Source organism: Solanum dulcamara, chromosome 4 (assembly GCF_947179165.1).
Source record: "Solanum dulcamara chromosome 4, daSolDulc1.2, whole genome shotgun sequence".
Taxonomy (NCBI): domain Eukaryota; kingdom Viridiplantae; phylum Streptophyta; class Magnoliopsida; order Solanales; family Solanaceae; genus Solanum; species Solanum dulcamara.
The window spans coordinates 24,600,361-24,744,539 of record NC_077240.1 but is presented as its reverse complement, the minus strand read 5'-3'; the positions used below and the strand labels follow the sequence as shown (position 1 = coordinate 24,744,539).

At 36.2% G+C, this 144,179-nt stretch overlaps 5 protein-coding genes across 6 annotated transcripts; all 5 read right to left on the bottom strand.

Annotated features, from left to right (window-relative positions):
- Positions 1–36,895: 36,895 nt before the first annotated feature.
- LOC129887064 (protein ABC transporter 1, mitochondrial) lies at positions 36,896–52,555 on the bottom strand. Its single transcript, XM_055962018.1, has 8 exons — positions 51,785–52,555; positions 50,112–50,337; positions 43,692–43,844; positions 42,313–42,471; positions 41,524–41,683; positions 41,237–41,346; positions 38,189–38,305; positions 36,896–37,715 (listed from the first exon to the last, which is right to left on the bottom strand). The coding sequence occupies exons 1-8, from the start codon at positions 52,309–52,311 to the stop codon at positions 37,323–37,325; spliced, it is 1,845 nt and encodes a 614-aa protein (XP_055817993.1). The 5' UTR covers positions 52,312–52,555; the 3' UTR covers positions 36,896–37,322.
- Positions 52,556–53,880: 1,325 nt separating this feature from the next.
- Positions 53,881–63,135, bottom strand: LOC129887063 (uncharacterized protein C24B11.05). Its single transcript, XM_055962017.1, is given in 9 exon segments — positions 53,881–54,155; positions 54,158–54,239; positions 54,874–54,939; positions 55,553–55,747; positions 56,153–56,278; positions 61,666–61,763; positions 61,893–61,958; positions 62,082–62,155; positions 63,041–63,135. Coding segments are annotated over 8 exon segments (756 nt in total). The 5' UTR covers positions 62,134–62,155; positions 63,041–63,135; the 3' UTR covers positions 53,881–54,084.
- Positions 63,136–65,956: 2,821 nt separating this feature from the next.
- LOC129887062 (uncharacterized) lies at positions 65,957–69,036 on the bottom strand. Of its 2 annotated transcripts, none has more exons than XM_055962015.1 (3): positions 68,403–69,036; positions 66,823–66,990; positions 65,957–66,296 (listed from the first exon to the last, which is right to left on the bottom strand). In XM_055962015.1, exons 1-3 carry the CDS (start codon positions 68,880–68,882, stop codon positions 66,075–66,077), a joined length of 870 nt encoding a protein of 289 aa, XP_055817990.1. In that variant the 5' UTR covers positions 68,883–69,036; the 3' UTR covers positions 65,957–66,074. The 2 variants fall into 2 exon arrangements, with proteins under 2 accessions (XP_055817990.1, XP_055817991.1); XM_055962016.1 differs by having other exon boundaries at positions 65,957–66,278; positions 68,403–69,033.
- A 2,452-nt stretch (positions 69,037–71,488) lies between these two features.
- On the bottom strand, positions 71,489–116,256 carry LOC129887061 (uncharacterized). Its single transcript, XM_055962014.1, has 19 exons — positions 115,703–116,256; positions 112,200–112,331; positions 111,141–111,212; positions 109,419–109,489; positions 109,202–109,301; positions 109,010–109,108; positions 95,983–96,109; positions 89,823–89,956; positions 89,676–89,735; positions 89,173–89,408; positions 87,801–88,230; positions 86,266–86,589; positions 85,560–86,159; positions 85,304–85,477; positions 79,608–79,838; positions 79,249–79,532; positions 78,159–78,443; positions 72,671–72,793; positions 71,489–72,132 (listed from the first exon to the last, which is right to left on the bottom strand). Exons 1-19 carry the CDS (start codon positions 115,859–115,861, stop codon positions 72,006–72,008), a joined length of 3,768 nt encoding a protein of 1,255 aa, XP_055817989.1. The 5' UTR covers positions 115,862–116,256; the 3' UTR covers positions 71,489–72,005.
- Positions 116,257–121,828: 5,572 nt separating this feature from the next.
- Positions 121,829–133,016, bottom strand: LOC129887060 (protein COP1 SUPPRESSOR 2). Its single transcript, XM_055962013.1, has 6 exons — positions 132,831–133,016; positions 132,472–132,708; positions 129,606–129,729; positions 127,428–127,501; positions 126,899–127,056; positions 121,829–122,415 (listed from the first exon to the last, which is right to left on the bottom strand). The coding sequence occupies exons 1-6, from the start codon at positions 132,932–132,934 to the stop codon at positions 122,252–122,254; spliced, it is 861 nt and encodes a 286-aa protein (XP_055817988.1). The 5' UTR covers positions 132,935–133,016; the 3' UTR covers positions 121,829–122,251.
- Positions 133,017–144,179: the final 11,163 nt, after the last annotated feature.

The window sequence follows — 144,179 nt, the reverse complement described above, 5'->3', positions numbered from 1 at the left end:
CTGGGAGACAGAACAGGAGATGCGGGAGCTGTTCCCCAGCTTATTTGAGCCTCCAGGTACATCCTTGTCTTTACTTTCACGGACGAAAGTTGTTTTAGTAGTGGATATTATAATGGCCCTCCAAGTCATTTTTCTAATTCATCTTTTATTTCGTCGTTTAGAGTGTCATAAAAGGTAGGGTTGGGAAGACTAGGGTGGCAAAAGAGTAAGCTTGGGAAAGATTTAGTTTGATAGAGGGTATAACCTAGGTATAAAGGGTGGATTGGCTCTTAGGGGTGGAATTGACCGCGCAAGTAGGAAGGCTAAGCTTAAGGTGTATGAGTTCATGGGTGATACATCCGAGATAGTAGGGGAAAGGTAGTCGGGAGTTAGGTGGTTGCCCTTACATATTTGCATGTCCTCTAGAGTATTTGCATTTCATGATGTGGTAGATTCAGGTTGCCGATGATGCCTACCAGTACGTGTTGTTTGTACTGATACTACTCTTGTTATTGCACTTGACATAGTCTGGTTGTAGGATCGGTGATGTTTCATAGGTTAAGACAATGGTAATCTCTAACATCTTCTACTCATATTTACCTCATGGTGGGAGTTGTGCCCTATTTTCTTGTATTGTACTTTCTTAGTAGCTCTTATACTATTTTAGACTAGTTCCTTGGGAGGTTTTTCAGTTAGTTGTAAAAATGGTTCTTATACTTGAGTTTTCATGACTGTTTTAAAGTAGAGATTTCTAATGTTTTATTAGTTATCACATTGCCCTTTTTTAAATTGGTTGGTAAGAGTTTTCATATCTAAGTGTTAGAATAGGTGCCCAAACGGTCCGGTGGGTTGGGTCATGACACAAAACATCTATGACTTATTTTAGACCACAAATTTCAAAAGTGTTTCTTTTTTCTTAAACTCTGTGTCAAGTTAAACTATATCATATAGATTGAAACGGGGGAGTATAACATGATACCCCCTAGCTATAAGAAGTATTTTTGATTATAGATCAACTTAAATATTCTAATTGTTTATATAAGAAGGTTGAAGAAGAGTATTTCCTTCTTTTGTGTTTCCTAATCCGAATCTCACAAATGTATGTTCATGCATGCATGTCTGTCTTCTCCTCGACAAATACTGGGAGTTGAGGCCTAGAGAATATTTATATGTTGTACTGTAGAATCTGCATCTAGAGAAAAAAATACTATTGTATAAACTCTGAACTGATGTTGAAAAAATATACCAGTATAAAAGCTTTCATGGGGCAATTTTTTCCTATAAAGTGTCTAGTTACATGTCTTGTTTTGCAACTGGATGCTAAAAATATTTTTAAAACAATTAATATTTTTTACACATTACTTATAATAATAAGGGTAAACGCAAATTGCTACACTATAAATGTGAAAGTATTTGTTGAAATTCGATTTGATGATAAAAATAAAAATTTATATCATATGACGATTTCACGCAGAAGTGGATTAGCACTTTAACTTACGTGTTTAAGATAAAACAATAACTTTATGACACAAACCCTATATTTATGTGAAGAATTTCACTTAACATATATCATTAATCCATCCAAATAATTCAATAAGCAAAAAATATTATGATTCAAAATCCATAAACATCAACTCTAACACAACCATGATTTTTAAAATCACATATACAAAATATAGTGCAAAATTGAGAAATAAAAATAACATTCGCCAAGAAAAACAAAACAACCAACAATTTCTTCGAAAATTAAATTAAGAGTATATGATATAATTATGGCTCTTCGATCCGTAGAACTAGTCAAGACACTCATGGAGTAGAATTTTTTCTTTTGGACAATGCAGACTTCTTTGTTGTTCTCTTCCTCTTTTCATTTAGAACCCCGTTGTTATTTATTGCCGTCATTCTATGAGATCTATAAGGTCTTCTGGGGACGACTGCACTGCTCCTCTGTGGTATCGGAATTGCTCTTTCTAGTGCTAGTGTGCATTTATTTTTTACTCTAATTGTCCTATAATAAATTAAAGTACCAAAATAATTAACAACACCACAAATTAAAGAAAAAAATTCAAACTATGATGATAAATTAAGCTTAATTATTTTTAAACATGTAAGGCAAAACTACCTCGATGATGACGCAAGTTGGTGTGATTCTACACATTGTGGAGTTTTGATTGAATGACTTGTGATTTCTTGATCAACTTCTTGACTAAACTCATTGAATTCCTGGATCAATGTCTGTCAAAATTAATATAACATACTTTTAGCTATTTGCAAATTAAAGTTAAGGCTCCTTAATCTAAAAACACTCAAAACTCAAATGTAGATCCTTTTCTTTCACATAATTAACACACAATAAATATATAATTACTATGTACGCATATTTTTTAAGATAAGACTACATTAGTGTTATGAGTTCATGTCATAATATATAATTAATTGCTCCAATAGACTAACCTCATTATCTGCAACACTTGTTAATCCACAAGTTTTTGATGAATCACCTCCACCAGAGTCGTCAGATATGATTATTAAATCTAGAAATCATTAGAATATAGATTAAAAAATCATAAGTTATCAAATTATTATATTTAAATTTTTGAAAATTTATTTTATTTGCTAATTAGAAAATGTATTATTTTTCTATCTCAAAATATTGGGACAATTAGATGAACTTTATTTATTTCTATAACTTTTGGGTTTAAGATCCAGGGTTCCTTATCATTCAAAAGGTGGAGAAGGTGTTGTTTTTCAAATACAAAGGGTCGAATTACATGATTTAATTGAAATTCATTCATTTCTATACCATAATTTTTGAATCTAAGGATTCATTCTCATTCAAAAAGGCAAAGAAAAACAATGATCATCACCTATCAAGATATTGTAAATCCTTAGAACCACAATTTTACATGACGGGCCAAATTTTATTAGACATCTGATTTTTGAAAAAAATAGACCTAACGAATTTTCAAAATTAAAATAAAAAGACTTGAATACAGCACCACATAATGAAATCACAACATTAGTTCTATAACTTATAAAGAATTTTATACAATAAAAAAATGAAGTCTTGATAAATTTACCTTGAAGATTGTTGCCAGCACCCACAGATAAACTCATTTTCACATGAATTTCACTAGCCTGATGAAAAATCACAAATATCTAATTAATCTTGATGATTTTAAGAAAAAAATCTATACAAATACATCTATATATATGATTTTATTTCTAAAGTTCATAAAAAGAGAGGAGGATATGTAAATGAAAACACTCATACCTTTCACTAGAAAGTCTGAATGGAGAAAAGTAAACTGAGTTACATCTTTCTCAAATTTTACAATGAGCATTATGTGTCTAATGGAGATTACAACAATTTCAATCATATTTAATAGTTTGAATTAATTGTTAATGAAATACAAAAAAGACATAGCTATTAATAAATGTCTTAAATTTAAAATATCAGTGGATCTCGTCTAAACATTAATTTGAACAAACCAAAAATTCTACGTGATAAATTAATTATAATCTTTCTAGTTATGGTGTTATGGTGTGAACATGCAACAGTATTTATGATGTAAGAAATATATCCAACTATTATAATTAAAGTTTGACTGAAAATATAAAAGTTGACCAATTTTCTTTATAAGTAGTATATATATATATAAAATTTATATTTGATTTGTGATGTCATTATTTATGGAAAAAAAATTTAAACACCATCTTTTCACCATAAGCGCTGACAACTCCACCCCGACCTCACAAAGCACCACAAACAAAGACTTGAAAATGTTTGCGCTCTTAGTTTTGATTCACTATTCATTAGGCTAAGTTTTCATACTTCATGGATAAAAATGTGCCTATGTCCTTTCAATGAAAAAAGAAAATGTCACGATCAGAATTTGGGTATGATGGAACCTATCTATTCCCACCAGATAAGTCAGCCTAAAATTCAATGATTACGAAAAATAATAAAGAAGCAGTTTAAATAGATAGATAAATATATAAAAGCGGAAGTCTTAGTTAACTACAATACCTAATTTGGCCATTCTTGAGCTGATGAAACCATCAGAATTCCATTTTGAAGTCGTTTACCTAAAATAATGACCGAAATAAACTTTTCAAGTTATAAAAGCTTCAAAACAGAGAAACGGGCCTAAAACTCCAATGAACGATCGAGCCACTGAAGAGTAAGTGCCAGCAAGTCACAAATGACTTGGAGTCACTATAGGAATGCTTAAATGATGAAATGAATGCATTAATTCAAAAATGACCTGGAAGGTCATTACATATATGGTTGAGTGTGATGGTTGATTCATGTTTCATGTGGTGGTTAGGTCAGGTTGATGATCGGGGATCTTGTTTTTAGTCGATTTTCATAGACTAGGTATGTCTGTTAAAGTGTTCTAGGATATATCTGATAAAGGAAGGCTTAGGAATAGTTTGATTGATTTAAAAGGTAGGCTTCAGAAACCTTAGACTGGTAAAAAAGGGACATATTTGGGAAGTCTAAGGGTGTCATAAAAGGTAGGGTTGAAAGACTAGGGTGACAAAAGGGTAAGCTTGGAAAATATTTAGTTTGATAGAGGGTATAACCTGGGTATGAAGGATGGATTGGCTCCTAGGGGTGGAATTGGCAGCATAAGTAGGAAGGCTAAGCTTAAGGTGTATGAGTTCATGGGTGATATACCCGAGATAGTAGGGGAAAGGTATTCGGGAGTTGGATGGTTTCCCTTACATATTTGCATGTCCTCTTGATAATTTGCATTTCATTATATGGTGGATTATGGTTGCTGATGATGCCTACTAGTACTTGTCATTTGTACTGATACTACTCTTGTTATGCCATTTGGCATAGTCTGATTGAAGGGTCAGTGATGTTTCATAGGTTAAGACAATGGTAATATCTAACATCTTCTACTAATTATTACCTCATGGTGGGAGTTGTGCCCTATTTTCTTGTATTGTACTTTCTTAGTAGCTCTTATACTATCTTAGACTAGTTCCTTGGGAGGGTTTTTCAGTTAGTTGTAAAAATGGTTCTTATACTTGAGTTTTCATGACTGTTTTAAAGTAGAGATTTCTAATGTTTTATCAGTTATCACATTGCCCTTTTTTAAATTGGTTGGTAAGAGTTCTCATATCTAAGTGTTAGAATAGGTGCCCAAACGGTCCGGTGAGTTGGGTCATGACACAAAACATCTATGACTTATTTTAGACCACAAATTTCAAAAGTGTTTCTTTTTTCTTAAACTCTGTGTCCAGTTAAACTATATCATATAGATTGAAACGGGGGAGTATAACATGATACCCCCTAGCTATAAGAAGTATTTTTGATTATAGATCAACTTAAATATTCTAATTGTTTATATAAGCAGGTTGAAGAAGAGTATTTCCTTCTTTTGTGTTTTCTATTCCGAATCTCACAAGTGTATGTTCATGCATGCATGTCTGTCTTCTACTCGGCAACTACTGGGAGTTGAGTCCTCGAAAATATTTATTTGTTGTACTGTAGCATCTGCATCTAGAGAAAAAAAATACTATTGAATAAACTCTGAACTGATGTTGAAAAAATATACCAGTATAAAAGAATTCATGAGGCAATTTTTTCCTATAAAGTGTCTAATTAAATGCTATTTTTTGCAATTGGTTGCTAAATATAGTTTTTAAATAATTAATATTTTTTACACATTACTTATAATAATAAGGCTAAACACAAATTGCTACACTATAAATATCACGATCCGTGTCTATACCCTAGTCGAGACACGGTACTTCGAACCACAAGTGGTTCCGAGCTAACCCTTGGCATAATACATCAAAGCATATCATAAGAAAACTAAGCGGAAGCTAGAACATATGCATAAAAGGTCTTATTAAAAGATAACATATCCATGAAGATTGAAAACTAATGTCTGAAATAAGGCTTTAATATATAAATCAAAAAAAATAAGTTTGCCGAGACATGGCCCCTGGCTAACTAAAACTACTCCATGAAGTCCCCAAATAAGGAAGACTCACCAGCTTCTGACTGAGAACTGATGCAACCTCACTAGCCATGCGTCTGAGAACGAGTGTCGGAATCTACATCATAAAAGGATGCAGCGTAGAGAAAGTATGCGTCAGTATGTGGAATGTATTGAGTATGTAAGAGAACACTATCATAATCATATAAATAGCATATGGAGAAACAATGAAATAGAATTTCTAAAATCATATTCATAATAAAGGAACTGAAAGAAATAGTTGGAGTCTATGCATAAAAATCAGCTTAAAAGACATTCTTTCAAAAACATATACATCAAGATGAGTCTAAATCAGTAGCCTTGCATAATCATATTCATAACATAACATACTTAAAATGAATCATATAAGGTTAAGAACATATAGTAAAAAGATGCATAAATTGGGGAGTTTCTTATAACTGACATACACCATGTGAGCTCATGATATCCAACAGCTAACCCAGTTGGTCGGGCTACCCTATACCTTTCCAGGGTATAAGACCATATCATATCTAAGTGGATCCACTAGTGTGTACCTCTCAGGGCCATATGGAGTTGTCCGACAAAGCGGTATACTCAAGTCCTACGATGACACATAGTTATGGGACTTAGGGATTGCTACTAAACGTCCACAGATGCTAACAGAAACCTTCATCCCTAAAGTCCACTCGGTGCTAAATAGTCCTTCCAAAATAATATAAATACATATTAATGCTCAGAACTATAAAAACTATCTATATATCTGAATCATATGTAAGACCAAGCTCAAAAGTCATATCTTAAATCATAAATGAGACTAAGCTCAAAAATCATATCTTGAATTATAAGTGTTGTGAGGCAGTGCTCAAATATCTCTTTCATAAACATATCTTTACTTCTATGCATAGAACTTTAAACATGAGAAAACTTACTTGAAATCATGCATAACCTGTAGATACTCAAAAGTAGATTTCATAACTTCATCAATAATCTTGACAAATCTTAAAGGGTCATAATAATATAATAAAACATATAGTTCATAGTAATGGAGTGAGATTCATACGAAATCTTTCATAAAAACTATAACTTTACATAAAAACCGTAGCTTGAAGAAGATTGGCTAAAACCCTAAATTTAAATATAATTCATCATATAACTAAAATACTTTAGGCATGAGAGTGGAAGTAATACTCTCATTGAAGCCTTACATATCTGAAAGAACGAAGCTTGAAAGAAGAACTTGCTCGGAAACCTTGAAACCCTAGCTTTTGCTTTTCTTACGGTAGTTTATGAGTTGAGGGAGTTGAGAGCATAGAAATTTAGGAGTGAATGAGATGTTTTAAGAATAAAAACTTATTTCCTACACATTTAGGTCTATTTAGATAACTCTCCAAAAGTTTTTAGGACAAAAATACCTTCAAAAAGATGAAAATAGATAAAATTCGACCGTCTGATGTCGTTTGGGTAACAGACCGTCTCTTGGATGACGGGCCATCAAAAATGACCCCAAAAGGGCCTTTATTCCTAAGTGTGACGTCTAAGTCTGAAGGTCCATCACTTTTCCTGTCGGACATTAACAACTTGCAACGTCTTTGATAAAACAGTCGTAACTTTTTACTCCGAACTTGAATTAATGTAAACTTGGTGGCACTGGAAAGAAGAATCAAAGATCGTTAATTTTATAGTTCATGCGACACCTAAATATTTGTATTATAGGATATATAGTCATTAGAAGTTGACCCTAATATGAACTCATGCGAAAACTTAGTCGGTAGGAAAGCTTGCACTTAGATTGGTATTTGAGGTTTCTTATGACCACAACTCACATCTAGTACACTTCAAATACATAGGAATGAACCTTAACATCCATATAAAACTTAGAAATCTTTAGGTTTGGGCCTATACGCATACGGAGGAAGGTTTGAATCTTTCCTTAAAAGTTGCGGGCGTTACAATATCTCTTCCTTGGGATCATTCGCCCTCGAATGAAGATCAAAGATATAATAGAAATTGGAATAAATTAAACCAAGATTCCTTTGGGATACTTGTGCTATATATAATAGCATAAACTTAATTACACTAATTATAACAGTATAACAATCATTGAAAAGAAATATAAATGCACGAGCTAAGAGCACAAAAATTAGCTTAGACACGAAAGATTAAACATGAACATGAAGTTGGTATTCATTGGCATTTGTAAGACTTGGAAAGGGAATTTTTTTGACATTTTGGAGGAAGGAATCATAGGCATAATTCATGTGAGACACCAAAATAGTTTCATAAAGTATGAACGATATAGATTTGAACATGGACAACCACATACCATCTGAAGCTTTTTGACATAAGATGTGGGTATGATGGGCATGAGGTATGAATAGTTCTACTTTGCCTTAAGTGATAGGACTGCTGACCTTTAAGCTTAGCAACTTTTCTTACTACGTTTCTCTTCTTGAATAATACCTTTCATCAACTATAACTCATAATCCTCACACGGGTACATATGACTATTGTTACTCAAGTCTGAGTATAATTGCATGCTCTCACCATGTTCAAGCCTAACTTGTAGCCATAAGGTGCTACATGTAAGATGAACGTACTAATCCTATATTTCTATAGGGAATTCCATCTCAAGAATACCATTTCTTCTTACCAATCTATTCAACTAACCTTAAGTTCAAATCAAGAAGCTTCAAGTGCATAATGTATTCATCCATATGTTATCAACATAATATTCAAGCCTATCACTATAACCACTTTAGGGAATTCAAGATAACCAACCCATCTAACAATAGTTTACTTTCTCAACGTCTTTACAAGCTAAAATTTTCAAGGACTATTCCAAAAGACATACCAAGAAGTTTCTTTTAATTTAATACAATAGATCATTGATCTCCCTCCACTTTTATAACCTTAGGTAGAATAGACATACCCCGATCTTCCAAATAAGGGATAACTATCTTCTCATCTAACCATTATTCAGCTGCTATCAACACCACTATCGTATCATAGGAAGGATCACTGAAAGACTAGAAAATGGGGATCTGTAATAAGAGAGACAATATAAAATCATAGCTTATACTTATCATGACTTTGACACTCATAAATGAGGATCTCAAAAGAAAGGTGTAATAGGCATGAGTACGTCATGTACTTGAAGCATAAAGCATACATAAAGAGGCATTCTAATCATAGAACATGTCATAACCGTCAATCACTTTCATGAGTGAATGTAAGTAAGGTTTAGAACAACAAATTCATAGGCACAAGTTGTTTAAGAAATCTTATCTAAAAACATACATAACGTATTGTGATTTCACTTACCACCAATAATGTATCATGATTACATAGGACTGAGCATGCTGAGAAATCATGGGTGCATACGTCGTGTGTTGTATATATAGAGCTAGAAGTATTCATGGAGTAATATAAGGGTCATTATTCTGAAGTTATTGCTTTCTATTCTAGAATCTGAGCATGGACGTGAATCTGTATCATGAGGTGCATGAGTATGAGTCATGGCACGATGCTAACATATAAGAGATGAGTAGAGTGTCATAATTACCGAGATTTGAGGAATACTCTAGAGTAAAAATGAATTATTGTCTTATCATAACCCTTTTTGAAATGCATCACAATTTGATTCACAAGACTTGATTTGCTTCTCATCCCTATGATCTCTCTCTTAGATCAATAACAACATTCCAAGTTTGTGGTCCTATTCTATATCATCTAAGCTCAGCGATAATATACACATGAACACTTAACTTGTCATGTCCCGAGAGGGTACCCTAGGCGTGGCCAGCACTCAGAAACCATCTTTGACCTCCGAGATAACCACTTGGTATCATCACTCATTCGTTCATCAGCAGAAGACTTAAGTGAAAATAAGAATACTTATGTGGGCTCGCCATCATCAACATCAAATGAAAGAAATAATCTTTAGAAGAAGTAGTTTCAAAGGAGAACTACTTTAATTTTGATCATTAAAATCTGTCTATGAAGCCTTTAACACTATCAGACGGTGTCAATGACATGTTCATGGCTTACTCAAAAGAAAAATAATACTAAACAATAATAAAAGGATAAAGAGTTCCTCCGAATAAAAGAAGGACTCACCAAATAACTAGAAAGTAGTGATCTTCAACGATGCGCCTATTTAGGATATCTAACACCTATATTTGCATCATAAAATGATGAAGGTAGAATGATGTCAGTACATGGAATGTACGAGTATGTAAAATGACATGAAAATAAGGACATATATTAAGAAACTCTTCTTAGGAAGACTTGACTTAGAACTCAACATTATCTCAACATCAATATGTAATGCAAGTTTAAAAATAATAATAATAAGCAATTCTTACTCAGTTGGGAGTTTCTCTAACTGACAACCATCACTTATAAGCTAGTGATAATACAATGAAGTGATGTCGTTTCCACATCTATCCAATACCTTGCTAGGATAAAGGACATCACCATCTTGGATCCAATCATTAAAGTCCTATTTTTCGGACTTAAGAGGTATAGCCTCCATCCTACGCTGGCCGTAGTTCTAGGGTTTGAGTTAATTGAACTCTTACCCATATCGATGCTCAATACTAATCCTAAAATATGTGCTCATATTAATATCATCATCTAGTCTTATTGGAAAAAATCAAACTCATCTTATTACCTCCTTCAAAACATTATTTATATCTCATCATAACATCTTGCTCAAAACATCATTTACTCAAATTCATTTAAACTCAATTCTTTTTCTCTTTCAAAACTCAATAAAATACATGTATAGTATTAATTCAAATCACTCTTTTTGTTAATAAATATTAAAAGCCAACATCTTTACTCAAAACATGTGTAAAAATATTCATGAACATCAAATCAATTAGAGTCCATGGGAAAGTAGCCATTAACAATAATTCTAATAATATGAGAGATAAAAATAACAATAATCTCAATGCATAAATATATCTAACTCAATAGAAGAAGAATTAATTCATTTAGAATTCAAGATTTGGGTAAAACTCAACTATAACTCAATTACGATGAATTTAAATATTGGGTGCATGGACGAACTCAATCCAATGCTATCAATAGCCTTACATAACTGAAATTCGAAGCTTTACTCCAAATTGAAGAACTCAATGACCACTCCTGAACTCCTAGCCTTTTCTTCTCGCCGGAATATTTTATGTACTACCCGGAGTATAAGAATCACCGTAATAGTATTTCTACACTACTAAAAACTAAAACTATATTTGAGAATGAGTAAAGAAGTGTATAGAGAGAAGAGTTGCTTGAGAAAACTTGATGAATAAAATGAGGAAATAAGTTTAGTATTTATAGGTATGGAGGAGGGACCTAACAATAAATAAAAATAATTATAAAGGATGATCTTAAAAATTCAATAGAGGATTGTGATTTTATTGATGATGTCAAATGGAGGACTATGGATGTCATGGGTGATATCAAATGGATCCAGATCTTTCCATGGTTAGTGAGATGATTCTTCTTTTAACGGAATGCCCTTTTTCGGAGCTTCATTTCAACAAGATAATTTTCTAATTAGGATTTTGTGTCTCATAAATTATAGATCTAGAAGTATACTTTTATGTCGTTCAAGAATCAACCGATTTGGAGCATCCTACCGTGAGATATAATTTTTTCTCTACAAATACTCTATTTCATCACAACACCATATCTTACAAAAATTAATTTATTTGACCTACGTATCCTCCAAATCTTAAGATATGGTATTCATTAATGCCGTTGGAGTTATTCAAAAATTTGAATCACCTAATTTGGACTATTCTATGAAAAGTTATACCCAAAATACATAAGTAATATCATTTTCGTCGAGAATTGAAACACCACATACAACATTTTAGGGGGTGTTACATAACTTACCCGAACAAACTATATTTAGAAGATACTAACCTTATTATAGGATATTCTTTTAAGAGATACCACCCTTACTGCTTGTAGCTTTTATAATCATCATCATATAACATAAACCCTTACTAGCAAACATAACCATTTTCCATAGTACCTCATAATCTAATATTTCTTGTTATTCTACTAACATCACACCTCTAAGTTCATATCCCTCTAAATCAATAGAGAATAAATCTTCACTAAAAGACATAATATTGTCTATCTCTAAATCCTCAACTCAACTCTTAAAAATATCCAATATGACATATTATTTGGATCGGGCGTCATATTCTGACACATATTTGGATTGAGTGTCACATTCTGACATATATTTGGATCGAATATCACATTTTGATACAAATTTGATTTGTAGGTCCCTTGAGAGGACCCTTATGTGAAGTTATAGCACGTGGAAGATATTTAGTTGTGATATTGCTGAATATGGTTGAACTTGAGATTAGTTGACTTATTCTATATATGTATATGCCTATTGTGTTGAATTTACTTGTCTATGATCTGCTTACTGGCTAACCGTGTGATCCTACTAATACACCATTATTTTATGTATTGATATCAATCTTGCTCGATCTTTTATTGAGTACATGACATATTTAGCTGACTGCGGAGAGGCCTTGTTTAGAAGACTAGAAGTTTATTCAAAGTCCAAAGGTGATCTATTTTGTCATGTTGCCATGGACTTTCTCATTATCTAAGTCCTTCATCTGAGATTCAAATGTCCAGAGAATCATTTAATATTATGACTTCTTTTGGTAGTGTTTCATTTTTCTTATATTAACATTTGATTAGAGTTTTGCTATGGATGAATTTCAGTTCCTAGGATGTTTCAACGTTTCATTTGATATTTAAATTATTTTGCTAAGTTTATGGAAACTCAGTCTTATTCTGATTTTTATTCCTGTTTCTATAAGCCTTGAACTATTTTATCTCATATGTTGATAATTTGGGCTGTAACAATGGTTCTCCCACTGGAGGGTTAGTGTGGGTGTCAGTCACGGCAGATAAGGATCGTGACAAAGTTGATATCAGAGCCTAGGTTCGTTGATCTTGTCGTACCAAAATGAGTCTTGTAGAGTCTTGCAGAATGGTACAGAGACATCTGTACTTTTTTTTCGACAGGCTATAGGATTTTAAGAAACATTTCCCTATCTTCTTTCCTTCATGCTATAAATTGATTCCAATTGGTATATGGTGATCCAAATTGGTATCTAACCTCTTTCACTCTATTATTCACAGATGGTCAACACTAGCTATAATGGTGTAACGCTCATAACTTTAGTGGAGCCAGAAGAAGAGCCAGATATTCGAAGGCATGGCAAAGGAAGAGGCAGAATAGAGAGACGAGTAGAGACAGAGGGAGAGCAGCACCTGCTAGAGTGAAAGTTCCTATTGAGGAGGTGCTAGTAGATGAAAACCTTCCTGCTCCCAAGAATAAGTTAAAAGAAGAGGTAAAAGTTGGAGAGGAAGAAGAGTGTGCCGAGTAGGAGAAGAGCATCCAACTTGGGGCTACTGGTATTCCTCCTTTGGACCCCATACTAGCCCAGCAGATCATGGTATTCTTAGGTGGGTTGGCCGTCAATGGAGCCAATCCCACCATGCCCCCAACACCAGCTCCTGTTGCTCTTCCTGTTGCTACTTCAGCTAAGCTAGCAGATAAGGTGGTAGGCACTGATGCCTTCTTCAGACCACTCATGGGTCCAGCAATGATCAGTACTGAGAATGACATGCTTACCAAGTTCCTCAAACTCAAACCTCTAGTCTTCCATGGTATTTAAAGTGAAGATGCTTATGAGTTTATTCTTGATTTCTATGAGATGTTGCATAAGTTGGGTATAGTGCATCAGCATGGAGTGGGGTTTGTGACATTTCAGCTGCAAGGTGAGGCCAAACAGTGGTGGAGGTCTTATGTAGAATGTCATTCGTTAGTGTTTCCCCCACTCACTTGGGTTCAGTTTCATGCCATATTTTTGGAAAAGTATATGCCCTATACTTTGAGGGACAGAAAGAAGGATGTGTTTATAGCCCTTCAGCAAGGAGGGTTATCAGTGGATGCTTATGAGGCCAAGTTTCATACATTTTCCAGGTACGCTACTCAACTTGTCACTACAGAGGAGGAGAGGATCAGGTTGTTCATAAAGGGGTTGAACCCGAGTTGCAGGTACTCTCTATCCATATGACGTTGTCTGGAAGGAGCTTCAATGAAGTCAAAGACTTTGTTAAGAAGGTTGAAGGTATGAGAACAGATGGGCAAGACAAAGCTTTGGCTAAGAATTCCAAGAGTACATGTAACTTCCAGAGATCCTATTCTAGAGGGTCAGGCAGGCCGGTGATTGAAGCCCATCCAATTCAGTTAGCATTTCTCGCTTCTACTAGTAGTTTTTTAGGTACTCCACAGCAGTATTCGGCCCATAAGGGTCAGGGATCATAATTGCTAGGTAGTCGCCCATCTTTTGATTGTGGCTGTTTTAATTATGAAGAACTGTTCCATATATGGAGGGAGTTTCCTCACCCCCGCAGAATAGTTTCGACACCCTAGTAAGGCAGAGCAATAGTTCCAGCAACTGGAGGGAGTAACGGTAGAGAGCATCCACAGATTAGGTGAGGAGGAAATTTAAGAGGTCGTGGGGGCCGAGGAAATGGTGGTGTAGGTTGAAGAGCAGCCCAGTTAGGCAGAGAGGTACCCCATCGAGATAATCAGGCTCAGTTTTATGCATTTCCAGGCAAGATCGAGGCAGAGGCATTTGACATAGTGATTATAGGTACTATTCTTGTCTGTGACCGGATATCTACAGTTTTGTTTGATCCGGGTTCTACTTATTTTTATATGTATATGAAATATGCCTTGAGATTTGATGCACTGTGCGATATATTAGATACCCCTATTCATGTATCTACCCCTATTGAAGAGTCAGTCATAGTCAGCCATGTGTATCGTGCTTGTTCTGTTGAGTTTATGGGATAAGACTTGGGTTGACTTAGTGATCCTAAACATGAAAATTTTTGATTTGATCTTAGGCATAACTTGATTGTCCCCCTACTCCGCTATACTTAATTACAATGCAAAAGTTGTGCTCTAGAGATCCTGATGAGGAAAATGTTAGAGTGAGAAGGGGTGTACAAGCCTTAGCCAGCTAAGGTCATATCTTTTCTCTAGGTTAGAAAGATGGTGGGGCAGGGTTGTTTGGCCTATTTGGTCCATATCCAAAATATGGAGGTAGAGTCACCTCTTATTGAGTCTATTCCAATACGGTGTGAATTTTTGGAAGTATTCCCTTCAAACTTGCCTCGTATGCCTCCTGACAGAGATATAGATTTCTGCATTGATTTAGAGTATTGAATAGAGGGTACTCCACCCCTGTAGAGGATACAGGGGTACCCATCCAATTTCCATTCCTCTCTACCGTACGGCTTCGGCAGAGTTGAGAGAGCTTAAGGCTCAGATTCAAGAGCTTCTTAACAAGGGGTTCATTAATCCTAGTGCTTCCCCTTGGATGCTCTAGTGTTGTTTGGGGATAAATCGGGCCAAAAATGCCTCTGAAAACTCAGCCTATGACACCGGCTGAGACCCAGTAGGTCTGGTCTCTAGATATGAAAGCCACCACTGTTGGGCAGGACTATCTACCTGATACACAGTGAAGTCGACTCCTCTTGACTCTACTAAACCCAAAGTCCACATCTGCTCGAGGCAAGTAAGTAGAAATTTGTGGGCATCTTCACCCGCAGCCCCAAAAAACTTTGGTGGTGATAGTCTAAGGAACACTCCGAGCATCTTCTGCTCCCAATGTGGTATGACGCCCTCTAAGTCATCACGCTGAGCGGCAGGTGCCAGTGGCTGCTGAACTACTGGTGCCTTAGGTGTTGTTGACCCTGCAGTGTTGGAGCAACTGGAGTTAGAGCCTGCTGCATACCCCAATAGCATCTAGTATCTGAGCAAACATCGCCTGATGGTCTAGAGCTATAACCCTGGCACGACCTTGGGGTTGGCCCCTACCCCTAGTACGCGTGCGAGCCATCTTGTAAAAGTGTGGAGAAAGAGAGATCTCATGTATTTAATAATTCACACACAGCACGACAGTGATACAAAAAAGAATAAGTTCCTAAAAACATCTTGTAGCCTCTCGAAGATAAGTCACGTACGTCTACGCACCGATCTGCAAAACTCTACTAGACATTAGCTCTGTACAAGTGAGACTGGTGAACCTAGCTCTGATACCAACTTGACATGACTAGATTTCGCAGGTCATGATGGTGCCTACCATGATCCACCAGTAGGCAAGCCAACCCATATCCTGGAACTGCGAGTAATGGAATGTCAAGGTAGAAGACCAACAATTTAAACTATAAAAATTATTGAAATAACAGGAATACAAATAAATGGGTGGAAGCAAAATAATATATATACAAACCAAAAGATCCCTCCTAGAACCAAGAGGTCACAAGTACAGAGCTACTACAAAATGAGTACAAGTCCCAAAAGTGGACCACAGAAATAAGACTGTATGAAAAAACAAAAGACAATATCTATCTATCTATATATATATATATAGAGAGAGAGAGAGAGAGACGCGGGTAAATTCAGAACCCTCCATCCGATCAAGACTGTAGTTGGCTTGAGATCAACACTAATAGCTAGTACTAGGACCTGCATCACAAAAATAGATGTAGAGTATAGTATGAGTACAAAAACAATAGATACCCAGTAGGCATCATAGGCCAACTGAGCAAGGAAAGAAAAAGTAAACTGAAATGCAAAAACTAATACAATTAGATAAAAGAACAAGAAATAAACTAGGTATGTAAACGAGCGTACTAACACAGAAAGAAAAATAGAGAAACTAGATAAATCCGTCGGGATCCCATATACACGACAAGTATACTCGTTCACAAGTCCAAAAGTAACAATCCGAACAGACCCTCATAAGCTCGAAGGGAACAAAGATAGCTGAAGCAAGCTGAAGAAATTTGATGTAGTATGAATAGTGTTCTCAATAACCCACAGACTTAAACCGGACCATTTCAACAACCTGAAGCTTAAACTCGAAGCATGAAAGAGTTAAGGACTTAAATCGAAGAAGTATATGAGGATTAGGGACTTGAACTAAGATTTGGAAGTAACAATGGACTTGAACCAAGATTTTGATAATCGTGGACTTGAACCATGTGTAAAAAAGACAAAGGACTTAAACCAAGATAATAGTAGCTATGGACTTGAACATAGGTTAATAAGTAGCTATGGACTTGAACCAAGGCTAATAGCAACGGTGGACTTGAACCACGTCGAAGCAAGTCCAGGGACTTGAACCGAGGCAATAATACCAAGATAGGGACTTGAACCGCGCCCGGTGGAGTAATTTTGGAACTTGAATCACGAATAGAGGTGAATTGGATGGAATTAGGATTAGCGGCCAATCGAGCATCACGGAGAGTACCCCCCCTATCCGAGTACCATTAATAAATCACTCCAGCCTGCACCACATCCAACCCGAATCAACGAATAGACTTCCAGGACCCCGAGTCAAGTAATGCAGAATCGATAAGGGTAGGGAATTATGGATATAAGGTTTCAATGTTGGGTTACTACCTAGCTAAGGCCCAGAATATTAGACCCAAGTCAGCTATATCAGTCTACAGAGAGCTAAGCCATTTGAAATAACGTCAGAGAGTTCCAAGTCCTAACGGCACCAAAACTACGCAAGTCTATGGATTCTAGGAATTTAGCATGTTCGACACCCAAAGACCCCCAAACACACACAAATTAGCATACAAAGGCCAAAACATGTTCAGTCTAAAGAGGGGGAAATTTCCTACTTGTAGGCCGATCGCGTGAGCTCCAACTCAAGAAACTGGAGCTTTTCCCTTCAAAACAGCCTCAGAACGCTGCCACGCTATAAACAATACGATCATTTTGATATTAAAACTATCAAATTCAAAGATGGGCCAATTTTGGAGTTAAAATTGAGAATTATGGGACCCGCTCCATAATTTACCAAATTGACTTCGAGAACTAGACCTAAATGTTGCCGTAAGCTTGTGTTCCAAAAAGGAACACAATTCACTATTCAAAATAGCTACAACACCAACATGCACCTACATTCTTAATTTAACTTAAAGACAAGAAAGGGCAATAGGAAAATGGAAGAAATTACCTCCAACAAAGCTTCTATACTTAATACTGAGCGCACCACCCGATTACCCTCGAAAAAACCGCATTTAGCCCTTGGAATCACCCAAATCGCCTTAATGTTGAGAGAGAAACGTACTTTGAACTTTGAGAATATAACTGAAAACTTGAACTTAAAAATAGGCCTCAGGTGCCGCAAAAGTGACCCCGATGATCGCTTAAGCGAACACCTCAAAGAGGCAGGCATCGCTTTAGAGACACTAGGTTGCTTAAGCAACGTGTCGCTTAACAATGAGGTATCGCTTTAGCTACCCCTTCCCCTAGTGCCAAGGTCACTTTAGTGACCAGGGATCGCAAAAGCGATGGTACCAGACATAGCTGGTGCAAAATGGAATTTGGCATGTCTAAGTCTCTGATGGGGTGCTCGGGATTCATTCAGAACCCCATGCACGCAAACAAGATATGCTACCCCACCAAATTTGACGTTCCGAACTCAATGGCGCATTTAAAATTCCCATATGATGTTATTTTAATAAAAAGTGGGTCCCACACTAAATTGTATTCTTTTTGCCAAATTCCACAATGAGTCTTGGGATTCAACCGGAACCTTCGGAAAGAGCATGAAGGGTCATTCTAAACCAAACTCGATATTTTAAAACTAACCACGTAGATAAATTTTTTATCCAAGTGCGCTTTCCAAGAATGTTGACCAAAATCAACCCTTGGCCAAATTTCAAAGGCTAAAGTGCCAAATGGCCTCAAACCCGCACTGATTGCCTTGATACTCGTGCCGACCATGCTTCTAGCCTAATTTGGTCATTCCGAAGTTGATGGAACAGTCAGAATTATGTTCTGAGGCAGTTTATCTAAAGTTATGATCGAAGTCAACTTTTCAAGTTATGAAAGCTCTAAACTAGGGAAACGGGTCTAAAACCCAAATAAACGACCAGGTGACTGAATAGTCAGTGCCAATAAGTCACAAATGACTTGGGGTCGCTACAGAAATGCTCTAAATGACAAAATAAATGCTTTAATTCAAAAATAACCTGAAGGGACATTACAACACTTGGCAACCCATGAGTGTTTGATGAATTAGCTCCATTCAAATTGTCATGTATGATTATAAAATCTAGAATCATCAAAATAAAGGTTGCAAAAATGATAAGTTATCAAAAAATTGCAAAAAATCACGAAATTTCTTATTAGAAATATATTCAACTCTTTAATTGTATAGTTTTAAAATATAAAATGATAAATTTTTTTGCTTATGATCTTTAAAACTATTTGTTTATGATCAATAAATGGAGATACGTGAAAAACCTAATAAATTAGTAATCGAATAAATTAATTGATTGCTTTATTGTTTGTCCTATCATTGTTATTCACATTTTAAAACTATTTGTTAAGAATTTGTATAAAACGTTAAAACTTGACTAATCTACAACAACAACAACCCAGTGAAATCCCACAACATGGGGTCTGGTAAGGGTAGAATGTACGCAGACCTTACTCCTACCAAGGTAGGACAGCTGTTTCCTGGAGACCCTCGGCTCAGTAAAAGCATAAATGCATAAAAAAATGTTAGATAAAAATAGGAAATTAAAAGCTTTATGAGAAAAACAACAAACAAATAACGAATAGATAACAAATAAATACAAATAACAAATAACAATTAAATAAATAATGATAGCGTCACAGGTTCAATAGAGTAATCAAAGCATAGAAAGTAATAAATAATAACATAAATAACAGAAATCAGAATTCACAGCGAAAGAGATCGTAATGCACTACTACGCCTATGAATAGAGAAGAATAACGAGACTATGAACTAGCATTCTACCCTAATGTGGGTCCTCCACACCCTCCTATCTAAGGTCATGTCCTCCGTAAGCTGTAACTGTGCCATGTCCTGTCTAATCACCTCTCCCCAATACTTTTTCGGCCTACCCCTACCTCTTCTGTAACCATCCATGGCCAGCCTCTCACACCTTCGCACTGGGGCATCTGTGTCTCTCCTCTTCACATGTCCATACCATCTCAGTCGCATTTCTCGCATCTTGTCTTCCACCGAGGCCACTCCTACCTTATCCCGAATAGCCTCATTTCTAATCCTGTCGCTCCTGGTGTGCCCACACATCCATCTCAGCATTCTCATCTCAGCAACTTTCATCTTTTGAATGTGAGAAGTCTTAACTGGCCAACACTCCGCCCCATACAGCATAACCGGTCTAACCACCACTTTGTAGAACTTGCCCTTAAGTTTTGGTGGCACATTCTTGTCACACAGCACTCCAGAAGCGAGCCTCCATTTCATCCACCCTACCCCAATACGATGTGTGACATCATCGTTAATCTCCCCGCTGCCTTGCATGATAGACCCAAGATACTTGCAACTACTTCTCTTTTGGATGGCCTGAGCACCAAGCCTAACTTCAACGCCAACCTCCTGAGGTGTCTCACTGAACTTGCACTCTAAGTACTCTGTCTTTGTCCTACTCAATTTAAACCCTTTAGACTCCAAGGTATGTCTCCAATCCTCCAGCTTAGCGTTAACTCCGCGGCGAGTCTCATTGATCAGGACTATGTCATCCGCGAAAAGCATACACCATGGCACCGCATCTTGAATTTGTCGCGTCAATCCATCTATCACTAAGGCAAATAAAAAAGGACTAAGAGCTGATCTTTGATGCAACCCCATCACCACTGGAAAGTGCTCTGAGTCTCCTCCTCCTGTCCTTACCCTGGTTTTGGCTCCCTCGTACATGTCCTTGATCACCCTAATGTATGCCACAGGTACACCTTTAGCCTCCAAACATGTCCATAGTATTTCTCTTGGGACTTTATCATAAGCCTTTTCTAGGTCGATGAATACCATATGCAAGTCCCTCTTCCTCTCCCTATGCTGCTCCACCAGTCTCCTCATAAGATGGATGGCTTCTGTAGTTGAGCGTCCCAGAATAAATCCAAACTGGTTCTCTGAAATAGACACGTCTCTCCTCACCCTCATCTCTACCACTCTTTCCCACAGTTTCATAGTATGGCTTAGTAGCTTAATACCTCTATAGTTGTTGCAACTCTGGATATTCCCTTTGTTTTTGTATAGAGGGATCACTACGCTTGACCTCCATTCTTCGGGCATCGTTGCCGTTTTAAAGATGACATTAAATAACCTAGTCAACCACTCTAAACCTACCGAGCTCGTGCTCTTCCAAAATTCCCCAGGAATCTCGTCAGGTCCGGTTGCTCTTCCCCAGCGCATCCTACGAACGACACTCTTAACCTCCTCGACCTTAATACTTCTACAATACCCAAAATTGCGACGCCTCCCTGTATGTTCTAAATCTCCCAACACAAAGTCTCTGTCCCCTTCCTCATTCAAGAGTTTATGGAAATAGGACTGCTATCTCTGTTTAATGAGGGTCTCGTCTACCAATACTTTTCCATGCTCGTCCTTAATGCACTTCACTTGGTCCACATCGCGTGCCCTTCTCTCCCATGCCCTGGCTAACCTGAACAATTTTCTATCCCCACCTTTCTCTTCTAGTTCAGTATAAAGGCGTTCAAAAGCTGTTGTTTTTGCCATCAAAACCGCCGACTTCGCCTCCTTTTTTGCTATTTTATAAAGTTCCATATTCGTCCACTTCTCCACCTCATCTGTGCTTTCTATCAACTTTGCGTACGTCATCTTCTTTGCTTCCACCTTTTCTTGCACTTCTTCGTTCCACCACCAGTCTCCTCGATGCCGACTATGACTACCAGTAGAGACTCCCAATACTTCCCTTGCCACAGTCCTAATACAGCTAGCCGTCCTATCCCACATACTGGTCGCATCCCTATTACTATCCCAAGCCCCCCGACCTTCAACTTCTCTCCCATCTCTAGGGCATTTGCAGTGGTCAAACTCCTCTATCGAATCCTAGATCGATCATCCCCGACCCTCTTATTCCTCATCATCTTGATCCCTAAATCCATTACCAAAAGCTTATGTCGGGTTGTAAGGTTGTCTATCGGAATGACCTTATAGTCTTTGCACAGACCTCTATCGACCTTTCTCAGGAGTAAAAAGTCTATCTGAGTCTTAGCCACCGAACTATGGAATGTTACCAAGTGGTCTTCCTTCTTTGGGAAACTCGAATTGGCTATGACCAACCCAAAAGCTCTTACGAATTCCAAAAGTGAAATGCCTCCTCCATTTCTGTCCCCGTAGCCAAAGCCTCCATGCACATCATCGTACCATCCTGAAATAGACCCGATGTGCCCATTGAAATCTCCTTCCACGAAAAGCTTCTTAGTAGGTGGTATACCTCCCACTAACTCATCCAAATCCTCCCAAAAGTGCCTCTTATCCTCCTCTCTTAAGCCCGCTTGTGGCGCATAAGCACTAATAATGTTGAATGTGCTTCCTTCAACGATCACCTTAATCGACATCATCCTATCATTGACTCTCCTAACCTCCACCACCAGATCCCTTAGATCATTGTCTACTAAAATGCCTACCCCATTCCTATATTTCGATCTACCTGAAAACCAAAGCTTATACCCATCTACCTCCCTAGCTTTAGAACCTACCCATTTGGTCTCTTGGACACAAGCTATATTAATCTTTCTCTTCTTTAGGATCTTAACTAGCTCTATGGATTTGCCCGTTAACGTTCCAATGTTCCAAGAACCAACTCTCAGTCTAGACGCTCCTTTAACCCACTTACCCTTTCTTACCCTCGTCCCCGACCCCGTCCCTGAATGAGAACATGACCTTAGTCTACCATCACTATCTAAAGCCACGAAAATACGTAGGAATTAATAAGTTATTCAAAAATTTAAAGTTAGCAAGATGCAACGATAAGTGTATGAACAAAAATATAGGTAAACCGGAGGTACCAACTCCAGTTGAAAAGAACCTGATTCACGCCGGGAATACTGTTCTGCCGGAAATACTGTTCACACCGGAAACACTGTTCACGCCGGAAAACACTGTTCACGCCGGAAAAAATGGAAAACCGCGAGACGACGTCGGAAATCAATAGATCTAGGCCAAATCTGAACAGATCTGGAGGTATTCGTTGGAAAACAAGCAAAAGGAAAGAAAAAGAAAAAGAAAGAAGAAGAAGAAGTAGTCCGGATCTAAATCTGGAAGTTCTCCTGGCAGAGAACAAATAATATCTGCAAAATGAGTCTAAGATATTGCTACGAAGATGTCAGGTACCTGCCTACCAACAAAGATAGTGATAGAAAAAAACAAAAGAGAATAATTTCTTTTCAATTCTCCTTGGATTTGGGAAAGAGTACTGGAACAGTAACGATCTCAAGTAGTATATTATAAACAATCACTGAAAACCTTAGTAGTAATAAAAACTTAACTAAGAATCACCTAAAACTTGACTAATCTAAAAAAATATATATATAATAAGCTTTGGGCATAGTAATTCGTGAAATTCAACAAATTAAATTATATTTGAATTTAACTTTGTTATTGTCCATTCATGTAATTATATAGTACGGGGGTGGGGGGTGGGGGCAAACCTAAGATTAAAAAAGCAACACAATAACCATTATATATAGTCTACTATAGCCTTTGAGGATATCTAAGATGAGCAAAAATCCTCAATAATAAAACTAAATATATGGAAATGAAAGAAAAATATACAGGGAGCTCCTTTTATTTTATTTTATTTTGTTTTGTTTTATATTTTTATCATTTTAGTTTTGATCAATATATGATCGTCATGGATGATAATTTATGTTAAAATAAATGTGGTCTAATGACCCGTTAGGTCATTTTGAGAACTAGTCCTCTCGCTTTCATAAAAGACCCTTTTCATAAATTTAAATTGAAAATTTTAGACTATTCAGTAACTACTGTTAATTAGTTGAGGGGTAGTTTTCGATAATTAATTTAATTTGTGGAATAAGTTGTTAATTAATTTAATACTCTATACCACTTTATTTCTTAAAATAAGTTAGTGGGGTTTGTAATTTTTAGTACATAATTTGTATGAAAAAGAAAAAACGAAAGAGAAAAAAAAATAGAAAAAAAAATGTAGAAACTTACCTCACGAAAAGAGAAGAGAGAGCGCCACACAACTTTCAGGCAAGCAAAACAATTTTCTAACCTTAAATTTTCTATAACCAATCAGATGCACATGTAATTGGTCGAATCCAAGTAGGTTATGTTAGTGGAAAAGAGAAGTAGTTAACAATTGACTAATTTTTGATATCTAAGAGTATAAATATATTATCAATGTAGTAAGTAATTGTCATGAAAATGGCGGCTAATCCCTTGCCAATGATTGAATGGTACTACATGTATAGATGGGTTGACTTAGAGGCAATAAATTGTGATATTGTTGTAGGGTTGTCGCCACTAGTTTTCGTAACCAGTTGGCTTCAACTGTTAAAAATTTATTAGTAATATTTTTTTATTTTTTTATCATTATAATTTAAGTTTTGGTAAAATTAGTATATGCAATTAAACCTTAGGTGTATGTATTAGATGAATACCATTAGGTTTATGATATTTGGAGAAATTGAAATCAAAGGCTTGTAACTTAGAAAATATGAGAGTTGACATATTAATTGGCATCGAGATTAGGAATCCGATTATAGATTCAGATGAGTTTTTGGTTTAGTCTATACATATGGTAATATGGGTGTTGTTAATTTTAAAATTTATTGTGATTATTCATTTGATTAGATTACATCGATTTGGAAGTCCAACTAAAGGGGAAGGCTCAAGTCTTGGAGTGATTGCTTGATTATTTGAGGCAAGTGAACTTCTAAACCTCAGTTTAATCTTGTAGATCCTAGTATTTACTTTTTATATGTTTTGCGTTGTAATGATAATTAGAATGAATTATTGACTGTATGATTGACCATAAAAATGAAGATAAGGGGAATAAAATGGAAATCTAATGAAGTGTATTGGTGTGATCGATGTGATGAGATTATTGACTTATCTTAGACATGTGAAATGACTATATTGATATGAGATGTGAAAATTATTGTTTATATCATGCTATTATCATGAATTATGTGAACATGAATTGATTGAATTAAATATGATATATTGTGCTGATACTGAAAATGATATGAAACAAAGGGCCAGACAACACACTCCGTGGTAGAATATATATATTGAGGGGACGGATCACACACTCTATGTCAAGTTACATAGACAGAAATGTCCCCCATAGATTTCAGACTGTTATTCAGCGGATGTGTACCGATAGAACAGACATGCATAATTTTATTACATTGTATCGCACCCTTTTGATATTTGTCAATTCGTGTTTACCCTTATTGCTTTGTATATGCTGAACTTGACTTGATATGATTCATTTGATGAGACTATTCATGAGTATTCATGGACTGTATTATTATTATTGTACAAAGTGTAGAGTTGGGTTGGTTTTATGCAGGTTGTAGTTAAGGAGGTTTGGTCGGGATGCCATGAGTACTTGTAATTTATTGAGCGTTGCTTAGTTTTAGTTGTCCACTTGCTGAGTACCGTATTTTTTTGGTTCTCATCCCTTGCTTCTACACTTGTGTAGGTTGTAAGTCCGGACCTGCTTGATCTTCTAGTGTTTTCTACCACATCTAAGGCTGTCATTTCGAGTGTTGAGGTAACTGTTACATCCATAGCGGACACCTCTTACTCTTGTATTATATTTTAGTCCTATTCTAGAGACAAAGATATTTTGACTGTATTTTCTTTCATGCTTCGATAATGTATCATTAGCTTATACACGTGACAACCAATCTTTGGTGATTTTGAGTTTATTATACATGTTTTTGATTAAGTTAAAGATTAATTTATTTTATTTTCTTTTGTATTTACTTTTCGTTGGGTATTAGGCTGACTTGTCTCGGTAGGTCGATATAAGTGCCATCACACCTGAATTTGGGTCTTGAAAAATGGTATTAGAGCCCCAGGTTCATAGGTCTCATGTGTTTACAAGCCAAGTTTAAGTAGAGTCTCAAAGATCGGTACGAAGACGTTTGTACTTATCTTCTAGAGGCTGTGTAGACTATTAGAAAATATCTTCACTTCTTGATTCTCTATTGTGCATTCTTGATCCGACCTAATTCCTATTGCTTCACTCTTTTATCTCATTTATAGTGGTTACTCGTCCTTGGATCTGCGTACATGCAGTTGACACATCATCATATGGTTTTGGTATTAGATCTGATTTTGAAGCGAAAGTGATAAACTCATGAAAAAGATGTGTAGTCAGACTTGTAATGCATCGCAAATTAGAAAGAGTGAGTAAGGTTGTGTTCAATAATGTATTTTGCTGATATGGTATAAAAGGGGGAATAATTGTTGTGAGATTTCATGAACATCCTGCTTAGTGTATGAAAGGGATGATGTTGTACCAACCGAGATCATAATTTCTGTTACAATTTCATAAAGTGGGTGTACATCAGAAAAGGGTTATAATATGTTGACTATCGTAGTACCTATGTTTACTATGTTAGTTATGAGATGTGTTGCTTATGCTATTGACCTGTCCTACAAAAGGGTACATATCGCTTTTGACTGGAGACTGAAATGCTTTGGTAATCTATGTACATTACATAATGGGTAGGAAGGTGTAGATTATCTGGGTACAATCTTTCCGATGGGTGTGATGTGTTCTAGTGGTGGATCTACTGGACTTTCATGGTGTGGTACCAACGGTATATGAAAATGGATACGTCAATTTTCAAATGCAAGGTAGTAACAACTTAAGGAGTTATCAGTTGTATCACATACTCGTATAATGAGATTCGATGTTGCATTCACATTTAAAAAACCAACTAGTTTGTTACTCTAGACTCTTGTGTTAAGCATTATTTATAAGGAATATTTTAGTGGTGGATCGATATCAGAATGATAAGCTTATGGGTAAAGAAAGTACCAACGAGTATATTTATGTGAAGACAATTGAATATTTTAGTGAGAAAATGTGTATAAAATTAGAGTCCTTTGGATTTGGTTGGTATAGCTGGGCTTAACACGTTATATCGATAACAAGGTTGACTTTGTGGTGATGGAAAGGGCTACTGAGCATGATGGTAACAAGAGTTTGAGATGGATTGTGATTGAGATATAACTATATGATAAAGATTTTTGGTTGAATGGATTCAGTATGGTAATGACAACTTTTGAGTATCTAGGATTATGGTTTGCTACTATTTGGTGAGTAGTCTGGTCGTATGAAAAGTTGTAGGAGGGGTTGAGACACCGCTCGAATAGAATTGAAAGAAGATAGAGTTATAAATGGAAGGAATGTAGTTTAGCATTCAGAAGGAGGCGAGAATAAGGATATTTACTATGATTACAAGAGCCAAAGATGTATCTTCAAAGAGAGTGGAGAATTGGATTCAGAGACACGTGGTTTCATCTATTTTATTCTTTTATGATAGTGCTATGTGTTATTCATATGGGTTAAAAGAAGACCGTTGGATAAGATTTGAGAAAGAAGTCTAAAGGCGTTCGACTCGAATGTGGTGATAATGTTTTTATAGTTTCGAGTTTGGTAACTAGTACAATTGGATTTTTAACAAAGGATACGATAAAGTCGATAGAGATGCGATCAATGATAAGCTAAGATACGTGAATTCATAATGGTTATCAAGGTATAAGTTAATGTTGATAAATAAGGAAATTGGGTTACATGGATGAAATTCGAAATTCAAGTTGTTCATTGTAAGTCTACATTGTGATAGTAGATTTCGTCAAGGTATAGATTGGTAAGGTGAAATTTAATCAATCACGTCGATTATTGAGCAATTGAAAGGACTTGTACAGGGTTTGGGTCGTAGAGTTTGTTACTTTTGATCGTTAAAAGGCCTAAGGAAGTGTTTCACTTAAAATTTTGAATTAGAAGATGAGGTAAAATGTCATAGGGTATTGGTAAAGGATAAGATTGATAAACTAGTTAGCGAAAGAAACAAAAGTCGGTTGTATTGAAGAGTTCAAGGTATTTGAAATTTACGTCATGGGAAGAATCTAAGAAAGGTGAAGGAATAAGACATCATGTGTAGATCCTTAGATCAAATTTGAAGGTTGTACGAATTTCCTCCTTTGAGTTTAAATATGACTATACAATGTGGATTGGTTTAGCACAGACTAATGAGGGATGTAACAATGACTTTTATGAAGGTTTGGTTTTGGTTTGGGTGACAAATGATGAGGTATGGAAGATTCTATGTTTTATGTGAGGTTAGATTGCTCAAATTATGGTAGGTGACTTATGGATGTACTACAATATGGAATATATCTACATGATTATTGAGGATTTTGAGTTGGATTGATACTACTCTGTAGATGGAACTACACAGACTGTTATGATACATTACATAGACATTTAATAGTGAATAGAGGTTATGAGCTTATCATATACAAAATTACTGGAGTGACCAAGGATTTCTCTGTATTTTAGCATAAGCTACATGATGGTTTAGAATGGTAGTTGAAACTTGGTATGTGAAAGATTGCGCGAAGCTGACATTGAGTGTGATTCAATAGCTTTACCTCTATGGGAAAGTACTATCAAATTTAAAATAAGTGTTATTAGTCATGGGTGGGACACAATATGTCATGGAATGCTTAAAGCGAAGGGAGAGAGCCATAGTTAAAATTTTTAGAGGTAATGATGTGTTTCCTTAGAAGACTTTGATATTAGTGATGATTGGAGAGTAAGGTAGGTGGCCGGTGTGGTTATGATGTTTGTCACTATGAAAAGTATTGACCTCAATGGAGTTTTGTGAGGACTATGTGGGATTTGATAAATTAAGTATGTGTATGATTACAATGGGGGACATACTGGTTGATGGTGGTTAGCTAAAAATCAAAGAGATGAAGCTAGATGAATGAAAATATTTGATATGGGCAATATGAAAGGAGTATCTCATGTTATTCGGCCTTGGTTTCATATATTTTTATATGACCACCTACTTTGTATCGGATATGATTTGGAGTATGATTCACTGCATACAACCATGCGTATTTCCACATCGATGGGCGATTTTCTAGTGGTGGATCGGGTGTGACAATCCTGCGACTGTCCTCTTGGTAGAATGACATGCTTGTGCAGACTAGGTCAGTTTAGATATGGCAGATTTAGTGTTACCTTGGGGTAGTTGAATTATTTCATTGGTTTTACAAGTGTCACCTTTCTTATGAGAACTTATGAAAGAGCTACCATGGATACTTATAGTGACCGACAATTTTGTTATACACCTCATCGACGAGTTCATTATCTAGCTATGTGTGATTGAATGTGGGGACTATTGAGTCTAGTTCTACTGCTCTTAAGGGTTGTTTACAATCATAACTACACGACTAGTATTTTTGATAGTGTTATTAAAGGTTCTGTATGCTTGGGTGTATCGCTCGTTAGGTGGTTAATCGATCATTTTCTTCTTTGGGTTAGATAAAGTTTATTCTCCTATGAAGAGTACCCGATGTCTAAAGATGAGATCTTTACAACTTAAACTCATGGAAAGATTTGGTTGTGACAGTGAAATCTTGACAAGATTTGTGATGGTTTATGCATTATGAGTGTGGGGTGGTTGGTTCAGGTTCACTTTCAATTGTAGCCGGTATTTATTCAGAATTTTTTTGTGGTTATGTGAGAAAAGATTCGTAAGTGGTGGTTGTGTTATGATTCAGTAGGTTTTGGTTCATATTGGGTTCATGGGTTAGTCTATGGCCTGATAATCACTCCTGATTTATAGATCTATCAAAGTTCGAATCGAAAGTTCAATTCTTAGTAGTTGTTCTTGATGGAATGGTCTTAAGGAGGAGCTCACTTGGAGAAATGAATATGAATTCTGGAAGATCATAACTCAGGCTTTTGGTAACATCGGTTATTCTTCCTCCTCCTTTATGTTCGAGGATGAACATAATTTTTAGTAGTGGATAATGTAATGATCTGGTAGGTCATTTTGAGAACCAGTCTTGTCTCTTTCATAAAAGACTCTTTCCATAAATTTAAATTGAAAATTTTGGACTATTCAGTAACTATTGTTAATTAGTTGAGGGGTAGTTTTAGATAGTTAATTTAATTGGTGGGCTAAGTTGTTAATTTATTTAATACTCTATACCACTTTATTTATTAAAATAAGTTAGTGGAATTTGTGATTTTTAGTACATAATTTATTTGAAAAAGGAAAAATAAAAAAAAAAGCAAAAACTTACCTCGCAAAAAGAGAAAAGAGAGCGCCGCACAACTTTCAAGTAAGCAAAACAATTTTCTAACCTTAAAGTTTCTATAACCAATTAGATGCACATGTAACCGGTGGCATCCAAGTAGGATATGTTAGTGGAAAAGAGAAGTAGTTAACAGTTGGCTAACTTGTGGTGTCTAAGAGTACAAATATATTATCAATGTAGTGAGTAATTGTCATGGGAATAGAGGCTAATCCCTTGCCAATGATTGAATAATACTATATGTATAGATGGGTTGACTTAGAGGCAATAAATTGTGATATTATTGTAGGGTTGTCGCCACTGGTTTTCGAAACCAGTTGGCTTCAACTGTTAAAATTTTATTATTAGTATTTTTTACATTTTGTTATCATTATAATTCAAGCTTTGGTAAAATTAGTATACACAATAAATTATTAGGTGTATTGTATTATATGAATACCATTAGGTTTATGATATTTGGAGAAATTGAGACTTAACCCTAGGCTTGTAACTTATAAAATATGAGAGTTGACATGGTAATTGGCATCAAGATAAGGAACCCGATTATAGATTTGGATGAGTTTTTGGATTTAGGCTAGACATATGGAAATATGGGTGTTGTTAATTTCAAAATCTTATTGTGATTATTCATTTGATTAGATTACATCGATTTGAAAGCCCAACGAAAGAGAAAGGCTCAAGTCCCGGAGTGATTGCTTGGTTATTTGAGGCAAGTGAACTTCTAAACCTCAGTTTATCTTGTAGATCCTAGTATTTCCTTGTTATGTGTGTTGTGGAGTAATGAGAATTGGACTAGATTGTTGACTGTATGATTAACCTTAAAAATGGAGATGATGGATATAAAATGGCAATCTAATGAAGTGTATTGGTGTGATCGATGTGATGAGATTATTGACTTATCTTGGACATGTGAAATGACTATATTGATATGAGATGTGAAAATTATTGTTGATACCATGCTATTATCCTAAATTATATGAACATGAATTGATTGCATTGGTTCTGATATACTGCGCTGAGACTGAAAATAATATAAAATAAAAGGGCCGGGCCACACGCTCCATGGCAGGTATTATGAAACAAAGAGGTCTGGCCACACGCTCCGTGGCAGGATATGTGTATTGAGGGGATGGGCCACACGCTCTATGGCAAGTTACGTAGACAGAAATGTCCCCCATGGGTTTCATACTGTGATTCAGCGGATGTGTACCGATAGAACAAACATGCATAATTTTATTACATTACATCGCACCCTTTTGATATTTGTGAATTCGTGTTTATCCTTATTGCTCTGTATATGCTGAACTTGACTTGATATGATTCATTTGATGAGACTATTAATGAGTATTCATGGATTATATTATTATTATTGTACAAAGTGTAGAGTTGGGTTGATTTTATGCAGGTTGTAGTTAAGGAGGTTCGGTTGGAATGTCAGGAGTACTTGTAATCTATTGAGCTTTGCTTAGTTTTAGTTGTCCACTTGCTGAGTACCGTGTTGTTTGGTACTCATACTTTGCTTCTACACTTGTGTAGGTTGTAAGTCTGGATCTGCTTGATCTCCTAGTGTTTCCTACCACATCCAAGGCTATCATTTCGAGTGTTGAGGTAGTTGTTACATCCATAGAGGACACTTCTTACTCTTTTATTATGTTTTAGTCCTATTCTAGAGACAAAGACAGTGTGACTGTATTTCCTTTTGTGCTTCGGTAATGTATTAGTGGCATATACATGTGACAATCAATCTTAGGTGATTTTGAATTTATTTTACATGTTTTTTATTAAGTTAAAGTTTGATTCATTTTATTTTCTTCCGCATTTACTTTTTGTTGGGTATTAGTCTGACTTGTCTCGGTGGGTCGAGATGAGTGCCATCACACCCGAATTCGAGTCGTGACATGTGGTTTGTGGAATAACACACAAAAATATATTTTTTTAGTTTTTATATAAAGTATATTGACTCACTTAATCCCCTTAATTTTTTGGGTTTAAAAAATCAACACTCATTTTAATTTGTATAAATATCCAGTGTGGATGAACTTTTACTATGAAAGTTTACTCAATTACTGTTAGTGTGAATTGTACCATATACTTTTTTCAATAATGTTACATAGTTCATAGGTGATGTGATATTTAAATTTTTGAAAATCGTCTGATTTGATAATTCAAAAATGTATTATCTCAAAATATTAGGGTAGTTAAACGAAATTTGCTTATTTCTATATAATAACTTTTGAATTTAAGATCCAAGGTTCCTTATTATTCAAAAGGTGAATCAGGTATTGTTTTTCAAATTCAAAGAGTCAGATTATATGGCTTAATTAAAATTTATGCATTTCTATACAATAATTTTTTATTGACGATTCAAGCTCTAAGTGTTCATTCTCATTCAAAAGGTTAAGAGAGACTATAATCACAATTCATCAAGAAATCGTAAATCCTTAGAACCATAATTTCACATGCTTGATCAAATTTTATCATCTAATTTTTTTAAAAAGACCTAACTTTTAAGATAAAAAAATAAATAAACTTGAATACAACATCACAGAATGAAATCACAATATTAGTTTCAGAACTTATAAGAATTTTATACAATTAAAAAATGAAGTCTATAATAATTTAAAGGCTAGTGTTGTTGAATTTCCTTGAACATTATTGCTTGTAACGACCCGAACCTCCTTACACGGAGAGATGAAAATTCATAAAAACTAAGTCGTCTGGACCGCATCATCCCGTCAGAGTGAGCATAGTCCCTCTATGGCGACGCCTCCCCAGCAAAATGGGAGCCATCAGAGTGGGATGGTCATGGCAGAACTTAAAGACGTGAATTCTTGTTTTCCCTCTTTTTCAAAGTGCCAAAAAGAAGCGAGGGTCACCCCAGAAACCCTCAAAAGGCTGCTCTAGGCTTGGAAAGGAAGGAGAAGGAGATTCTAGCATAACAAAGGTTGCAACCGGTAGAATTCAGGCCTATTTCCGCCATCCCGTTGACCGGAAGCTAAGATTGAGGCCATAATACCTCTCTACATCTGCTTGGTGCCTAGGTAGGCTAGATTTTCTTAATTGAGTAGCTTTAAATTTGTGCCCATTGCTTAGTATAAAGAAAATTGACAGGAGATTTCATGTTTACGGCTTTGGGCACGAAGTATGGACAGTAATATGTATATCCCTTGTTGTTAAACCTAATGTGCCCTGTGTAAGGAAGAATTGTCTGGTGAATTAGGGGTAGTGAAGGTTTGTTTTTCCATCCATGTCATATATGCTTGTTATCTGCTTCAGTTGTATGCATGTATGTACAGGGATGGAAATGATGAAATGAACCATGTAAAATGACTAAATACGTAAAATTGTATACCATAAATCTGTTACTTCAATATGTAACTATGCGAGAATGACCATTGTAACTGTAATTAGGATTTGGTTGTGTTTGTTGGGATCGGATATCATATTTTGACACATTATTGGATCGGGTGTCACGTTCCGATACATTATTAAATCGAGTGTCACATTCCGACATATTATTAGATCGAGTGTCACGTTCCGACACATAATTGGATCGGGTGTTACGTTTTGGCACACTAATAGTCTAGGTTTGGGTTCCATGAGAGGACCAAGTATGTATTGATGGTTCCATGAGATAATCATTCTTTGACTATTGCATTGAAATTAAGATTGTTGACCGGTATCTGTCATCTTGTGAAATGTGATTACATGTGCAAGGACTGAGGGATTGACACCACTATGAATGACCCCCCCTCCCCAATTCTTTAATTGATTCAAGTTGAGGACTGAGAGTAAGTGTAGTACTATCTTGTGATATGAGTGTGTAACATTGTGTGGCTATATTATAGTTTGTCTGCGGTATTTTATGGAGTCAGGTAGGGGAGTAGTGGTTGGGTTGCGAAGTTGGAATTTGGTGACTTAAAGTTCGACCAAGTGATAGTGAGGGTCAGAAACACCTAGTGGGTGTTATGGTGGAGTGACTGGGTTCTATCTGGTAAAGAATAATTGGTCTAGAATGATTGGTAATGCCTTGCTGAGTAGCGAAAAATGGGCTAAGGACCGTGTTATTGACATATGAGCTTGTGAGCGTGGAAGGCTAGCACAGTAGACTTAGTGGTAATATGAATTTTGAGAACTCCTCGATGTGATAGAAGGGCTAGACCTGAATACGTATTAGAGTTGGCAGCGGACCAACTAAAAATGGACAAGTGTAGGCTACAAGAACATGGGGAGTTTATTGAAAGAGGTGAGAATTGTGCATAAAATGCTGGCGGTGTATTTTCTTTGTTGAGCATGTTTCCTTCTTGTTGATTCCTATATATCATGCGGTGAGTATCGGGTTGACCAATGATGCCTACCAATACATGTTGTTTGTACTGATACTATTTTTGCTATGCCACTTGGCATAGTCTGATTTCAGGGTCAGTAATGTTTCATTGGTGAAGATGTAAACAGTCTCCAACAGCTTCTACTCTTCATTCCTTGCAGTGGGAGTTGTGTCATGCTTTATTTTGTACATGTAGTAACTTAATAGCTCTTGCACCTATTTAGATTAGATCCTTCGGGGTGTAAATTACTTTATAAATTCGAATCTTGGTTTTTTTTGACTCAGTATTCATAATTCGTGTGTTTTCCATTTAAAATTCTTGTTTTTCCTAATTTTCTGCATCATTTAATCGGTTGGAAATTGAGGGTTCTCCTACTTAGATATTAGAGTGGGTGCCTGCACGTCCCGTGGGTTGGATCGTGACATTGCTAGAACTCATAGATATACTCATTTTAAAATAAATTTTGTTGGCCAGATAAAAAGTCACAAATATCTAATTAATCTTGATGATTTTGAAAGAAAAGATTTGCGCGCACACATATTTCTAAAGTTCATAAAAAGAGAGAAGGATATGAAAATGAAAATACTCATACATTGTACAAAAGAAGTCTGGAATGGAGAAAAGTAAAATGAATTTCACAAATTTTAAAATGAAAACTATGTGACTAAATGAAATTACAACGATTTCAATCATAATTTACTTATACTTTTAATTATTTATTAATGAAATACAATAAATGACAGTTATTAATAAATATCTTAAGTTGAAAATTTAAGAGGATCTCATCTAAATATTAATTTGAACAAATCTCAAAGTCTGTATAATAAATACGAGAACTTAATTACAATCTTGACAGTTATGGCTAGGGATGTACATGGACCGGGTTGGTTCAGATTTTTTACAAATCAAACCAAACTATTTGTGTCGGATTATTAAATCTATAAACCAAACCAAATCAATAAAAATAGAGTTTTTTTATATCAATTTTTCTCGGATTTTTCGGGGTTTTTCGGATTTTTCGGGTTTCTCAGGGTTTTCATAGTATCTAATAAAAAGTTCAGAGCAGTGCTTCTTAAAAAGAGTTCTAGTACAAAATATCAACATATAAGATGGAGGCAGAATACTGTTTGAAGTTTTAACTTTATAATATAACTTTATAAGATAGATTTTTTTTGTATATTATTTAGATGGATTTCTCAAGTCCAAATCTAAATGTAAAAAAAAAAAAAATTATGAAAAATTTTAAATTTTTTTTTTTATAAATTCCATTTTAATAAATATTTTTATGTATAAAATAATTTAAAAGTAGTATATCTATAATCGGGTCGGTTTGGGTTCGGTTTGACTTTTTTTAGTTAAAATCAAATCAACCCTATAATGGTCAGGTTTTTTTTCCAAACACCAAACCAAGTCAAACCAAACCACTAGTCGGTTTTTTTTTCCGATTTAATTTAATTTGTCAGTTTGATGCGGTTTATCGGTTTGACTCGTACAGCCCTAGTTATGGCTTTATGGTGAGAACATGCAATAGAACATTTGACTATCTATGATTAAAAAATATATGAAATTTTTGTAATTAAAATTTGACTAAAAATATAAAAGTTGATCAAACTTCTTTATAAGTAGTATATATTTAAAATTTATATTTGATTTATGATGTCATATTTATGGAAAAAAATTTGAACACTACTCCATCCCCCCCCCCCCCCCCCCCTCAAAGCACCACAAGTAATGAATTGAAAATGTTTGGGCTTCGTAGTTTTAATTCACTTTTCGCCGAATTGAGTATTTATACTTCATGGACAAAAATGCAAAATCTCTCTCCATTTAATGAAAAAAGGAAAGCTCCGTTAGGAAGTTCATGACCTGATCGAAGATTATTGGGAATCAATTGATTATTAATAATTTATAAAGGATGATGAATCAAATATACTAGGTTATGCCTATTTTTGCCTAAGTAATGGAAACAGGTTGCTTTACTTGTTCCTTTCTACTACGAAGTGAATTAAGAACACATTTACCTAGAAAAATTAGATCATAATTAAAGTATTTTAGCTCACACATTTCATTAAATGAGCAATTAGAGCAAAAACTGAAGACCATAAATTTAAAGGGCAAAAATTAAAGGCCACCTCCAAATAGAGACAGTCCGGGCAAAAATTTATCCTTTTCCCCATAAATAATAGCTACAATTAGATCCGAACTTGTCATTGTAGTCCATTTTGCTAGATTTCGCATTTGTTTTTCATCTAAATAGACTATGCATGCATTATTTACATAAATAAATCTATTAATACATAGGCAAAGCCAATTTCTTTTGAGCAATTAATTCCATTTGAGGTAATTCAACTAATACCGCTTTTATTGAAGACAAAGAATGCTTAAAGTGCATAGTACAATTTTCAGAATTGCTTCTCTTAAATTTTCCTATAATTACATAAACCTCAAATGTGTATGTATATCTTCCCCGTTTCAAATTGTATTATTCCAAACAGATTTCCTCAGTTCCTGAAAGCAGGAACGAACTTCAGCAAGTTGTGCCAGAAGGACCATAAATCAATATATGTCACTCATGACTTTAGGTATACATAGGCTGAGCTAAATGTAGGCATAGCCATTGGGACAGCAAATAGAGCTGCAGAAACTGTCATTTAAATGCATTTCAGACCATGAATAGCCTTTTCGTTGGCTTTCTCGTTCTTGAGGACTTTCTGCCTTATCCTTCAATCCAACGGACAGTTTACAATGCGGAAGATGCATCTCCAACATCACTCTGATCCGCTCGCAAATTTTACACTATCATGTTCGCCAAACTCATATTTCTCGTACACTTCAAGTAAGATCTCCCTGCATGGCACTACAGCCCCAAGCTTTATGCAAGCGAGGAAAGCTCCAGAAAGCTTACGGTGAAGACTGTAAGCCTCCTCAGGAGGCGGTGTCAGCCTGTGCCTCAGCATTGTAGCCCCAAGATTTGAAATGCTTTGAGTAATATTGTTAGCTCGAAAATCATACCCTCCAGGCTTTGAGAATGGCAACCCCACAACAAAACCTGCCTGAACATGTGTCTCCGTCATTATTTCAGATTCTTCTCCTGTGAGGAAACCAAGCCTCTGAGACAAATTTATTATTGCTTCCCGGTCATTATTTGCGCAAGCAAAAACCTGGATTTGTTGATAGATCAGTATCTCAGAGTAAAGAATAATGGGCGTGCTCATCTAGGTCTAAAGACTCAATGTCAGCCATGTATTACAACCTAAAGCTAAAGTCAAAGTGGATCTTAAATTTGTAATTTGCGAGAGATGATTATGCTTCTACTACAGAAAGGTACTGGTAACTTATGACAATGAAAGAATGTTTCATATATAATCTTTTAAGGAACTTGGCAAAAAACATGCAAGCTTCCAACGCCAATAAACACTAGTTGAGATCAGAGATAAGACCACTACAACTTGAGCACCAGTTTTTATGTAGATCTGATAGTTCCAAAGTGGGGCAAAGACATATCACTAGTCATTTGGCTGAACCATGTAAATATTTAAAGCTTCTCCTTGAGCTGTCCAGTGAAACATAACTGTAACTTGTAAATAGATGAAAATAAATTCAAGAGCAATTCAAGTAAGCAAAGACATCTTACCATTCTAAGATAATCATCCACAAAACTTTTGGGGTAGTCACGAGCTGCTCCAAAGTCAATGAGATTGATTGTTTTCTCAGATTCATCATAGAGGAAATTGCTCCAGTTAGGATCGGTCTGCTTCAAACAAGTCAACATTAGGGGAAGAAAAGGGAAGCTTTTTTCATGAATTTTCTTATGCTTGTAGTTTTTTCCTTTTCCTTTGTTTCTTCTTTCACAATGTGATAGAGATTATATATAGAGAGAGATAGATAGATAGATAGATAGATAGATAGATGCAAATTTGGTTAATAAACGACATGCAAATTTTCTCTCGGGTGTAGTTTCCATATTCCCATACCACCACATAGTTTATCAACAAAGACTCTTTCAACAGAAACCCGTCCTGAGGGTAAAAAGAAGATACTAGTATCATAGAATCATATAGTAACACTTACATTTCCAAATTTTGTACCTAAAAAATTAACTTTAATGATGAAAAACATGTTTCTTAATAAGGAAACTTACAGTTACGAAGTCTTCCAAATGCAAAGTAGGATATAAGTTGCTCCTCAAAAGAAAATACTTATAGTGGAATTGTATTTCTAAAAGGTATATGCCTCTAACCAAACTTTTAGGCTCATTATCCTTTAGCTCCTTGGCATCACTTCTCTTTGGTATAAGAGTAATGTGAAGCTTTTTTCAACTCTCTCATGTTGGCAATTGACTATTCATCATATACTCCTTTGCAATTACCAGCACTTCAGGTAAACTGCATTGTATAGTTATCGAGGCCTGGAGCTTTGTCACCATCATGACTTCTCAAACCTTTACTTCCTCCAAGATAAATGGTCTTAGAAGTCATTCCTTCTCCTCCTCTGGACTATTTTAAAGCTCGTATCCCAGAACCTTAGGATTCCCAATTAAGGAGGTAATTGATTTCTTTCTTCAATTATTGCCTAACTTAGATTCAATGCGTCACGTTCTATAGTTTGTTGCTTAGTGGAATCATATTATAGGAGGTAATTGAATTATATCTTCAATTATTGCCTATTTTAGATAAAATTTGTATCTTTACTTGCTTTCCTATTTCAATTCTTGTTACTTCCGCGAATCTGTGGTCGACAAGATGAGAGAAGCGATACTGAGATGGTTTGGGCATGTTCAGAGGAGGGGTGTCGACGCCCCAGTTAGGAGGTGCGAGCGGTTGGATTTGGGGGCTATGCGGAGGGGTAGGGGTAGACCGAAAAAGTATTGGAGAGAGGTGATTAGACAAGATATGGCACTACTCCATATCACCGAGGACATGACCTTAGATAGAAAAGAGTGGAGGTCGCGGATTAGGGTAGAAGGCTAGTAGGGATAGAATGGTGTCTTGCCGTGTGTCGATTTAGGGTGGTCGTAGGTCTAGGCGTGCCTTTATAGTTGTGTTGCTATTGCCTTTGATTATCGCAGTACTTTGCTATAGTAATTGTTCTTGTCTTATAAATTTTGCATTGCATTTTTTTATTATTTTTTATTTTTTTTTTTATTTTTTTTTATTTTTTTTTTCATTATGCTATATATATATTGTTTTTCTCTTGTACTTGGAAGTGTGACTTTTGAGCCGAGAGTCTTTTGGAAACAGCCTCTCTACCTCCATGAGGTAGTGGTAAGGTCTGCGTACATTCTGCCCTCCCCAAACCCCACTTGTGGAATTTCTGGGTATGTTGTTGTTGTTACTTCCGCGAGTCTTAGTTACTGAAACATGCAAAATTTGCCCATCTATTGTCCTAGATTCCCTTGTTGATTGTCATGCCTCAATTCTCCATTTGTTTCTCTTGCAAGTTGTAAGCAGCAAAGGTCAGCCCTCCATTTGTCTACTGTTTAACCCATCCATGCACATTCCGACTGACCAAACTGACTTTTATTTGTCGTCTATCATGTGGTGCCTGCCCTTGTTCCTTTCTTTGATATCACCAATCAACATCAAAAAATCAGCTTCTTTTTTTTTTTTTTTTTGATAAAATCAAAAAATTAGCTTCTTAAGTTCCCTAGAACCCTTTTGTTAGCACAATCTGTGGATGTGTTTGCTATGCATCTCCTCCTTTCTTCCCTTTCCTTATCAAATCAATCTCCACAAAGACATGCAAAGGCGTTTTCCTTGCTACCCCTTCAAGATCAGCTCCTATTTGCTTGCCTTGCCTCACGACATTCTTTCTTAACCATTCTGGAAATGACATAACCATCTGTATTCTCTGTGGACCTTGCATGTCATCCCCTCCCCACACTTACGGTAAAAGAGAAAGTTCAGTCTCCTTTTTGCATACCTGGAGAGGTTCTTCTGAGGCAACGTCATTATCATTGTCCAGCTCCTCTTCCAACTGGCAATTATGGACAACCATCTTTCTTGGTGCTTGCTTTTCATGAAAAAAATCTCCGAAAGCTCCATTTTCTCCTTCGTTGGCAGCTTAGATTTAAGGCAGGGATACACAGTATTAGGACTTCCTCACCTATTCTGGTTATTCACTTTCCTATGTTCTCAACCAATACTTGAATCATGTTAGCTAAAACCTAGCATAGTTGTACATATCGAAAGAACTAAATAAAATATTCCGACAGTGAGCATAAGATGACTATAATTTCAGAGATCATTGAGATAGAAAAGTTAAAATTGCATAGGGAAAGTTTCCCAGTGTGTTTCTAAAGCTTGCAGTTGAAACAAGAGACGTGAGGGTTGAGATATAGGGGCCAATGTGAACCCATGCATGATGGTCTTGCCCCTTGCTCATTGGGATACTCTCTCAGCTCCCTTGTTTAGCGTAGCATGGTATGGTTATATTTGTCAAGTAATGTACAGATTAGGAAGAAATCATAAACCAGGGAGTAATATAAAACGTCGAGCCCGTAGATGGCCTACAGGGACTTCCCTGGACCACTCTCTCAGCAACCTTTCTTACTGGGGAATGGAAGGATAAAGGATTATATCACTTAATGGTACACAAGTTAGAACAACAAGGAAATTGTATCCATGGATCTTATAGGCTAGAAATTGTACCCAGTGATTTTGTATTGTAATGAACAATGTACCTGCATGAAGCGAAAAACAAACAACTCCATCAGAGTAAGCTTGAGCAATTTCCTTCCGACATAGTTCCGAGTCTCTTGATCCAGTAACGCCACCTTGTCAATTGGAATTCCTACAAAGGATAATCAGAGCACTATCAATTGCAGAATGAACTCCAAATAATCTGATGGACCCTACGCCAAATACATCAGGTGATGAAAGGAAACCAACTGTAATGTTTAATTTTTGGTATTTTCTAAACATTGAAAATGGTTGGAGCAAAAAGTAACCTAAAGTTTAAAGCAGTTACCAGGAACAAGTTCTGAAGTCAGTACTCGTTTACTTGACAAATCATCTATGACCACTGGAACATAAAATCCCTTTGTGCCTGATAATAATATGCCAAATCTTTTTTGATTTTTTGCTTCCAGCTCATAGTCGCATTCACGAGAAAGTTCTTCTTTGGCAACCTGGGTTTACAAATAAAACACATATGTTTCATCAAAGTTGCAGTATAAAAGCATTGAACCATGTTGTCATCAATTTAGTGTCTTTGCAGGGTACTGCTTCCCAAATGTAAACTGGAAACCAAATTGCACTTCAACTGTGAAACTTCATCAAAAAAAAAGTAGCATTGTATTTCACTTCCCTTAGTGAGCATTCACCAGCTACTTTACAATAAAGGGAAATGAAAGTCATTCATCTCTTCTCCATCATCTTTCAGACTAGTCTTAGGTTGAAATGGATAGGTAATATCTCCCTTTAATTTTGATTCCCATATTCATGTACTTCGTAACCAAAATGGGTAAAATAGATCTCACCGTCCTCTTAAACTTCCACTCTATCCTCCTCTTTCAATTAAAGTAAAACATAAGTTACAGTCTAAGAACTGCAGGTGACACGTCAAATGCCAGAATTTCTACTGATAAACAGGTAAATTTACCTTCAAAATATTTTCAAGGTCCACCTCATTCAGGCTAGGAGAACCACTTAAATAGGTCACATTAGCTTACCCTTATTTTAAATAATACGAACATTATACGAACCATGGGTGAAACGTCTAATGCAGGGATTTATGTAAATAAACACATAAGTCTACCTTCATAGCATTGTCTATGTACAGCTTCTCTGGTATTAAGTTTGTGTAACTTAATAGAAGTTTCACATTTTCAATGTCACTCTCAATACTATCAGCAACACCTGGGTACTGTATTTTCATAGCAACCTCCATGCCGTCCTTTGTGAAAGCCCGATGGACCTGGACATCGTTTAAAAGTAGTAAGCATGTGGTTAAAGCTGCAAATACCTAGGCACAGTCCTAGATAACTAAACATTTTATATAATGAATAACGCCTTCAAGCAAATGTATCAAATCTCTTCTTCTTTTTTAAAATCGCTTCAACTACCATTCTCTTTTATGCAAGGGAACAATCATTCAGTTATTGAAAATGAAATATGGTCAGATTATGAATTTTTTTATGTTCAGCAATAAGGATTCCCTAAGTCCTCAGCACTAAGGAAAAAGGTATTTGGCAGTCCATGCTTTTGTCTAAGAAATCTTTATGTTGGCAAACAAAGAAGCTAACAGCGGTCAATTCATTCTAAGGTCTTCCTAGATTTTAGTAAATAAAAATGATTAAGTACCTTTCCTACACGTGTATACGAACCATATGCATTAACAGAATGCAATATCAACAACTATACCTCAAATCCAAAGATGATTCCGCCAGTTGTACAAATCCTTTATATCCATTCCACTCTTTATGTTAATACAGTTCCTTTTTTATTCATCAAATTGAGAGTAGTAACTCCAAAAGTATTTTATTTATATCTGGCAGTGCCATTTATCCTATTATTACTTTGTCTACTACAATTTTAAATGATGCTAAATAATATATTAGATAAACAAGTCAATCTCAACTGCACAAATGAGATCAACTGGCGTGAATTAGGAAGATTTCGCCACTCACACAAATAGAAATGTAACACTTATTCAATATAAAACTTCTCACTTATATCGAGAAAGATGGAACATTATCAAAAAAAAATATCAAGAAAGATAGAAGTAGAGATAGTACTTTAAGATGTTTCTTTTTATTATTAAAAAAATATAGTACTTTAAGCTGTTCTAATACTAATATAAGGACATTGCTTAAAATGGATTTTATGATTTTAAAAGCAAAGTTACAACTGATCATAAGATTTTGAATATTATAAAACTTATTTGCAATTAAACTAGACAAATTAATATTAGAATGACTAAAGTTGAAGGAAAAATTGCTCAACTGTTGATAATCCTAGACTAAAGAAACACGACGAGTTTACCAGTATTTCTCTAAATTAATAGTACGGGAAACATTTTGAGGGAAAAAAGATGTTATGACCATAATGATACATCTCATACAAGAAAGATGATAGTAAGCAGCATCTGCAGAATAAAGTAGCAACTAAGAAACAAGAGAACATCATGGTGATTACCTGTCCAATACTTGCTGCTGCCATTGGCTCATAATCAAAACTCTTCAACTTCGACGACCAATCATGACCTAGCTCACTGCTCAATACTTGATTAAGCTGACTACTAGGCATAACATCAGCACCTTGACGGACAATGTCCAAAGCAGCTAAGATCTAAAAGCATTCATACCAAAAGCAAACAAAATTGATAAACATCAATGGTTGGAAATCCACAACCTCGTCAGAAGTAGAAAGGCCCTTGCATAGGGTAGATAAAACAGAAAGAAAAAGTCAGGGTCTTTGTCACACAACTTTAAATTCCAGCTCTAACAAGTTTAAACTTTATATTCTCCTTTACTCTTTCTCTTTCTTCATCCTCAATCAAATCACTGTTCGCGAGACAGAATAATGTCAAAATCCTCCCTCTCAACCATGTCCACCGCCTTGACCTTGACCCCATCCCAACCCAAAACAAAAAAAAAAAAAGGAAAGAGAAAAAGCACATTTTCGAAATAAAACTGAACTGACAGCAAATTCTCTCTCATATTTTACCACTTCGATTACCACTTGCGTCTAATTTTCTCAACTATTCACAAAATAATGATTACGAGTTAACAAAGTGGGATAGGTAAATGTAATTCTAATAAACTACAGAGGAAGGCTCTCAGATTATTATTATAACCAAAACAAAGTATCTTTACTGTCTCCTATTGTGTGCGCTTGCAGATCTGGAAGAAACCAGAAATCTTTTTAACCCAAATGGATAGACGTGCAAGATATATATCGGAATGCATACCATTTTGATGAAATATCACCTTATAGTCCATACTCTCCTTTAGCCAATAACTGTAATTCTTAAACACCCAGTTGTCCATTAACATGAAACTAGCACACCTATAAACACATTGGCCCATTTAGAAGAACAATAGACAAGCTAAAAGGAAAGCAAACAAACGGTATGTTCAAAGCTAAATCCTTCTACCAGGTCTTACTGAAAAGGAGATTGAGCTTTAACATAATAATTTGGATTATGAAAATACAGGTGGAAATGCATTCTTTGTTTGGACAGTGACACTGAACTCTAATTCACTATCTGAAACTTGAGGAAAAGACGATGATTCCATATAAGTTGGTGCTATATGTGCAAATAAAGGACACCTCACGGATTGCAAGTTCTAGGTATTAGCTGCTGCTGTTTAGAATAGTTAAATATTTTCAGAAAGCTGGATTTAACATATTTTACAGTGTAATTGGGTGTTTCAGGGGTTCTCTCTAATGAGAAGTATAGACTGAAAAGGAAGGAACAAAGTAGAGGCCTATACACTGTCAAGTAACATAACAGAGTGCTAACTAGAGAAAAGTAACAGATCAGGCCATGGCCATGGAAACAAATACGGAAATCTAAAGCTCCATTAAGTGATACATGGTTAGTTGCTACAGAGGCAGCCCTTTTTCTTTTCTTTTTATTTTGATCAAGTAAATGTATTTTCATTCATAAACATGGTCATACACAAGCATATACGTGGAGTATACCAAAAGGCAAAGAATGTACAAAATAGGATTTTCTACAAACTCCACCAATCATCTATACAACAAGGAACTTTCTGTGTGCACCAAAAGAAAATAAGGGAGTGGAGACTACCACTCAACCGAGATAAGCTCGACTCTACCCCCTTAAAAGCTCTCCTATTTCTCTCTAGCCAAACAACCCACACTAACGCAAGTTTAACCACATTTGAAGCCCTTCGTCTTCTCCTCCTCCCGTTCTTCCAACTAAACATCAATTCTTTCACAGTTTTTGGCATTCCCCTTGGAGTGTCAAACCACCCAAGCATATCCTACCACAACCTCATAGTCAACCCGCAATGTTGAAGAAGATGATCGACGACCTCACCTGCCTCCTTACACATTTAGCACCAACTAACGCAACAACCTTCCATTTTTTAAGAATTTCCGTTGTCAAATGACCCCTCTAGCTAGCCAAGTGAAAAAGCACCCGTTCTCAGCCCTTTAGAATCTATATTGCATTACATGGAAAAACACGTTCCTCTGCGACCAAAAGTTTCTCATAGAAAACACTCCATTATTCCCTAGGCCCCACCATCGACCACCAAACATCAAGATTAGTAAGGCCAACAATTTTTGAAACTCAGCCACCTTCCAATCTTTGAAATTCCCTTCTAAATCTCACGTCCCAAAAAGTATCCACCTTGTGTCTCCCTAATTTGTTGAATTGTCAAGTCTCTTTGGCAAGATATTTCCTACAAACTCTGGAATTCATATTTCAAAACTACGTTCCCACACCATAATCCCAAATTGATCAGTTATCAACCCCCTCCACAAAGCTTGTACCGCCGCACCAAACCTCCAAAGCTATTAAAACTTTGTTAAAACCCTTTAAATCTTTAATTCCAAAACCTCCCATTTATCAGGAGATGTGACGGTCTTCCATTGTACCAAGTGAAACTTCCTAGTCCCACCTGCCGCGTCACATAGGAAATTTCTTTGAATATTTTTCAACTTTTCAGAAACCGAAGTTGGAGCAAGAAAAAAAAGACATGTAGTAAGTGGGGGTGGATGAAAGTATGCTCTTTTCTACCACCCTGCAAGTCTCTTTTCAACCTTTTAAAGAACTGGATTCCACACCATTTAATTGTTCGATGCACCTAATGGTACTCCAAGATATCGGAACATCCCCAACCCTTTAATTCAAAACATGGTCGAGCGATACAATGTTATCCACCTCCCCAATAGGAATATTCTCACTTCCTCAAATTAATCGTAAGGTTTGACACCATCAGAGACCAAGTAAGCACTTGGTCTAAATAATCCAACTGAGTCTCAATTGTATCACAAAAAACCAAGGTTTCATCCACAAAAAACAAATGAGACACAAATATTGCCCCTACGCCTAGGGGTGTGCAAAATCCGAATCGGCCGATAAACCGAACCGAAAAAAGTGTTATTGGTTTATTGTTATTGAGTTATTGGGTTAACGGTTATTTAATGGTTTTATAAAAAATAATTATTGGGTTATCAGTTCGGTATTGGTTTTATAATATTGGTTATTGGGTAAACCGATAACCCATTAAGACTAACAGTTTACTAATTTAATTTTTTAGTTTTTCTCTCATATACAAATATCAAACAAAAAATATTAATATAAATATATAATCAGTTAATCACTATATCATACTATTTAGTATTTAGTATTTAATATTTAATTACCCTTTAGGCTTTGCCAATTTAGGTTCAGCGGCAAGGGTATGCAAGTTGCTACGACGGCGGCTCCAGAAATCGTATATTTGTTTTAAAAGTATTTTCTTATTGGTTAAACCGAAAACCGAACCATTAAGGACCAAAAACCGATAACAAATATCTTATTGGTTTGGTTATCGGTTTAACGTATTTAGAAACCGAAAACCGATAAACCGAACCGATAATACTTAAAATCAAACCGACTCCGACCGATACACACCCCTACCTACGCCCCTAACTGCAGCATTGAAACCCTTCAAGTATTCCCCCAAGATAGCTCTATCCATCATCCTGCTCAAATCTTACATCACTACAATAAACATCGGTGATAGAGGGTCCCTTGTCTCAAACCCCTCAAACTTCCAAAAAAAATCACATAGGTTATCCACCAACAAAGAAAATCTCACCAAAGAGATGCAAAAGTAAATTCATTTCCTCCATTTTTCCCTAAATCCCATTTGTAGCATAATGGAATCTAGGAACCTCCAATTCACATTATCATAGGCCTTTTCAAGATCAAATTTGCACAACACACCTGACACTCCTTGCGTTCTCCTAGAATCCACCACTTCGTTCGCCATAACATGCATCCAAAATTTGTCAGACCTCTACAAAAGCATTTTGTGAAATAGAAACACTCTAGTCCAGCACCTTCTTAAGTCTAATGGAAAGCACCTTAGATATGATAAAGAGGCAACCTTAACTCATGATAATTTAAGGAAAAGCGGATTTGTACTTTGCAGTAGGTGCTACCTATGGAACAAAGGCAGAAACCATAAGTCGTCTTTTTCTTCACAGTCTGATTAGCGATCAGACTTGGCAGCTATTTTGGAACTTTTGGGGCATTAAATGGACCATGCCTGGTAAAATAAGCAGGAGTTGGAAGATTTGAAACACAATATCAGCTTGCATCTGATGGATTGAAAAGAGAGGAACAAGAGGTGTTTTGAGGAAAGCTACAATTCCACTCCAATGATCAAAGCTAATTGTATATGTTTGTTTTACTTTTGGTGTAAGATTGGAATGTGTAAATGAAGTTGAATCTGTTTTAAGCTTTTGCAAGTTAGAAACTGAATTGCACAGACTCGAGTGTGGATATTCAATACGGGTGCAAATCTAAAGGTGAGATCCTTCATGATCAGTATTTTAGCATTCGGGGTACAGATCTAGATCTGGATACAGGCACATGGATTCGGCTAAAAATAATTCAAATATCCAAAAGTAGAGCTATAAAAATATGCCTAGATTGGGTGGGAAGGTATTGGAAGAAGAAGGTAAGAGGAAGATTGGTGGAAGTTGATCCCAGCATGCACTTGGTGGACTTTATGGAAGGAAAGGAATGCAAGGTGCTTTGAAGACAAAAGTAAGAACATTCAGATTATCAGAATGAATTGCCTTAGTCTTCTTTATTTTTGGTGTAAACAGGATGTGGTGGGGGATATTGAATTTTTTGTTGATTTCATAGTAACATTGTGAAGTTTTATAGACATGTTTCTATTGTTTTTGTCTTGACCCATGTGGGTTGTAAGTGACCATTCTCATCATTCTTTGGATGATGAACCTTTTGTGAATACACAATTATCCTTTATCTCAAAAAAATATGCCTAGATTTTATGATGGATTATTGGGAAGGAAAGGAATGCACAAATTTTTGAGAGTGAGTTTGAATCTGTAATTATTATTATGTACAAATGTATTTCCTTACTGTTTTTTTGTGTAACATGGTTGTTGCAAATGATATAGATGACATGATAGACATATTGAGCTCATTGCACATTCAACAGGGTGTAAGCACCTTCTGGTTGCGGACTTTTCTAATACAAATATTTTTTAACAATAAAAAAACAAATGCCTAAATTATGATTTCACCCTAGGTTTTGTTTTAATTTCAAAAAGCATTGTATTTGTCTCGAAATTCTTGATCGATTTTGGTCAAAGTACCCAAAATCAATTGACCATATCGGTCACAGACTCACCCACATCGTGTCGACAGGAGTGCAGCACCAAAAGTGAAGAGTTTGTGCAACTTAGGTAGAAAGGGCTATATTTCACTTTACATGTTTGCTGCATCATACAGATTTCCGGCACAAGTGCTGCATTTAATTTTATTGAGAAGGAATTTTTCTTTTTTTTGAGAAGGATGTGCTGCATTTAATAAACTTCACTATTTCACAAGAAAAAAAAAAACGGAATCTCAACAGTGTGTTGACCTGTAAATATCTTTAAAGCACCTTCTGGTTATGGACTTCTCTAATCCAAGTATTTTTTAACAATAAAAAATTAAATGCCTAAATTATGATTTCACGCTAGGTTTTGTTTTGATTTCAGAAACCATTGTATTTATCTCGAAATCCTCCATCGATTTTGGTCAAAGTACCCAAAATCAATTGAACATACCCGGTACAAATCCCAGACTCACACTCATGTTGTGTCGACATGAGTGCAGCATCAAAAGTGAAGAGTTTGGGCAACTTAGGTAGAAAGGGCTATATTTCACTTTACATGTTTGCTGCATCGTACAGATTACAGGCACAACCTTTGTGCTGCATTTAATAAACTTCACTATTTCACAAAAAAAAAAAAAAGGAATCTCATAGATATCACTTGTTTTGGAGCATTTTGAACAATCAGGTACCACCGTAATAGTTGAGATCTGCCTAGGAAAGAAATAAATTCATTCATATTCAGAATATCTGGCTTCTTTTTCTTTATATATTTGGAGGAGATAAGATGTATCGGATGAGTCTCTTGGAAAAAAACGGTCTTGTATGGTGCTCACTTGAGTGCATATCGTCTATAGGGTTGGTGACACTTTTGTCAATGAAAATATACTACTTAAAAACAACTACTCCTTCCATCCCAATTTATATGGCAGATTTTCCATTTCAGTCCTGAATGTTTGACACACTTCTAAAAATAAACATGTTCCTATAAGTTTCACATCTTTGGAATTTAAATATATTTAACAATTTTATTTAAAATTTTGATGTGATTTTTTCACCTGCAAATCTACTTTTTCACTACTACTTTAGTAGTTTCATCTACTACAAGAAGTATAAAATACAAATCAAATTAACACTTCATAATCCATCAGTTAAAGACTATGACAAGCCAAAATACATGGAGGGAGTACAAGCAAGAGAAAATAACTCTCAAGGCATATTTGGGACTCAAAATATTTACCGGAGCCGGAACCACAGATTCATCTTGGATGCTTAACATTTGCCCCAATTTTAGAGCTGCTCCACGCATTCTACATAATGCAAGAGCCAGGCGTTCTGCATTTCTCTCAGACAGATAGGGGGATAGAGCAGATTGTTGTCCTTGCACATTTGGTGCACCAAAAACAAGCCTCTTGGCAGATTCTTGAAGTGTACCCCAAGCAAGACCAGCTCCAAGGCCCGCAAACCTTCAAAATTAAGGTTTTGTTCAATCTAAGAGTCCAAGTCATGTGAAAAGAGAAAGTGATGTTCTTGATACTAGCAACTTCTGGTGCATCTTGATTCTTTACATGCAAATTATTAATTAAAGAGAAAAATCATAGGGATAACAAAAAAGGATGAAATATCTAGCTTGGTCGAAAAATTTAATATACAAGAAAGTGGTCATTCAGCCTAGCTCTGTGGACACATTTTTCCATTCCCTTAAGAGCTAGGGATTGAGGCACAGTTTTTTTTCTTCCGTTAAAAAAAAGCCTTACAATTGCATAATATGATAACAATGCATGACACTCACTGATTTGCCTGCACATAATGCACCAAGAAGAGTACAACCTCTAAGGCCCTCACCATAAAGCTATATCAAGTCAAGCATAAGTACCCAATGAACCAAAGATCTCTAAAAGCCTTAAACTTAGAATGAGACCTCGGGTTTCCAGCTCAAATAGGAAAGAGGAAACTAATGGAATAGTAGAATGAACTAAGAGAGTACAGAGATCTTTTTTAAGTGTATGCTATATATTTTTCCAAACATCTAGCATTAAAAAGACTATGACAGCCTAAATGTTAATGCAATAGCAGTAAGCAAAATCTTCAGCCTCTCTGTGATTTACTTCCAAGCAAAGAAAAAGGCTTGCATGTACTCTGACAATTTACACATGCAACTGAGAATCATGAGGTCTTATGTTCAGATCCCAGCACAAGCAAAAATACTAGGTGATTTCTTCTCGTCTTTCCAAACCTTGAGGGACAAAATTACCCAAGTACCCAGTGTAATTAGTCAAGGTATGTGCAAGCTGACCCGGATGCCATAGTTACACATGCAATTGTCTGAAAAATCTGACCTATATAGTACACCTCAATTCTAGCTTATAAAATTGTCCAGAGTCGACAATAAACAACAAAAGAAACCTCACCAACACAAGGTAAACTACTAACAAACATGCATTTATGACTTATGAAATTATTCACTAGACATATAAGAAGTATTGAATCGAAGAAACTGCTTTAAAATGTCCTCGACTTCCCTAACGGGGATGTGTGCAGTTGTCATAGGGAACTAACCAGGGATACCAGGAAGTAACTAAGGGAACTTTAAATTCTACCAAAAAGAACATAACAAGCATCAAGAGATTGTATAGTAAAACAGAAACATCAGTCCTAACTCGTAGCAAGCAAGGAAAAGAAGAAAACTAGCAAAGACGATGGAAATTAATGGTATAGTGAAACAATCCTCTGCTCAGGTGTGAAAGACAAGCAACCTAAAATCTTACAACAGTAACAATCTTTAAAATTAATGAAATCAGGCTGTTTTCTGAGACTACTGAAATTAAAAATTAGCTCAGTGATGTGGTCCTGGAAATCAGCCAGTGAAAATTGCAGCTAGAGGTAGTACTAATGAAGAAATGGATGACTTACCCAAGCGCCCTAGAGAAAGAAGTCGTCGGCACTTTCCTCTCCCGTAGCTTCCTCTGCCTTTTCAGCTGCGGAGTAGCAGGAACAACAACTTCGGCAGCTTTGCTTTCAGAAGAGTTTGAATCTATCTGAGGATCACCCTCGTAAGTTGTCCCAGCAGCTTGAGGCGGAGGCTCTACATTATCATGAGATTCAGCAGCAGAAACTTCCTTCGGCTCAAAATGACGTTCGATTTGGGGCTCGGAAGTGAACGTACTAGAACTAGACGTGCTAGGTTTTTCATCAGTGAAGTAAACGACACTTTGTTTATTCGAATCAGGACGTACAGAAGAATTTGCATCGATCTCCTTATCGAACTGTCGAACTTTGCCTTTGGTGAGCCCAGTTAAATCGGTAGCGGAGAGAAGAGTCTTCTTAATCAACGACTGCAAGCTGTTGCCTCCGTCACTCCGCCGTTGCCGGTTGACAGCCTCTTTGGCGACCAAAGACAAACCATCTGCAAGCCTCGCTACATCTTTGAGGAATGCCATCGAACCATAAATGCGTTAACTGATCTTTCGTTTATTGGAATGAAGAATCGCGCGGCGTGTGAAATGCAGCAAAACTAATCAAAAGGAAAACAGGAAACAAAATTGTATGTGCGGTAAATTAAAGCAAATGAAAAGAGAATTCAGTTTGTGCGGCCATATAACGATTAACGATTATGTAGAGGATGCCACAAATCAAGCCATAGCCCATACCTAACGCCAGCGCAAAATCAATACTCCTATTGAGGTCGTTGGGTATCAAACACGAAAAGTTATATTCCATTTTAGTTGTTATGTTTTAATTTTTGAAAATTAAACTATATAAATTTTGATTAATATTATAATATGTATTTTTTAATTATATTAATATGAGAAGGATTTCAGATTTTAGTATGTTTCATATAATTTTTAAATATTTAAAATATAAAATTATCGAATTCAATTTAATTTTGAAGATCAGTCAAATTAATTCTCGAATAATAAAATTTGTCAATTAAAAAAAAACGAATTAGTATTACCAGTATACATTTATTTTCTTATTCAGAATATTATTGTCTTTCTTTTTTTTCTTAAGCAAATATCAAACATAGGGGCATATATATATAGTGTTTGCATCGCTAGCTTGAAGTAAATTTTAAGATTAGAACAATATTAAGCTTGAATTATCTAAGGGCTCGTTTGTTCTTTAAAGATTCAATCTGTAAGTGTGAATATGAATATATTGTACATATTTGAATATTAAAATAATATTTTTAAATTTGAAAAATGAACAATTAAGATCATATTTTTTTTATTAAAATAATTTCAGAAGTCTTTCTTTCGGATTTTGTTTCATCACATGTACTTTTCTTGAGGTTTATCATTTTACCTTACATTATTAAATTCATACTTTAAAAAATTACCTTTTGACAAATATAATATGCCCTTAGTAATGTTCTCCTTTGTTTAATTAATTTTATAAACATTGTTTTTTATATAAAAATTCGTGGGGAAAATAAAGGTAATTATATCTTTTAATTAACTTTATATATATATATATATATATATATTACTATCATGGAATCGTTTGAACTCGTGAAATTGAATAATTGATGAATGTGTATAATTGTTTTTGCATTTAGGTTGTTAAGCTTAATCTTTGGCATTTGGCTATAAGATTATGGTCCTTCCAAATCGTATTGAAATGATACTTACAACAAATTGAAATGATACTTACAACAAATGAGCAAATATTTATATATATAACAATTTGCAAGAAACTCAAACTCCTTGTAGATTAGAGTAATTGCTTTAATACAACTCTTTAAATGTAACACATTATTGAATATCTATATATATATATGATGCATTTGCGTCTAGTATCAGATAGGGACCTCATACAATATTTATCTTAGTTTTTTCATATTTTTCATTTCATTTCTTCTGGATCCAATATATATATATGATGCATTTGCGTCTAGTATCAGATAGGGACCTCATACAATATTTATCTTAGCTTTTTCATATTTTTCATTTCATTTTTTCTGGATCCAATATATATATATATATATATATATATATATATATGATGCATTTGCATCTAGTATCAGATAGGGACCTCATACAATATTTATCTTAGCTTTTTCATATTTTTCATTTCATTTCTTCTGGAATAAATACAAACACTTATAAATCTACTATCATAAATTCAATGCATAATCTAGCACATCATTGTGCTTATTTTATTTTACGTAGATCGTTGATTGACATTCACCAAATTAAAGTCTTGATGCACGTTTATGCTTGTACAACAGTTAATTCAGAGGCATTGGATTGGATAATTTGTTGTGGGAAATCTCCTTCTTCTTCCATATGTGAGGAAGGGCATCTCTTATGTTATGTATGCTCCTCAAGGCGTGATCAGCCCCTGCCACTAAAGTTGAGCTCCCCGCCTGCACCAAAATAGTCATCATCTAGCGATTTAAGCGAATTCAGTATTATATATATAGTTAAATTTGTAATAAATTGTATATTTTAAAGTCCTAACTTTAAAAGTACAATAAATGTTAAAATGTAAATGGAGTAGTAGCATAGAAAGAGTTCCATATGACTCAAGTTTTACTCATTAATAGAAAAAAAAATTCTCTATCTTTTCTTGTCCAGTGTAAGACAAAATATATAGCCTACATGTTTCTCAATAAAATATTGAACAATTGATATTTTCAAGCATTTTCTTAATAGTCGTACTCGGTTAAAGGTATGTTGATAAATAGTGAATATTGAGTCTAAGCTCAATTTCAGAAGCTAACTCATGAATTGATTATCAGCCAAAATTATATAAGGATCAGAGTCAAGCAAGATTACTAGAAAAATGGAAACATATATAGGAGAGAATTAACATGTTTATTAAGGTGATAGCTCAACTTATGTACACTAACTTATTAATTTTTACTGTATAAAGGCACCCAAAAAAATATCTGCAAATAGCGCGCCCCAAAAATAAAAGTAAAGAGATTTGATCATATAAAGAAATATGTATAAAATTATAATCAAGTTAAACATAATTTGAAAGGAGGTGGAACTTACAACAACCGTGTGCAGTCCAGCTTGTTTACCACTTGCTATGTTTCGAGCGCTATCATCGAAAAAAATCTGAAACTCGAGGAGGAACAAATTAAATTACTCATGATATTAATTATTATTTCTTCCGTTTATTTTTACTTGTGCAGTATTTATATGGCATATCACTTATAACAAATCAAAGTAGTAATGGAAAAAAAATGGCAGTGAAAAATAATATGACAACTAATAGGAAAAGATAGAATGACAATTTTACTATATCATCCTTTGAATATATAAATTCAATATTTTGGGAAATAACTATAGTTAATACTCCATCTGTTTAAAAAAGAATGACATACTTTCTCTTTTAGTCTATTTCAAAAATAATGAGTCCCTTTGTAACAACAGTTTAATTTCAGTTTTCCACGTAGGATGTTTAAGACCACAAGATTAAACAATATTTTGGTACATTTGATATAACTTTAATTTAGGACCACAAGATTGAAAAGTCTTCTTTGTTTTGTTAAACTCCGTGTCAAGTTAAACTAGACCATTCTTTTTTAAAGAGATTGAGTAATAAGTACTATAAATTACTAAGTGATAAATTATTTCTTGATTTTCTAAACTAAATAAGTAAAAGTGAACATTTATCATTAATATAGTTGACAAGTAAAAATAGACGAGAGAAAAGTATATGACGTACAGTTTTGTTTGGATCAAGGTTTGCAATTCGAATAGCAGCCTCCATTGCTTTGAGGGAAGGTTTGCATAAAATAGTAGCAGTATCCTCCAAGGTAGGATTCAGAGTTTCGAAGCATATAATACCTTCAAAACAATCTCCCAGACCCAACCTGCTCAGCACTCTAATTGCATGCGCTTTATCCCCATTTGTGAATATCTAATTAATTCACCAAATCAATAATTTATAATCATATAAGTAGCAAGCAAGCGGTCAGCACGAAGGTTCAAAACTTAGTCGAGAGTTAGCGAAGCTAGATTCTCATAGCAAGGCGCTTCGAGTTAGCGAAGCGTTGTAGTAGCGTCGAAGTCCAATGTGCTATAATGATAAGCCAAGGACGCTCTGCCTTCTCTATAGAAATAATCAACTGAATTCTGAATGAATTAGCTCTATGATGGAAAACTACCATGTTAGATTTGGAGAGGGATGGGACCGATTATATAATAAGGGAAGCAGATGCAAACTTTTTTTTCAATAGCTGGTCAAATGACTAAGATCATCGGTCTACTCTACCTCAATTATAGTAGCCTGAAAAGCTAGAAATTTTGCTAAAAGTGTAATTACAATTTTGCGCTGTGGCATGGAAAGTAGGAGGTTCCTGAGCAGTGGATCAGGTTTTAGCACCTCATACGGCAATCTTCCATGCACAAATTCATGAAACTTGTCGTTGTCAAATTCGTACCCTAGCTCCTGCATGCATGCAGATATTTGGGCACGAAAATTAAGAAAGAAATAAAGTTATATGAAACGAGCAGCCTTAATTAAATATGTCATAGTGAAAGAGAGTCAACCAAGGAGGCCAACAGAGTCAAAAAGAGAGGCCAACAAAGTCAAAAAGGCTGCCTCCCTAATGACTTTATTGCAGCCTTCCTTTGTTGAATTGAACATACGCGTTTTGAAAACGCGTAAAATAATTTTACGCGTTTTTATTCTCCTATAAATAGAGGGCCTCCTGCCCTCATTTAAATCATCCCAGAAAGAGAGAGTAAGAATAAAAAGAAAGTTATAAACCAAGATAAATATTGTAGTCTTGAGTGTCCTCTTTAGTAGTTGTTCCTTTTACGAGAGAGAAGTGTTAATTGTTGTTTTCTCCTTGTATTTGAGAATAGTGTACTCCATATATTATAGTGAGATCCTTCTACCCCGTGGTTTTTCCTTTCTATCAGTTAGAGGGGTTTCCACGTAAAATTCTCGTGTCCAATTTATTTTCATTATTTTCATCGTATCAAACTTTAGTTGTGGTGCTTCCTCCCCCCAATAGTGGTATCAGAGCCCTCGGTTATTTTGTCTATTTTATGCGAAGGTACTATCTGTGAATAGTAATTTTTCAGGAATAGTAAAGTTCGGTGAATAGTACTATTCACATGAATAGTAAATTTCGGTGACGGTACAGTTTGTCACGGTTGTTCGCAAAATATTCAGAAATGATCTAGAAGGGTGTGAAGCAAATAACAATATCGAATACAACAAAGTTTGACGTTGAGAAATTCAATGGGACTAATTTCTCATTGTGGAAAATGAAAATAAAAGCAATACTGAGAAAAGACAATTGCTTAGCTGCAATTGAAGGCAGGCCCACAGACTTTGTTGATGACAGCAAGTGGAACGACATAGACAGCAATGCAGTTGCTGATCTACACTTGGCACTAGCTGATCAAGTGTTGTCTAGTGTGGCGGAAAAGCGGACGGCGAAGGAAATATGGGATACTCTTACGGGGTTGTATGAGGCCAAGTCTTTACATAATAAAATCTTCTTAAAAAGAAGATTGTATACTCTTCGAATGGCAGAGTCCATGTCAGTTACTGAACACATCAATACTTTGAATACTCTGTTTTCGCAACTTACAACATTGGGTTGCAAAATAGAGGGGACTGAACGTGCGGAGCTTCTACTTCAAAGTCTGCCTGACTCGTATGATCAACTCATCATCAACCTGACGAACAATACAGACAGTCTAGTTTTTGATGAAATTACAGCCGCTGTCTTGGAAGAAGAAAATCGGCGCAAAAATAAGGAAGACAGACAAGCAAGTTCACAGCAAACTAAAGCCTTGATGATGGTGAGAGGAAGACCAACGGAACGTGGCCCTAGTGGGAGTCACAATCATGGCAGATCTCAATCAAGAAGTAAGAAGAATATCAAGTGCTACAACTGTGGCAAGAAAGGGCACTTCAAGAAAGATTGTCGGTTCAAGAAGAAGAGTGAAAACCCTGAGCCATCAAATGCTCAAGGGAATGTTGCATGTACATCGGATGATGGCAATATTTTATGTAGTGAGGCAATATCAAATAATGAAGGCAAAAAACGTTTCGCTGATGTCTGAATCATGGACACAGGAGCAACATGGCACATGACTTCCAGGAGAGAATGGTTCCATCAATATAATCCTATCTCAGGAGGGTCTGTGTTCATGGGAAATGATCATGCTTTTGATGTTATTGGTATTGGGTCCATCAAAATAAAGATGTATGATGGCACAGTTCGCACCATCCAGGAGGTACGACATGTAAAAGACTTGAAGAAGAATCTATTGTCTTTAGGACAACTAGATGATAATGGATATTCGTATAAGACTCATGGTGGAGTCATGAGAATATCTAAAGGAGCGCTTGTAGTGATGAAAGCAGAAAAACTTGCTGCAAATCTATATGTGCTTAAAGGTGAAACACACCAAGAAGGAGAAGCATCAACCGCGTCAGCAAGTTCATTTGAAGAATCAACGATGATGTGGCATCGTAAACTTGGCCATATGTCGGAACGAGGTTTGAAGATTCTTGCTGAGCAAAAACTTCTTCCAGGGCTCAAAAAGGTTTCACTACCCTTTTGTGAGCATTGTGTTACCAGTAAGCAAAATAGACTGAAGTTTAGCAGTTCCTCTGCTAAAAGCTAGGAAATACTTGATATGGTTCACTCTGATGTCTGGCAAGCACTGGTGGAGTCTCTAGGAGGAGCGAAATATTTCGTGTCATTTATCGACAATTACTCCAGGAGAAGTTGGGTGTATCCAATCAAGAGGAAGGCAGATGTTTTTTCAGTTTTCAAAGAATTCAAAGCGCGGGTGGAACTTGAATCTGAGAAAAAGATCAAGTGTTTGAGGACAGATAATGGAGGAGAATACACTGGTGATGAATTTAATAACTTCTGTAAACAAGAAGGTATTAAACGGCAGTTCACGGTGGCATATACTCCACAACAAAATGGAGTAGCAGAGCGGATGAACAGAACCTTGTTGGAACGGACAAGAGCTATGTTGGCAACTGCAGGGATGGAAAAACCATTCTGGGCAGAAGCAGTCAAAACCACCTGTTATGTGATCAATCGGTCACCATCAACCGCAATTGATCTGAAAACGCCAATGGAGATGTGGACAGGAAAACCAGCTGATTATTCTCGCTTACATATATTCGGAAGTCCTGCTTATATTATGTACAACACCCAAGAAAAATCAAAGTTGGATCCAAAATCTAGGGAATGCATTTTCTTAGGGTATGCTGATGGAGTCAAGGGGTATCGCTTGTGGGATCCCACAGCCCGCAAGGTGGTAATCAGTAGAAATATTGTATTTGTTGAAAACAAGATACAAGCAAAAGAAGGTAACACTTCAAAAGAAAAATCAGAGACTACTACAGTTGAAGTTGAAGAAATAGAAGAAGTTCCAGTTTCTTCTGAAGCAGCACCAGAGCACGAAGAACAAGAGCAAGCTGAGATCGAAACTCCAGAAGTTCGACGGTCAACTAGGGAGAAAAGAGAACCAGCTTGGCACTCAGATTATTCTATGGAGAGTAATATTGCATACTGTCTACTAACAGAAGATGGAGAGCCTTCAACCTTTCAAGAAGCTATGAAAGGCCAAGAATCATCTTTGTGGGTGGCAGCAATGCAAGAAGAAATTGAAGCTCTTCATAAAAATAAAACATGGGATCTTGTTCAATTACCACAAGGAAGGAAGGCCATTGGAAACAAATGGGTCTACAAGATCAAATGCAATGGTAATGATCAAGTGGAGAAGTATCGTGCAAGATTGGTGGTGAAAGGATTCGCTCAGAAAGAAGGCATAGACTTCAATGAGATATTTTCTCCGGTGGTTCGACTCACAACAATTCGAGTGGTCCTGGCGATGTGTGCTACATTTGACTTATACTTGGAGCAGTTAGATGTCAAAACTGCATTTCTTCATGGAGAACTTGAAGAAGAAATTTATATGCTCCAACCAGAAGGTTTTGAAGAACAGGAAAAAGAGAACTTGGTTTGCAGGTTGAACAAATCTCTATATGGTCTCAAACAGGCGCCGAGATGTTGGTATAAGAGATTTGATTCCTTCATTATAAGCCTTGGATACAACAGACATAGTTCAGATCCTTGTGTTTATTACAAGAGATTTGGTGATAACAATTTTGTTATTTTGCTGTTGTATGTTGACGACATGTTGGTAGCAGGCCCCAACAAAGACCGTCTTACAAAATTAAAGGCACAGTTGGCTAGGGAGTTTGAAATGAAGGATTTGGGACCAGCAAACAAGATTCTAGGGATGCAAATTCACCGAGACAGAAATAATATGAAGATTTGGCTTTCTCAAAAGAACTACTTGAAGAAAATCTTGAGACGCTTCAAGATGCAAGACTGTAAGTCAATTTCTACCCCACTTCCTATTAATTTCAAGTTATCCTCAAGTATGAGTCCTAGCAATGAAGCAGAGAGGATGGAGATGTCTCGAGTACCGTATGCATCAGCAGTGGGAAGTTTAATGTTCGCCATGGTATGTACTAGACCTGACATTGCACAAGCAGTGGGAGTGATCAGTCGATACATGGCTAATCCTGGTAAAGAGCATTGGAATACTGTTAAGAGGATCCTAAGATACATCAAGGGTACCTCAGATGTTGCAATGTGTTATGGAGGATCAGACTTTAATGTTAAAGGTTATGTTGATTCAGATTATGCAGGTGATCTTGATAAAAGCAAGTCCACCACAGGTTATGTGTTTACTCTTGCTGGAGGAGCTGTAAGCTGGGTTTCAAAACTGCAATCTATCGTGGCTACATCTACGACGGAAGCAGAATATGTAACAGCTACACAAGCTAGCAAAGAGGCAATATGGATGCAGATGTTACTGGAGGAGCTCGGGCACAAACAAGAGAAGATTGCTCTGTTTTGTGATAGTCAGAGCGCTTTGCATCTTGCAAAGAATCCAGCATTTCATTCAAGGACAAAGCACATACGAGTCTAGTATCACTTTGTTCGTGAGAAGGTGGAAGAAGGCAGTGTGGATATTCAGAAAATTCACACCAATGACAACCTGACAGATATGTTTACGAAGCCGATCAACAGTAACAAGTTTATATGGTGTCGATCTTCTATTGGCCTAGCAGAAACGTAACATTACAGTAATTGGGTAGAAAGGATGGAGTGAAGACTTAATTGATTCTCAATTAAATCTTCAAGTGGGAGAATGAAAGAGAGTCAACAAAGGAGGCCAACAGAGTCAAAAAGGGAGGCCAACAAAGTCAAAAAGGCTGCCTCCCTAATGACTTTGTTGCAGCCTTCCTTTGTTGAATTGAACATACGCGTTTTGAAAACGCGTAAAATAATTTTACGCGTTTTTATTCTCCTATAAATAGAGGGTCTCCTGCCCTCATTTAAATCATCCCAGAAAGAGAGAGTAAGAATAAAAAGAGAGTTATACACCAAGATAAATATTGTAGTCTTGAGTGTCCTCTTTAGTAGTTGTTCCTTTTACAAGAGAGAAGTGTTAATTGTTGTTTTCTCCTTGTATTTGAGAACAGTGTACTCCATATATTATAGTGAGATTCTTCTACCCCGTGGTTTTTCCTTTCTATCAGTTAGAGGTGTTTCCACGTAAAATTCTCGTGTCCAATTTATTTTCATTATTTTCATCATATCAAACTTTAGTTGTGGTGCTTCTTCCCCCCAACACATAGCACATTTGTATAACCATAAAAATTACTAAAATCATGTGGTCAGAATGAGAAGTTAATTAATTTAAAGGAAAATTGTTTTAAAATACAGAAACATTTCATTCTCTTTTTAACAAACTAAAAATGATGATTTTTTTTACCTTCAAGCCTGCCATTGTTGTGCCGTACTCTCTATATAGTTCCAAGCACATCTTTGGCACTTCAGTTTCTTCAATATTCAGATGATGCAACATATACTCTAGAAATTAAAAAAAAGAATTATGTTAATTAATTAGACAATCAATTATATATTATAATTCCTTGATCATGAAATATAATTTTATTGGTTATTTACAATTGATACATGATAAAATATAAAGTATAGTACCTTCTATATTCTTGCGACAAGCTAGGTTGACACCTGAGCTAAGAGGATACAATGTGTCATCCATATCTGGGGAAAACAAAAATGTACATTTTTGATAAGAAAATCATTCAGTGCATTAAAATTTTCGTTATGCTTGAAATTCGAATAATAAATACACAGTAATGTAACCAAGTAGTTGAAAAAACATACCAAACAACAAGCACTCGTACTTAAGACTGTTGGACCTTGCAACGGTTTCCATTCTCAATAATAGATTCCGCTTGCTATTAAGTACACAAAGAATGTCAGTACTTCAATTGGTCAAATTTTTAAAATCTGCTTATTTTAAAAAAATATTTGTTAGTAATTTGTATTTGACTAAATTATAGCAATTTGTATTTGATCAATATTGCAAGTGCTTTCAGACAAAAAAAATTACTTTTTGCAGTTTCACCGAAATCTCTAAAATAAATAATTTTAAAAAACTAATTAGATTTTATTTTCAAAAACTTTGCCAAACATACCATCAAAATTCTATGAAGTCTCTTAATTAAGAAACTGATGCTTTGCTTGAAACTTTTTCCTAGTTGGGGAGGAGAATAAGGATAATCAAACGTATATTTCATATAATCAAAATATTATATTAAATTTAAATATCAAAGAATTAAGATTATTTATTTCCTCAACATTTGAATTGATAAACTCCTCTTTATTTTAAAAATTAATAAATAATAAATTTAAATAAAATACTAAACTAATTGAATAATGTATTAATAAAATATTTTTAAAAGAAAATATATGAAAATTGAAGATGATAATAGCTAGCGATGATAGTTGTGAGTGTTGATTAGAGATTTTTCAATTTAATTAAATGGGTAAAGGCTATATCAAATAGCCAAGTTTAGAGGGTAATTAAAATTACAGATATTTTAAAATGAATCTGAATAAAACACATCAAATTTAGAGAGACTTAAACATTCTGCCAAAAATGTGGCATGTTTAATACTACTAGATCCATAAAAAAATTCTATTCTTTTTTTTTAAAAAAAACGTGATATTTTTAATATTACAAATTTCAAAAATCTTCTATTTTTTCTGTAGACTTATTTTTTTTGTTGAATAGTACCACAGAAAATGAATACACAAACTGTATGCTTTAATTTAATTACCTGGCTGATGAAAATCTTGAAGAAAAGAAGCTTCCTGCACCTACAGAATACAAATTACGTATGAAGCAGGGATATATATAAATGCCTTGATTGGATGATGACTACTTCATGGAGAATTGTAGCTAATTTATAGTAGATCGTTAGTAACTTTTTAAAAATATTAGGAGTACCTAACTCCCTATGTAGGAATTATTTTTTGTTTTTTTTTATAGTTTTTCGCTTGGTGTTTGATATTCGTATTGGAGTTTAATTAAATTTAGATTCACCTATATTGTAGGACCCATTTTGGAGGACGACACTCTCAACATAATTTTTTCCATTTTCAAAAGGTCGAACTTGAAATCTTTAATTAAGAATGGAGGAATCTCAACCATCCCACCAAAGTTGGTTTGGAATAATTAGAGTGGGGAATATTTGGTAAAAGCTCACTAGTGTGCCACTTGAACTTCTTCATGGCACTTTTTCCCCACTCCCACAAAGATCACTAGTTGGTAATGTGTATAGAAGAGAGCATGCAAGAATTGTTTACACTATTAGTAGTAATATTAATTTATACCTAATTGAAAACGATGAACTTGGAGAGTATGGGTTAATCATGTATAATCGAAATCGATTGGTTTCGACTAATTTAAATTTGTATCAGGTAGACTCACCAAGGAATAAATTATTTTTTACTATGTTTTCATTTTGTAGGGCTCGAATCCACGTCTTTTTACTTAAGGAGAGCTAGAATTTTGAGTTTATAATTTTGAATTGAATTCTCTAAAAGCGATAGTTTATAAGGTTCTTGATAAATTACTTATACATATTAAGTGAATCTTCAAGTGCAAATACAATATTTGAGTCAAAGCTTAGTAATTGAGTTATTCATGTATTAAATCATACATAAGTAATATGCATTATGTTTAGTAGCATTTTTTTGCTAGGTATAAAATTCAATATACCAAATATAATATTTTTTTTATAATTTAGAAATCTGTATAACTAATACATATATAAATTAAAAAGAAATTTATGTATTATTTTATACATAGAATATGTAATAACTAATACATGAATAACTAATTCCTATATAAAATAATATGTAAAAAAAAATTCGTAACTAATCATTATATTACCAATATTCACATAACTCTAATCAGATGTCAAACGACCCTTTAGAACAATTGGATAAAGTATATACTTAGCAAATGCGTGAATACGAATAATCGATGGATAATATCATTTTGTAGATCACAAAGTATATTCTCGTCGAGGCTGAATATATATTGGCTGATCCTAGGTAGGAATAAATTGGGTGGGGGGAGGGGGGAATCAAATTTATCATGTCTTTGTGCTTGATTAGGCTTTTGTTTAAATATTAGCCTTGAACTTGAAAGTAATTTTAAATCATAGCCAAGATTTGAGGTATAAATTTAAATCTTGTTTCTCAAAAATTTTAGACACGTGAAATTCACTCATTTCAGGTTGAAGTTCTATTAATAGTGAGGATAAATACAAAATGATTTGCTATGGCAAAGGTATGAATAGACTAAAAATGCAATGGAGTTACGAAATGATATAGATATAAATTCAAATCTTTTTTCCAAAATCAAATGCTCATAAATTTGACCAAATCAATTCTGATTCTTAAAGGAATGTTATAGTAAAACTTCGTAAGCAACAAGCAATTTGAAGGACCCAATTTTGTTGAACTTTCCATCTTTGGAATAATTACGAAATCTCATGAATAGGATCAAATCTTATTCCATGATATTTGCATGAGGTTCATTTTAAGAAAGTTCCGATAAATTATAACTTTTTCTAAAGAGATTGTGAATAAGGATAAGTTTATGAACTAAATAGCTTCCACTGACAAGTTGCACCTGTGACATTTTCATCTATTACCATGCCTTGTCTTTCCAGATTGAGCTTCACAAGGAAGGGCGGAGCCAACTTGTGGTCAGGAATTCATCCGATCCCTTTCGGTGAAAATTATATTATTTATATATGATTAAAATATTTTATATGTACATATAGTAGATGTTGAACTCCCTTCAGCTAGTTCGTGTATCTGCTTTTGATTTTGAACACTCTTAATGAAAATCCTATTCCGCCACTATTCACAGGAGTATGTTAGTAAGTTGTAACACAACCAACCAACAAGTAGCCCTTGGAATTAAAGACATCCCCCATAATTTCCTATAACATTGTTCGTATAATACATCTCCTTGCAGACGTTGAAGTTTTCTTTCAATAATTTATTTAATACAGTAAGAGAAAGAAAATGTTACAACTATATTTCTGTCCCCTTTTTTCGATAGTAGCCATATTCTTTAGCTTAACTTTTCCTCGACTCCTTGGCGTTAAAATCTTATACCACATTTCGTACTGACTAAAAGATTTCATCCTGGGAAGGACGGATAAACAATCTTACTCATCTCCAACCACCACACACACACACAGAGGATGAAAGATGGTGTTGGACAGAGTACTTCCCATGGGAATATGGAAGGTGGACCACTGGGATATGGAGCGAAAAGAAAATCATAAGCCATATGGGACTAGAAAAAGAGAATATTTTATGGGAGAAAAATAATCTGATGTGAAAAAACGGAAAATAAAGCAAGAATACAATTGCACACATAAAAAAAGATTAGAATTTTAGTAAGAACCACTGGATAACAGAAATTTTTGCTATGCATCTACTAAATGCTTTTGAATGAAATTTCATTATTTCATCCCAAAACAAACAAACAAACAAACTAGGAGACGAGGCAAAATGACGAGAGGGATAAGGAGAAATGTAAACAGCCAGACAGAAATTTTCCTTGCAACGAAGTCTATACTCAAAAACTAAGTCTTTATTTTTTTATCTTGTGCTCATATTGGCCAAAAGAAAAAGAATAGGAACTACTATGAACCTATAATACTTGATCCACATAATCAAAATGACTGCAACTAAAGTAGAAGTTGCTTCGGTGACTGTATTACGTGAATTGTAATATATACATTTCTTCAGCAATAAATGGTAGTAGTAATTAGTTAGTGATTACTAAGATAAAAATGAAGAAACAGATACTTTTTGTGCTTCGTCCCGAACAGCCCGCAGGTTGATTTTTATCTCCTTACAGAGTCTTCCTTCAATAACCCGCACAGGCAACCAAAGCTTAGGTTCAACATTGACAATGTAGGAGAGAGTTGTATGAAATGGTTGGCCCCTAGAAGAATCAAGCTCTTGGTCACTCCCTGTCTTGCACTGCATGTTTTCACAACACTAAATAACGTAAAGACTTCAAAAAAACTGTAAACTTATTTTTCAGTAACATGCAATGAAGAATTCCCGATTACACTTCAAAAAGAGAATCAGCTCATAGTTGTAAAATCAGCTTCAACTCATTGATTCAGGGAGTTGATTTTCAAGATTTACTTTTTCTGAGCTATGTAGACGTCAGCAAAATTATCAATATAGCTTTTACCACCAATTTATCATACATACCTTAAGACGTTATAGAAAGAACAGAGGAAAGTTCCAATAGTTGCTTCCATTTTTAACCTCATATTGCAGAGTTTCTATTGAGTTTCTACTTTCTTATTGCAAATGAATAGCAAGAGGAGAATTTATGTTGCAAATTTGCTTGCGAATAAATAAGAAAAAGCAGAAGAAGAAGTTATCCTAGGGAAAATAATGCACATGAATAATTCTATGGCAACGTCATATGTTGGAATTTCCATTTAGAAACATACTTTCCAGATACGAAACAAAGGGTTCTGATAGAAAAAGAGAGGAAAGAATCCTATACCTGTTCGATAGACCATTTTCCTTCAAATTTTTTGAAGTCACCTTCTACCATCTTAAACTCAATATCACGTCTCTGACCGATGGGGAGATCTTCAAGATCTTTCTCATAACAATCAATGACACCTTTAGCATTAAACTTGAGCCCGAATGCTAAGTCTTGCTCTCCAATCTGTTCAATATTACAATTTAAAATCCAGATCACTCTAAGATACTAATATCTTGGAAATTCACGAACCATACAGGATATAGCGCATGGCGTGTATTTACTGTAAATTATAGATTCAAATATCAGATAGACACACACAAAAGTCATGTTTAACATAAGCAAGGGGCGAACTCAAGAAATTGCCGTAAGGAGAAGCATGTTGCCAGTTGTCAAAGGAAATATTTAGTTCACGTTGAATTGAATGTAAACAACTTTCTTTCTCTTTGTTGGAGTAATGAGTTTCAGATACATACACGCACATATTTTTTTATGAAGTAAATTGATTTGTCAATAGCATCTAGAAGACGCAACAGGTAAATGAGTCAACTACTAGCTGGGAATAGGTGTTAGTCTAATTTCACCTATTACTTTTCTAGGAGTATTTTAACCTTATCATAGATATTTATATGCCAGTAAAAATATAGAAAACTTTTAATATTATTATTATTATTACTATTATTCATATAGGTGTATATATTTAACTTATTTTTCACTTTTTTGTAAGATAATGACATGAGTTGACTTAAATGGAGACACATTGTCAGTGAGGATTCATATAGCCGACTCCAACTTGTTTGGGATTGAGGTGTACTAGTTGTTGGGCGTGTATGTGTTTGCCTGTGTGAATGCCGGCATTTTAAATGCAGAATGTCTCTGTGTGTATGGCCAACTAGAAATCGAGCTTTGATATTTGTAAAGCAACCTCGATGATAACAACAATATACCCTACATTTGTGGGGTAGAGAGGTTTCCAATAGGCCCTCGGCACGATGACGCAATACCAAAACAGGTTACAAAATTAACACGATGATATCGGTTTTTAATTGGGCGCTTTAGTTTCTCTCTGATCTCGTTCCATATTATTTGTTGAAAAGCATATCATACATTGTAGTGTAAGCATGTGTGGAGACTTCTTCCTTTTTGGGTTGTGATGAGATGCTAAGTTATTAGGTAGTTTTACATTTTGAAATTGACGAGCCAACAGCACGTTATACTGCTTGACATTTTACGTATTGATGGTGCGAACTACGAAGTCAAGTTGATTAGATTTTCATCAGGGAGCAAAGGGCAGCGTAGCAAGATATGCAATTGACTAAAACAGGCCTAATGCATGGTCATTTGCGAGCTCAGTAGTAGTAGTACTAGCAGCAGTTGTTATTCTTGAAAATCAATAATTAGAATAATTTTAGAAATTTTACGACTATGAGGGAAAATATTGTGTTGTCAGAAATTCTCCCATCCAACATCATCTTCCAGAAAACAATCAATAATGGCACACCAGCACACCACATCAACGATCAAACCAGTACATCTCTAACAGGATGAATTTCTATAATAATTAAGTAATAAATCAAAAGGAATTAAACAGAAAAAACCTGAAGAAGTCGGGCGAAATTTGGTTCCTTCTCAAGCAACTGACAGACAGCAAGACCAGGGATGAAATCAGCTAATCTTTCATAATTAGTGATCACTTTCCATACATTCTGCAAGCTGGCCTTCACGGCTATCTTAGATCGAATCCTCCGACGATTTTTCCCCAATTTTTCAATCTCAATCTCAACGCCGTCCTCCTCATCATCATCATTGCCTTCTTCTCCCGTACCATTCAGAGTATCGCCGTCATCATAATCGTCGACTGTAGCGTCCTCCCCGACTTCTGCAGAACACGTGACAGTATCAAGACGATATCTCTGAGAGGTTAGGTTAGGGTTTCTGTTGAACCTGAAGCTGAGTGAGGCGGCGGCGTGGTGGTGCCGAGCGGCAGCTGCTGCTATGGCTTCGTGACGGTACAAAATTGAAGATAGGGGGAGTGAAGAGGTATGCGTATGCCACCACAACTGGTACTGGACTTGCATTTTGTTTCGTTTTTTTTCCGCGGGGATTGGGCCTCTGCTGTCATCATTTTTTATCAATCAGCCTTCCTATTTCATCCTCATTTACACTCTATTTGCTTACCAAAATGTACTATGAATTCTAGGTGGCTCACATGACAACCAATTGAAAAAGAGTTAAACGTGGCTCAAATGGTGCTATTTAACCACCCAAGCTTAGTGATCAATTAGTGAGTTGAAAATTATATGTTCTCGATTTATATCAAAACGATTTTTTTAATTCAAAAAACTAGTTGACATGTACGTAACAACATACTTAGTAAATTTCATAAGTAAAGTCTTGGGAGAATAGAATGTCACTATCTCGTGGCACGAGGTAGATAAATTATTTCCAAAAAAACATCCTTAGGTGCAACAAAGTCAAGTATAGAGAAGAAGGAGACAATGAAAAGAATATAGAAAATAACAAGGAAACAGTGCAAAAGTCTACTAAAGAGGAACTATAACAACAACAAATTATGTGATAGCCGAAACACCATTGACAAAATACTTGGATAAATTATTAAAAAATATTAATAAACAATGATAAAAATAGAAAAACAGAAACTACAATACCATCGCAAACACCAGTCACCTTAAGCAAGACAACACTACACTATTTACTAACTTTCTACCCTAATACATGCCCTCCACCCCCTCCTTTCTAGGGTCATATCATTGGTAACCTAAAGTTGCATCATATCATGTCTTATTACTTCTCCTCAATACTTCTTCCGCCTATCTTTGTCTCTCTTAGTATACTCTATAATCAACCTCTTTAACAATTTCACTGGTCTGTTTATGCATCTCCTCCTCACATGTTAAAACCATTTCAGTCTCACTTTCCTCATCTTGTCCACCATAGAGGCTACTCCTACCTTATCGATCCCGAATATCCTCATTTCTAATTTTATCGTTCCTAGTATGACCACACATTCACCTCAGCATCCTCATCTCCGCAACATGCATCTTTTAAACATAGGATTTCTTAACTGGCTAACACTTAGTCCCAAACAACAATGTCGAATGAACCACCACTCTATAAAACTTACCTTTGAGTTTCAGCGATATTTTTTTTAATCACACAAGTCTCTAGAGGCAAGCCTCCACTTCATCCACGTCGCACCAATACGGAGTGTGATATCATCATTGATGTTACCACTCCCTTGAATTATAAACCCAAGATACTTAAATCTATCTCTCTTGGCATATTTTGTGTGTCAAGCCTCACTTCCACACCTACCTCATGCATCACATCATTGAATTTGCACTCCACATAGTTTGTCTTAGTCCGACTCAATCTGAACCCTTTAGCCTCCAAAGTATGTCTCACCCTTCTAATGTATCATTAACACCATTACGTCTCATCAATCAATACTATGTCATCCACAAATAACATACACCACGACACCTTATCTTGAATGTCTCGCGTCAATACATTCATCACCAAGGCAAATAAAAACGAACTAAGAGTTGACCCTTGGTGTAAACCTATCTCCATAGGGAAGTGCTCTGAGTCTCCTCCTATCGTTTTTACCCACGTTTTAGCTTCTTTGTACATGTCTTTTATTTCCCTATTGTAAGCCACTGATACACCTCTCGCCTCCATACATCGCCATAAGACTTCCCTCGAGACTTTATCGTAGGCCTTCTCAAGGTCAATGAACACTATGTATATGCAAATTCCTTTTCCTTTCCCAATATTTTTCAATCAGTCTCCTCATAAGATGGATGGATTTTGTGATCGATTGCCCTGGCATTGACATGCACACAAGTCGGTCCTAAAATCATTGTCAAAATTTTATTAGGGGCAATTGGTGATAAATTTTTTTTAAACTTTTTTTTAAAGTTGAACTCCAGAAAATACGTTTGGCCATAAAATTTTAAAATTCAACTTGAAGTTGAATTCAAGAATTTGCTAAACAACAAAAAATAACTTATACTTTTTTCATTCCAAATTACTTACACGAATTCAAAAACAACTCCAATTTTATATTCATGGTCAAACACAACTTCCAATTTTTAAATTCAATTAGAAACAAAATTACTTGTTTCAGATTTCACAATGAAACATGATCAAACGTCCATAAATTCTATTGGTGGTCATGTTCTTTTTTAGGCAAGTACCTAAAGATCCCTTTAATTTCACGTGTTTTCTATAAGTCTCACTAAACTGTTGATAGTCTTAAATTAATTACCCTTGAACTTGATTATTTGCCCTCGTAATGGCATATAATTTATAAATAATTATTAATGGAACTCGTAATGCCCTTTCGAAGTATTATTAGCATGCTCTAGAGCTAAATGGGGGATGACCGACGATTCTGCAGTCTTAGGGTATGTTCGGTATTGAGGAAAACATTTTCTCAAATGTGTTTTCAATTTTTCTATGTTCGATTGTCTTAATATGCATCGTTCTACTTTATCCCTTTACATTAGCAAGGGATAATTTGCCTTCTATTAGCACATAATCATAGAGAAGAAAGCAGACTTATACAAACGATTCCTATTGCAGATTCCAACTCATTTGAGATCATGTAGTCGATTTGCAAGTCCTATACAATCTACATACAAGCCTTTAATTTGCTTCATGTTTATAAAGTTACGTTTATGATCATCAAAGCAATTGAATCCGTCTTTACGAAGCAGCTTCTATACATGTCAACAGTTATTAACATATACCATGTCAATACATCTACAACTTGAAGACTACTTTATATTTCTATAAGCTTCCACAGGAAAAGCTAATATACACATACATTGTTCAGAAGCAGCTTTACAGTTTGTTGACAACTTGAGTACTGAAATATTCCTTAACTAGCAACTTACGACTCACCTTAACCTACGAAGTTTTGTTTCCTCGATTTACAAATGGCAATAGTTCTTTCAATTCAACTTGACTTCTGTCGCTGCAGTCTTGCTTCCTCTTTGCTTGGCTGCAGCACGGCATCTATGTTCTGAACGAATTAAATGCTATAGCTATCAGCTCCTAACTTTTCTGATTTTAGTATCAGCAATTTCTCAATCTGGTCAACTTTATTCAACATCCCTTTGTGTTTGTAGGTATGCACACACAGAGCCATGTGCTGACCTTATCCTCGCTATATATCAGATTCTAAGGTTATTACATAGGTGGCCAAGTTCAGGTCTTGCATCCATCCATTCAGTAAACGTTATCTCAGCTGGAGAACTGCAGTAGAGATAGGATCTAAATGTGATCAGGAAAAAATATCGCCTGCAAGAAGAAAAGAAATAAAACCATTATTTTTTTAGCAGTTATAAATTTTGCCTGTTTCGCAGCAAAGCACCATGCTATGTTAACTGGCCATTGCTCTGGGAAAAAGGATGGTGTTTTTCCATTCCAAGGAAGAGGCTAACTTCATTCAATATAGCATATGAATGTTAACTTCATTCAATATAGCATATGAATGAAGTACGGGCTTCTCAAGAACAATATCTTTAGTCAGTTATTTGGTACTACTCCAGTCCAGAATATGCATTCTGTTATCTATTTTAGTTTGTCCCGGCTCCATCCACTTTCTAGAAGGAAAAATTTCCCCACTTTCTGACAAGTTTCCATTATTTTATATGCATTTCTGCCGCACAATAGAAATTTCAGCTTTATCTTAATCAAGCGTTCAAAAGAGGACATCGAAGATGGTGAAGGGGCAGTACGTTTGTTCCTTGTAAACTGAGCATATTCTGTTCTCTGCTTCTACCTTCCATTTTTATCAACAAATTCTTCATTTAAAGAGAGATGGAAGAGAATCAACCTTAAAGCTCTAATGCTCATATCCATGAGATATGCTCGACGTTCTTCATCTTCATCTACTTTCCTTTCTAGCTCCTGTGAATATTGAACTATGTCTTCTCCTAAATGACCTGCACCTGCACACCTTTGAAAAATTGAAAAGAAACTGTCAGAGAAAATATTCAGAAAAACAGTGGCTTGCAATTCAGTTGATTTAAACCTTTAAGATCAAACTAGTTAGATCAATTCCTACACCTACACCATATCAAAGTAGAAGCATGACTCGAGTCTACCCATAAGTAGCAAAATTCAGTTTTCCTATTAGCTTCTAACTTCAAAAGCTGATCAGAAATGATCTTCCCACTTCCTGCTGTACAAAAAAAACATCTTCTCTCTAATGATTTTATTAATAATGAGAAAATCTCATGTGCACAAGCAGATACTAAAAAGTAGAAAATTCACAACATACTCCCTCTGTTTCAATTAGTTTGTCTTACTATCCATTTTAGTCCGTTAAGAAAAAGAATGCTTTTTTTCTAATTTGGCAACTTTTTAATTTCAACATTCCACGTGACATGCTTATAACCACAAGATTAAGGTCATTTTGGTACACTATACGTATCTTTAGTTAACAACCATAAGATTTCAAAAGTCTTATACATTCTTAAATTATGTGTCCACTCAACTAGGACAAACAAATTGAAACGGAGGGAGTGATATGATTCTCCCAACGACACCCAACTTTCTATACAAACTGGATTCTGGAACTTCATTGGTGCACCAAGAAGAAATTAAATGAGACACTAATGCTCAAATTCAAAGACTTCATTTTCTATCCCACTGAAAGCTCCCCAATTTCTCCCCTATTTCTTTACTTCCACTGCACCCACATGAGTTCTAGTCGAGCAACATTCCCGTCTCTCTGACTGCTTTATAAATTTTCAGCTGGAGAGTGCCTCCTTCACTATGTCCAACACCACCCTTTACAGCCCGAGACATCTCAAATCTCACACCACAACCGAGTTGCCACCAGACAATATAGGAGGAGGAGGTCCACATCTTTACCTTAACAATAGCATATGAAGCACCAACTACATACGTAATCCACCCCTTTTTCAATTAACAACCGTCAATATTGCTCCACTTGCTGCCAAAAAAGGTAAAAAGGAGCCTTTTTTGGTGTTGAGGAATCTATACCAACAAAATATGGAAAAATAATTCCTCCCTCAACCAAAGATTATGATAATTGGCTTTTCTCTCTCCTACTTTCTTGGACTCTAAGATAGCTATTCGCTGGCGACTCTCGCTGGCCAACATTTGGCTTGGTAGCTCAGTTTTCATCCACTGTCATCTCTCACAAATTTCTTCCTTCGTTCTCTGCTCATTTTTTCTTCTCAGATTTTCCTCTCTTCATTCATGGAGGAAAATAGAATCTATTTCAAAGCAGGTTTCAAATCTTTGACATCACCAGATGGACCGCCAGCAACGAGACCTGGTACGGATGGGTAGAAAGAAGTCACAACATGATGAGACTCTCAACCTTGAGCTCAAATACCATGAGGTGGTTCTGTGACATCCTTAACGAACTGTGAAAGATGGAAAAACTATGATTAAGAAGTGGAATACCAAGGAGAAACTTGCAGACCTCTTCTGCACCAGGAAATTTAATGTGAATGGAAGATACATGAGCATCCTGTCGCTTCAGGGGAATGAACGATCGGTCCTAATAATTCCTGAGTTGGCCTTGAATGCGGGTTGGATGATATAGCATTTAAGATAGAGAAGTTTATTAAATGCTCCAACCAACTGCTCAATGCAGAGCCTTTAGCTTATAAGGAGGATTATCCTTACGCCAGAGAGGTACATGAGAGCAAATGGCAGTCTAATACCCTTACAGAGTCCACAGTTGCAGAGGGTGGATGAGATATTTGCATTGCAGAGCCACCGGGGATAAAGGGTATTGGCCTGCTCAATAGATGCATAGTAGGGCATTTTGGACAGGAGATCACAGAGACAATTATGCTAGCAGATATTAGAAGATGATGCTCTCTTACATGGAAGGCGGTTTTTGAGGTCAATATCTATAAAATGGGCAGGGAATATGTTTCTTTTCGAATTCCCTAACAGAAATATGGTGGAGCAGACACTAAAGGAATGGAGATGGAAAAAGGGCAAGATGTGATGCTACTTGAGTGGTGGAATCCAACAGTCGGTTGTTCTCCAATCTCTCAAAACAATGATACCACAAGGATAAGGGCTTTGGGCATTCCACTTCATCTATGGTCGCAGAAGATTCTCAGAAGTGTGGAATCTTTGCGGAAGATGAGTGTTTCCCACTGAAGAGGAAGCAAAGCTCAAAAACCACCTTAAGTGGAAAGAATCCAAATCATAGGAGATGGCCAGAGCTGCCCCAGTGAGGTAACGATAGAAGAGATGGCTTTAAATTCCATATACCTATTTTATTCGATAGAGATGTCCAATTCAAACCAGTGATGCTGGAAACGCTGGAGCTTCTAGGTTTTGGTGAAGAAACTGCTGGTTCAAAGCTTTCAACAGACCTTAGGGCCAAGACGTGCTTTATGACCAAAAAAAGGGTACTGAAAACATGGCTATACAACCTGCAGCTAATAAAGAGCATGTGGGGAGCTCAAGCGAGGGGACAGTTGTCAATACTTTAAAATCGTATTTAGGTGCACATGCAAGGGAGATGGCGTCCCCAATGGATTTAACTCAACATTTTGGGCCAATCTAGCAGGCTATTTCAGTCTAAAAAGGATTTGGGCCTGACGGAGCAGTAAGTCATTTTCAGTGACTTAAATCCCAACATCTGGAGGAAAGTTTCAACCAAATTTAGTCGAACAAATAGCGCAAACAATATTCACAGTATTTTATTCATCAGAGACAAAAACAGAGGGATCGACTCAAGCAGAACTCCTTAACATGGGGGAGAAAATAACAGAGGCAGACATGCAAGGCTCAAAACGTGCAAATACCATGATTAACTATGATGGGTGATACTCTAAAGGAAGGGGAGCAAATAGTGAAAGACCAACATAGCTCAATGGCTATCCAAGAAGGGTAAGAGATTGACGAATGGGTATTGGAAGATGCAAAACCTATTCAACAACATCGAAATTTGCTACTCCCTCGGTCCCATATTAGATGGGCATCTTACTAAAAATGTTTGTCCCATGTTACTCGATCACTTACTAAATCAAGATAGAATTAATTAATTTTTTTCTATTTTACCCCTACAATTAATATGGCCTTTTGAAGGTAAACAATTCTCAATACTAGCTATTTCTATACTCTATGTATATTGCATTGATATAAACAAAGGGCAAAATGGTAAAGTCTTCCAATGTATTAATGATTTCTTAATCACCCTGTAAAGTTGGAAGTGTCCATCTAATATGGGACGGAGGTAGTACCAGACAAGGAGATGGATGCAACAATTTGGGTGCACCAAAATTTGATTAAAATGGGCAAAATTTCTGGTGTAGATTTTCAAGGACATGAAGAAGAAGATTTGGAACTGCTCGAGCAAATTGACAGTTGCAGGCAGGCCAGGAGAATAAAAGCCGAGGTTTCTATCAAGAGGCCTAGATACAGAGGAGTTCACGAACCTAAGGGTACTACCTTTGATGTCAAGTTCAAGAATGACGGGAAGAGGAACAGGGGAAAGAGTGGAAATTGCTTTTAATGAAGATCAATTTGATTTCATGGAATGTCAGGGGGCTTAATAATAAGGATAAAGAAAATTAGTAAAGAGCCCGATACAGAAACGGAATGCTGATATCATTTGTCTTTGGGAAACAAAATTAGAAGGGAATGTAAGGGAGATCATTAAAGAGATTTGGAGAAGTAGATGGGTGAGATTTGTCTACTTAGAAGCTAGTGGTACAGGGTATACTCGTGTTATAGGGTAGTAGAATTTGGAGAGGGACCTCTTTTCAAATTGGTTCATATACCTTAATTTGCAAGTTTGAGGCACTCTTACAAGACTTTGAGTGTCACATAACAAGGGTATATGCACCAATTTGCAGATATGAAAGGGAAAATGTTTGGGAAGAGATGGAGCAGTTAGGTGCTTGATGGGTGGCCCCTGGTTGTTTGGGGGGATTTCAACATCACAAGATTTCCTTCTGAAATGAATTGTAGGAGGAGATCTCCATGTATTTATACAGGATATGAAATTGATCGATCCTCAACTGAAAGGGGCACTTCCACCTGGTCCAAAGAAGATATAATCACATGACTGTTTCCAGAATTGATAGAATACTTATATCAAAAGAGGGGGGGGGGGGGGGTGATAGGTTCAGCAATATCAAACATCTACAGAGAAGAGTGGGATGATAAGTTCAGTAATATCAAACTTCTACAGAGAATTGACTTTGATCGTCTGGGAACAGAACAAATCTTATTTCAAATTTGAGAATTGGTGGTTGAGCACAGAAGGTTTTGTAGACAGAAAAGAGAATGGTAGACATCTTCTGAAATTTCAGGCAAGCCTAATTATATTCTAGCTTGCAAGCTCAAAGCACTAAAAGGCAAGCTAAAGGAATGGAGAAGTATACCAAAAAATAAAAAGCCTACAAAAATAAATGGTTCTCTACAGAAGAAGAGACCCATCCTTAAATACAAATAAGAACCTCATGGTACACCAAAAAGCTATTAAAGATACGAAACTATTCTTCAAATGTACAAAATCAAGCTCACTTCCTTCAAACACTCTTCTATTTCTCTCTCCATACTACTCACATTAAAGCCATTGAAGCAATATATCATGCCCTATGTCTTCTCTTCTGTCATCTAAAAGCCCAACTGAATAAAAAATCCTTCACCGTACCCGGGATAGTCCAAAACCAAACCATCTCAGAATTTTCAACCAAAGTTGTGAAGCTATCTGGCAATTCAATAGAAGGCAGTCCACATCCTTTCCTGTATTTTTGCACATGAAACACCAACATAATTGCTCCACTTCCTCAAGTTTTTGGCAGTCAGAATTCGCTCGTCAACCATGCAAAAAAAAAATACATCTTTCTCGGCGCTGTTGAGGATCCAAACAAACAGGTTTGTAAGATTTGAACATCTTTGTAAAGCAACTTACCATAGTAAGATGACTTTACCGGTAAACGAACACCCTTCCCTAACCCTTATTACCTACACAACCCTCCACTGCCTCCCTCTCTATATCTCCCTCTTATCTTGGAGTAATTAGTTTACCCAATTCCCCTAATATACACAGATTTGATAAGCATTAGAAGATATATTTGACTCACTTATTGTCTTCACCCAATAAAGTCAGAAAAGTTCAGTCACTAGATCCTTTTACTGTTGAATAGAGAATCCCTAATTGAATCTAAATAATACTTGAAAAATTTATGGTATGAGAAGTTTATGGAATCTATGCCCTCAACCAATCTCCCGTGTAGTATTCAGGAAGCTGGACAGCTAAAGGAAGCTAGAATAAAACCCATGCATTTATTGATGAAGTAGAGGATGTGTACCTTTCTATCACAGCATCCACATCTGTCTTGCTCTCAGGTCCGTGCACAAGAACCCTAGTGAGGCTTAATATGTCCCGATAGTCACCCATTCTCCGTGCTTCTTCATCAGAAATTTGAACATTGAAATTCTCTAGAGGAGAACAAGGAAGACCAGTACTTTCAAATGGTCGATGAATATCCAATGACAATTTAGCCTCAGCTTCAAGCCTTAAACAAATAATAGCCATTGCATAAGCAATCCCTCCAAATCCTGTGTGTGATACAAAAAGGTAAGATCCTGCAGTGCTGTTTAGAGAAAAAAAAAGAACAATTAGTTTAATTTTCCTTCTAATGAGATCATAGAAAAGGAAGTCACGGATTAACAACTCTCAAATAATTTCTTCATCGACACAGGTAAAAAATTATCACTAGAAAGACATTTTATACCCTTTGGCAATCCAAATCACACTGCACCTGACACAGAATAGACTTTTTCTCTGGATTTGGGGAGAGAATAATAAAAGAAGTATGTTATAACATTTATCTTATCAAAGAATAAACAATTAAATCTTCTCAAACACTAAATCAAGCCAGACAACTTTAGGAATGTAGCTTTTGCGCCGCTAACTAGTATAAATTGGCAATGACAAGTTAATGATAGTTGGATCAAGATTCCTAAACTCACAACAAACAAACAACAACATAACCAGCGTAGGGGAAGTAGGATGTACACAAACCTTACCTCTACGCCTTTGTAGGGTAGAGAGGCCGTTCCCAATCAAGATTCCTAAACTCACGATTAAAAAAAATTAGTATAGCAAGGCATATCCTATTATATCCAATGGGACATTCTCTGAGATATTTAGAATTTCTGAGACAAGCAATTTGGCAAACATGATTTTACTTCTAGATCTAGTGCAATCTGTCAATGTCATGGTGATGGCTGCAGAAGGACAAGAATCTATCCAACTTTCATATACAATAAATGAATTATGCCTCAGTTCCAATATGCCAACTTTTCCCTCACAAAAAAGGCTAGTGACAATTTGAATGAACTCTCTCAGAAGTTGAAGACATTTAAATGTTCTGCAAATTCTGTGCTTCCACTTACTCCTCTTTACAGTATTGGATAGCATCAATATCGGAAGACAGGGCTTCTTTCTCTCTAGTCAACGGTATCCTCCGATAGGTTATGTCATACCCTTCATACTTCAGGCCTGCATATACCTCAGCAGGAGTCTTAACATCATCTACAAATATGTTCTCCCAATATCCAATGATACTAACTTGATTTGAAGTCGGGTTATACTCTTCACGATGCAGAAGCATCCTACCACCAGATTGTTTAATCTCACATTGAATGTCATCTTTTAACCGTGCCTCCAAGTGTTCCACCTGTGAAATGAAGGTAAATAGATAATAAAATCATCATAACCATTGTTTGAAGGGGTAATTTGATTAAAGACTGACCAATGAACCAGTGATTCCAACATGCTTCAAGGATTCAACAGGCTTGTTCAATTCTCTAAGAACAAAGGGTGTTCCATTAATATAAACAACAGCCTCTTCTCTCAGATCAGTTAAAATTACTCTTTTAGCAAATCTTTCTTTTGACGTCTGCTTTGCACCAAGGTAAGTTAACATCTCCTTTGCACCAGCAATTGTAGGTGTTGCCATGCTATAAATGGGGTATCCATCAACCTAAAAAGGATGAGAAATTCAATACGAATTTCAAGTTTTAGCCATGAAATAAAACTCAAAATTCACAAATTTGTAAATCAATGCATATTCACTACAAAATTTATGTCCTTAGCCTCTATCTCTCTCCAATCAGTGTATTGTACTCTTCCAATACAAGGTCAAATAAGTGCATTGCGTATGCATGACATTTGCAAATGTGAAAAAATCTACCCTATACAATTAGGTAAAAGTTGAATATTTTGTCTATTTATTCTGCGACCTGAATTCTGCCTGATTAAACAGACAGAGTGCAACAAAGACAGCAACAACAAGCCCAGTATAATCCTACCATGTGGGGTCTGGGAAGGGTAGAGTGTACGTAGACCTAACCCACCTTGAAAGGTAGGCCGGTTGTTTCTGAAAGCCCTCGACTCAAGAGAGGAGAACAAGAGAGGGAAACAAGGAAAAACAGGACAAAGGTCAGATAGAACCAAGCATATCGAAAACAATATGAAAATAAGGAATAATGAGAGCGAGAAAGTCATGGTAGGACAGTCCGGAAAGAAAGGAGCATTAACTACGATAGATAAATAAGCTAACCAAAGTATACCGGCCCAACAAATATAAGCAGCAATCAAATGTAGAAATCAAATGGTAATAGACAAATGAGCAAAACTACGACTACTATGGTGAAAAGATAAGCCACCTAGCCTTCTATCTTAATCTGAGTCCTCCACAACCACCTATCAAAAGTCATGTCCTCGGCGAGCTGCAACTGTGTCATATCCTGTCTAATCACATATTCCCAATACTTCTTCGACCTCTCTTTGCCCTCCTGAAACCGTTCATAGCCAACCTTTCGCACCTCTGCACTGGAGCATCTGTGTCTCTCTTCTTCACATGCCCAAACCATCTCAGTCTCGCTTCCCGCATCTTGTCCTCCACCGATGTAACTCTCACCTTGTCTCGGATATCTTCATTCCTAATTCTATCCATCCTAGTGTGCCCACACATCCACCGCAACATTCGCATTTCCGCGATTTTCATCTTCTGAACATGAAATTTCTTGACTAGCCAACACTCCGCCCCATATAATAAAGTCAGTCTAACCACCACTTTGTAGAACTTGCCTTTGAGTTTTGGTGGCACTTTCTTATTACACAGCACTCCGGAGGCGAGCCTCCATTTCATCCACCCTGCACCAATATGATGTGAAACATCGTCGTCGATATCCCCATCTTTCTGTATAATAGACCCAAGATACTTGAAGCTACTTTTCTTTTGAATGGTCTGGGTACCAAGCCTCACTTCCCCGTCAGCCTCATGCGGCAGGCCACTGAACTTGCACTCCAAGTATTCTGTCTTGGTCCTACTTAATTTAAATCCTTTAGACTCCAACGTCTGTCTCCAGCCCTCCAGCTTATCGTTAACTCCGTTGCGAGTCTCATCAATCAAGACTGTCATCCACGAACAACATACACCAAGGCACCTCACCTTGTATTTGTCTCGTCAATTCATCCATCACCAACGCGAATAGAAACGGGCTAAGAGCTGATCCCTAGTGCAACCCCATCATAACAGGGAAGTGCTCCAAGTCTCCTCCTACCGTCCTTACCCTGGTCTTAGCTCCATCATACATGTCCTTAATCGCTCTAATGTACGCCACAGGTACACCTTTGGCCTCCAAGCATCTCCATAGGACCTCTCTTGGCACTTTGTCGTAGGCCTTTTCTAGGTCAATGAATATCATGTGTAAGTCCCTCTTCCGCTCCCTATACTGCTCCACCAATCTCCTTACAATATGAATGGCTTCTGTAGTCGAGCGCCCCCGCATGAATCCAAACTAGTCCTCTGAAATAGACACACCTCTCCTCACCCTTTCCCACACTTTCATAGTGTGACTTAGCAGCTTGATACCTCTATAGTTGTTGCAGCTTTGAATGTCTCCCTTGTTCTTGTACACGAGAATCATTGTACTCCACCTCTATTCTTCCGGCATCTTCATTGTCTTGAAAATGACATTAAACAACGCAGTCAGCCACTTCAATCCTACCCCACCTGCATTCTTCCAAAATTCCCCAAGAATCTCGTTAGGTCCGATCACTCTTTCCGTACGCATCCTACGAACAGCTCCCTTAACCTCCTCAACCTTTATACTCCTACAATATCCAAAGTCGCGATGCCTATCCAAGTCTCCCAACACAATGTCTCTGTCCCCTTCTTCGTTCAAGAGTTCATGAAAGTATGACTGACATCTCTGTCTAATGCGAGATTCCTGTACCAACACTTGACCATCCTCGTCCTTGATGCACTTCACTTGCTATCTTATACTTTTCCCTGTTCGTCTGCTTCTCTTCATCATCATTGCTATCTACCAACTTCACATATGCCTGCTTCTTTGTTTCTACCTTCCCTTGGAATTCTCCATTCCACCACCAATCCCCTCAGTGCCCACCACTGCGGCCTCGTCAGACCCCCAATACCTCTCTAGCTACTTCCCTAAAGCAGCTGATCGTCCTATCTCATATACTGCTTGCATCCCCACTACTATCCCACGCCCCCATAGCCATCAGCTTCTCCCCCATCTCTAGAGCACTAGACGGAGTCAAACTACCCCACCTAATCCTCGTTCGGTCATCCACGACCCTCTTCTTCTTCTTCCTTCTTATCTCCAAATCCATCACCAATAGATTATGTTGGATTGTAAAATTCTCATTTGGTATGACCTTGCAGTCCTTACAGAGGCCTTTATCATCTTTTCTAAGGAGAAAAAAGTCTATTGCGTCGCATCGCTCGAGCGACGGAAGGTTACCAAGTGCTCCTCCTTCGGGAAACTCGAGTTGGCTACCATTAATCCAAAAGCTTTTGCAAAATCCAGGAGTGAGACTCCTCCACCATTCCTGTTTCCGAAGTCAAATCCTCCATGCACCTCGTCATAGCCCGTCGAAACAGACCCAATGTGCCCATTGAAATCTCCTTCTATGAATAACTTCTCAATAGGCGGTATACTTACTACCATTTCGTCCAAGTCCTCCCAAAAGCGCCTTTTTATCTCCTCATCAAACCCCACTTGTGGCGTGTAGGCACTAATAGTGTTCAAGGTGAGCCCTCCAATGACTAACTTAATCACCATCATCCTATCATTGATTCTCCTAACCTCTCCCACCTGATCTCTAAGCTCACTATCTACAAAGATCCCTACCCCATTCCTATACCTCGACTTGCCCGAGAACAAAAGTTTGTACCTATCCACCTCCTTAGCTTTAGGTCCTACCCATTTAGTCTCTTGGACGCAAGCTATATTACTCCTCCTCTTCTTAAGAATCTTAACTAACTCTATGGACTTTTCTGATAAAGTCTCAATATTCCAAGACCCTACTCTCAATCTAGAAGCTCCCACCGCCCCCTTAACCCACCCAACCCTGGCCCCCGATCCCAACCGAGAACATGACCCTAGTCTATCATCTCTCACCAAAGCCAGAAAAGCAAATATACGCTAGTGAACGGATAATCTAAGATAAATGAAGGATCAATAGTAAAGCACAAGTTACCAATAGTCTAGTAGCAGTGCAATAGGTATTTAATTAGGCGGAGCCAACAAAATTTATAAGGCTAAGATACAGGAAATGGGCTATTGGAGGTACCAACTCCAAGTAAATAAAACCTGTTCACCAATGAGAAATCTCTGTTTGCCGCCGGAAACGCTGTTCTCTGCCGGAAAATACTGTTCACTGGCCGGAAAATACTGTTCACCGACCGGAAATACTGTTCACCGCCAGGAACTGCCGAAAATACCTGTGCAGAAACTACCCGAAAACCTACTGGTGGGGGATTTCCGGTCGCAGGCAAAGAGGAAAAAAACAAACAAAGGAAGAAGGAAAGAAGAGAGAACAGAGGGGAGAGGGGAGAGAGAGATCTGGCCGGAAATACTGGTCGCCTAATTTAAAATAATTCCAGAACTCGAAGTGCTAGAGAGATTTCAGAATAAGGAAATGAAATTCAGCTCAAATTTTATGCATTTTAATGATGTTCTAATGAGCTAACATAACACCTAATCGAGCCCTCCGTAAAGCCAAATCCAATTCCATAAGAGTTCGTCTGAGCCCTCCGTAAACAGAAAGAGTCCATGCCGTAATAATTTGGATTATGGAGATTTTTATTGAGATCTATAATGGTAGCGGAGGGATAAACCAACCCCCTACTGAATCGTCAAATGAATGGGGATAGAATACTTTCCACTGTTGTTGACTGTCTCTTCTGTAATCTTCTTAAGCATAGTAATTTTCTGCTTACCTGATCTTTCTGTGCTGTTGTTCTAAATTTCTGGCTTTACCTTTAGATCTCTAATAGTAGCAGAGTGATAAACCAGACCCATATTGCATCGTTGATTGGGGTACTATACTTTGGACTTCTTTATTTGACCAGATTTTCGTACGCTGCTCTGGTTAGTCTTGCCTAGCAACTTTTTATACTCTCCCTTGTTGTTGACAGCCTCTTTTGTACTCATTTTCTGCATAGCTGCTTCTCTGTTTTCAATTCAAGGTTTACTTATTGTTTAGTGCTTTCATTTCCTAGTATTCTAAGATTCCGGTTGGTATAAATAGCATCTTCTATAATTAAAAGAAACAGGCATAATCATGAATTATCTTTCTCTAACAGTAGCAGAGGGATAAACCAGCCCCATACTGCATCGCTGATTGGAATAACAATACTTTGGACTTCTTTGTTTGATCCGATTTTCATATACTGCTCTGGTTAGTCTTGCCTGACAGCTTTTTATACTCTCCCTTGTCGTTGACAGCCTCTTTTGTACTCATCTTCTACAGAGCTGCTTCTCTGTTTTCCATTCAGGGTTTGCTTATTGTTTTTCATTTCCTAATATTCTAAGATTCCGGTTGAGAAAACTAGCAATCTTCTATAACAAAACCAGGAATAAACTGAATTATCTTCTCTCCCTTTTTTGTTTCTTTTTTTTGTTTGTTTCTTGTCTGATGTTTTGTGGGTATATTCTTCTCTCCAAATTCCTGTGTTTATTTGCATTTCATCAGAGTTTTCATACTCACATTTTTGCATTTGATCCTAATTTTCTCAAGTCTATTAGTGTATAATTGGTCTCGTGCAATATAGGCAACAAAAAAGACTCTTAATATAATACTCTATATGTTACTGTATAATATTTTTTATTTTTATTTTTAAATGGAAAAAAACATTTATCATATACACATAAATATATTGTATGCTAAACTTGTCTCAAAGCATTATTACTCTATCTAGTTGAAAATAGTTCTTTGCCATATGAAAATTGGCTTCAAATCTCTGTGATGAAAATTGTGTGTGTAACTGTGTATGATAAAGGCCTGCATTGTAAATGGTACTAATACATCTCTCTTGGAAACCCTAACACAAGTATAACTACTCCATAAAAGGCATGTGAAATCAAAATCAGCTTCTCTTATCGTCCTGACAATAGTGGAAATTTAACATACCCTGTAAACATGAGGTGCACCATGAATTTGTATGTGACTGGAAGTTCTTTGGCCAGGAAAGAAGTACATCTTGAGAATAGACCCTTTCCCAAGAACAGAGCCATTCCGATCTTTCACAATAGCTTCCATAACAGCATCCCCATGTTGCAACTCATGTGGAGCTCTTAGTTCCTCCTGCACAAACAATTATAACAGAATCAAATCGAGCTTCAAAAGAATCCATAACCATGATACAGACAGATGACAGAGGCCTTACAGGGATGGTAAAGAATCTCCCAGGCCGTAATCTAATTGACCACTTCATTGCTTGAACCTCCGGCCTCTGGTGCAGCCAATCTTTGAATGTCATCCTCGATACTCCTTGTCCACAAAATCCATCAAATGCTTCACTACCAAGATATGCAGCAAAAGCAATCAAACGAAAATATCGTTCCAAGTATTCAGCACCACGATTTAGTGCTACTCTTCTTTCTCTAGGCTCATTATGCTGCTGATTAAACAGCTTCCTGTATTGCAAGACCGCTTGGCGTATGTTCTGCAAAGCTGAACATCGATCAATAATAGCATCTAAGGCCTCTCGGCATTCCACCCCGTTATCAAACAATCTTGTTATTTTCCAGAGCAACAGGATGTCATTTATCCCAAATGCATCATCCGTGTGTGTTTGCGGTCTACTTTTCAATACTAAAGAAGTAGGTGGATGGGGTTGGCCTTCACTTTCATCACCGATTGACATACCACCACCTAAATCAGGATTTGATGCATCATGCAATACTTTAATTGGTCTCCCACGATCAATACGTAATTTCAAAAGGCATGCAGTTACAGTTCCAGTAGTAGTCCTCCCTATACCCATCTGTATTCGCAGAAATAAGTAAAATCAGCATCATCTGTTTGGAGCCAAATGTCTCAGGAAATACAAGTAAATCGAAGAAGAAGAAGAAGAAGAAGTAGTAGGTTACCTGGCAATTAAAGACAAAAGCAGTATCCTTGGAAGCAGATGCTATATTAAAAGACAATACATCAAAGTCAGAACTTTTGGGAGCTTTGCCATCAGTGATAGGAACACGAGCATACTTTATAGGAAAACCATCAGCCTCCAAGCACTTAAAGACCTCCACAGGAGTTTGAACTGCATCAGAGCTCACATGTTCCCAAGCATCAAATATTTGACCGTCATCATTTTCATGAATAACCATTATTGCTCCTTGATAACGCTCAGCTTCTCGCATAATGTCATCCTTTAATCTAGCTTCCATTTTTTCCACTCTTTCACGATCGATCCCCTATATTCATTTAGTTGTAACTCACCAGTTTAATCATCATAACTCCAAATCATAAGTAATAGATGGATTCAAGACCGTAAAGCAAATCCACTTAAAAGAAGGAAACATCTTATATTTTCAGCAAACTTTGTAATACAAGAAGCCCTTGCACTAGAAATGAAAATATTGTATACCGAGGAAAACAAAATAAGGCTTTTAAGATAGAGAACAGGAACTTTAACAACTTCCAAGTGAAAGATTAAAGATAAAATAGTTACTGAAAAACAAGCGTAATTCAAAATAGAACTACCTGTACCATTTGAAATCAATCAAAATCAGCTTGGTACGAATTCCAGTTTATGCAATCTGATTATTCGGTACAAAGGAAGTACTTATTAGATTGTCGTGTTTGATAAAATAATCAGCCAAAGGTTCAAAAAAGGGACTTAAAGCAAAGATATTTGATGTTCTACTCCTTCCGTGTCAATTTAAGTATCTTAATTTGACTAGGCACAGAGTTAAAAAAATAAGGGAGACTTTCGAATCTTACGGTTCTAAACTAAACATGTCTACAACGTACCAAAATGCCCTTTGAATCTTGTGGTCTTAAACATGCCAAGTAGGGTTTTGGAATAAAAGAGTTACTAAATATAGAAAATATCATTGTTTTTTCAACAGACCAATAAAGTAAGACACATAAATTGAAATAGAGGGAGTGTATTGAGATCTCATTGGAATTAATATCAATAAGAATATCTTCTAAATTTAATACATGTGACACAAGAAATTGCAAGAACTTTTAAAGGTAGTAAGACAAAAGTTTATAATCAAACAGAAGCTCCATGATCTACTTTTCTTGATTTTGATGTGAAAAGAAAAAGAAAAAGAAAGAAAGAAAGAAAAAGCTGCATTCTTCCAAATCAGAGAAAACCAAAAGGTAGAGGAACGGCTTCTGGAAGCATAATAGAAGTCTAAAAATATGGATTCAAGAAAGAGTTTTAGAAACGAGGACCGAGCAAGAGTATCTGAGACAAGTACGAATCTGATACAGGTCCATTCAATTTTTTATCGTTTTAACGGCCTGTTTTAAGGATCCATATAATGATAAATACAATGTCACACACATTTGGCAATGGTACGTCAATGCAAAATGAAGGGTTTATGCATCATCAGCAGTAACAAGATCTGACAGAAGTTATTTATCTAAAATTTGCACGAAATTGCATTCATACCGTGTATTCAAGCATATTTTTGTAGGGCCTTTCAACCTCACGGAGTACAAATGGTTTTCCGTTGATGTAGATAACAGGTTCTTCTCTCATATTGTGCCAGAAAACTGGACGTCCACCTTTGGAGCTACCAATCCTTTGAATTACAGATCGAATCCCACTGACAGTTGGATTTGCAACACCATATACAGGAAATCCTGGAATTTCTCTAAAGTTAGGAGCACCTTCTAATATTTCTGGTAAGCCAGGATGTTGACAGCCAGGACAGTGGTCACTCTTAAGAACAGTTTGAGGTCCGAGAACCTCTCCGTTCCTCAAAGCAGCTACTTGCCCCATCTCAGAAGGGCGACCATCAGCAGTGTCAACTAATTTCGCAAGAGAAGGTTCCAGGCTCGCATAGCCAAGTGCTCCCATTGGGTCTCTCCTTAGTAACCTGCAGCCAACTCTAGCATATAAGTCTTCCAATAATGCAGGATTCCTTCGGGATTTTACAGTAAAAAAAACCATCCCTTAAAAGTGCAAACAAGTGTTCACAAAGTTCTATAAACACTAGTCCAATGTCAAGAATCATAAACTAGCGTATGTAGTAATATTTTTTTCAATACAAACCATCATCCACAAAGATGAGATGTTACAAGGAAGCCTTCATGACATTAGAAACATTTAAGTAAATCAGGACACCAGCCACATATGGGACGTAACTAGATCAATGCATCGCATAGTAGAGACAACTGACTTACTAAACTTGAGAGGCTTCTCAAAGTTCAGATCCACAAGTTTACAGAGATGTTTCTACCTGTTCTCTCCAAATACCAATCCCCAATCCCCAAACCAAATAACTTAAAAGGGAACTAAGATGGGACAAATTGAACAAACTTAGTGATTGCATAGATTTTCTTGAGAAATATTGTAGTTAATTTTCTCCATATAATATTGGTGGTTTAGAATACTTAAATATTTAATGAACAAGTAGATTGCATGGCTGCTAGGGTGATCAGATGCCATTCAACAACTGAACTGAACATCAGTTTAGTATATGGAGATTAGACGTCGACTTTGGCCAAATTATGCTCGCATTCTGGAGGCATCTCTTAAATTTCTCACATAAATATAAGACAATTCATATTCTGTAAGCTTACGAAAGTTTTTCAGGCCTAAAAACAAACGTATACTGTATACACATGAATCAGTGACAAAATACTGACATGAAAAAATTATGTAAGATAACCACCTAAAAGAGTCGGTTGCAGCAGTAATATTGTGTCAAAAAAGATAAAAGAGTAAAACAATAATAAGAATGACTACGACAAAAGTGTAACATAAAATCACGTAAGGAAATCACTTTAAACATAATAGCAGAATATTTTATCCTTACCGGCGGATTATACTATACAACTCTAGTCTTGCTTTCATCCAATCACTAAAGCTGCAATGAGCAGAGGAGCCAGAAAAAAGTGCATCTCGTTGTGTATGGAGATATACAGCAAAACATATGAGGAAATAATATCTTTCTAGGTACTCCACAAAAAATGAAAGTGCTGCCTCTTTCTTCATCTCATCAGGTTGGCGCAAAATGCTATTGCGATATATGGCAATAGATTCACGTAGGTTCTGCATGTAGATCCACGTATTAAATTCAAAAATTTGCATCATAATTTTTTTTATCTCAGACCCACACAAAAAGAAACTGCAAAACTTCAAGCATTCTAAAATGAGATGAAATAAAATGGATGATAGGAAGATTCTTCATGGGTTGTTCTCACCATAATAAGCAGATCATGCCAACAAGAAGACATAATAGCAGATTGTGCGGAGAAAATAACCAAATGCAAACCATAGTAGAAGCAAGATATTTTCTCACACATAATACACCCCTACCTGCATAGAGGAACATTTGTCTATGACCTTATCCACTTGTCTTTTGCCTTCGACACCACCCTATAAAGCACAACTCCAGTCAATATTAAATCAACAAAATGTCAAATCTGCTAAAATTATTGAAATAGAAAGTTATTGTTTTGCTACCTCTAATACCCGAATCAAGCTTCTAATTACAGTATATTCCCCTCTACGGATTGCCTCCTCTGAGTTTGCTAATGTATCGTTCAGATTGGAGATGCAGTCAGAAATTCTACCAATGGAATTGCTCCTCGGAATTCCTGTTAGATGAAAACATCTCAAGTAACATTTCCAGCAAAGATTTAAACATAGAACTGATGAAAACTAAAAGAGTGATTCATGCAGACCCTGCAGGACATACAGGTCTAGTGATTTAGCTTTTAGATCAAGTGCCGGCAATCTACCTTCACAGTTTTTTTGAGGTAACAAAGTAATAAAACTTAATTAATGAAGGCAAAAAATTGACAGTATACAAGTATACACAAAAAGTAGAAAAATTTACAAGAAGATACAACTTTCTAGAAACGACAGTACATCACCTAAGCATCTATACAAATAAGAAACCTCGTGGACGCACAGAAGAAGAACAAGGCCAAGAGACTATTCTTCAAGTGTACAAAATCACTCCATCTTCTAAGAGTCCAACTAAACATCACTTGTTTACGCTGCCTGGCATCATCCACTGAATTGCAAACCATCTCAGTATTTTCCACCAAAAGCGAGACGCTACCCGACAATGTAAAATAAGGTGAATCACTTCTTCATTCGACCTTTTACACATAAAATACCAACTGACATATGTAATCTTCCTCTTCCTCTTCCTCCTCCTCTTCCTCCTCCTCTTCCTCTTCCTCTTCCTCCTCCTCTTCCTCTTCCTCCTCCTCCTCCTCCTCCTCCTCCTCTTCCTCTTCCTCTTCCTCCTCCTCCTCCTCCTCCTCCTCCTCTTCCTCTTCCTCTTCCTCCTCCTCTTCCTCTTCCTCTTCCTCCTCCTCCTCCTCCTCCTCCTCCTCCTCCTCCTCCTCTTCCTCTTCCTCTTCCTCTTCCTCTTCCTCTTCCTCTTCCTCTTCCTCTTCCTCTTCCTCTTCCTCTTCCTCTTCCTCTTCCTCTTCCTCTTCCTCTTCCTCTTCCTCTTCCTCTTCCTCAAATTCTCAATTGTCAAGATCAGTCCCTTCCCCCAGCTAGCCAAATGAAAAAACACACCTTTATCGAAACCTTGGAATCCATACCGATAGATATGTAAAAGGAATCTCCTCCATTACCAAAAGTTTGTTATACTACGAGTTAACAGAAAATGTGCCACTATTCCCCGGCCTCCAACTCCATACATCGTGCATTCTTGTGTTTGATGAGAAATTCAACTAAAATTTGAAATTCTAAAATTTCCTAGTTTTGAAAGTTTCTCCTAAACACCAAATACCAGTGTTGTGAAAGGCTATCGCCTTGTCGCCAATGGTGAGAGGCGAGACGAGGCGACCCTTCATCGCCTTTTAGCTTTATGGCGAGGCAATCTTCAAAAGGCGATGCCATGGCGAAAATGGCGAGAAAGGTGAGAGGCGAGAAAGGCAAGAAAGGCGTCGCCTTTTGTATTTTCTTAAAAGAAGGCGACCAATTTAGGGCTTTAAAAAAGTTAAAAGACAATTTTAGGGTTTTCTTTCCAAATTTGCACAGCGGCACTCTTAGACTTAGACTGCGACTCCAACCAGTAGACTCGACTAGACTTTTCCGACGACTCCAAAGTCCAACCAATACGTATTTCTTCTTTTCTTCTTCAAATTTCTTCTTCCTGTGTTTCATTTTCCTCCTTTTTCAGAACTCAGAGTTACTTCTACCTCTGTTTGTTTTTTTTTCTCATTGTTTTGACTTTTGTTCAGTTTTTTTCTCATCAAATTCTAAAATTTTAGTATGTACTATCTATTTTCAATTTTTGAATTGAAATATTTGCTAATATGTTATTGATATTGAGATTTTGATTATTTATACATGCAGCTAAATATTTTAATTTTTTGGTATTAATTGGCGCCACACTTCAAAAAGGCGAGCGGCTCTCCTTGTGGCGAGGCAGACCCTTGTCGCCTTTCGCCGTCCAAAACACTGCCAAATACCTTGTAACATTAGTACATGTGGAACTAGCATCTCCTTTTGGATAAATCTAGCATATGCCAAATACAACAACAACAACAACAAGCCCAGTATAATCCCACCATGTGGGGTCTGGGGAGGGTAGAGTGTACGCAGACCTAACCCCCACCTTGAAAGTTAGGGCGGCTGTTTCCGAAAGACCCTCGGCTAAATGAGAAATGAAATTCTCAAAGCATCATTCCCACACTACTTGTGACACCAAAAACTTACCCTACCTCTATCCCCCTCCTCAAATGATACATTCTCATTAAACTCTTCCCATCCCTTCGATAAATTCGTCTATATACAAAATCGATATAAAAGTGACATTCTTACTCATCCATTCCCCTTCCAAGACCTCGTATTTCTCCACGGTCACCTCTCTCCAATGAGTAAACCCCAAATCTCCATAACCACTTACCTAGTAAAGTCCACATCAATAGTTTGCTATCATAACAATCTCCTACCAACCGAATGATACTTCTCCACCCCGTTAGTTGAATTTTATTGAGTTTCCCTTCAGAGTTTTTAAACAGGATTGACTAGGCTCAACTTGCAATGACACGTGCCTTTTCATCCTCTGCCACCCATGCCCCCCTTTTTTAGACATTTTTGCAAGTAGTAGAATGGGTGGGCGGCAATCACAATGATTTCTCATTGTCCAATTAAGCCTTTCTATTAAGTGTGTAAATCAACTACTAGCAGGAATGAGGGAATTAATAGCAAACCTAGTTCTTGCACAACATGTCCTACGAATATATGAACACTCTTACTAAGAAATTGTAAGACTTCGGAACTTGGAAAGTCGGAAAATTGAAGTTGGAAGGTGGAGTACAGAAAATCTCAGTACTACAGCCTTGTATGAGACCTTGTACGGTGTATAAGCTTACACGGACCATATAGGTCGATCATGGAAGGGCCTGTGCAAGAAGGAAATTTTGAGTTGGGGACCACAGAAGGTTCTACGGTCCGTATAGAGTCCTACGGACCGTAGACCGGCTCGTGGTGGGACTGCTGAGGAATGGGAAAAAGAGTGACTAGATGGATGAGGTTTTACGATTAGTGGTGGGTCCTACTGACCGTGGAAAGGTCCATGGAGGAGAGGTTGCCTAGAGTGTGAAGAGTTGAGGTTCACAGACGATTCACACGACCCGTCGGAACCCTACGGCCGTAAGGGCTTCTGTATAAATCCACCTTCAAAAGCCCTGATCACCTTCATTCCCACGGACCCTTGAGCACGGTCTGTGGTACTGTGTACGGCCCGTAGTGGCCTCCGTATGGGTCATCCCCAGGAACCCAATTCTCCTTTCTTTCCACGGAATTGTACAGTCTGTGGAGCCTTGAACGGCCCACCTAGGGCATCCATGAAGGGCACTTTGATAGTTATTCCCAAGGTTATTTTGGGCAATTCCCCTTCATTTAACATTGATACTAGGTCGTTTTGAGTATATTCCCAAGACCTATAACTACCCAACCTTCAATTTATTCCCTAATTTCTTTTCAAGAACTCAACACAAAAATCATCTCTCTAGAATTTCTTCCCCAAAGATCTATCTTCTTAGTCAAGTCAAGTTAGGGCTCCAAGGTCAAAATCAAGTCTCCACTGCTAGAAGCTTGCAATTAGGGCTTTGATTATCAAGGTATGTGGAATTCATCCATGGATCCCTTCCATCTATGGAGTCCTAAAGATTTTCTAAATTCTTCTTTTATGAATTATCTTCTAGCCCTAATTCTTATGAAATTGCATTGGATCAATTCAATTATGGTTTATTTCATTATCATTGATCCACTTATGTATGTTTCAAGTTAAATTGCATGTTTTCAATTGATTTTCATGAACCCGTGCCTTATGCTGTTTTTCAAGTATGAATTTAAAGAATTATGATCATGGATTGATATAGAATTTATGAATGATTTATGAATGTTTATCAAGGGATTATGAATGACTCATGATAAGTAATGAATGATGTTTCAAGTATGTTTTCAAGCAAGTATAATGGTTGTGAAAGGGTTTCACACATTCATGATAAAAGTGAAAGGTTTTCTCACAATATGCAACGAATCATGAATTAGATGCTTTCAATTAAGTGTCTCTTACGGATTGACTATGTTATGAAATCATGATGTTTTCAAGGAGCTATTCTTATGACTAAGTATGTTTCCGTTGGGAGTTGTACTTAGCACCTAGTGGACTAGTGGCGATTACCCATGTCCCATAACTACGTGTCACCCCTAGGTTTAAAGGAGATTGGGTGGTTACAGAAATGGACTTAACATCAAACCTAGTCCTTGCACTCTTACCCACGAGCTTACACCATCAATCTGGCCAAGGCTCATTCTTCTCAAAATACTCATATTTTATATGATTAGTTCAACGACACTACACTTGAACTCAGTGACCCTTTAATGGTTTTGTGTCTCTTTCCTTCTAGAGGCATCATCTACACTATTGTGGCATTTTTCGAGTAACTTTTTCAAGTAAAATATAGTCTGAAACTTTTTTTCCTTAATGAAATGGAATTTTAGGTGTTGCATCCTAGTGAAATTGAATTTCCGATAATTATTCCAAACAGTCTTATTCTCTTCTCTTTGGTCAGGGCATCAGAGTTAAGGGATTGAGTCTCTCCTCTAAACGTTTTTTTCCTTAAGTAGTCCCACTTCTAAACATTGAACATCATTATTCTGAAAGAGTCTTCTCTTCCTTTTTCTTCACGTATCAAAATTTGGATAGATTTTCTGTGATCTAGCTGAAGTTGCTCTCATTTTGCCTACCTTCAATCGAGTTTGACTCTCTTCTGTCGTGCCAGGCGATTGAGTCCCTCAGCTAAGCATTAAATTTCCGATACCTATTCCTTAAAATATTCTTTTTCATCTCTTCTTCATGATATTACCGTTTGGTATTGAGTTCCTCCTTTTAACATTGATTCTGATGACTATTCTAGAAAAGTCATTTTCTCTTCTCTCTTCATGATATCAAAGCAAGGTATTGAATCCCTTCTCTGAATAAATGAATTTCAGGTCACTATCCAAAGAGAATAAAAGAGGTCCTTCCAACTAAAAAGGCTTAATAAAACAAAATCCAAGAACAAAGAGCAAGAGAGATTTTGGTGTATCTGGACGTAAAGGAAGTGAAGATGTTCTTATGGTGCATCAACTTTCACACTGTAGTCTAGATATAACCAATTCGGTTGACATAATCTCTTCTTTTATATTGGTTTTAAGCATGGGATTTTTTCATTTATGTCCCCTCGATCAAACTTAATTACCGGCGCTAGCCAAAATATACAAAATCTATACTCTGATTATGTATATTAAATGTATATGTATATTTATACTTAAATATATAAAACCTAGACATATGCTGGTAATTTTGTAAACTAGATCACCCAAATGCATTGGCTTGTAATTATCCCTAAAAGTATTGTATTTTTTTTGGTTTCCCACCTGGTCTCCGATAACCGCATTGGGACCCGACTAAATTCAGATTCGTGACGGGAAGTCCCAGATTGGGAGAAGTATTATATTAGACAGAAGCAAACTGATGTAAAATATTTACATAGGAAAGCCTTATTACAGGTTGTGTAATGAGCTCAAAAAGTCTATAATGGCCTCTACATCATTTGCAATTTGCATCTTACACAATAAAACAATAAAGAAATGCATCTGTCCTTAATGCTGATACCAGATTCCTCTTTGCTCTCAAAAATTCTTGTGTTACTTCTTTCCAAATGATCCGCCAGATGGAAACAGGCATTGTATTCCATATCCTTTGCTTGTCCTTCCCCAGCCCTTTCAAGTACCAACATTTTAGGAGCTCAGTAATTGTCCTAGGCATTTCCCAGCTAAACCCCCCCCCCCCCAATAATATTCAGAATGAAATGCCAGACATGTGTGGTGAAAGTGCAGTGAATGAAAAGATGGCATAATCTCTTCCCTGTAAAGTGCCAAGATAGTCTTTAAGATTTTGTCAGCTGCCTAACTATTTAGTTTACCTCTCTGTGCAGGAGCTGATCTATATTTTCTAGCAATATGTACTTTTGATGTTCTGCATCCACTGGATGCCATTAATGAAATTACTTCATAAAAAAAAATCTAAGGGCATGAAATATTTATAAATTGAACATTGAAGGGAAATGCCAGGTCTGACATGAGAGAAAATAAGAATTACCAGAAGCCCCTATACGATTAAGGTACACCAATGTAGCAATCACCATTCCTGTCGTTGTTCGCCCACGTCCCATTTGGCAATTAAAAATAATCTGAGTGTTCACATCAGCTTGGGAAAATCTACGAACCTAAAGATCAAAAGGAGACAGAAAAACAAAAGGAATAAGACAACCAAATGTTCAAATCAATCAGGGAAATGATTTAGTAGAGAACATCCACATTGAAACAGAAATATTTATATAAACAAAAGCACAATTTTAAGAGCATAAATGTGGTCATAAACACATGTCTGCCATCCATTTTTAGACTACTTGGTTGAAAAGGAAAAAAATTTAAAACCATATCCTGTCAATATACACAAAAGAAGTCCGCTTGACGAGTCAAGACAGTTGCTATATTATAACAGAAACGTGAAGGTTTAATTTCAAAGGTAAACGAAAACCATAGCTAAGCTCCCTCCAGTTACACAAAATTAAAGACATTCTAGCTTAAAACAACATTACATTCCTTTCTTTCTTTTTTTGATTGGTGAAATGGAAAACAAGAATTCATTAAATCCCTTCTTGTTCTAATTTGCAATCTAGAAACCTTCCCTCACTAGTTTTACTGAAATTTAAACTCAAAAGTGGTCCTGTTATTTGGAATTTGTAATAAAGAGCCCAATTGTCATTACCGTACCCTAATTAGCTTTACTAATTAGCTCTTGTGCAGATTACCAAAATCACCCTCCCAAGGATAGATTGAAGATATACATTGTAACCTAGCCGCGAGGTTATGGTGGGATTTATGTGGTTTGGCATCCCATGGGTGATGCCAAGAACTGTACAAGATTTGATGTCCTTCTGGAAGAGTGATAGAAGGAGAGACACAAAGTGTGGAATGTCAATCCACTCGTGTTGATGTGAGTTGTTTGGAGAGAGAAATAGAAGAGTTTTTGAAGGAGTAGAGATGAGTTTTACTCAATTACGTTGTAGCCTCTAATCTCTTATTTTCTTTTGGTGCAGGTAGTCACTCATTGTATAGAAGGTAGGGTGATATTTGTAGAGAATCATATCTTTTTGTAGTTTCTCTACTTTTTGATATACCACTTGTATATGGTCATATGTTTCTGGCCTTGTTATTAATGAAAATACTTTTACTTGATAAAACAAAAAAAAGATATACTAAAGAAGAAATAGTTGACTATTGCTTAATCAAAGATGAGGTAGGTGTGGAGTCAACAACAAGAGTTGGGACGTTAACTTCAGCTAGAACCTTCGATGATTAGAAGGTGGAGGAAGAACATGTTTTCTAAATAGTACTCCCTCCGTCCCAATTTATGTGAGTTAGTTTGACTTAGCATGGAGTTAGATATTTGCCATGCTATATCAACTTTGAAACTCAAAGACTTCCCCTTATGCAGCTGTATGGGCAGAAAAGGCACCTAGAAAATTAGGATTTTCAGGACAGCATCTGGGCAGTGGAGAAGCCAGGAATTTTAAAAGGAGGATTCATAAAATTTGAATATATGACCCTAAAGCAATTTTTTTTACTATATTTGCCACTACAAGGGGATCCAAAAGTTAATATATATATATATATATATACATACGGAAAAAAAATTGCCCTATTTGCACGATACTACTTTCCAACAAAGGGATTTAATTTAACCCCCTTCCTTGGTTGTGGCTCCGCCACTACCTTTGGGAGTCCGATCTCACTGGCAAAAATCTTATATGTTTAATTAGTGCTTTATATATGAGGGACTGAAAAGAGGTTGATCACCTACTGTCACACTATAATTTTCCTTCTAATTTGTGGAGTGATGTTTAGAAAGACAGAAATCAACTCAGCGATGTCAAATACAGTGTAACATTTGAAATGCTGGAGAATGTGAAGAGACAGGGAGATAAGTTACTCGGACTAGTGTGCGGGTGACCGATACGGATGCAGATCTAGAGGTGAGATTCTGCATGATCTAAATTTTAAGATTCGAGGGAATGGATCAAGGTACAGATACGGGTGCTGGGATTTGGCTAATAATAATTCAAATATCTAAAATCAGAGTTATATGTGTAAATTATGAGACATTATGTGAAAAACCAACAAGGTATTCCGAGGAGAAAATATTGACCAAGAGGAGAACCCAGAGGGAGATATAAGGAAAAGGACTGACATAGAAATTTCTATATACAAGGTATTCCATTTTCCTCAATTTCACTTTAGCTATTGTTTTGATTACAACAATCATTGTATCAATCCCATATTTCTCCGTTGATTTTGGTCAAAGTACCCAAAATTGGTTGACCAGATCCGATCGGATCATACTCACATCCACACCCACGTTGTGTTGACAAGGGTGCGGCATCGAAAGAGAAGAGTCCGAGCAACTTGTAAGGGAGAACGGAGAATGTAATAACAGAGATTTTAAAGGACAAGAAAATTCATGAATGAAGGAACATTTTGCTTATACTTTAAAAGAATACATCATATTCTCTATTGTGTAGATGATTGTGTGGGATTTCTTGATTCAACTCTTTAGTACAGTCTTTTAGTTTGAAAAGAACTTGTACACAGGGGTCTCCCTTTTGTTAAGACAAAATAATTACTTGCAAAATTAAATTGAATTTAGAGCAGATAGAGATGAAACTTACCCCTAATTTTATCTTGGTAGTAAAGTGCAAATCGCTGATTTTTTACTTATAGCTATTTTTCTAAGCCAAAACTAGAAGATATGAATAAGTTGGAGGAATGTGAACCATAAATGCTTTTAAAAAGCAACAATAAAGGAAGAAGAATACTTCAATACTATATCTGTCCTTTTTCTAATAAATGTAAGATCTGGTATTAATATGATGGAAAACTCGACCTCCCAGGTGTATACAATAAGATAATTAGAACTTACACAACCACGTGTTTTTCCACAAATAGAAACTAATCATCATTACAAATTGGAATAGGATGTATGCTCCAAAAAATGTACAAAGCTCAACAATCTTCCACTAATATCTAAATTAGAGTTTACTTCTTCAAGGCCTCATCTGTTTCTCTCATTCAATATTGTCCACATGAGTGCTTAAGGAGTTGCATCACGTTCTTTTTTCTATCCCTTCTTGTACTTCCATCCACGAAGCAGCGATCTAACGATTTTTGGCTTAATCCAAGTATCCAACAAATTGCGAACACATATATGCCATGGGCCAATGAGCAGTAAAGATACACATCTTCCCTTGCAATCTTGCACATGAAATAGTTACGTGTCCTAAAAACACAACTTTGGATAAAGAACCTCTCTCCTCAGTTACAAAACAAAAATAAGTTTACATTGACTTGGTGAAACTTTTCTTTTTGAAACTGGTAAGGTTGTATTCTTCAGCATTAAGGACATGCTGGCCACCTCCGGAAAAAAAAATAATAGCAATACAAGTCTCCTATTAAGTCCACTATCTGATCTATAATATATCTACTATGCACAATTGTTTACACCAAAAAAGTAAGATACTTTATGAATGGAAATGGACCTATCTTCAAAGCATCTTAATAGTTCTTTCCAACCCGACTGACCACCATATGCATGATGGAACTAATCTCCACCATCTCTTCTACTTCTTTTTTTATGAAGTAAATAATTTCATTGCTGGCATGTGGATTCATAATAGTTACAAAAGTAGAGTAGCAAAAAGAACTTATCAGCTCCAGTATATATCTAGTCGAGAGTTAGTGAGCCGATAAAAATTCAAGAAGGTAGCTGGGGAATTTATTGGGGACATATAAACCCAACTATACAACAATATAAGACAACTAGCTTTTAGAGATTGGTAGGTAGGTGATATTCCATCAAAGCATCTCCTGTTTCTTTCATTCTAAATACTCCAAAATAATAGTAGCATGTATCATCTTCGAAATTATCTTGATGGTGCTATCAACTTTCCAACCACTCCAACTCTCAAAACCATCCTTGATACTCTGCGGCATGACCCGATTGAGTCCAAAAAGTGTGATAAATATACTCCACAAGTCTGCTGCACTAGACAGTGTATAAAAAGGTGGTTGTGTAACTCTGCTGCCTTCATGCACATATAGCACCTGTTTGCCATTTGAAACTTCCTTCTGGCTAGGTTATCTTGAGTCAAACATGCTCCTCCAGCTGAAGCAACTAATTTTAGGAGGCAATTTGACTTTCCAAGTAAGTTTCCAAGGCCAAAGGGTAGTGACTGCATTTTGTGAACCTAAAAGCTTGTATGCGACCTTGACTTAAAGCTCCCCATTCCTCTTATCTCCCCATTGTAGTTGATCTGGTGCAAGGCTGTTGATTGTGGCATTGTGAAGTGCTCCTAAAAGGCTGATCAACTCTTCCATCTCCCAGTCTTGTATGTTTCTTCTAAGGTTGGGGTTCCATGAGTTCCCATCCCTGTGTTGGTGTATTGTAGTGTCTAGCTCATTTGCTAACCGGGGTATGTTAGGGTAGGCAACCTCTAGAGGGGTGTTGCCCAACCACTTATCTCTCCAAAAACTTACGTGTTGGTCATTCCCTACTACCAGGTGCTTGTGTTGTGTAAACATCTCCCATAGCTTGCTTATTCTTTTCCAGAAACCAACCGCATAAGTTTCGGTTTTGACTTTACAGCACCAGTGATTTAGGGCTCCATGTTTGCCAATAATGACTTCCTTCCATAGGCACCAATCCTCCTGAGTGTATCTCCATAGCCACTTCATTAGTAAGCATGTCTCTGATGCCCAGACCACCTAGATCTTTTGGCAACAAGACCTTATCCCACTTGACCAAATGAAATTTGTGGCTACTACTATTTCCTTCCCATAAAATGTTCCTTCTAATTTTATCCAGTTGTTTCAATGCCTTATTGGTGATGGGATGGATAGACATACTATAAGTTGGGATGCTGTCAAGCACACTGTTGATCAGTGTAAGTCTGCCACCCATAGAAAGGTATTGCATCTGCCAAGAAGCAAGCCTCTTCTCAAACTTTCTATGACTACACTCTAAATGCCTTTTGTGTTGTATTTAGCCCCCAGTGGAAGACCCAAGTATGTGGTAGGGAGTGTTCCAGTACTACAACGCAATATGCCTGCCAGATCTTCTATGTTCTGCACCTTATTAACAAGGTTGATTACACTCTTGAGCATGTTGATGTGGAGCCCTAAGACTGTTTCAAAGATGGGAAATGTAAGATTTAGATAAAGGACCTATTCTCTGTCAACCTCACAGAAAATCAAAGTGTCATCTGAATAAAGTAGATGTGAAATGTTTGTTGCTCTGTCCCTTCCTATATCAAAACCTTTTATCCTTTGCAGTTGTTTAGCTTTATCCAGCATTCTACTTGGTCCTTCCATAGCTAGAATGAACAGAAAAGATGAGAGGGGGTCACCTTGTCTTAGGCCTCTCTGTGGGGAGAAGAATCCTAATGGACTCCTATTGATTAGGACTGAATACTTCACAGTAGAGATGTTGAATTTAATCCACTTTATCCACCTATCCCCAAACCCTGTCTGCTTGAGTATAGATATGAGATAAGACCAATTCAACTGGTCAAAAGCTTTCTCAACAACTAGTTTGCATAGTAGTCCAGCACTCCCTTGTTTCAATTGCCAATCAAGCACCTCATTTGCTATGAGTGTGGCATCTGTGATCTGCCTCCCCTTGATGAAAGCATTTTGTTGGTTTGAGACTAGTTTCCCCCATCACTCTTTTCAGCCTCTCTGCGAGAACCTTAATGATCTTGTATAAAGTCCCAATCAAGTTGATTGACCTGATTGGCCTGTAATCCCTGAGCTTCATTGCCCCTTTCTTCTAGGGGATAAGTGCTATGAATGATGCATTGCAGGACTTGACCATCCAGCAGTGCTGATGATAATACTGCATAGCTGCTAGCAAATCTGTTTTGATAAATCCCCAAGAAAACTAGTAGAAAGTCATAGTGTATCCATCAGGTTCCGAGACTTTGTCATGGGCACTTGATTTTATGGTTGCTAACACCTTCTCTTCTTCAAAAGTTGCTTCTAAAGCTGCTTCTTGAGTGTTGCTTCTTCTGTTCGATGCAATTCCATCAAAATTGGCAGAAGGCCTCCAGCTTTCCTGCTCAGTGTATATCTTTCAAAGAAATCCAATGTCTTCCTTTTAATTGCCTCCTCTTCAATAATAACATTTCCCACAAGAAATTTGTCTATGCAATTGAGATCTCCTATTTGAGTTAGCAATCTTCCGAAAATATGTAGTGTTCTTGTCACCAAAGACATCTTGATTTCTGCCTCCATGAGATCTACTCTATTTTTGTCAACCATTGTATCTCAGCTTTCAAATTTGTCATTTGACTTGCCTCGGCTACATTCAGTTGTCTGCCCTCGGTGTTCTGTTCCAATAACATTAGCTCATCTAGTGCTTTGCCTTTCCTAGTCTCCAATTTCCCAAATTCCTCCTAATTCCAGTTGTGATATCCTTCTTTAGGCTCCTCAGTTTCTGCATAAGGATGAAGTTTGGCCTTCCATTGAAATTGTAGCTCTACCACCAATTCTTTAATTTGTCCAGAAAGCCTTCTACCTCCAACCACATATTTTGCAAATTTAAAGTAAGAGGGAGTGGCATCCCAGTCTCCATTTTCCAGCAAATTGGGTCTATGGTCTAAGAGAAAATTTGGGCATTGCAATCTGTCTCACAGCCTTGAAAGAGTCACTCCATTTGGGTGAAATGAGGAACCCGTTAATTTTGGATGCTTGTTGATTATTATCTCCTCTAGACCAAGTAAACTGGGCTCCTTTAGTAGCAAATCAATGATGCCAAGGTCTTGAATTGTATCTGAGAAGGTTTCCATTGCTCTTGATCTCCTTGTGCAATTGAGTCTTTCACTTTCAAATCTGCATACATTAAAGTCATCTTCTATGACCCACTTATTCTCCCATAATCCCGTTATTCCTGCTAGTTCATCCCACAACTACTCTCTTTCTGGATTAGCATGTGGCCCATAGATGCCAGTAAAGCACCACCTGAAGTTCTCAAATGAACTCTCAAGCATACAAGTAATTGTGTAGCAGCCCTGCAGCGAGTCTACTTTTACCCATCTCCTTTTATCCAGATAACTATCATACCACCCTTTGTACCGACTGCTTCAAGTTTCACCCAATCAGCCCATTTGTTACCTGATAACATAACTGCTGGACCAAGCTACTATTGATGCCTTGAATCTTCGTTTCTTGCAAACAAAGTAAGTCAACCTTCCACTTCTGAATGAGGGATTGTATAGTGCTCCTCTTCCCATCCTCATTCAACTCCATTACAATCCAACTAAAGATTTTTTTATTTTTTTTTAGAATAGGGGGGCACACTATTTTTCCTTTTGCTTTTTCATCCTTTCAGCTGGAAATTTGACCTGTCAGATTTCAACTACACCAATCTGTGTTACCTCTGTCATCGACACCTCCATACGTGAACTCCGACAAACTCATTGGTGATCTCCCTTTTCCAGCGAATTCGTATTGTTCCTCTCTCTATCTATTCGCCACTGCTCCGGCGAAGGCTAGGAGACAGCCGCCGTCTCTCTCTCTTCGCCCTCGCCCTCTCCTCTTCTCTCTCTAGTCACCACTCCGATCGGCGAGGACCACCGGCGACCCGTGGGACCAGCATACTCTGACGAAGCTCGGTGAAGGCAGATCTGTAAAGATTTGTCCAGATCAGGCGTTGTACAGTGTTTTCCGGCGAGAACTTTCCGGCGAACTTTCAGAATCTTTGTTACATTCTCTCCAGGCCAGGTTTTATCGTTCCTCTCCTCAACTGATTATTTGGGCTCCATTCATATTTTAGTATCACTTTCTGTTAGTTTGATTACATTCTAAAATTTAGTATCCCATTTATATTTTAGTGTTCTTGATTTGCCTATTAGCTAGTGAGTGTTGTCCCTCTATTAAACATTCTACATTATCAATTATTATCTCGTTGCTTGTATTTTCTGGATTTATTTGTTATCAGTTTTTCACTTTGTAGTTCATATCGTTTTTAGTGGCTTTGGTTACTGATGGTGGATTAGGGTCATGTCCTCAATTGGGGGTTGAAGGCGAGGGGAAATAGTGGTAAGAGGGAGACGGGTTTTCGTAAGTTGAGATTAGGATCATGGAACATAAGGTCACTTACAAGAAAGTCCATAGAGCTAGTGAAGAGTCTTAAGAGGAGAAAGATTAATACAACCTGTGTTCAGGAGACTAGCTGGGTAGGTTTCAAAGCTCGGGATGTAGACGAATTTAAATTATGGTACTCAGGAGGCTCAAAAGATAGGAATGGAGTAGGTATTCTAGTCGACCCGGATCTTAGGGAGTGTGTGGTGCAGGTGAAGAGGATCAGTGATTGGATGATGTTTATTAAGCTAGTTATCGACAGGCTTATTGTGAATATTATTAGTGCGTATGCACCCCATGTGGGCTTGGAGGAACAAGTCAAAAAGCTCTTTTGGGAGGATTTAGATGAGGTAGTGAGAGGTATACCGAGTACCAAAAAGATTTTCATTGGTGGAGATTTCAATGGTCATATCGGTACAACTTCTAATGGTTTTAACTCCAAATGCTTCGCAAGGCTTGACCATTGTGAGTTTTGTCCATTTTGAAGTTTCGATGGCAATTGGCTTATCAATCCCCTGAGGGCTAGGATCACCTTCATACCATGCTAATGGTAGTGCTTCGCTTATTACTTGGGAAGAAAATATTGCATCTGAGCTACAGAAAGAAAATAGATCTTTAGTTGTAAGTTATGATCGCAGTGGCATGTGCATTCTTTCTTTAGGAGTTCTTTCATCATCGGCATCTAAGTGGCCTTCTTCTGTTCACTGCTCAACAGGTTTTGATGGAAGAGTTTGGGAGCTATCGAAGTCGCTGGAGTCTAGATAATTAGATAAAGCATTGAATCTATTTGATGGGCTGGGCTCCTTAACTTGCCTGATAGTCATCTCTTTAAAAAGTTAGCCAAGTAAAGCATTTTACCTTGGTGGGGATGACACTTCTACAAAAATAGTTCCAATGGTAAAAAGCCCCCCCCCCTCGGGCCAACTGTAGACCTCTCTTGTATGCACTGTTTACTGAGAAGTTCCCATCTTTGTTGTGTGTCCACAACACCTTATCTACATCTTTTGTGACAATGTTACTTTCTCCTAGCTTTTCAAGTAATGAGGCCACTCTATCAAACTCAATCATTTCAGTCTTCTGAAGGAAATGTCTCATCCCTATACTGACCAACACTCACTAACTCTAGCCTCAGTGCTTCCACAGATCTGGAACAACCAACAACATAACCAGTAAAGTCCCGCAAGTGGGGTCTGGGGAGGGTAAGATGTACCCAGACCTTACCACTACCTCATTGAGATAGAGAGGCTGTTTCCGAAAGACCCTCAGCTCAAAATTATCAGCCACAAAATAAGAGAGAAAAACAATATATATAGCATAATGGCTAAAGCGAAACACGATGCAAATTTTACAAGACAAGAAAAATAACAATAACAATAACAAATAATGTGATAATCGAAATGCAATAGCATCACAGCTAAAAAGACCCGCCTAGACCTAAGACCACCCTAAACCGTCATGAGGCAGGACAACATTCTACCCCTACTAGCCTTCTAACCTAATCCGTGACCTCCACAGAACTGGAAGAGATATGGAAATTGCTCCTTAAGTGGTGATTGATCACTTCATCCATCATGCCAAAATTTTGCCTTGTTTCCATTGCATATCTTAAGGCTAAGATTCGCTTCCACCAATGGCCATAGATTTCAGATGGTTCTCCGAACCCCCATACCATAAGTTCAGATACAATGTTGGAGCACCATGAACTAAGTTCACCAAACTTTGTCACAACTACTTCTCTCCATAAAGCTCTTTCTTCTTTAGTGTATATCTCCATAGCCACTTCATATGTAAGTTCTGCAATCTGAGATTTCTGACCCCTAATCATCCTATTCCTTTGTTCAGCACTACTATTTTCCAATTAACAAGACAATAACCCTTCCCTTCTTTGTTTCCTTACGCCACTAACTCTTCCGTTCTCTCCAAACAACCCACACAAGAGTTAGTGGCGCAAACCGACATGCCCTGCGTCTTCTCCTACTACCATAACTCCAACTAGACATTACCTCTCTCACTGTGATTGGCATCACCCAAAATATAGCAAACCATTACCATACTCTTGATGTTATCGGAGAATGAATTAGGAGATGGTCGACATCTTCACCTGAAACCTCGCACATAAAACCCCAACTAACATAAGTAACCTTCCTTTTCCTCAGATTTTTTGTCAATGAGATCATCCCTCTGACTGTTAATCAAGTGAAGAAACACACCTTTCTCGGTACTTTCGAAATCCAAACTGATCTATATACGAAAATCCCCTCCCTACTCAGAAGCTTTTAATAAGAATTAGGGGAGAACACACTATTATTCACCACCCTTACCTCCATACATCATTTGATATACTTTGTTTCTGGAGTAAATCGATTAGATTTTGGAATTTTGTCATATATATATTTGTGTGGCTATAAATCATCTCATTAAAGATAAAATGTAAAATTTAAAGTTAAATTATTTTCAAATGTAGAATGGTATCATTCTTTTAAGGACGGACTACAGAGGAAAGTACATCACATAAATGGAGATAGAGGGAGTATTCAAATGACCTTTCTTATAACCGAGAAATTCATATGGGACCAACCCTAACGACCAACCGCAACCTTCAAAACTCAGAGTATAATGGGTCCACCTTTTTACCCTTTTGCATTTAAATACCAGAGTTTGTTCGCATGGTACAGGGCTTAAACTTGTGACTTAGGTCACAAGTCCCTCAACCTTTGAATTAAACCTCGGAGGCTATTCAAATGAGACCAATTTCTATCGTAACATTTGGATTTCAGAAAAATGATAGCTAGACACTAAAATACAATAACTCACAAAAATTTGATTGATTGTAGAAGACCAAAGTTTTCAAAAATCTTTTATGGTCTAATTTTCACGATTTGTCCTTCCAAATCAACTTAAAACAACTATATTGCATTGGAGACAAATGGTTTGCGAATGGATTCAGTTTTGCATCAGTATGGTTAGATTCTATATTCTTGTGAATGGTGAACCAGTTGGATTCTTCCCATCACGAAGGAGATTGAGACAGGGAGCCCCCTTATCTCCCTTTTCTTTTTATTTTGGGAATGGAAGGATTTGACAGTATGATGAGAGTAGCATTACAAAACAGTTGGATCAGAGGCTTCTAAATAGGAGGTGATAGAGGGCAAACTAACGAGATTTGTCACCTGCTTTATGCTGATGATACAATTATTTTTGACAAACCTATCTAGGAACAGATAAAATACATCAGATTGATACTTCTGTTATTTAAGGCCACTTCAGGTTTGAAAGTGAATTAGGGGAAAAGCAATTTGTTTCCAATTAAGGAAGTGGTCAATTTATAGAGTTTGACAGAGATACTGGGTTGCAATGTGGAGCACTTGCCTACAGTTTATTTGGGCATGCCACTAGGCAACAAACATAAAGAGACAATGAAATAGGATGGCATTGTAGAGAAGGCAGAAAAGAGATTGACGAGGTGGAAGACTCAATAGTAATCTCTGGGAGGAAGACCGACCCTCGTACAATCTTGGACTCTTTACCTACCTATGTTATGCCCCTGTTTCCTTTACCTTCTAAGGTTCTGAAGAGGTTGGACAAACTTAGAAGGGATTTTTATGGCATGGTTGCAAAGACAATAAGGGATATAATCTGGTGAAATGGGATACAACTTTGAATAGTATACATTTGGGAGGAATGGGCATCAGAAACCTCAGGAGACAGAACAATAGTCTCCTGATGAAATGGCTATGGAGGTATAATGAAGGAGGCCAAGCTTTATGGAAGGACGGTATCAAATGCAAATATGGTGAGCTTAACCCTTGGATGAGTAATGCCAGCAATAACATAGAAGAGACCAACAACAGTCTTTTTTCTAATCACTCGTGTATGCAGAAAAGGTAAGATTCCCGATGTAGCACGATGACCATTCAATTTTAATACTAATCCAACAGCCATAAATAGAAGTCATGTAATAGAAACCCCCCACCCACCCACCCACCCACCAAGAAGAAGAAAAGGAAAAAAACGAATTTATATGTCCAAAGGGCGGCTGACCTAACTCTTAGATTCCACGAACCAAGACATCTTGCTTTCTTCACACCAAACATCATCCGACACGTACTCCTATCTGATTCCGCCACCATTTCCTCCAATGGACCCACCATCTCCAACTTGCCTTTAGTCTAATTTTACATTATTTACACTTACCCCAACCTTTATTAAATAACGCACCAAATTTACTTAATCCTTTTTATTTATTACATTGAAATGAATTAATGCCCAAAATATAGGGATTGTGTACTGTGTAGTGTATATTTATAATTCAAAGTCCTAACTTTCGTGACACTTCCTGTGTTAATTCACAGCACAGTTATGGCTTTATTTGTTACACTCACAAACACAAAATGGAACATGCCTGAGCAGACTGCAGATTTATTGAGTTACTAGATTAGAAGAGGAGAAAGCAAGAGCCAGATGAGATGGTGGAGAATCATCCCACACTGCATCTGGTAGACTGTATGGAGGGAGAGAAAAAGCAGAAGCTTTGAAGATATATCTAATTCCATTCACAAAGTTAAATGGAATTGTATTGTATCTTTTTATTTTTGGTGTAAAGAGAGAAATAGAGAATTCAGAACTTGTAGATTTGTTAGGCTCTCTGTGAGTAATCTCTTTTTTATTTTTCTTCCATGCTCCCTTTTTGAAGGTTGCCAACATATCCTTAATGTTGAGGAATACAATCTTTACCAGTTTCAAAAAAAAAAAAAAAAACTATATTCCAATGCATGAAGTATGATGTTTCAGCATACCGTAACCTCTGACCAAGAATGATTAAAATTTCAGAAAATGAACCTCCAATATCTTCGTGATGACAAGCAAGGTATCTTCGACATAAAAAATGGGAATCAATATCAAAGACAAATAAAGATACAAATACTCACAAGAATATCAAAATCCAGCTCTTTTGGTGATTTTTCGTCGGTAATAGGAACACGTTCATATTCAACCAGGTACTCTTTTGATTGCAGTTCCTCGTACACCTAACTTGAGGGAGATGTTCAAAATGAAAATGAGCAATCAATACAAACTTTTCTGACGCCAACTTCAACAAAGCTTTCGTAAACTCATGAAACCTGTAAGGGTGTTTTCACAGAATCATATGTTACTGGTTCCCATTGATCCACCATCTGACCATCAGGAAGCTCATCAGTTACAAGGATCTTATTTCCGTATCTGTTGTTTATCAAATAGAAGAGTTCAGATAAAAATGTTGATCACGTGAGCATCATGACATTTAGTGAAAACCCTAAGATATTCGTTCACGAACAATCAAATAGAGCAAACAATAACCTTGCAGCTTCTAGCAGAACATCTTCTTTCAAACGATCCTCCATTTCCTCCACTCTTTTCCTGTTAATTCCCTATTTAATATAAAATCTAAGTTCATATCAAGAAGAATATCAACAGACAGATTAGGAAAAGATATGAAAGTTAAAAACTTGCATTAGAACCTAACAAATGCCAGATAAAGAAAAGTTGCAAGTATACACAAGATGTGGAAACCAATATGCATTGCCAGAAGAATGGTTTTATCCATAATAAGAAGCACTAGGATCATTCATTCTTGCTGAACCTTGAATTCTTTTAGACACTTGGGGAAAAGAAGATCTCACATTCTTGCTAAAATTCTGAAGTTTAACAATGAAGCTGAAACAAGGAATCTCTTTGGTGATGATTTCGTTCAGAGAGTAGGTCTTCAAATGGACTAGGATAAAATATCCAAACATGAAGAAATCTTTTGGTGGAATAATCAACAAGGCATTTGGCTAAAATCGGAAGCTAGAAGCTAGAGGTTGAAGTCCCCTAATAAAAACTTGATGTGCAAATCATTATGAAGGTTCAACACGGAGGACAATTCTCTTTGGAGAAACGTTAAAAGAATCAAATATGGCTTGCTTAAGCCCGCTGCACTACTAAAGCCAATTCTCCATCTCTTGGTCTTAGTGTGAGGAAACATATCAAACAATAGAGAACATTGGTGCTTTTTCGGGGAACATTCTTCCCGGTGTGCGGGGAAGTAGAAAGACTAATCTTTGCCAAGATTCTTCGCTCGGTCAAGTATTAATGGCCATACTATCCTAAAAAGGTAAAATTGTTTGTATGTAAATCCAGTATATTGTTGAAATATGTTTATGTTTATATTACTAACTTTTCGTAAATCTCTGGAAGGAAGAATGCCCAGCAAGTGCTAGACAGAAGTCCTATAACCAATGTTGCATTGAGAACAAAAAGTATAAGGAAATGTCCAATAAATGTATCTTATAATATCTAATTGATGCCATCAAAAGAAGTGTTTAACTTGTTAGTATGGATACGTGTGACACATTATTTTGATAAATCCTGACAGATGTATGGGTCCAAGCGTGCCAAGGAAGGTGTGGTTTTTCACTTGGCTAGCTACTAGAGGGGTGATTTTGATAGCGCAAAATCTTAAAAAGTGGAAGGTTGTCTGCTTCAGTTGATTTTACATGTGCAAGAAGGCGGACAACGATGTAGACCACCTTCTTCTACATTGCGGGCTTACCATGAGATTATGGTGGGATATGTTCAAGTGGTTTGCACTTTGCACTCCTTGGCCAATGTCAAGTACTATGAAAGAATTGATGTTCAGTTAGAAGAGCGGGAGGAGGAGAAAACGAAGGACTTGGAATGTGGTTCTGCCTGCGTTAATGTGGGTAGTATGAAGAGAGAAATGGGAGAGCTTTTGAAGGAGTAGAGTTGAGTTTCTCTACTCAACTCCCTTATTTTCTTTTGGTGTAAAAAGAAAGCTCCTTGTTGTATAGATGATTAGGTGGAGCTTGTAGAGAATCATATTTTGTAGATTCTTTACCTTTTGGTATATCCGTTGTATACAGCCAGTTTGGTCATGTATATGAATGAAAATACTTTTACTTGATAAAAAAAATCCTGGCAAGTGTGCAATATCCTAATCCCACAGAATCAACATGAGAATTTGATAAAATAAAATATGCAATATGTCAAAATGAAAAATCAATCCTAACCATGACGCACCGTATATTCAAGATTAGAGAAGGGCCTTTCTACTTCACGCAAGACAAACGGGCGTCCATTAATATATAGCACCTGCTCCGTGATTAAAAAAGAAACAATCATGACAATGTTTTCAGGAATCGAAATCTTGCAGCATCTTTGATCAAAAAGTTTATGTCTAGAAAGAAACACAAACACCACTATACGTGTTTTATCTAGTTACACCATTAGAGAGATCAAGCATACCAAACAAATGCATATACCAATGCTCAACTTTCAATTAGTTTCAATTTTTTCCTTTCTATATGATCACTCATTCAAATACTAATAGACATTTGCACCTTCAGATACTTTTTTTTTATTATTATTATTATTTTTATGCACCTTCAGATACTTCATGAAAATGGATAACAATAGTAGCATCTCAGGCAATTGATCAAAGAACTTGATGTCACACAATTTAATGGCAAATAAGTTTGCATTCTTTTTTTTCCTTTTTTTGTTGAGAATGGTAACAAGTAGTTTGCTATTATCTAAGCAAGTTAATTTAAGACAAAAAATGCATGAGCTATCTAAAGACAGACAGTAGCACTTATTTTAATAATAATGCAATGCACGAAAGAGAAAAAACTGTGGAATAGAGAAGTGTCTCTACTCTTAAAAAGAAGGAAAGGGTGAGAGAAGAAGACACGGAGAGAGAGAGAGAGTGAGAAAGACAGACAGAGATGATGGTCTTTTGTTTAATCAAAAACAATGCGATAAAATTTGTGCACTCGAAGGCTCAATGAGCAACAAAAAAAAAATTGGATCATGGAACTATATGTTGTATGATATGTGGAATGCAAATAATGAGATTTAAGGGTGCAACACAACATGCAAACATTGTCTATAAGATTATTCAATATGTTTAATTCATAAAAAGAATCTATTAGAAGTCCTAGAAATTTCTTTACCAAACTATACTGCAGTTATTAATGAAATAATGACCACTTATAAGAAAGTGATAAGATAAAAATAAAACAGAAGTGCAGAAGAAATTCAATGAAATGCAGATGCAAAAAAGTAATGAAGTACTATTACCGGTTCCTCGCGAAGATTAATCCAGAGAATGTGAGTCTTCTTCCCACTCAGTTGAGTTCCAATATGGTTGAGAACATTTTGGATACCTTCAACTGTTGGAATAGCAACACCATGAACATGCAAAGAGTCGGCCTAATGCAAATTCTTTAGTTAGGGAGTGCAAAATATGTAAATGGCAAAACATAATCATGAACCTGCAACCCTCGTCACTAATAGATATTTCAAGGATTTAAATTTGTATAAATGAATTGTCCATTGATATGGATGATCAGCTAAGCAACATGTGTAATCATCACAAAGTCATTGTAAAACAAGAGACCATCTATGCATGTACTTTTAGTACTATTATAAGGACCAAATGTAAGTCAACCTGGCATCTTTTCTCCAAGAAAGAAATTGCACTCTCATTTTAGGCATGCAAATGAAATCACCTAGATTGAAGGTCGCACAGAAGTATGCCCCTATAAATAGCCAAGTATCTCTCTCCAACATAATCATTCCAAGAGCTATACGCTATAAGCCATAGCAAATGCAAAGAAATCAGCTTGATGCCCATGAGCATACCAGTTGCTTTGACCGCCCAACAACAACAACGCTACATAGTGTGGATTAACAATAGCTTAAGCAAGTCGAGATCAGTATGAAATTCCACGGCCCTGATATATCGTTATATTTTAGACCATATTTTTTTTTGAAACTGGTAACTTGTATTCCTCAGCATTAAGGACTATGCTGGCCACCTCCAAAAAGTAGCAACAGAGAAGGGAAAAAGAAAAACAAGAAAAGAACCTATGAAATCCACTAATTGGATTTCCTCTTCTATATTTTGTTCTTTAAACCAAAAACCTAAGGAAATAATTACATTCCATTTAATCTTCTGTATTGAGCATTCCTTTCCTTCAAAAATCCTCTGATTCCTTTCCTTCCAAATATTCCACCAGATATAAGCAGGTACAATCCTCCACCACTTCTTTTGACTCTTGCTGCCCCCCCCCCCCCCTTTCTGATCCAACAACTCAATAAGTCTGTTGTGTGTTTTGGCATACACCAGTTTAGGCTAGATAAATTGAAGAATAAAGCCCATACTAGTGTTGTTACTTTGCAATGCAAAAATAAGTGTTTGTTGGTTTCCAGTGTCTCTTTGCATAGTAAGCATCTAGAGGCTATGTTGATGCCCCTTTTCTGTAATGCTTCATGAGTCAAACAGGCTCTCCTAGCTACCAACCAGACAAAACACTTCACTTTAGTGGGAGAAACACTCTTCAAAACAGCACTCCATGGCCCTGTTATCCTTCCTCCAGTTACCAATAGACCCCACTTATACAATCGGTTGACAGAGAATCTTCCATCTGGGTGTTGTCTCCATAATAAACTGTCTGTTTCAAAGTTAGTGCCTGGAAAGCCTTCTATTATATTCAGTAATTCAATTACCCCTTCTATCTACCAGTCATTTAACAACCTTCTAAATACCAAATTCCACCCTTTGAGACCACAACTCACGGATTTTGCTATCTGGATGCACACTGATAGAATAAAGTCCAGGAAACAAACTTTGAAGAGATCCTTGACCAGTCCAGTCTTCTTTCCAGAATAAAACCTTATCCCCCCTCCCTCCCAACTTTAACTTTTGTATTAACTTCTACAGTCGGCCAAAAGCTTCTGATAGTCCTCCAACTCCATAAGTGGTTGTTACTTCAGTGGTACACCATTCCCCTTTTTGGCCGAATTTGTATTGTATCACCTCTTTCCATAGTGCATGCTCCTCTTGGTTGTACCTCCATAGCCACTTGCTTAGCAGACTTTTATACTGTAACTTGAGCTTCCTTACTCCCAAACCCCCATAATTCCTCCCTTGTTGAACTTCTGCCCATTTTACTAAATTGAAACTACTAGGAAATTCCTTCTCAAAGCATCTAGAATTTTGATCACTCCACCAGGTATAGGGAAAAGGGACATCACATAAGTTGGTAAGGAATCTAACACAGAGTTTATTAAAGTAACTCTACCTCCCCATATATTACATATTCTTCCTCTCTACTGCAACTATCAGTCATTTCATTGTCGCAATACAGAAATTTTCTTCCAAATGTGAGTCCTATACAAGTCAATATTCTATGTGTTCCCAAAGTTAAACAGAATATAATACATAATTTCCATTTGAGACAATACATTCTGAATTCTCCAGAAGCTCCTCTATTCCTCCCCCTCATAATGGTCTGTATCACCATTTTCCCTCTTTCTCTAGCTTTTTCCCCTCCAATTACAGAATGTTTCTTCAAGAAATCATGCACAATGTAGCTAATACATCACAGAGCACAATCTTGAGTCCACTAAGTAAATTCACTAAAATGACATAGTACATTTCATTTGTAAAGAATGTTTCTATAATGAGCTTGCTGGCCATCAATTTCTTTCGCTGCTTAAACACAGTAGAATCACGCAATGCACGCTACTGGTGTGCTTCCTGCTCGCAAGGAAAGAAAGAAGAGCGACAGGGTTCAATTCAGATTTGACTGTTTGCAGCATGGGAGCAGATTCATCTAAAAATAGTGGAATTCTAGACATTCTGCTTCATCATGAGAGATAAGACTTTCAAGACATTTAACACTTGCTTTCAGGGTGCAGGAGTGACTCTGATATCCAATCTTTACCTATCAAAAGAGAGAGAACTAAAAGGGCATCTAAAGAGGGGAAGTAAATATCTAACATCATGTAACTCCACAATTTCAACTTTCTAATATCCTTTAGTAATGGATGGATAGGAGAATGTGGTACAGTTATTTCAACCAAAACACCAAACCAAGAAAAAACAAGGAGTAAATAAACAAGCTAAATGATTAGCTTTATTGTTAATTTTACATGTAGAATTATGTACTGGTAAGTAGTAATTGTATTAAATCAGAAATCTGGCACTAATTTAATGCCAGGGAAATAAAATTTGAGATAATTCTGTACAAAGCAGAAGAGAGAAGATTCCACCAATACAAAATCCTACTCCTGTAGTGAGTCTATAAAGTCAAGTATATTATTTTCATCTTTAACACCATGTAGATTACATTAAACGACAAAAACCATAAGCAAGTGTACTTAATCTTCTGTATACACATAGAATTATGCAATATTGCACTTTTCCCAATCTTGTAACAATTCATCAACAAATGTACGCAAAATGGCCAAGCTGAAACCACTGTAGAAGTTAGGTGTTTACTGAATCTAGGATGTGTTTTTAATAGCTATGATCCATAAAATTTTACTTTTTGATAGGTATGAGATCGATAAAGTACCAAAAGACAAAATACCAAACTTGTAAAAATTTGTACAGAATTTTTTTAAAAAACAATTTGGCTGGATACAGAGTTTGACTTGGGTGTTACATAAATAGCAAGTAATAAAAGAAAATGTGCATCACAATAATAGGAAAGTTCATCTGATAGAGAAATTTAAACATGATAATCCAAATTGTCAACTGAATGTGGCAATTCAAGCTGTAAAGTAGAAAAAACCTTGCGATAATTCGGAGCACCATCTATATGAGGAGACAATCGTTTGTTCTGACATCCAGGAAAATGATCACTCTTTAGAATCGTCTTCTTCCCTAAAACCGATCCATCTCTCTGTTTCATCACTTGCTCCGGCTCCTTTGGTATCGACATGGATCGCATAATCACCGCAACCCTTTTCACCCTTTACCTAAATACACCGATTACAATGGAAAACAGACCGAATTGAACGAAATTGCTTTCACACTACTAGGTGTAGTAGCAAACGAGTGGTCTTCAAATCCCGAGGCACTGTAACAATAAGTAGAAAATTTGAAGTTTGATTCGCCCACTGGTTTTAGTGAGGATGTAAACAGCAGGCGGATCTTGTGGAAGAGGAAGGATTGGTGGACCAACAGAAAAACGTTTCGAGTTCGAAGTAGTAGTAGTAGTAGTGATTCCGACAATTTTATCCATCTGTATACTCAACGAACCTAACCAATAAGGGGGTGTTTAGTGCCATCTCTGCTTTTACGTTACGCGCAAATTATGACTGAAAACTTCCAGTTTTGATTCCTTATTTTGGTGGATAATTCAATTTAGTCCCCACCGACCACCGTTTCATTGGGCGGAAAAGTTTTTACTATATAACAAAGGGTCGTTTGTTAGCTGGTTAGGACTAGGGATAAGAGTGTGCATCCATCGGTTAGGTTGATTTTTTGATTTTTAATTTTTTTTAATATATTAAATTAATAAGATATTTTTTATCGATTTTTGATTCTTAATAATTTGGCTTTCAGTTTAACCTATAAGAAAATGCTCATTAAACAATTATATGACTTCTCTAATAATTTGACGCCGCAAGGCAATAATGCAACTCTACAGAATGCTCATAAAATAAAACAGTGCAACTAACAGGAAAAGAACTATACAAAGGCAACACAAATAGAAGAACTAGGATAATAATGTGAATTGAAGGTTAACAAATATAGTAACTAATAGCGTACTGATATTAATATTTGATATTTATGTAGGGGTAAAGTTGTGAATTACTACTGTTTTATTGGGTTATCGGTTTATCAATAACCTACTATTAAAAAATCAATATCGAACTAATAACCCAATAATTTTTTTAATAAAATAATTAAAACCCTGTTAATCCAATAACAATAACCCAATAATATTTTTTTGATTCAATTTATTGGTGGGTTCGATTTTTGCACACCCCTAGTTAGGACTCGTTTAGTACGAGAGATAAGAGATAATTAATTTTAGAATGAGTCCATCTTATCTTTGATTGGGATAAATCACGGACGGCACTCATTTGAGGATTGTAGTGTTATTGTTATCCCACATTGAGGGTGCAATAACAATCTTGGGATGACTAATCCTGGAATAATTAATTTCGAAATAACTTATTGCCCATCCAAATAAGTCCTCGTTTAGTACAAGGGATAAGGAATAACTACGTAAGATTTATTTTAGGATAAGTTTATCTCATATTTGATTGGGATAATATAAAGGATTAGATCTTTCGAGATTGAAGTGTTATTTTTATCCCAAATTGATGGTGAGATAAAAATTTTGGAATAACTTGTTCTGCAACAAAACGAACCAAATTAGTTCTTTTTTTATTAGTTTAGTTCATTTGCACAATCTTAACCACTGAGTTATCTCTTTCAATTATTTTATTTGTGTTAAAGTTTAATTATTAGTGTAAAAACTATATTTGATCTATACACTTGTGATTTGGTAATTGTTCACGTTATTAATGACCAGTCCGACAATATTTTCCCTCAATCATCATTGAAATATTTGTTGGCATTTATGTTAAGATATAATGGTATCCGTCTTCAAATCTTAAGTACAAACATTGTATTAAATTTATATACGAATAACTTATCTCCTAACATAATATTAAATGTCTTCATAACTCATCTTTAGATCAACTAGCAAATAATCTCAAAAAAGGTTAATATATATACAACGACAGTGGATATAAATTAAACTCATATAAGAAATGTTAAAAAGTTTATGCATCTTTATTCAACGTAATTTTTTGCTTGGTCAAAGGAATGAAAATATATTTAATTCTAAAAAAGGACGAACATTCTAATTTTATATTTCTACCTCATTAAAAAACTATTTTAAGAATTTCTATTAATTTATTTAAATCAGGGAATCTCATGTTCACCTTAGATATGTTATCTCCTGTATTAAAGTTATCAAATCAAAAACAATAAAGATGAAAATAAAAAATAGTATCTGAGTCCACAGAATTTACTGTGTATCCTTAAGAAATTTAATTTCCTCACTGTACTCAAGGTTATGAATTACTTCCTCCCAAGATAAAACGGATATAACATTAAAGAAGTAGCGATACCTCAAATTTCGATAATATCAGCGAATTCAGAAAACAGTAAAGTGATCACACAAAGACACAACTTTATTTAATTATAAAAAAATATATGCAGAAGAGAAGGAATTTTTCGATGATTAAATCTGAGAGGAGACCTCTCTATTTATATCCAACAAAGTTTCTTTTGGGAAGGGAAGTGTCTGTTCAGAAGGAACAAGTCCTTTTCTGAATATGCGAAAGGAAGCATCTGTTCTGAAGGAACAGGTCCCTTCTACAAATGGAAATACCTGTTCGGAAGGAACAAGTTCTTTCCGAAGCCGCGATCTCAAATTATTACCGTTTTGTGAATTAGTTAATTCCGTTATTAATTTCGCTATTTAATTAATTCAAATTAATTCTATGAATCAAAGAAAAAAATTAATTAATGAGATTGATAAATAAATTTTGCCTAAAAAATTATTAATCAATCACATGATTTGTCAAAGCCGAAGCCGTAGCCGAGTTGAACAAGCGACGACGATGACGACGCAAGGGGCACCCTCTACTTAACTCTTTATGAGTTAAATGAAGTCTTTCCTAATATAAGGACAAAACTTTTCCTTTTTTCTACCAATGAGGAAGAAATGACTTTTTATTTTTTCTTTCATTTAATTTTCCACCTTTCTCAATTCTTATTTTCCATTCACACTTTACTTAAACTTCATTTAAACCCAACAAGATACTCGAGCAAGTGGAAAAAAGAAGAATTTCATAATATATAGTGTAATAATGTAACACAGTATTTAAACTCAACCAGTCAATGAATGAAATTGTAACTGATTTTAATGATTATGTTATTCTAAATAAATTTTTAATTGATTTATTGATCTATGTATAGATGAAGTTAAAACTCGGCAAATATTTATCTAACTCCTCATTGCTTCAACCTTTGTCTTAGAGTTCTTGCTTCGAGGATAAGATAAATTGAATTATCCAAATCACTTCATATTTTTCCTCATTAGACAAACAAGACAAAAATTAAGAGTCTAATTTAAATGAACATAATTATGCGTTTATAAAATTTAAACTTGTAATAAAATATATATATATTTATGTATTTATTATTCTTACGTGTTCAATATTCTCAATGAATCCTGTCTCATTGTTTTGCAATTTTTTGAATCATAATTAAGAATTTATTATAAAATTTATATTCTATGCTTTTTAGATTTCTTTGGGTAACTAGAGTAGCTTTTAATTACTCTCAGGTATAATTTCTTTTTTTCTCTCTATATATATGGAATAGTGTTTCTATTGAATAACTACGCATTAGTGCTATTTTAATCAAATTCATTATTTTACCGGAGTACTTGAAAAAACCTTATAAGAAATTGCATTCATTAAATTTTAAGTAGTTTGAATGCATACTTCTACACTAATTTTGGTTAACAATTTACTCTATTCATCACACTGCTAACAATGTTGAAAAATGTGTAATTAAATATTTTGTCACATTATCTTTTTGAGTTATGTGTCTAAATTTTAAGTTATTAATAAATGACCCAGGACATGTTCTTCTTCATTACATTTCCCACAATATTTATTGATTTCATCAAACTCAAAGATGTTCATTTTTTTTATTTTTCTACTTAGCTTTTGGTTTATTTACATAAAATTCAAAATCAACAATTACTTCAAAAATCATTAAAAATACTAACAATAAAAATAAAAAATCACCATTCAAGGTCATAAAAATATGTAGTTTCACCAATAAATGAATCAGTATATCATATATAGTTACGTTGATATAAAATGTTTGTAATTTAAGTTTGTTTATTCTTGCAATGAGGTCATTCTTCGAAATGCACCATATGTATATCTACTTTGTCGACATTATGATACTTGGACGTAAGAAACTCAACATTACAATCAACATCAGTATTATCATCAATATCAACATCAATAACCACCTCTCTTGATTACAATTAGTCATAAAAGGAACTCACTGTCACAATCAAAAAACCTCACCCACAAACTTAGTGTAGCACAAATGGTATGTAAATGGAACTTCATTTGTTTTTTAGTTCATTCATCAGTTTTTCTCCACAAAAACCCAAAATATTCTCGGGTTAATACTCAAAGTCATTTTTGAGTTTTCACATGGAACAGTAATACTCCCTCATGTTTGCAATATTGGTGCCCTTTTGGTCTTCCTTCAAACTTTTGCCTATTTTTAAAAATTAATTTTATCCACAATTTTATGTATGGAATGTTCAATCATCTTTTTATATATATTTAGTAATAATAATAACTTCATGTGAGAGAAGGTGAGAAGAATAACACTTTATCCTGTTCAGAAGGAATATTATTGTAGCTAAATTAAGAAAATCTTGAAATATGACGTTGCAAGAAAAGAAAATTTTATACTATTACATATGAAATCGACGTGATGAACCTCTCAAATTATAGCTGCAATAATATTTCTACGAAATAGAACAAGGTATTTTTCTTCTCAACTTCTCTCACATGAAATTATTATTTCTACTAAATATATAAAAAGACAATTGAACATTTCATACATGAAATTGTGGAGAAAATCAATGTTAAAAATATGCAAAAGTTTGGAGGAGGACTAAAAATGCACCAATATTGCAAACATGAGGAACTATTAGTGGTCCATGTGAAATCTGAAGGATGACTTTGAGTCTTAATCCAAAAGTAAGAGACTATTTTGGGCTTTTTCTCTCCTCTCGTGTACAAGTCGTAATGATTCCTTTTCATGCATCATATTTAATGTGTTACGATGCCCTATATATAGAGATTAATATTACTATATTATCTTTCTGATAATTGAGTATAAACTAACATCAACATGACATTGATAATATTAACAAGACAACAATTTTCTCAATAGGCTCAGCCACATTGTTTGGCCACAAAAACAACTTCGTATCACAATTAAAAACCTTTGTGTGAAATTTAACTCATAAAATTCACAAATTGCTAAATTTTGATTTCGATATATTGAAAAATAATCACTTGTTGTAGAGTTTTAATTTTAAATTTTATGAGTAAAACTTTAAGATACTATTTCTACGAAGTTGTAACCCTCAACAACAACAACAAAAAAGGTTTCTTTGATTTATTATATATTTTGAAACCAGCAAAATAAAACTTTTCATTTAAGAATAAAGGGTCGCTTAGTAGGGTGTATAATAATAATGTTGAATATAGTGTATTAGTTATACTTATATTAGTGCATTAGTTGTGCTGAGATTATTTTTTTATGCAGTGTTTTCTTTGATGTATTAAAAATAACATGCATTGCATAATTTTTTTAAATTAAAAAAAAATACAAATATACCCTCCACAAATATAATAGAAAAAATGTAAAAATGATTTTGAGAGGCAAGTGTAGCTTTAATCATATTAATGCATGCATTAAAACCCCTTACATTTCTAATACCATAGTTTCCCATGTAATGTAAACATTAGTTACTGTACACAAGTTAAAAAAAAGGGGGTATCAAACACAATATTAATAGTACACAAAACTAATGCACGCATTATTTTTTCTACTGTCTCATATCAAAGAACCCTACAAAGATAAAAGTGGTCAAGAATCGATAACATGCGAACATAGTCAGAGAGTTCTTGCTCAATGATCATTTGAATCTCTATTTTCTATAAAATTATTAGCTCTAGTAATCATCAAATTGAATTAAATCAAATCTGTGAGCTCTTAGTAATCGTATTAAAACTGTCATTACTCATTACATGAGCACGTGAATAAGATACAATTGCACATGAAATCACAGCAAAGTCTAGCACGTCGGTTCTTCATAAATTTTAAATTGGCTAGCAATCCCACTTAGATAATACACATTTTTATGAATAAAACAGATAAACATTTCTTTTCTGTTGGGGGGATAAAGACCACTATGAATGACAAGGAAAAGTAAAATAGATAAAGGGACAGATCTGGCACGGTCAATATTTGCAAAGCATATATTTTAGTCAAAGTCATATTCTAGTCGTAGGGAAATCGACCTGCACATTAAATGGGCTGGTAAAGATCCATCTCCAAAATGTAAAATGGGGGCTGGTAAAGTTGAAATGACAGCTACTTCCATGTCAACACAGCTCATGTTTTCACAGCCAGCAAATGAAGCTGGACAGCTGTACTTTTTCACTGAGGAACAAACTTGATCATGTGGGAGAACCATGTTCGTGCACTATCTACGCATCACCCGATGGCGATCTCTTTTACGGAAGCGTTCAAGCATGAATTGATCAGTCGCAGCTTGCCTTTTAACGGCTACATCTGAACTTGAATCATGGGGTTTAGATTCTGAATTTCCAGTATCTTTACTCTTATCCTTGTACAAATCAGGATGTTCTGTTGAAGACAGATTTTGCTTCATTAGTGAAAAAGGAAACAGTGAGGGATAAAATATCATTTATAAAGTTGCAAGCAATTCCAAGGCTGACCTTGGTCCAAAGGAGAAATTTAAACCCAAAATAAGTGCCTATATGTAACACCCCACAACTTCTAAGTAAAGACCCGAACCATTCTCCGTATGCATTTAAGCTCGAACCCGATGTTCTCTAATTTGTACTTGCATGTTAAGATCCTTTACTAAGTGTAGAAATGTATCGAATGTGGTTTAGCGTCGTAAGGGACCTCTAATAGCAAGCCAAGTTCAAAGCGTTCCTACCGGCTAAGTTTTTGAATTAGGTGATCCATGTCTCTATCAAATCAAAAGGTCTATGAGTCTTCTTTCCAACTTCATCAGGTTTGCACCAATCCGAGTTCGGAGGAAAAAGTTATGACTGTTTTACCACAGACACCCCAGCAGAGATTTCAAACCTTAGTTTTACGGGTCCATATTACGGACGTGAAATGAAGTACGACCCGTAGTTTAAGCTCGTAAAACCAAACTTCATAACCTTATTTTTTAGATTGATTTGCACGGACCCAATTATGGGTCGTATATCCAACTACATGCCGTAATTTGGGCCTGTAGAATGAACTTCAGAAACTCATTTTTCAGCATGTTATTCAGGATTCAACCACAGGTCATAAACCAATCTACGGGTCGTAAATTAGGCTCGTAGAATGAAAGTTTGAGACTTGAAAAATTTTAGCATAAGTTCTACGGGTGGGGTCTACGGCCCCTAGATCAAACCACGGACGGTAGATGGCCCTCGTGGATTGTTTCCAGACAGTTTCAGTCAGGGGTTGTTTCGATCTTTTCTGATTCTTCCTAAGCCTAAGCCTCGACGTTTTAACTTATTTTTGGGTAAATTAATATCATAAAAACACTTGGTCTCTCCCCTTTACCCCGCTCATAACTTTCTAAACTCAGAAATAGACAAATCTTCACTTAGGCTATCGTTACTCAGGTATGTAAGGTTTCAATGAGAGTATCCCTTCACTCTCGTGCCTAAAAGTACTTCGATTTCAAGAATTTGCAAGATTGTTAGAAGCAAGTTAGGGCTTTTATGAAATTTATGATCTTTTCTCATTAATTCATGTTTTCATTGTTCCACCTTGGCCTTAAAACCTTATTGTACTGATTTAGCATATTTTTTTATGGCTATTCAAACCTTCATGACTTATAAGCATGACAACTAGCATGATATGAACTTCAACCTCAACACAGACTATTTTAGATATGATTTTTGAGCTTAGTGTTACGAACTTAGACTTCAACTAAGACTTTCGTGTGGCACTCAACAACTTACGACTCTTTCACGATCTTGTAAGCTCAAATAAGCCTTTTGGGATTAGATCGCTAAGGGAACGCTATATTAGAAGAAAGACACAAGAGAGCTTTTTGAGAAGGCTTTGTATATTGCTTGGAAGATTGTTTGTTGCATGATGGTTGTACAAATGAATGGTCCATTCTATTTATACTACTCCCTAGGGGCTTAAGTGCGAATAATAATTTCTATACAAGTCATTCTATATTTACAAAGAAGTCTTTATTCTAGAATTCTCTACACACCTAGAGGTTTCTAAGTCTTTCAAGACTTCTCCACAAGGTTCTAGAGTCTTCTATTAATCTCTCCAAGACTCTAGATTCTTCCCCCTTTCTGATGATCAAGTGGCGGGTCATGACATTAGTCTCACATATGATTTGGATAAATAGATAGTTTTCATACCTATAAACATTTATCTAAATATATGTTACTTTGGGAGGACTATTTAGCACCGACAGGACACGGATTTAGAAAACCCAAGTCCCATAAATACGTGCCACCATAGAATTATGTTTCACCACTTTGTCGGTTGACCATTTGGCCTTGAGAGGCCCAAATCAGTGGATCCACATAGATAGATAGGTTCTATACTCTGGCAAGGTATAGGGCAACCTTTTTTTTTGAGAAGGTAACTTGTATTACGAACAACGGAATACACAGGAAGTATTCAATAATACTTACAGTAAAAACACAAGGAATACAAAACTACTGCTACATCACAAATAATCTAGAATACTAAGAATATCCTCTTCTTCTTAAGGATACTCATGTTTACACCAAAAAAAGAAAAGGAGCAGACAGTTCATCTTTAGTTTCTGCAGTAAGCAACTCTTGTTTTCAAAGCATCTCTGGTTCTTTTCCATCCATATAGTCCACCAAATGCAGGCGGGGACAATCTTACTTCTCTCCCTGTGTCCTCTCTCCCTGTGTCTTGACTGATTTCCTTCTCTATTCCAAGAGGGAAGCCCTTCCAACTGGGATTATAAGTTGGACATCATGAGCTTACATGATTTGTGTCGGTTATAAGAAACTCCCCAATTTATGCACCTTTTATCATATGTTCCTAACTTTATATGGTTCATTTTAAGTATTTCATTTTATGTAATTTTATGTATATGATTATGCAAGGCTACTGAATTAGATTCAACCCTATATATGCTTTTTAAAGAAGGTTTGAATGATATTTATGCATGAACTCCATTTGTTTTCTTTTCAGTTCTTTCATTATGTATATGATCTTTGAAACCTTAATTCATGTCCTTCTATATGCCATCTTATACGATTATGCTAGTGTCCGTTACTTACTCAGTACATTCCACGTATTGACCACATACTTTTCTCTACGCTACATTCTTTTATGATGTAGATTCCAACGCATGTTCTCAGACTCGTGGCTAGTGAGATTGCAGCTTTCCAATCAGCATTTGGTGAATCCTCCTCATTTGGGGACTCCATAGATTTGGTTATTAGATCTTTCCATTATTTCATCATTTGACTTTGAGGTAACTGGGGGCCATATCCCGACAGACTTATTTCTTCATTCAAATTAGTAGAGGCTTTATTCAGACATTAGTAATGTAGTTTCACGGGTTTCTTGATTTTCATTATTCAGTCTTCTATTAACATGTGCTTCAGCTTCGGCTTCAGTTTTCATGAATTTTGCTTAGATATGCTACGCCAAGAGTTAGCATGGAATTACTTGTGGCTCCACATAACGTGTCTCGACTGGGGTGTAGACTCGAATCGTGACATTAAAGTACAAAGATCATATACTCTTCAAAGGATTTATTGGTCGATTGATATAAAGATTTGAGATACTGACATAAATTGTGAGGAAGATGACATAAAACATTGACGGTATTTGTGGTATCCTGTAACAGGGGCTAACCTATGTTACAACATGTAATGGTTCTCATTGACTGGAAGTCATGGAACTAGGAAGGGTACCAGCAGTAAGGCTTATACAGTGAAGCCAGCTTATTCCTTCCTCTCAGGAAACAGTCAGGTGGGCAACAACCAGTGTTATCAAAAGCAAAAAGCACAAAAAAGCTCTAAGTTTCGTTGGGGCTTTAAGCGCAAAGCGCAAATAAAGCATGGGCTTTAATGAAAAAGACACAAAGGGAGAAAAACATACAAATATATATATGTTTAGTCTAAGACTAATAATTTATAAGCATGAATGACAAATATATGAACAAAAAATTGAATGGAAAAGTATGTCTTAGAATCTTGATGATGACACTGAACCGCACATTAAGCGAGGTGAAGCGCTCAACACATTTTCAGCCTCGCTTTAGGGATTAAGCAGGCTTTAAGCACGCCTTTGAGAGCACTGGCAACAGCTGGCCTTCGAAGCAGATCAGAAAATCAAGTCTCCTTTCAAAGTAGCTTGTTTGTGTGGTTGGTGGCTAGGCGCTTGCTAAACCCAGGAAAACTTAAAGAAACAAGGAATTCAGATGAGTTCCAGGTGCTACTTATGTTGTGCAGAGCCAGACAATAATAGCCATCTTTTTTTTGCATTGTGGAGTCACTACTCAGCTGGCAACTACTTCCCAGCATGGTTGGACTTGGACTCAGGTGGACTATGCCAAATTTCAGAGTTGGATCTTTTAAGGTGCTGGCATAATCAGGGAAGCAATGTACGACAGAAGAACCTGTGAAACTTGATCCTACCTGCATATGGTGGATAGTCTGGAAGGAAAGGAATGCTAGGTGCTTTGAGGATAGAAGCAGTTCCATTCAGAGGATAAAGATGAATTGCATACTGCTTTTTCACTTTGGGTGTAAAAAAATTTATGTAAATGATGATGAATCCATACGAGACATCATAGAGTCTTTGTAAGAAGAACAAGCACATGTTTTTTGCAGTCCTTTGGAATCTGTAATTGACTAACAGCACAACCTTTGTGCTGATGATTTATACAATTATTACCTTTCTCAACCAACAACAAAAAAAGAGCAAGTCGTGGAACTAGGAAGTGAAGATAACTGCATATAGAATTATTCTCCCAAACTATTCAAAGGTTGTCTAATCTGAGGTTTGTAGTTCACACAAAAGGAACTTCTACAATCAAGCAACTCTGCAAGCTTAGTCACAAGAAGCAATTGCAACCTACCTCTCCGGAGTTTTTCAGCATAATCCTTGCCACGTTGGAAATAGTCTGCGGAGTAACTTGAAGGTATGCTAGATTCAGTTCTGGCTCTTCCCATGAGCCTCTTCTCCTGTAGGAGCTTTTTAGCAGCCTCTGTCTCCTCGATATTCTTCAATTTGTACCTTAGACCAGTACAATTATGAAAAAGAACATCAAAAAAATAGCTATAGAGCTCAACTTTGATATATCCATTATTGGTTTCACATCAACTGGAAATTGTACAAATCCAAAAGCAAGAATGGATCCATTTCATGCTCTAATGTTTACAAATAAATAGAATAAAATATGTGAGGTTTTCCACTGTTTAAAACAATACGCAAGAAGATCTTCAGAATCAGCTTGAGGATAGAGTGCAAATTCCAGCTTAAAAGGAAAAACGCTTCTCCATCCAAACCTTTTTCTAAATAAATAAGGGTTAATAGACATTTGATCAGCATCCAAAAACAGTATTAATAAAACCCATGTTTTACACTATGAGAATAAATGGGCATACTCTATAGGGAGCTGTATTTCAGCTATTCCAGTAGTCCACTGAGTAGAGCTCTCTTCTGAGTTCCTCCTTTTCACCTGAGAGGAAGAAAGAAGGCCAGTTCATGAATATAAAATAATACAAGGAAAGGTGTCGGATAGAGCGGAAAGACTATAGAGGATTCACATAGCTGACACCAACAAATTTTGGTTTGCAGCATATTTCATTGATTGATGATTTATTGAAGAGTAGCATGGGAAAACAGGAACTATGGGGATAAACATGAAATTTAGCCTAATTCTAAACAATTTAAACTCTTAGGAGTTGTTTGGTGTGAGGTATAAGGTATAATAATCTTGGGATAAAATGTAGGATTATTTTGTCTTGTGTTTGGTTGGAGGTATTAGGTAGTTATTGGATTATTTATTCCACCATTTATATCATAGTGATGGATAAGTTATCCCATATACATGGTGGGATAACTTATCCCAGGATAACTTGCTCCCAACCAAATGACCCCTTAATCCTTCATAATAAGAACACTCCTTAAAGGGAAATAATATCAAAAAGTGAAGTGCTAAAACAACGGAAAACTAATAATGAAAATTAACTCTAAATAACAATAATTCTAAACCCCAAATCCAAAGCGACTGCTATAGGAGGCGCTATATTCAGAGGTGAACTACATAACAAGCAGTAAATTGCTACACCACAATAAGTCATGTATGATTCTCTGCCCCTTAGCTCCTGGATTGCCATAACAATTCACATACTTGTTATCAGAGTAGCTACTTTTCGCTTTTTGATTTATATTCTAAGAAAATTATGAGTTTTTTTTGCTCCATAGCAGCCCTCCTCTATGTAGATCTTCCAAAAGTAAAAAGACAAAGAATAAGTTAACTAAATGATCTACTATTAGAAATGCCATTTGTACAATTTAACTCATTTTGTACTTCTTACGCACATACAGGAGAGTGGAAACACTTTCTTTTACACATCACCTCTTAGGGGTCGTTTGGTAGTTTGGTAGGATGTATAAAAATAGTGTTGAATATGGTGTATTAGAAATGTTGATATTAATTATGCTTGCATTAGTTATGCTGAGATTATTTCTTATGCAGTGTTTGGTTTGGTATATTAAAATTAACATGCATTGCATAATTTCTAAAAAAAATTGTTTACAAAAATACCCTCCACAAATACACCGGAAAGGATGTGGAAGGGTTTTGAGGGGCAAATGTGTCTTTAACCAAGCAATGCATGCATTAAAACCACTTGCATTGTTAATATCATGGTTTCTGTGTATTATTTATATATAGCATAATACCAAATAGAGTGCAGTTATACATAGGTTGAAAAAGTGTACCAAACAAAGTATTAGTAGTACACAAAACTAGCGAATGCATTATTTTTCTAATGCATCCTACCAAACGACCCCTTAGGGGTATTAGTTATACTTTGAAAAAGAATAGAGGGGTAAAAGGGAAGCTCACGAAGTTAAGAGTGTGTATTATACTTTTCGGGACAAGTTGAGGATGCAATTATTTTACCTTCTTTAAAATGATCCTTAGGCCTTAATCTACTTCGAACCACATAATTACACAGTGCAATTATTTTCCCTTCTTTAAAATAATCCTTTGTCCCTAATCTACTTGGAACAGTTGGAACCACATAATTACACATTTTAGATTTGTTGTCTCTACATAAAAAAAATTACAAAAAAAGGTATCGACTGCAAACAGAAGGCATATTACTTTGATAATGAGGATTTCTCTTTGTTATCAATAAAACCATTAATATTATCAAAAATAGAAAAATTAGGTAATGGTCTACTAAAGATCAGCCTTTTGTTGTGCCAACTGAGTGACTACAGCAAAATCCAGATTACTAGGATCCAGATGATGACGTGAATATAGTAGAGAAGACATGAGGCATAAATGAGCAAAGTAAATATCCAGATGAATACATGGACATAATATAGATAAAGTGAACCTAAGTACCTAACAAAAATTAAAAGCGAGGATGCTAGATCCTACAAGAAAATATACGCTCTAATTTTACAGATAAAATCAAAAATATTCATGTCAGACAGTAACATAACTATATTGGGCCAAACCAAAAAGGCAAGAGAATATATGTTCTTTTCCCTGTTTCCTTTGCAATTTTGATGGGAACAAGAACTATTATATATCTATTACTCACTTTAAGATGCTCGGGGATTTTGTAAAGTTCATCTTCTGCACGTGTCACCTCATTTTCAACTTGATCGCCCACATCAACGTTCTTGCCTCTTTTTTTGGCCAACTCTTGCTCAACGTATCTCAACCTGCCAAATTTTTAATGCAGAAAAAGGAAGAAAGCAATAAGCATATATAGCTAAAACATGTGCATGATCAAAATTTGAGAACCAATAAAAGGATACATATTCCTCAAAAAAAACTAGTCCAGAATTTTTTTTAGATGGTGATGTCCGAGCCGGCTTCCATGCACCTCAAGTGTTCCACCGAATACCTGCTACCTCCAACCAGCATAGGTACCGATTAACTCTACCCATCGAAGCTTAGGCGGATGGGGAAAAATAGTCTTTCTTACTTCAATTCTGACTGGTTTTGGAAGTCGAGTAATAGATGAGCTTAATTATTTATTGAAGAATCCTCCATAGAAAAGCCGGAAGCTTATTAGGCCTATCTGTAGACTCAATGTAAGGGAGAGGATTGATGGTTTAACATCTAATTCTCTGCTCAAACCGGGGTCTATACACCCTGACACTACATAGTTATTCAAACGTTATTCTAGGTAGTATTCCTACAGCTTCCTTTTTTTAATGTTTCTGCCATTCTAAAATATGATGCCACCACTTTCTATCACCTAAGTCTACATCATACCCAAGTCCTGACCATTAAACACGCCATAATCAATTGGACAGCTCCCCCAACCCCAGCAAGAATTTTTAGTGAACAGGTCCAACATGGTCCAAATCTTGAACCTCAACTTGGAATATGTTCCTTCATTTCACAAATTTGTAAGTTCTTTATCCAGCATATGGAACCCCTGAAAACCAAATTCCAGAACTTCAACCCCACTGAACCCAAGTGCTTCCGCATTTTTCAGCTAGAAAAGAAGCGCCATAATGGCCCAAAAAAATCTAATTCTTCAGCTACCAATAGGATGAGCGTAAAATTTGGCTTGCCTTACAGGACACGTTATGATTACGTATTTTTTCGACAAGTCAACCAAGGCATCAACTAGTAGTTTGAGTCTAAGAGCCTGTTTGGATTGGCTTATTTTAAGTGTTTTTAAGCCAAATTAGCTTTCAAGCACTTTTTTAGTGTTTGGGTAAATTAAAAAGGTGTATAAGCACTTGATTTTAAGGTACAATGATAAAAATAAGTCAAAAGCCAATCCAAACAGGCTCTAAGAAAGGCAATTGACAATGTTCTTTTGTACATTTTTGGAGAACCTGGAACATTTCAAATAGAACCATGTTTCTGTACGAGACACTCTACAATTTTTATTTTTTATTTTTTTATACGTAGACTTTGTACCTTTTGCATACATGTTATATACGAATATTTCCCTTTCCCAATCAATGAAATAATTAATTTACCAAACAAATTATGCTGAATACCACCAGCGAAATAAGAGAGGAACCTCCAATTTCGGTTCCTCATAAAACTTTCCTAAACATCAAGAGAATAGAAGCTAATAAGTGTTTTTTCAGCTCTATGTTGACTGTTGAGCAGAGTTATCACAGGCGAATAGTGAAGAAAAAAAAGCCATTGATGTCTATCGAGACTTTAAGCACAAAGTGCGAATAGAGCATAGACTTTAATGAAAAAGAAAAAAATTACGTTCTTTCAAGAATGATTTATATGATAACGGAACTACAAAATTAAGTGAAAAATAATTGTTTAGTGTTTCCCTCATTAAGACAAAACCCATGGGTTGAGCCAAACACCTGTTTGCTCCCAGTTTCATGGCTTAATTGAGGCTTTGATGACACTGATGCTGGATCAACTTTCGAAAGAAAAATGCTATATCAGCATTCCATGCATTTAACCTCATTTTATTGTTGTATCAAAAGGTTGTGATGAATGAGAGGACTTAATTCTGAATTTCATCTAATTGCTGCTTTAAGTTGTTTCAGGTAGGCACATGACCAATATGTATCTGCTTTGCAATATCGCTGCTTTTGCCACAAATCGCTGAGTGAATTACCAGTGACCATACCCTCCAAGGATTAATGAGTGTAGTGGAGAAGCTACGACTCCTTGTCTTTCCCAAAATGTGAAATTATAAAAAGGTTTTGTCCACTACCAACCTTATTAACCAGGGTCAACTCGATAATCAGGTAAATTGAGGAGCCAAGATTCTTCCCCTACCCCTAGTAAAGATACAGCCTTTGCAATGCAAAACTTCAATGTCATCAGAGAGATCACTAAAGCAGATATTTACTAATGATTGAAGAAAACTCAAAAGAGGCCCCTCCTTGACCTTCAATTACACCTCTAATATTATTGAACTCAACCGGTAGTACCATGGCAAGAAGGAATTTGAATAGCAAAGTGTTGAGATATTGCCTAATATCTAGCCTAGTAGTATCATCTTTGGCTCCATATGCAAATGAAATGACAGATTTCAATTGATGAGCAAGAATAGTTCACTGCCTGAAATATACTGCTTACAGAGATAGTTAAGGCTATTAAATCTGTATCTAGATGAAGGAAACACTTGATTGAAAAAGAACTTCAATGAGGAAACAATCAACCTAGTGTAATTCTATCCAACAATCAACCTAATGCAATACCACAGGCAGAGGTAGATCCAGAAGTTTAACAACCTTTAAAATTCTTAGCCCTGAACTCACTGTACTTCTAAATTATGAGTTCAGACTCTAATATTTGTTGAAATTTTGTTGTTTTACAAATAATTTTTTTTATCCATGTCAAAATAACTGGGTTCAATTGAATCCGCAGCACTAAGGCTACATCCTCCAGTGACCACACACATTCAGCAACACTAAGGTAATGAATAACACATGAAGGTTGAAATATTCAATTGACATTACATGTTAGGATCTTCTTCCATGACGGCAGTTTCCTGAGCAAAAGTATCTTGCAACACCAATTCATCCTTCTCCCCATCCCCTTCTCCCTTATCATTCACCTTGCGAACTAAACCACCTGCACTGCTATTACTACCGCCACCGCCTGCTGCAACCTGTGATGTTGTTGAGGAAACAGCTGGGACACCAAGCTTCCTCTCTCTTTGTTTTTGAAGAAACTTCACCTCCTCTAAAGCCAACCTGCCTTGGTCATCTCAAATCCTCGTTAACGAATTCCAAATAAACAAGAAAAAAATTGTCGGCAACGCATGACGCATTGAAATTGAAAACCCTACGCTATATTGAAAAATGAACTCACTCACCTCCTTTCTTGCTCGTCGTCGGACCCGTTGTTATCCTTATTTGATGAGTCTTCTTCACCGTCGTCTACTATACTTCTCTTTCGGAAATTCCTCTGCTTCATCATGCTTTTTGCATCTTCCAGGAAAAAGAAATAGTTAAGCTGCGGAACAACTTCCCGAGTTTACAAAAAAAAAAACTAATAGGGGAAAGAACGTTTATACCGAAAAAATTAAAATATTTAAAGCTGGTTACTTTCATAACACTAAAATAGAATACATATATTTTTATTCACGAGCTAACATAATAGTATCAAATACTAATTGAGCAGTCTTCATTAAAATATATTTTTTTTTTGTTAATACTATCAATATACAATATACTCGATTGATATCAGAGATTATTGAGCAACATTTTCATGGAGGTTTTCTTCAATCCTACAATAAGATTACCTTATCATTCATGATATTATTACGGTATATATCTACATATTGTCGGGTATTATTGAGGTATGTTTCAATTCTTCAATATTTTAATTTAAAAATAGTTTAAAAAATCAAAATTTAGATAAAATATTTTTAAAATTTGCAAAAAGAGGAAAAAAATATAAAAATATATTTTCTACTAATTTAGAGCTTAATAAATAAGATTGTGATCTTAATAATTTTCTCTTATTTATTTCTTTAAAAAAAAGAGTTCAATCCTATATAATATTGACAGGGTATCAATATTATTGGATAGTAACATGTGTTGTGCACATATATGCACGTGGTGTAAAAAGTGTGTAAGTTAGTAGTGGTATTAGTATTATCTGTGTGGTGTTAGTTAGTTGTGGGTCCCGCATTAATTAAGGGAATTAGAAGGTTAGTTGAGATTAGTAGATACTTAGCTTTGCTAAGTATAAGAGTGAGGCACATCTATAAAGGGATCTGTCTTTCTTCTCTCTTCAATAACCATTCTTCCTTTTCTCAGAAACTCTCTCTAACGTTCATTCCAACATGGTATCAAAGCGGGATTGAGGAGTCAATCGACCATTAGAGCTCGAATTGAAGAACAACAGAGAAGGATCGGAAGGATCGGAGCTCAATCAGAGCTCGAGCTGAAGAACGTCAAAGGGAAAGCTGAAAATAATGGTGGACGGTCAACGCTTAGCAGCACTAGCAGATCCTTCACAATCACACTCATCGCGTGAAAGGATAGTTATAGAACATGGTCATCCCTTATATGTGCATTTATCAGACACATCGGGATGTGTGCTAGCACCGGTAAAACTCACCGGATCTGAAAACTATGGAGTTTGGAGCCGAGCCATGAGAATCTCTCTTTTAGCCAAGAAGAAGTTAGGTTTTGTAACTGGCACATGCACAAAGGACTCATTTGATGAATCTCTTCATGAACAATGGAAGACGGTGAATGCAATTGTTCTTTCATGGATCATAAACATAGTGTCGGAAAATTTGCTCAGTGGTATCGTTTATGCATCAGATGCGCATCTAGTTTGGGAAGACTTGAAGGAGAGTTTTTATAAAGTGAATCGTGTGAGGATTTTTCAAATACACACAGCAACTGCGAATCTTAAACAAGGAACTGATCCAGTGTCAGTGTATTTCTCTAAGTTGAAGGAATTGTGGAGTGAATCTGACTTGATAGCCCCTTCTCCAAATTGTGGTTGTCCAAAGTCAAAGGACTACATTGAGTACTTGCAACAACAAAGGCTAATACAGTTTTTAAGTGGTTTGAACGAGTCATATGATCAGGCCAAGAGGCAAATCTTGATGAAGTCCACTACACCAACTGTGAATCAGGCATATGCCTTGATAGTGCAAGATAAAAGTCAGCAGGCAAATACTGAGAAATCTAATCCAATAGCGATGCAGGTTAAGAAAAAGGATAACTACAAGGGAGGCTCCATGTATTGTGAGAACTGTCACATGAGAAACCATACAAAGAATGACTGTTATAAGATCATTGGATACCCTGTAGAAAGAGACAATAAGGTTAACAGAAGAATGAGAGGTTGCAGTCTATCTCATGAATAGGTTATCATCAACTGCTCTGTAGGGTCAGACTCCTTATGAATTGTTGTTTCACAAGAAGGCTACTATTGATCATCTTAGAGTCATTGGTTGCCTATGTTTTATCACTACACTACCAAGATCTGGCAAGTTTGCCTCTAGAGACACAGCAGCTGTCTTCATGGGATTCTCAGAGACACAAAAGGATTACATTATACTTGACTTATCTACTAATAAGTTCTTTGTTGACACGGATGTGGTATTTAGAGAAATTGAGTTTCCTTTTCTCACTACCTCAGACTCGGGTCCTAACACTTTTCTTCAACTAGGCCCAGCTGTCACATATTCTGATTCTCAAGTTCAGCTTCATCCTCCCAAGTCCACAACAGTAGGAGCAAGGGGGCCATTGTCACCTGACAATGGTAATCCTCCAGCAGTTGTTCCTCCTGTTGTTGCACCAGAAGTACCAACAGAGATTGAGCCACCAGATTCTATTATTGATCATGTTGCACAAACTCCATTGTAGGTTATTACTCTTCTTGTTGTGAATGCAAGACCAACTAGGATAACTAAGAGGCCTGGATGGTTAAACTAGCACTTATCCTAGCACTTATCCTATGAACAAATATGTGTCATGTACAGCAGCATCAAACCAGTATAAGAGCTATTTGGCCAAATTCTCAAATTTGTCTAAACCAAAAACCTTCAAGGAAGCCTCAAGAGATGGCAAATGGATAAAAGCCATGAAGCAAGAAATCAAGGCTTTGGAAGAAAATCATACTTGGAAGATTGTTGACCTCCCAAATGGGAAGAATGCAGTAGGCTCAAAATGGGTGTATAATATCTAGTATAAAGCAAATAGAGATGTTGAAAGATTCAAGGCAAGATTAGTGGAAAAGGGGTATAGCCAAAAGAAAGGCCTTAACTATCACGAAACCTTCTTTCCGGTGGCCAAAATGATCACTGTGAGATATATGATTGCACTAGCAGCATCAAAGGGTTGGAATCTTCATCAAATGGATGTGTACAATGAATTCTTACAAGGAGACCTGTATGAAGAAGTATATATGGAGCTGCTAGAGGATTTCAAGAGACATAGGGAGACTAAAGTGTGCAAGATGTTGAAGTCCTTATATGGCCTAAAGCAGGCATCAAGGCAATAAAACGTAAAGCTAACTGATGCTCTGGTAACTGCAGGGTTCACACAAAGTGCACATGATTACTCTCTCTTCACAAGGAAATCAGGTATTGATATTGTGATAATTCAAGTATATGTAGATGACCTACTCATCAGTGGAAATAACAGTGTTCTTATAGAAGAAGCCAAAAGGATTTTGCATCATGGCTTTAGAGTCAAGGACCTGGGGAGAACTTAAATACTTCCTTGGGATAGAAGTTTTGAGATCACAACTTGGTATTATCTTTAATCAAAGAAAGTACATATTAGAGCTTATATCAGAAATGGGCCTAGCAGGCACAAGACCAGCTGCCACACCATTAGAAGCTGGAAACAAGCTGACCACTATGGAGTATGACAGAATTGTTGGAGTCAAGGGTGATGAAGTCTTGGAGGATGCTTCAAAATATCAAAGGCTAATAAGAAAACTCCTCTATGTCACCATTACAAGACCTGATATTAGCTTTGCAGTTCAGACACTGAGTCAATTTATACAAGAACTAAAAATATCATATTGGGAGGCAGCCACTAAAGTGGTCAAGTACCTCAAAAAAACACCAAGGCTTCATCTTCAGATCACAACAGATACAAGAGCTAATATGCTGGTGTGACTCAGACTGGACAGCATGTCCAAACACAAGAAGGTCTATCACAGGTTATGCAGTGAAGTTTCGTAAGTCATTGATCTTCTGAAAATCAAAAAAAATAACAAAAGTGTCCAAAAGCTCAGCTGAGGCTGAGTATAAGAGCATGGTAGCAGTAGCAGCAGAAGTCACTTGGTTACTGGGGTTGTTTAAGGAGCTGAGAGTACAAGTACATCAACCAGTGACAATTTGGAGTGATAGTAAGGCAGCAATCCAGTTGGCTGCAAATCCAGTATATTATGAATGTACTAAACACATAGAGATTGATTGTCACTTCATAAGAGATAAAATAAAAGAAGGAACAATCAAGACTGGGTTTTTAAGCACAGGTGATCACCAAGCAGACCTGATAACAAAGGGGCTGAGCAGGTAGGAACATTCATATTTGATGACCAAGTTGGGAGTGCTGGATATTCTGCACCCTCCAACTTGAGGGGGAGTATTGGATAGTAACATGTGTTGTGCACATATATACATATGGTGTAAATAGTGTGTTAATTAGTAGTGGTGTTAGTATAATATGTGTGATGTTAGTTAGTTGTGGGTCTCACATTAATTAAGGGAATTAGAAGGTTAGTTGAGATTAGTAGATACTTAGCTTTGCTAAGTATAAGAGTGAGGCACATCTGTAAAGGGATCTGTCTTTCTTCTCTCTCTAATAAGCATTCTTCCTCTTCTCAGAAACTCTCTCTAATGTTCATTCCAACAAATATACCGATGGAGTATCACATAGTATTAAACTAAGTCTTATCAATACCAATATGGTATCAATATATCGATGAATTATTATAGAGGATTAATTCATAATAATAATGCTGACGATATGCACGAAACAAGAAAAGTAAAAATGGGGTACGAGGATAAATAATTCGTATCGCTGGTCCATTAAGCCCAAATAGATTGGATTTGATTCATTTATGGTAAATAATTTTATAATTGAGTCCATTTTGTATAATTTATGCTAATTAATATACACTCTATTTATTCCGCTTTATTTGACAAATTTTATTTATAGTGTATGTCAAAAAAAATGTTTTTTTGTTTTTCTTGTGATTCAAACCAGTAATTTTTAAATTTACCAACTCAAGTGAAATTAGAAACTTTGGAAGAACCAATCTCAAGAGGTTGTATTGGAAGGGCAATACAGACTCTAGATTTCTTTCTGGCAAGGCATCTATACCGTAGATGTGCCACAGAATCACAATGAATCTAAGGCGGCGACAGGGACCGAGAGGAGCAGACAAAGAGAGTATAGAAATGGTAGAGCCTTCACTCAGTCCATAAGAGAACTCCCTCTCCGATTGACCTCATCAGAAATCCCGAGGACAAAATTCGATCATTCAAGTATAATAGCATTTATCTACACTAGAATCCGACCTACATGAATTTTTTTCTTCTCTTATGATATTTCTCTAAAAGCTTCTAAAATGTTATAATTTTAAAATCAAAGACATACTTGTTGTTCGAGCTATATTTTTAAGAAAGTAACAAAAGGGGTAAGATTTTTATTTTCTTAAAATATTTAATATTTTTAAAATTGAATTTATTGCTCTAGATATATTTGGAAAGGTCTACTCATCATGGACACTAGATGCCGAAATATTTCTAGAATCGATGGGTCTGGCAGACATCATCAAAGATGACAATATGGCATCTAGTCAATACCGTGCCAATCCTTGATATTTCTCTATCACCATCTTGATGACGGATAAAATTATAGTACCTTACATTCAAGGATAACCTTAAATTGTGGAAGAATCTAAAAGAAAGATATGACCATCTAAAATTGGTCATCCTTCCACAAGCACGTCATTATTGGCTAAATCTGAAATTAATGGATTTCAAAAATATAACTAAATATAATTTTGTCTTGTTTAGAATTATAGTTCAGTTGAATTTATGCGAAGAAGAAATCACTAAACAAGATAAACTTAAAAAACATACTCCACATTTCCACCCGCGAATATAATCTTTCAGCAGCAATATTGCGAAAAGGGGTTTAAAAAATATTCTGAATTACTTTGTCACCTTCTTATTGTTGAACGCCAGAACGAACTGCTAATAAAAAATCATGATAGTCAGCTCGTTGGTTCTTTGCCACTCCATGAAGTAATTAAAACAAATTATAACTAACGAGAAAGAGGTCATGGCCCCAGTCGTGGTCGTGATCATGATCAAATAAGAAATTATAACCATGATGCTCGGCTGGCACCGAAAAATGATCAGCAGTACAAAAAGAAGAGTGAAAAGCCAAAAGCTTTACCAAAGAAAAATTCAGAAAGTATATGTCACATATGTGGAGGTATGGGACACTAATTGCGGACTTGCCAGTCATCAAAACATCTGATTCAGCTATATCAGGCATCTTTAAAGATGACAGAAAATAATACAGAGATAAATTTTATTTCTGAAAATAATATTGAGCCTATGCATCTGAATGTAGCTGATTTCTTTAATTTCTCTGAAGGAAATATGAATATCGATAACCCTGATAAAATTAAAATAAATTTTTTGTACTAAATAATATGTTTTTTTCTAATCCACATAAATAAATAAAATTTGTGTAATAAGTCATATTTTAATTATAATATTTACTTTATTTTTTTTAAAGAAAAATATGAATATGCCTCAAATTTTATTTGGATCAATGATCAATCATGAGGATATTTGTGTAATTGATAGTGGAACAACTACTACAACTTTTAAAGACAAGAAATATTTTCCAACTTACTTAGAAGAATAACAAATATTACTACAATTTTTGATAATTCAAAAATGATTGAAGGCTTAGGAAGAGCTACTATATTTCTACCTAAGGGGACAAAGATTATTATAGACGATGCACTATTCGCTTCTAAATCTCCAAGAAACTTGTTAAGTTTTAAAGATATCCGCAGAAATGGATATCATGTTGAGATACTAAACAAAATAAATACTGAATATCTTGGTATAACCAAGAGTGTCTTAGGCCAGAAATATATTTTAGAAAAATTACCAACTTTGTCGTCTTGCCTATATTATGAAAAAATTAGTGCAATTGAAGCACATGTGATCGTAAACCAGAAGTTTATGGATCTAAATACATTTGTGTTATGGCATGATCGAATAGATCATCTTGAATCAATAATGATGAGACGAATTCTTGAAAATTCAACTAGATATCCATTAAAGAACTAGAAGATTCTTACAAATGTTGAATTTTCATTTGCTGCTGTTATCAAGGCAAATTGATTGTCAGACCATAAACTCTGAAGGTTAGCATCGAATCTCCTGGCTTTTTAGAGCGTATACATGAAGATATATGTGGACATATTCATCCACCTAGTGGATTGTTTAGATATTTTATGGTTGTAATAGATGCATCATCTAGATGGTCTCATGTGTGCCTTTTATCATCTCGCAACTTGGCGCTTGCGAAGTTGTTAGCATAAATAATTAGATTAATGGCGCAATTCCTAGATTATTCAATTAAGGCTATTTGCCTTGATAATGCTGGAGAATTTACAGCCCAAGCTTTTGATGATTATTGCTTATCAATTGGGATAAATATTAAACATCTTGTTGCTTATGTTCATACTCAAAATGGCCTTGTAGAGTTATCTATTAAGTGCCTACAATTGATAGTCAGACCTCTACTAGTAAAAATAAATTATAATTTACTATTTGGGTCATGCTATCTTACATGCAGCAGCACGTACACGTCTCAAACCGACCCATTATAATAAATAATCTCCGTCACAACTAGTATTTGGTCAAGAGCCAAATATAGCCCATCTACAAATTTTTGGTTGTGTGGTATACTTGAATTTAGCACCATCACAAGGTACAAAGATGGTCGTTCAACGAAGGTTAGGCATATATGTTGCTCACCCTCCATAATTTGCTACTTTGAACCATTGACAGGAGACTTATTTATTGCTCGATTTGCAGATTGTCGGTTTGATGAAATAACTTTTCCATAATTAGGGGGAGAAAAAAAAGAACCCGAAAGAGAAATTGCATGAAAAGTTTCATCACTATCTCATTTTGATTCATGTACCCGCAAATATGAGCATGAGGTCTAGAAGATCATCCACTTACAGAAAATAACAAATCAAATACCAGATGCATTTACTAATTTGCAACGGATAACTAAGTCACATATCCCTAAGTGAATGTGCCTATCCGGATAGATGTTCCCAAAAGACCATCTACTAGTATCATAGCTTCTTAATCTCAAACACGCCTGAAGCGTGGTAGACCATTGGTTCAAAGGATAAAAATCCTAGAAAGGGAAGCGTACAACAACAACAACAAACCCAGTATAGTCCCACTATGTGGGGTCTGGAGAGGGTAGAGTGTACGCAGACCTAACCCCCACCTTAAAAGGTAGGGCGGTTATTTCCGAAAGACCCTCGGCTTAAGAGAGAAGAACAAGGGAGGAGAAAAAAGGAAAACAAGACATAGGTCAGTAGAGCCAGGCATATAGCAAACAATATAAAAATATGAATAATGAGAGCGATAAAGTCAGGGTAGGAAAGATCGGGGATAAATGAGCATTAACTACTATAGATAAAATAGGATACCCAAAGTAAACTGGGCCAACTAATATAAGCAGTAATCCCATGCAAAAATCATATGTTAATAAACAAATGAGCGCGACTACGACTACTATGGAGAAAAGATAGGTCACCTAGCCCATTATCTTAGTATGATTCCTCCATAGCCTCCTATCTAAGGTCATGTCCTCATTGAGCTGCAATTGTCTAATATCATGTCTAATCACCTCTTCCCAATACTTCTTCGTCCTCCCTTTTCCCCTCCTGAAACCGTCCATAGCCAACCTCTCGCACCTCCTCACTGGAGCATCTGTGTCTCTCCTCTTCACATGCCCAAACTATCTTAGTTTCGCTTGCCGCATCTTGTCCTCCACCGATGCCACTCCCACCTTGTCTCAGATATCTTCATTCCTAATTCTATCCATCCTAGTGTGTCCACACATCCATCACAGCATTCGCATTTCCGCGACTTTCATCTTCTGAACATAAAGAATAACAAAAATGATACTATAAAAGAACCTCCCGAAGAAGGTCAAGATTTGAGTAATTCTGATATTTCTGAAGAAATCAGTGAACTCAAGACTCAAGTGAATGAAGAACTTTCAATAAGTTCTACCGATGATGAGATAAATTTAGATCGATCGAAAATTACGGCGGATAATATTTTTGTATATAATATTACAATTAATCTCATACAAAATAGTGAAAGTCTTGAGCCTAATTCTGTCGAAGAATATCGACATAGATATGATTGGCCAGAATGACAAAAGGCAATCCAATCGAAATTAGACTCAGTTGCTAAACGTGAGGTTTATGGACCTGTAGTCCAAACCTCTAAAGGTATAAAATTAGTTGGCTATAAATGAGTTTTTGTACGAAAACGAAATGAGAGAAATGAAATTGTAAGATATAAGGCAGGCCTTGTTGCACAAGGATTCTTTCAAAGATCTGGGTCAACTATGAAGAAACATATTCACCTGTTATGGATGGAATAAATTTTCGATATCTTATCAGTTTAGCTGTATATAAAAATCTTGAAATACATCTAATTGATGTAATTACAATTTACGTTTATCGTTCACTTGATAATGAAATTTACATGAAAATTTCAGAAGGATTAAAATTGCTTGAAGCATGTACTAAGTCTCGGGAGATGTACTCAATGAAACTGCAAAGATCATTATATGGTCTGAAATAATCAGGGCATATGTGGTATAATTGCCTTAGTAAATACTTGATAGATAAAGGTTATATAAATAATGTCATTTGTCCATGTGTTTTTATTAAGAAAACAAAATCAGAATTTGTTAAACTCGCCGTTTATATTGATGACATAAATCTCATTGGATCCCCTGAAGAGGTCCAAAAGGCGATTGAATATCTAAAGAAAGAATTTGAGATTAAAGGTTTTGAAAAGATAAAACTTTGTCTAGGTCTGAAAATTAAACATTTAGTAGACGAGGTCTTTTTCCATCAATCTGCCTACACTGAGAAAATTTTAAAATGATTTTACATGGACAAAACACATCCATTAAGTACTCCAATAGTTGTTCGATCACTTGAAGTAGAAAAAGATCTATTTCGACCTCTAGAAGATAATGAAGAATTTCCTGATCCTGAAGTACCATATCTCAGTGTTATTGGTGCACTTATGTATCTTGTTAATGCAACCAGACCTGATATAACATTTTTTGTTAACTTGCTGGCAAGGTATAGTTCATCCCACAACGCAAAGGCATTGGAATGGTATCAAGCATATTTTGCGATACCTAAAGGGTACTATTGATATGAGTTTATTTTATACTAAAAAAGGTTGTGCAAACTTTATTGGTTATGCAGATGCAGGTTATTTATCAGACCCACATAAAGCTTGATCTCAGAAAGGTTATCTATTTACATGCAGAGGAACTGCTATATCATGGCGATCTACAAAGCAGTCTATTGTTGCTACTTCTTCAAATCATGCTAAAATAATAGCAATTCATGAAGCAAGTAGAAAATGTGTGTGATTGAGATCGATGATACAGTTCATCAAAGAAAGATGCGGCCTGGAAAATAATATTAAAGTACCTACAATTATATTCGAAGACAATGCCGCGTGCATGACTCTATTGAAAGGTGGCTTCATAAAAGGGGACACAACAAAACATATTTCACCAAAATTATTCTTCACACATGATATCTAGAAGAATAGTGATATTGATGTACAACAAGTTCGTTCAAATGATAATCTTGCAGATTTATTCACAAAGGCATTACCAACATCAACTTTTGAAAAGCTAAGATATAAGGTTGAAATGCATCATCTCCAAAATATCAAATGAAGTTTTCATCAGAAGGAGTAAAATACGCGCTGCACTCTTTTTTCTTTAACTAGAGTTTTGCACTACTGGTTTTTTTCTGATAAGGTTTTTAATGAGGAAACACTCAAGGCGTATTACCAGATGTGTGTACTCTTTTTTTCTTCACTAAGCTTTTTTCTACTGAATTTTTCCTTGTAAGGTTTTAACGAGGCACAATATTTATGGACGTTTACGATAACTATGTATATTATTTCGTGTAGAGTTTTTTTTAATTATACCTGGATATCCAAGGGGGAGTATTATGTAATTAGATGTCACTTTTCCTACCCCTTTTTTCCTTCTACGTTTTTCTTCTTTTTCTTCTACCTTTTCTCCTCCACTAACTTTTGTCCCACCAAGTTGAGGAATCAACTTGTATCAATTTGTTGCTTTCTTCATTTGCAGTGGTTATAAGTAACAACTGCAAATGCAAATATAAATACAAAAAAAAATAATTCATCTGCTCCTTTCTATTTTCTCTTACTCTCTACTTTTTATTTTGCTAAGTTAGTTTATTTTATAATAACTGTAAATTTTTTATTAAATGTAGGCTCTTATTTTTCCTCTACTTCATTCATACGACGCCTTATATATATTAACATTATTTATGTATAACTTTTCAAAAAAAATAAAGATTATAATTTTGTTGGTAGATG

What these genes read in the sequence shown, in the direction of transcription:
- LOC129887061 (XM_055962014.1), bottom strand. Translation starts at nt 115,861, where the DNA reads ATGCGATCCATGTCGATACCAAAGGAGCCGGAGCAAGTGATGAAACAG. An exon ending in TTGTATAGTATAATCCGCCG is followed by an intron (nt 88,231 to 89,172) that starts GTAAGGATAAAA and finishes AGTTGGCTGCAG; the next exon opens with GTTACTAAGGAGAGACCCAA. An exon ending in TTGGAATCACTGGTTCATTG is followed by an intron (nt 79,533 to 79,607) that starts GTCAGTCTTTAA and finishes TTCATTTCACAG; the next exon opens with GTGGAACACTTGGAGGCACG.
- LOC129887064 (XM_055962018.1), bottom strand. Translation starts at nt 52,311, where the DNA reads ATGGCATTCCTCAAAGATGTAGCGAGGCTTGCAGATGGTTTGTCTTTG. An exon ending in AATCTGTGGTTCCGGCTCCG is followed by an intron (nt 43,845 to 50,111) that starts GTAAATATTTTG and finishes GAATGCTTTTAG; the next exon opens with ATCTTAGCTGCTTTGGACAT. An exon ending in CAGCAGCAAGTATTGGACAG is followed by an intron (nt 42,472 to 43,691) that starts GTAATCACCATG and finishes AACGATGTCCAG; the next exon opens with GTCCATCGGGCTTTCACAAA.
- LOC129887062 (XM_055962015.1), bottom strand. Translation starts at nt 68,882, where the DNA reads ATGCAAGTCCAGTACCAGTTGTGGTGGCATACGCATACCTCTTCACTC. An exon ending in ATTTCGCCCGACTTCTTCAG is followed by an intron (nt 66,991 to 68,402) that starts GTTTTTTCTGTT and finishes AATATTGAACAG; the next exon opens with ATTGGAGAGCAAGACTTAGC. An exon ending in GAAAATGGTCTATCGAACAG is followed by an intron (nt 66,297 to 66,822) that starts GTATAGGATTCT and finishes TACGTTATTTAG; the next exon opens with TGTTGTGAAAACATGCAGTG.
- LOC129887060 (XM_055962013.1), bottom strand. Translation starts at nt 132,934, where the DNA reads ATGATGAAGCAGAGGAATTTCCGAAAGAGAAGTATAGTAGACGACGGT. An exon ending in ATGGAAGAAGATCCTAACAT is followed by an intron (nt 129,730 to 132,471) that starts GTAATGTCAATT and finishes AAAATTTGGCAG; the next exon opens with GTTGAGATACGTTGAGCAAG. An exon ending in AAATCCCCGAGCATCTTAAA is followed by an intron (nt 127,502 to 129,605) that starts GTGAGTAATAGA and finishes TCTTCCTCTCAG; the next exon opens with GTGAAAAGGAGGAACTCAGA.